General features: G+C 36.2%; 1 protein-coding gene and 1 long non-coding RNA gene across 7 annotated transcripts; one reads left to right on the plus strand and one right to left on the minus strand.

Moving 5' to 3' along the window:
- Positions 1-15,926: 15,926 nt before the first annotated feature.
- On the minus strand, positions 15,927-95,453 carry LOC131802590 (uncharacterized). Of its 4 annotated transcripts, XM_059122925.1 has the most exons (8): positions 44,109-44,637; positions 43,487-43,770; positions 25,374-27,417; positions 21,404-21,579; positions 21,143-21,265; positions 20,287-21,076; positions 18,955-20,225; positions 15,927-18,892 (listed from the first exon to the last, which is right to left on the minus strand). In XM_059122925.1, the coding sequence occupies exons 4-8, from the start codon at positions 21,575-21,577 to the stop codon at positions 15,983-15,985; spliced, it is 5,268 nt and encodes a 1,755-aa protein (XP_058978908.1). In that variant the 5' UTR covers positions 21,578-21,579; positions 25,374-27,417; positions 43,487-43,770; positions 44,109-44,637; the 3' UTR covers positions 15,927-15,982. The 4 variants fall into 4 exon arrangements, with proteins under 4 accessions (XP_058978908.1, XP_058978911.1, XP_058978909.1 ...); XM_059122928.1 differs by lacking the exons at positions 43,487-43,770; positions 44,109-44,637 and adding an exon at positions 95,438-95,453; XM_059122926.1 differs by lacking the exons at positions 43,487-43,770; positions 44,109-44,637 and adding an exon at positions 76,323-76,577.
- A 1,822-nt stretch (positions 95,454-97,275) lies between these two features.
- LOC105262450 (uncharacterized) lies at positions 97,276-108,056 on the plus strand. 3 transcript variants are annotated; one of them, XR_009342289.1, is made up of 8 exons: positions 97,276-97,936; positions 98,003-98,917; positions 99,004-99,291; positions 99,357-99,537; positions 99,610-99,769; positions 100,061-100,196; positions 107,593-107,648; positions 107,715-108,056. It is a non-coding gene; the product is annotated as an uncharacterized LOC105262450 (long non-coding RNA). The 3 variants fall into 3 exon arrangements; XR_009342290.1 differs by having other exon boundaries at positions 97,281-97,936; positions 99,721-99,769; XR_009342288.1 differs by lacking the exon at positions 99,610-99,769 and having other exon boundaries at positions 97,287-97,936.
- The last annotated feature ends 4,385 nt before the right edge of the window (positions 108,057-112,441 follow it).

Raw genomic sequence — 112,441 nt, forward strand, 5'->3', positions numbered from 1 at the left:
GAAGCCATTTAATGGAGGGCATATTAAAATCACCAAGGATCAGAATGCGATCGGAATCTTTCATTTTTTCAGTAATTAAATTTATTTCTGAAAAATGCTGATTATAAATGTCAAGTGAAGATGAGGGGGGAATATAAGAGCAAGTTACAAACAATTTAGATTTGCCCAATTCAATGGAAACACAAACAAATTCTATATCAAGAAAATCATTTAGATCTATTAAATTAGTGGTATATTTGGTATCAACTGCAATAAGGACGCCACCACCTTTTTTACAAACACGATCTTTTCTAAATATTTGATATTTTGAACATAAAATTTCACTATTTAATATAGATGTTTTTAACCAAGTTTCGGAGAAAGCCAATACATTATAATTGAAACTAATGCTATCAGTATATAAACTGGTTAATTTTGTATTAAGCCCCCTTACATTCTGATAGCAGATTGAAAATGAGTAATTTAGTTTTTTGGCACCGAGTCTGGTCTAAGAGGCAAATGAGCTAAATTATCGGATCTCTCCACAAATTCTTTAATAAATGCCCTAGCAGGCCAAAATTCTTTTAAAATCAACTCTACAAAAATATTGTCAGGCACAACGATTTTGAAAGAAGATCTACTTTCAGAAAATGCAGATCGGAGCTTATAACATTTCAAAAAGTAATCTCCCTCAATTTTTGATTTTATATAATAGTTTATGTCATCGGCCGTTGTTTCTGGTGCAAACCTTGTAGCAAATATCATTTTCATGGCGGGGGCCATGGATAATGATCTTTGGACAGGTTGAGTTTTGCCAGTAGCAGTCTCGGGACGATCACTAGTGATAAGTGAAGGAAATGATAATTCCTGTATGTCACGAGTAGATTGTGAGGTTTTCTTAGAAACCTCACTATCAATATTCATAACATCAGGATTAATTACCCCTTTACCTATACCGCTGTTATCTACCGGAACTGGGTGTGTAATAACACTGGCATACGACTGTTCACGTCCAGTCTCAGTTGTATCAGTGATATTAACTGAGACCGGTTGTGGAACAGTGTTCTCAACAGAAACTATTGCTTTGCGACTAGGCATTCCCTTAGTTGGTGCCTTTTTCGCAGCCCTTTTGCGTTTCTGTCCAGAAACTGACGGTGACGACACAAACTCATCTAACTCTTGGTATTTCTCAAACAATGTAGAGAAATTCTCAAATCGGAGTGATAATGAGGAAAAATCTTTTTCATCGATGTCAATTCCGACTGCAAATCCTTTACAAAATTATAAAAGTCTGCAGAGAGTTTCCTGCATTGCACACAACACCAACGAACACCAACATTATTTCTAATTGTGTCTACTACTTTTGCATTAATCCTAGCACATTTTGCATGCCATTGATTAAGACAAAACCAACAGGTAACACACAATTCATCCTCTGCAACAATATTACACAATTCAAAAGGGCACGACATTTTCTTTATTTCAATTATAACTATTTCTTTTTTAATACACAAGTTCCAAATATTTTATTTAAGATTAGATCTGTAGCTGGAATTTTTGTTATTTATATTTATTCTTTTTTATTTTTTTTTTTAATGTTGGCAACTCTTTTGAGATGACAAACAAAACAAGACGATAATGTTACAACAACTAATTAGCTAATGTAACAAAAGAAAGAGGATAAAAGGAAAATGTAAAACTACACAATTTTAAAATTGATATAACTTTAAAACACAAAATAAGATTTTAAAACACTACACCAATTATCACTTTGAGTTACAAATCACTATTGAACACTTTTAAACACTTTTTTACCAGATTAATTAATTTAAAAACGCAATAACTATTAATTTTTTTTTTCAAAAGCACGGAGCACCACAATTTTTTGAACTAATCACAACAGGGTTGCCAACACTGTTGGCGACACGACAACATCCAGCGACAAAGCGAACAATTGTCCGCCCTCCTGGAGAAGACAAAAACGCTAAGGCTCAGTCAGGAAAGTATTCCTTCTGGCTTTGCAGATGACTCACCACTTTCGGATGAGGAACTGGACATCACGGTCATTTCCTCGTCTCAAAGTGGTAAGTCATCTCAACAAGCCACCAAGAACACTCCCAGCGAGAGTTGCGCGGAGTCCCAAAACCAGGAGGGAATAACGTCGATCACTTCCGATGTCACCAGCCTCGATCGGCAAGACGCCATCATTGTAGGTACTGGCGGGGATCCTGCCAGAAACCCTACCTCTCATGATGGCGCCGACCTAAAAGAGGTGAAAGCAAAGCGGGGCTATAAAAGGTCGGTAAATTACTGTAAAAAATTTATCGGCCAAGACCCCGCGCAGTTAATGGAGAGAGAGAGGATTCTGATCAAGATGAACCTCAAGGTAATTGCAAAGTTCGGACGGAACCACCCGCACTTACCAAGCTGTTCTCTTAACCAGACTCTTCTACCTCTCCTACAATCTGCTATCAGCAGTAGGGTAAACCAACCTGTGGTTCAACCCTCTGCTGAGGGCCCTGCGGAGGTCAGCAATTCCACCGCCGATAATAAGACCACCACGGTCGTTGTTCACGAGGTGAGGGCTAATGCTGACACCGCTGGGTCAAATCCACCTGCCAAAAAACGCAGGAAAAATAAGGCCAAGAAACCGAAGCCCATTATAGCCGAAGCCCCTGCAGTTCCACCGGAGGCCGATAGCTCTTCACGCCCAGCGTTGAAAAAGGGCCGGTTTACAGAAGAACCCCATCCTGAGGTCAAGAAAGCATCCACGGGCCCGGCTTCTCGGCCTTTGCCCACAACTTCCACTCCGTCCGCTAGCAAGCCGGTCGTGATTAAACCTCCCCCACCAGCCCCTTTAAGCTCTAAGCCTGACAAGGTCCACAAGGGAGAGGTCAAGTCACAAACGGCAGGCCAAACAGGACGGAAGAGGAAATACTCACAAACCATCTACCCGGACAATCTTCGGGTAGCAATCATCGACAAGGCTGAACCGGAAGGTAAAATCAGCGACAGTCGATGGTTACTATTCGAAGATCGTCTGAGGAAGCTTGTCTTCACGGGAGAGGGTGACCCACGAAGTATGCAATTCGGCAGTGCAACCCTTTACAAAGGCGTGAAAGTCATGTGCTGTGAGAACCAGGAATCTAAGGGTTACCTGGTCACCGCAGTATCGGGCTTTCGCGATCTCTGGCAGGAATGTGATCTGGCGGCTGTATCCTTAATGGACATCCCCTGCCGTAAGGTATTGACAGCTTTGGTGCCACCACCATCCGTGGATCCGGCACGCATCCTGACAATACTGGGCAAGCAGAACCCCAACCTCAAAACGGACAACTGGCGTCTTGTCAGTTCAAACACTGAGGAGGGGGCCTGGTCATCAAGGTATCTATGGATACGGATGGCCAGGAATACCTTAAAGCTCGTGGGGGAAAACTGCATTTCGGCGCTTGATGGATCCGTTTCCGTCTAACGCCGTTGCATTAGGTGGAAGAAAACAGCGGATACTTAGCATCATGCAGATTAATCTGCATCACTGCAAAGCAGCTGCTGCAGAACTCCTCCTATCCCTCTCGAAAGCTGAAGTAGACATAACTCTGGTTCAGGAACCCTATATATACAATAATAGGGTAACTGGACTAGGGAGTGGGCAGTGCGTCTCTTACGCAGTCTCCAATGGTGATAAGGTAAGGACGTGTATTGTTGCCAAAAAGAGTTTAAAACTTATCTTCCTTAGCAACTACAGTGGAGGAGACGTTACGGTAGCGAGATTGGAGTCTAAATCCGGGAGGGTTCACATTTTCATATCTCTCTATCTACCGTACGAGCGACCTGACCCACCTGGACATGAAGTAGAGGAGCTGCTCGAAGATCTGGCTGACAAAGGGCATTTAATCATAGGTTGTGATGCCAACGCACACCACTTAGAATGGGGCAGCAACGATACCAACGTCAGAGGTGAGTCCATTTTTGATTTTATTTATAATCTCAAAATTTGTAATAGGGGCAACGATGCAACATTCCAAATCAAAGACAGGGCAGAGGTCATTGACCTCATCTTAACTAACAAGGATGAATCCCTAATACAAGACTGGAAAGTCTCTCCTGAGTGCTCGTTTTCAGATCACCGGAAGATAGTTTTCAAAGTCTTAGTAGATGGTATTCCTTAAAAACCACATAGAAATCCAAGAAAGGCACATTGGGACAAATTTACGGAACTGGCTACACCCAGGCTTTACTGTTTCGACAACATGGTCTTAACCTCAACCCTCGATATAGACAACTCCGTAAATGCGATAACCAGTGCTTTTATTGATTGCTATGAAAAAGTCTGTCCGCTAACCTACCCAGGGAAAAAATGTCAACCAGTTTGGTGCTCAAAATATTTAGCCAACTTAAGGAGGGACAGTAGACGACTGTATAATAGGGCCAACAAGACCAAACTACGTACGGACTGGGATGCCTATAAAGCATCCTTTAACAAGTACAACAGTGAGATCAAGAAGGCCAAGCGCACATCTTGGGTATGTTTCACGGAGTCGATTGAAAGTGTCAACGATGCCTCCAGATTTCGTAAAGTTCTTTCGAAGGATCCTAAATCCATAGGAAGTATAAAACGGACTGACGGCACATGGACTGACTCTGGACTAGAGACTCTTAACCTGCTAGCCAACACACACTTCCCTGGCTGTATCGACGCTGCAAGCAATCGGCAAACCGATCAAGTGCATCGTGATCATACGGCTAGTGACCAAAACCTGGCTAACAGAATAGTAAGCTTACCCAAAATCAAATGGGCTATAGATTCATTCAAGCCTTTTAAATCTCCAGGACCAGACGGTATTATTCCCGCTATGATCCAGCGTGTCTCAGCGTCATTATCCCCAATACTGGGGGAGATTTTCAAAGCTTGTCTGTGTCTATCCTACATTCCTGAATCATGGAGAGAAGTCACAGTTACTTATATCCCCAAAGCGGGGAAACCGAGTCACTCACTTCCCAAGGACTATAGACCGATAAGTCTCTCATCCTTTCTATTGAAAACTTTGGAAAGGCTAATAGACATAGAGATCACATCTCTATTACCCAAGACCGTCATTAGCAATGCTCAACATGCCTATATGAAAGATAAATCTGTTGAAACAGCGCAACACGATGTCGTAGGGTATATAGAGAAGAACAGGAATGGTTCCTTATTCACCTTGGCTGCCTTCCTCGATATTGAGGGAGCCTTTAACAACGTCACGCTAGAATCCATTCATGATTCTTTATCAAAACTTAAAGTACCCCAACTCCTCATAGACTGGATTGATACCATGCTTAGCAGCAGAATCATCAACTCGAGCATTGGGGAAATATCCGTCAGCAAATCGGTCACTAGGGACGTAAATATCCTTCATTTACACCACCGAAACTAGATGGAGTCCTTGACCGCCGACTAAGTTGGAAGAGGAACACCGAGGAACGAGCTAAGAGAGGCTTATTTGCACTCTATTCCTGCAAGAATTCTATAGGCAAGAGCTGGGGCCTCAAACCGCACATCATCAAATGGATGTATGAGTCAATCGTTCGCCCCATTCTAACCTATGGATCTCTAGTATGGTGGCATTCTTTTAAGAAGTTAACTTATCTACGACATATTAACAAAGTTCAACGGGCCGCATCCTTACTAATAACGGGTGCCTTCAGGAGCACGCCTCAAGCAGCACTGTATACTCTACTGGGCCTAGGCCCACTGAATGTATATGTGGAGGAACAGGCATCCAGGAGTGCTCTTCGACTCAGAGAACTAGGTGAATGGCACAGTCAACCCTTTGGACATTCTGCGATTCTAAGGCGTGTAAGGAATGTGGGAGAGACAGACTTTGTAAGTGACTATATTTCACCACGACTAAGCTTCTACCCACCTGACATACACATACCTGACAGAGACGCCTGAACTCAAAACAACCCACCTTTCCGCGGCATAGCTGTTTATACCGACGCTTCAAAGATGGAGTGTGGTACCGGAGCTGGTGTCTTCTGTGATACTCTTAATGTTCGTGAATCCTACAAGCTTGGAAACAACTGTAGCGTATTTCAAGCGGAAATCATTGCGGTCAAAAAGGCCATTGACCTGTTGGTCACGAGGAGCATTGAAGTCAGTAGTCCGGTGACTATATATGTCGATAGTCAAGCGGCATTGAAGGCCTTGAGTTCCTTTACAATCAAGTCTAGGGCTGTTTTGAACTGCAGGGAAGCCTTGGAAAACACTGGGTTGTCCATCAAGCTTTATTGGGTTTTAACATCCCATGGTAACGAGACTGCAGACGAATTGGCCAGATTAGGATCCGAATCAACTACAATTGAAGTAGACAACTCGGTTAAACCACAACTGTGCCATTTCTTGCAGGTTATTCACAAACACTACTCCAACAAAAATGGCTAGATGAAATTGGTGGGGATGGTACCCCAAACGAATCTGGCCCACACTCTCGGAGAAGAGAACAAGGACGCTGATGTCATTGTCAAAACCTGATCTAAAACTTGTGGTGGGTATCATCACAGGTCACTGTAAGGTGAGGATCGAAATGGGACAGCGACGGCATTGACTACTGTAGGATCTGTCAAGATGAAGAAGAAATCGAGACAATCGAACACTTACTCTGTCTCATTAATGTGAGGCACAGGCTAGTGGGAGAACTAGTGTCACACGACTTGTCGTCTTTTTCTAACACTGACCCTGTAGTAATACTTCAAGTAGCCAGATGACTCAAGTGGCTAAAGACGACACGGCAAACTCCTCAGCCGTAGATTACACTCTACTACACTACCCTTTATCTTCATCTTCTCTATCAATCACTTTTTCTTCTATCTCTCAACACTCTTTTCTAGGATGAACACAATGGACCTATAGGTCTCCGAGTGGAGCGGTTGCCATATGGTAACCGCGCGTCCTTTAACCTAACCTAACCTAGTAAAAATATTACAATGCTTGAATTAGATCGGGTACTACTTTTGAGAGTTGTAGTGCGCACAGACAGTCGAACATGGCTACATCTACTCTTAGTGTGCTAATACGGATTTCGCCCAAGAAGGGACCTAGGGTGGAGCTATATAGATAATTATCTTCCAGGGGATAAAGTACTCACAAGGAACTCCTTGTGTGGAATTTCAGACAATACCATTAGAAAATGGGGCTTAAATCATCAAAATAGCGAATATCGGGGGGTACCGTTATATGGGGGATAAGTGATATTGTTAACCTATAAAGAGAATTCTCTGTCAGGGGGTAAAGTGCTCACAAAGAACTCTTTGTGTAGAATTTCAGGCAATACCGTTGAAAAATGTGGCTAAAATTATCAAAATACCGAATATCGCGGGGGTTATACGATATCGTGAACCTATATAGATAATTCTTTTTCAAGCAATAAAATATACGCAAGGAACTCCTTGTGTGGATTTTCAGACAATTCCGTTAAAAAATGTGGCTAAAATCATCAAAACACCGAATATCGGGGGGTACCGTTATATGGGGGATATCGTGGATCTATATAGACAATTCTCTTTCAGGGGGTAAAGTACACCGAAGGGACTTCTTGTGTGGAATTTCAGACATTTCCATTAGAAAATGTGGCTAAAATAATCAAAATGCCGAATATCGGGTGTACCGTTATATGGGGGCTATACGATATCGTGGACCGATATAGCCCATCTTCGAACTTTACCTGTCTGTAGACAAAAGACAGATCTGTGCAAAATTTTGGCTTCCTATCTTAATTCGTTTTGACTGTAGCGTGTTTACAACAGACGGACGCACGACCGACAGCGCTAAATCGTCTTAGAATTTTACGCTGATCAAGAATATATATACTTTGTTGGGTCTAACATTATTATTTCGATAAGTTACAAACGGGATAACGAACTTAAAATACCCTTCATAGTATGTATGGTGGAGGGTGTGTAAAAAGGTGTAGAGGCTCTTGTACTCCTATCAGACACCTACAGGTTGCCCATATTCGACGGACCCATCTGGCAACGCCATAACTTTTGACAGAGATGTCACATCGCCAAATGACATACCGCGTTTGAAGCGTCAGTCCAAGCAGATTTTTACCATGAAACAATACACACCACCCGAGCGCTCTGAAATAGTTGAAATTTACATTCAACAGAAGAAGTCAATTGTGAAAACTCAACGTGCTTTTAAAACATTAAAAAATGTGAGAAGTGCGCCTTCTAAGAACACCATTAAGCGTTTATACGAAAATTTTTCGACTGGTAAGGCTCTTTCTAATCCGAAGAGGCCATATAAAAGTCGACCAAGGCGATCGGCCGAGAATATTGATGCCGTACGAGCCAGTGTTGAGAGGTCCCCAAGAACATCCCAAAAACGCCGTTCTCAGCAGTTGGGCATGGCTCGGTCCACTTTACAACGGATTATTCGCAAAAATTCAACAAATCCGAGCAAATTACTTGAAGCCAAAGGTGATTTTTAGTTCAAGTCATTTAGAAAGGCATCTATTTTGTGTTTTCACTTATTGTTTTCAAGATTTTAATTACTCATCCCAAACATGGCATTTTATAACATCAGTTGTTGTTCCTCTAAAATTTTCATTTTTAACCCAAACAAAAAATGACAACCATTCGCTAAATTGAACCGATCCCAATCGAACATCCCTTTCAAAGTAGTACCCAAGTTTAAATAAAACACAGTGTATTTTTGTTGTTGTTGTTTGTTTCTCAGCATTCTCAATACGCCAAAACAATTGTTTTTTTTTTTTACTTTTGATCAGCGGAATTAAGAATGTGATACATAAACTTTATTTCCAATTCTTTTTCTCTTTTAATTTTAGTTTCTTTTTGTTTAGTGACTGATTGTTGTTGGTGGTTTTTCTTTTTTTGTTTTGTTTTGTTGTATCAATGTATTACATCATTTACTTAGAGGGGCTGGGTGGGGAGATAAATGGTTAGGATGGACATATATTTGTGGGGCTAAGGATTTGATTTAGAGTTAAATATATAGAGAATGCGGACAAATTTTTTTGGAGTTACATAGTTTTTACTATACAATGTTGTTGTTGTTTTTTTTTCTAGTTCGGTTTATTTCTTTTTTTTAGATTACCTGCATCAAAAATCTTATTTTTTTCTGACACAGACAATTTACAATGTGTTTAGTAATTAAATAAAAGACTATAAACTGTTATGCAAAAACAATAAACAAAAAAACAAAACTATTTTGTGATCTAAGAATAAATTGAAATTAACTAAATTTAGATTTATTTGTTTTTGGTTTTGAAAAGAATTGGTAATTTATGTAACTGAGAAAATGTTGAAGAAACATAAGAATAGAGTGAGTTTAGAAAAAAAAAACTGTTTTGAATTGATGGAGTTTTGCAAAACAAAGTTTTTTGTGTTGTTTTTTTTTTTTTTTCTTCTTTTAAATTTTTCCAATAAAGAGAATGTAAGGATTTTATTAAGTCAAGTGTAGCTTGACAAATTAAATATTTTTTTCTCTTCAAATTTCTTCTCTCCAAAAAAGGCACAAAATACCTTCTCCTTAATGCAAAAAAGTGCTAATTGTTTTTGTTGTAGTATTTGTTTTCTTTTTTCTTTTGAACAAATAAATAATTCAAATCTTTGTTTTGTTTATTTGTGTTTAAGACTTTTTGCAAGTTTTGGAAAAATTTAGGTTTTTTTCAAAGATTTTTTTTTGTTTTTTTTTTTTTTTTAATTTGTTTGTTGGTTTTTACTTTATATAATTTCTTTGTTGTATTAGCATTGGGTCGATCAGGGTTTTTTTTCGGGATTTTTTTTTAATTATTTTTATTTTTTTTATTATGGCTTATAACTAATTTATTTTATATTTTATGTTATATCAAATAAAATGAAATGTGAGCAAACTTTCTGAGCTAGAAATTGCAAAAAGATGCAACATTCACTATTGTTTGGGCCGAAATCGAGTTTGTAATACTTCCTCAAATTCCCAAATATTAGCCATTCACAAAAATTTCAAATACTTGAAAGAGGCACGAACTGCCTTGACTTCTCATTTCAACTCATGTTACAACATTCCCATAAAATATTTTATATTTTCTAAATTTTACATTGGACAATGACTTCCATCGTTTGCTAACATTTCATTCTAAATGGGTTATTTTCTTGTTTTCCTTTCTTTTACTTTATTTTCTTTAAAGTTAAAGAGATGGGTGCATTATTCTTTTCTTTATATTATCTTTTGTTTTTTTTTTAGATTTTTTTTTTTAGATTTTTATCAAGGATATTCTTTAAACAAATTCTCATATCCTTGATTTCTCTATATAATATTTGTTTAAATAAACAAAAACAAAAAACAGAACTGAAACTTGACATGTTTTCCTTGTTACAAATTACAAATGTTTAAGATTATCAAATTAAATTTTCCATATAACCAAATAAACTGAAAATTTCCATATTCTTTTTGTTAATTTAAGGATATTTTTTGGGGTTATGTTCGGGTTTCTTGTTTTTGTTTGTTTTTTTTTTTTTCTTTAAATGTTTACAATTTTATTACAAATAATAGAACTATTAAAAACTACATTTTCTTTGTTTATATGATGTTTCTAAATGGATTTGTTGTTTGTTTCTATTTTAATATTTTTTAAATAAAAAGCAATTTGTTCTTAATATATTTTTGTATTGGGTTATGGCAAATGGGGGAAAATTTAACGATTTTGGAATAGGTATTTAACTGAAATATATATTTTTGTATTAATGTTTTTTTTTTGACATTTTATTTTCATATATTAACAACAAATTGCTTTTGTTTTACATTTATTTCTTTTTTACATGGATTTGGTATTGTATTTTTAGTTATTTTCTGTTTTTTTTTTATTTTATTTAAAAAAAAAAACTTTGCTATTTATTTATTATTATATGTAAATGTATTGAATATTTTCCTTTAACTATGAGCTGTGTTTTTTTTTTTATTTCTTGTATTTTTGTTTTCTTTTTGTTTCCAGCATTAGGACACACATATACAGAGTAAATAATGTAGTTTGTAGAAGAAACAAAAAATAAGTATTTTTTTATAATTATTTTAAAATATAAAGTATTTACAACAAAATTATGGGAAAAGGAAAGTGAATTAAATTAAATTTGTTTTTTTTTTTATTTTAGAGGATAGCATCGACAGAGATTTTATTTATGAGCAACTTCCTTCACAATCACATAATAAACAGAAAAATATTTTTCTATATTTTTTTCTTTTATAAAAAAATGTAAAAAACTATTTTTAAATTTTCATGGACAATGAGGAAGTTGTGTTTTGTTTTTATAATTTTAATTACAATATGCAATTAGTTTCTTATATAACTGCATATATTTAAAAAAAAGAAGTTGGTAAATTTTCAACAAAAAAATATTTATATTTTGTAAAATAAATTTTGCCATTTCAGATGTAGTTTGAAGTAGTCTAACTGAAGTCTTAAACTTGGACTTAGGCTGATGGTCAAAAACTTGAATAATTTTCTGGTTTCATTTAAATTCATCACATCTTGTCATAGGTATAAATTTTCAAACGATACCTATATATCCAATATCAGGGTAAAAATAACTATCTCTGGAAAGAAACTTGAAAAAATCGAAGAGTTTTTATTAAAATAGAGTTGTTCCAATTGGCCACAGCATTGAGATTTTTAGCGCTAGGATCTTATTAGACCAGTGTCGGAATTGACTTCAATATTTCCAAATTGTTTTGCTGTTGTTATTTTCATGGTCAAATGCCAAATACAAAATGGTTAAAATATCAACATCGACTAAAAAATACAATGTCGTCAAAATTTTTAACGGCGACAGATATTCTCTAAAAACGACTTCACGTTGACTGTTGTATCGCTTTCGACAAAAAACGACAATCTTAATACCGTTATTGTCGCCTCGACTTCATTTTGCGACGACGACGAATACCCCAAGTTGGTGGATAAACGTTTAGGTCATACGACTAAAACCACGCTGGGTCATGGTTTCCTCGAGTACATTTTCCAAAACTGGCAAAGGAACATCAGAGAGCATAACCCCTGAGGCTGGATTTTTGTGCTATGAAAATATGAAATGACAAGAATTTTCTTTTTTGGCGGGCCTTCTCAATATCTGACATGATCTGTTACAAATTCCAATACTTTCTTTTAGAATGGTTAAACATTTTCAAACTACAAACGGAAATTTTAAAAAGTTGCTCTTTTTACGGCAATTATTTCATAAAAATTTTGTTTTATTACAATATATTAATTTTGTTGTTGTTGTTTTTTCTTATTTTGCTTTGGAAATTTGAAAAATATTTATAATTTGTTGTTTTCCTATATAATTTACACTTTTCTAAACACTTTGGGCATTTTTTAAATGTTTTGCCAGTTCTTTCTTTTATTTCATTTTTGTGTAATTTTGTTTTTTTTTCTTTTATTGTTTGCTACATTCAACACAAGTTCGTTTATAAAGCCAGATATTGTATTTGTTATAGTAATCAAAGAGGAAATAAAGTTTTGAGGGAAATTTTGTGATTTTGAAATTTACAACACAAATAGTGAGGTTAGGTTATGTTCTTTTCTTTTTCGGAAATTGCAATTGTTGTTGGTTGTGTTTTTTAATAAAATTATAGTGGAGGGGTTGTAATAATGATTTATCTATGTTTGGTTTATGATTTTCACAAAATATTTCATAAATCGTAGTTTTTTTCATTAAGATTGGCTTAACATTTTATGTGTTGTATCTTTTTCATCAGTTTTTTTTAACTACCAAATAAACTTGTTTGGTTGTTGTTTTGTAAATTTGTTTAAATGGTAAAATTATAGTAGTTACTTACATAAATACTTTTACTACTATAATTTAATTTCTCATCTTCATTGTATATATTTGCAGATATATTTGTTGATCTGTTATGTTGCAAGAAAAGAAAAAGCCCCTGGAAGTGTAAAAGTCCAGGGATTTTCTTATACTTTACTTCTTAATGATGATGACTGTAGTATTATTATTTATCATGATTTGTATTATAGTTTTTGGGTTAATAAATCTATTACTGTTCCTAATTTACATTACATTTGTAGGTTTTCTCTTGATAATATTTTCTTTTCTTTTTCCATTACAAACAAAATAAAGCGAAAGATAATTAAGAAATACATTTTTAATTTTAGAAATTATTAAACAAACAAATAGAACGACGTTATTATTATTTCAAATAAAATATATATATTATGTACATTTAATATACACATAACAAAAAAAAGAAACTAAACAAAATTACATTATAGGGGTTTGAGGGTGGGAAAAAATCATAACAAAACAGAAAAATAATAGGCCAAGAACAAAAAGAATAGTAATAATAATAAAAAGACGTTTTAATTTTAGAAAATATAGTAATTTTTAAGTGATTCCTAAATAGTTTTTTTAGATTATATTTAATTCTGTTAATTAATAATAAATTTTATCAGAAAAAGAAATAAAATTAAATAAACAAAAAAAAACAGCATAAAAGGACGATGAACAACAATGCCAATTTAAAAAGAAATATAAACAAAATATTTTACAATAAACACATATTCCTTTTAACAAAATCCGAAAAAACACAAATTCTGCTAAAAGAATAGTTGTATTATATAAATTCATCGTACCTTTATCGAGAAACAGAGCGAAAAAGTATACTTTCTCCTTGGCGGGCAGATAAGAGTAAAATCAACAACATATGGGTATACCCTGAGCAACAACAAACCCAAGAGGGAGGGCGAAAGTCGAATGTATTATTGTATCAGCATAGACTACAGACAGCAGAATCCTCTCAAGGTTCACCACAAGGCCGTATTTAAAAAGCGGCTGTCGCAAGTGTTCCTCTAGGAAAGTCTGTCCGAGACTATTCTCCCCACCCCTAATAAGTTAGTATTGAAACTCATGAACATATATTTTATAGAAAATACCATTTTTTTGTCAGACCTGAGAGAGATACTAAACCCTTACTTATTGCAAGCAGATTATCATTTCTAAACAAATTGATACTCTATCTATAATCTCGGTACTATCACAGTGGTCACGCATCCTAAATTCTAAGCTCAGGGCGACAGAATGAAACTAAAATAGTTTTTGACTTGACATACTCCACGTCGGTGCCAAGCAGCTATGCGAAAATGTCTATTTTTTATTAGCATCGATCTCAAAAAGATTTCTCTTGGTATACAGGTCTACGGCATGGACAAGCGGTATTCAAAATAGAAAATGACATTATAGCCGTCGCTTAAACCACGTCAAGAAATATCTAAAAAGGTACTATAAATGGGGAGCCGGGCCCCCTGACCACGTCGGTGCCAAGCAGCTATGTGAAAATGATAGCATCTATCTCGAAAAGATGTTTCTTGGTATACAGGTCTACGGCATGGACAAACGGTATTTAAAAAAGAAAATGACATTATAACCATCCCGTAGTAAACCATCTGAAGCAGTTGATAAGCATAAAGAGAATATCACGATAGGGAATATTGTCACTCATGTACTTTGGCAATAAAAAGCAAAACCTCCAACTGTGTGTTTGTCAATGGAATTCCAAATCTTCAAATGCATTAAACAACATCTAATATAGTTGAGTTCTTGTCCGATTACGCACGTGCTGGCTTAAGAGATAATATCCAATTTCGCTCATGGATTCAAAGGCCAAATGTGATTGTTCAGAGCTAAAATAACAAATTAATTTTAATATGAATTCCATTGAAAATATCAATAAAATTTGTCTACAATTATTTTAAAATTTCATCTCCAAACACTTCAACATTGGCCACAAAGTTTTTGAAAAAAAGAAAAAACTAAAATAAATTTTCAAAAGAAAATAACTAAATTTTTTTAGATATATTGGTTTGTTTTTTTTTTTTTTTTTTCTCATTTATCCTTTATTATTATTTAGGATGATGTTATAATTTTTTATTATTGTGTTTCGCTTTGTTTAAATTTACATTTCTTGTTTCATGGGTGTTATGTGTTTTTTGCTGGTGGTGGTGAAAACAAACAAGATTTGTTGTTTTGCGATATATATATAAATTTTTTTGCATTCAAGTCTTAACAAAAATGTTGATAATTGTTTTAACTCAAATGAATTTTAGATGTTTTTTTTTTTACATTTTCAATAGTTTTTTTGGGAGGGCATAAAAAGAAGGCGAAATGGACACAAGATTTAAGAAAAAAAAAAACTAAGAAAAAAGAGAAAAAATAAATTAACAAATTTTGAAAATTTGCTAAATGTATAATAATAAACAAGTTGGTTTATTTAAAAATAAAAAAAGATATCAGTAAATGAAATTTATACACTGAAAATCATATTTTTGTAAGCTAAGGTATTTCTCTGCAAATTTTCCTTTTTTGGGGGGGTGTTGGGTTTTTTGTTTTGCTTTATACGGAGAAATTGTTGTTTTATAAACTACAAAGATTATTAACATTTAAACAAAAACAAAAAATAAACAGAATAGTTTCAATATACATGGTGGAGAAAGGGGGTGAGCTAAGGATAAAAGGGGATGATGTATAATATGAAATAAGGGTTTTCTTTTTCGAAGACAGGCGCATGAAAGAAATGGGGTGGGTGGTGTTGTAAACTTTTTTTGTAGCAATATTTTTTTATAGTTTTTTTTATATTTTTTTATTGTTTATCTAAACACACTGTTTGTTTTGAAATCTTTTTAGAAAATTGAATGTAAATGGGGATTATTGTCACAAGTGAGAGGGATAATGAGCAGGAGGAGTTTGGATTTATACTGAATTTCAAACGGGAATATACATATATTTTTGCAAGTGTGTGTTCATTTTTTTGTTAATTTTTTTTATTATTTTTTTAAGGGGAATCTCAAAATTTTCTTCATTTTGTGTATTGGTTTCTTTGATTGAATTACATTTACATTTATTTTATAGTTTTGTTTTCCCTCTCAAACTTGTGCATTCATAACTTCTTCTTCTCTACTTCGTTTTTGTGGAAAATGGAATTTCACATTCATTTCATTTTTTTTCTTTCTTTGGGAGTTTAGCGTGTAAGGGGCCGTGTCATCATGGTTACATGTTTCAATATCGAGGCATTTTTATCGATTAGACAAGAAAAGGTATTACCAAATGTGTTATCTTCCAACATGATACCTTCATCGTTTGTATCCTCATCGTATTGGGAGTTGGCGGTGGTCATTATATCTACTCCATCACTGCCATCTATGATAGTGGTTTTGTTTGCAGCGGCAGCCAATAGCATCATGGCTGCCGCAGCCGAATCCATAGAAGCCTGAGTGCCATTTGTGCTGGTGGTCCAATATTTGCAAGTGATAATGGTTTGCTTGGGAGTTGCCTCATTCTGGTTGGTTTGGCCAGTCAAAGGCATTTCGTTGGCTGCAATCATTTTCTCTTCGAATTTATAACGATTTAAATCGGTAATAGCATCATTGTTGTTATTGTTGCTATTGCTATTATGATTATTATTATTAGTGTGGAGACTGTGATTCTTGTAGAAATTCTGAGAAGCAGAATGGCGTCGCTTACGATTTGCTGCCAACTTCAATTTGGCGGCTGAACTATTTAAGAATTGTTGGACCCTTTTGTAGGCAGCTGAATTGTTTGTAGCCAATGCGGAAGATGCTGCTGATGATGGGGGTGTGGTATTATTGATATTTTGCAAGTTTTTCAAATTGTTCTTTTCCACAAGACCTTGGCTTAGTTGAATATTCTCCTCTTCTTTCACTTCATGCTCAATTTTGTTACCTTCAACGGCACTAGTTTTGATTTCATCATTTCCAGCTAGGCTTGTGGTTACCACTTCGTCTCTTTGCCATATTTTAGCTAAATGGTCATGTTCCCAATTCAATTTGTCTACATACAAATCTTCTTCGTTAAGAGAACCGCCAACTTGGCGCAACAGTTTCATGGGTTTAATGGCAACAAATTTCGAATTTTCTTTCTCCACATTTTCACTGGCATCATGTTGCCAGATATTGTGTAATGCTTGTGTTTGTTGATGGGTACCAACACCACCACCACCACCAAAGTGCCAAGAGTTCGAATTATCCACAGCATCATCATCCACTGTCATTGGCCAATCATTATTGGCAGTTGGGACATTTGCAGCAAATGTTTGCTCTTCAAATTTCGCTCTAATTAATTTACCCGTTTGATCGGGCTTTAACAAATCTTCGATCAATTGATTGACTTTTAGCAACATAATGGCTTGAACAGCACTATCGTTGGGATTCTGCAAATTTGCCACATTATAATCTTGCTGCTTCATTCCATCACCCGGTGATGTTTGATGTTTGTCTGCCTCGCGACGACCACCATCCACATTAGCATCATCGCCATCGTTAATATTCTCGGCGACCGAATCACTCTCTCCAATATACAAGTCTTGCATGTAACGCAAATCGCTCATTATTTCATCGGCTTCCAATTTTAATTCATCGCGCAGTAAGCGATTGGCCGGCAAAGACTTTCCATAATCACAACTATTACAAACGGCACACATGCCCCACAGGGTATGTGAAGACTTATCCAATGAACTATCCTCATTTCTATCCATGTCGACCCTGGCAAAATTTGCCCTTGGAGGAAGTCGGCGTTTGTGGCATTGCTTTTCCACTTCCTGCATAGACCAAAATTGGCTAAGTTGCTCAGCCGATGGAGCCGTGGCACGACAAAAGTCGACTTCATCACTTAGCGAGGCTTCCTGCACCCATGATTGGGTGCACTCCGAGCGTGTGGCTGCTGGTACCCATGCTTGTGCTAGGCGGCCAGAGCTCTGATGATGAGCTGTTGTATTTAAGCCTTGATGTTCAGCAGCCGCTTTAGCAGCTGCTGCCACCGCCTGGGTTACTGCAGCCATGATGGCCTCATTATTGGCCTGTCTGCTAAGACTCAACGAATTGTCGAGAGAGAACATGGACATTTCCATCGAATCGATGCCCGCCATTTGATGTTGATTGGACATTTTGGCTGTCGCCAACTGGAAGTCAATTTCTTCCGTTTGGCAGGCTATTTCTCCCGTACGCTTCAACTTGAACTTCAACACAAACATTTCCCTATTCTCTGGCTTTTCCTTGGCCGCATGAACCTTTCCATCGGCCACTTGAGAAGAAGCAGTGGCTGAGAAATTCATTAAATTTGTATTGGACACTTCCTCATCGGCCAGATATATATCGTTTCTTGTGTATTCCAAATACTCATTGGAGTCGTAGCACAAATAGCCGCTGGCACTACGCTCAAACTCAACACAATCCAAAGCACTGCTTATGTCGAAAGTGTAGCCATCTACATAGGTCTCGATGGGATGAAAATGAGTACGTTCAGAAGTCAAAAGATTCTCCTCCTCGCCACCTCGAAAATAGTCACTGGCCATGTTGTGGGCAACCTGTTGCGATTGCAATGGCTTAGTTTGGGGTTGGATCACACTGCCGCTTGCCTTGATGCGGGCATAGGCGATAAAACCGCTGGTAGCCGCACAATGATTGGGTAGGGTAACTTCTGGCCCAGATGCAACATCAATGGCTGACTCAGGGACATCTTGAGTGATGCTGTCACAAACATCACTGCCATACATTTCGGTCAAAGACACGGGGTTGGAGGCACACCAGGATTTCAAATCCGGTTGAGTATTTTGACCATATATGGGAGCTTCCCAATTTGCACCAGTTGAAGTAATTATGGCTGCTGAATTATAGGCAGCCGCATATTTACTTGCCTCACCACAACTATCCATGACATCCCCAGATGTGCCGGTGGTAACGACATTAGAACGTAGACTATTATATGCTGGGCCAGCATTTATGCCCTCGGACCATTTCAAGTTGTTGTAGGGAGTAAAATCTAGTTTAGCACCATTTCCTCCCTCCAATTGGCTGTCATTGCCTTTATGATATATAACAGAGGCACAATCTAAGTCCCCCACACTCTCAGCAATCTAAAATTATGAAGGAGAAATTATTAAGGGTCTCAAATAATTAGATGGCGAAATTTTCCTACCTTTTCATTTTTATTTTTGGCAGCCATATCTATCTGACTTAACTTCTTGTTTGAATGCCAAACTTTGTACAGGAAACTCTCATCAGTTTCACTGGCAGCACCCACAGCATCAACACAATCTCCCGACGAAGACCAAATCGAATTCTGCAAGAAAAGATTTATGGACGGTGTGTGTGCACCGCCACCACCAACGCCCCCAACACCCAGAGAAGCACCAGCTTCATTAATGCGACGCATTGCACCCACCGACTTATCGAAATCATCCAAATTACTGGGCATAGAGTAGTAATCACTTGAATTAGCAATATCGGCGCCAGCGCCAGAACTAGCGCTACTGTCGTCTAAACGTTGTGTTTTAGTCGTTGTAATCATGGATGATGTGGTATTGGAGTGGGTGTTGTTGGGGAATTTTGCCACTTGATCGTAGGCCGTTTGAGGCGGTTGATTGTTGTAGTTAGACCAGAAATTCCATAGGTCCTGCTTAAAGGGAGCCAAAGCATTTAGTGATGTTGTGGCATAGAATGCCGATGAAATGCCAATCGGAGTGACATCTGTGCCAGTTTTGACAGCACCCTCAAAGACAGTTTGTTGTTGTGGTGGTGCTGCAGCTGGCTCTACATCTTTCCACAGAGCTTCAACGCTGCTATTGAATTTTGCCTTAAAATTGGCAAAATCCAAATGGTCAACTGATTCAGAACTATCGTCCAAATATCTATCCTCGCCAGTATTGCAAACTAGGAAAGGTCTTTGCAAAGTTCCCTCACGTTGATACAAACGTCGGGCATTGATGACATTGTTGCCACTGGCACTGGACAGCTCTTCTATGGAGGCCAGGGTATTATCATCATCATAATCCTCATCGACATAATCGACACCATCGTCTGTCACCACTTCATAGTGTTGGCGATCATCTGAATCGTCACAACAAAATGAAATGTCAACGTAGCGTTTCATCAGTGGCCGCTCAATGCCGCTGAGCAGTTCATCACGTTTTGGAATCTCACTAATCATTTTGTATTCATTGCGTGCATCGGCATCCATGCTATCCGAGTTGCTGCGACTACGTTTGGTGGCTGCTGCCGTTCCTTTTTGACGTGCCAAAAACTCCTTAATCAGATCGGGACCCATTTCCCAGCAGCCTTTAAAATCCGTATCCCAAGCAGGCGAAGTGTTGCGGTGATGGGTTGATTTACCAGTGTTCGAGTTGGAGTTGCCTGTAGCCGTTGTTATGGGTTTGCGTATATTTGGAATTTGCTTGCCTTTAGACAAAGCTGAAGATAAAATTTAAATTAAATGAAATAAAAGAAAATCGATTTTGTTGTGGATACCTACCTTGATTTCGGCGACGCTTAGATTTCTTTTTTGCACTTGCCGCTGCTCCTAACGATGTTACTATTGCTCCTTGTTGTTGTTGTTGCTGTTGTTGTACGTCACCACACAAACTAGATCCAGAACGGCCAATGGCACTATCTCCAGTGAATTCTGCTTTTAATTGATCAACCCCACCTCCTGATTTCGATTTCTTTTCAACGCTTTTACTATCGGCAATAGACGATTCACTTGATGCTGTCGTGCTGTTATTAGAATTATCAGCAGCAGTACGATTTTGATTTTCAGTAACAATTAGCGACGAACGTCCCACAATTGGCCAAGTTAAAGATTTTGCATTACGACGCCATATGCGAAACGAGTCTTCCATTTCCTTTGACAAGGCAGGGAAAGCGCGAAAATAACGCTTCTTGGGATCGTTTTCGTTATCGTTTAAAGCATTTTCGTTAGCATGTGGCCCGGAACGACGTGAATGGTGGGAATCACAGTGAGAAGCCGAGGAAATAAGGTGCTGTTGTGCTGATGCAGAAGATGACGAAGTGGCGGAAGAGGATGCCGAGGATGATGATAATGATTGATTATGATATAAATTGTGATGGTGTTGTTGTTGTTGCTGCTGATGATGATGATTATTGTTAACGCCAGTAGCAGTAGTAGCTGAACTAGATAGTGAATCAATTTTCAATTGTGTATCGATTAGAAAACGTTCTTCATCATTCAATTCTTGGCTACGTTTTTCGATGTCCTTTAATTTTTCACACAATTCATCAACAAGTCTTTCGATGGCAGCAGTCTAGACAAAGAAGAGATCCGAGAACATAATTTTAACAACGAATATAAATAATCGCTCTAGACTTACCTCCTGTTCATTTGAAACGATCTCCCTTAAACACTGTACGGCATTTAGTTTCTTCAATGTCTCTGTATCGGAGGGCAAGTGGAAACGTTTGCTGTGGCCTCCTTTGCGATTGGCAAAAAATGCCTAAATTTGGAAAAATGAAAAAAATACGTTGTTAGAAATTGTCCTTAGATTTGTAAAACAAAAAAAAAATTGAAAACGTAAACAAATAATAAATACATGTATATACTAAAATATCGGAACATTAGAATTTTGAATTACTTCCAAGTTGCTGAATTCAATTGGATCGTTCACTTGAACTGACGATTGTAAGAGAGATAGTAGTAGTCTTGTATAGATCTGGGGTGATTCGACGCCTAATTGCTCCAAACGTGATACTAACCAATCAGAGATGGCGTTCACGGCACGAGGCGATACTAGTTGAGGATACTTCATACCTGTGTGAATGTGTTTTATTTTTTATGTTTTCATTTGTTTTTCGAAGATCATTTGTAAATGAAAAGAGCAGAAAGACACATAATAAGAAAAGTAAATCATTATATTTCACATGTTGTCAATCAAAAAGGGAGTAAAAGGGTGTACAGAGGCGGGGAACATATGGTGTTGTAGTGTGTGATAAATTTTGGGAAACAAAGAGAAACAGAGATTTATTCTTTATATCGATCGAATCAACGTTACATAGAAAAAGACGTTCAAATATTCTAAACAAAGTCGTAACATATGCTTACATAACAAATATACCTGTTGCTGTTTGTTTTTAGTGAGAAGATGTCAGATTTTGAATGAAGGTAAGGTAAAAGGATGGATATGCCCATTGTCTATAAAATTGCTTCAGCACATTTGAAGTTAAATATTTCGAAGTAGGCTTTGTTCCACCATTAGGGAATACGCACTTCTCTGAGAGAATTCAATAAAAATAACTGGATGAAAGGGCATGCAACATCTCCAAAAGAATCTGGCCCACACTCTCGCAGAAGAGAAAAAAGTCGCTACTGTCCTTGTCGAAACCTGACATAAAACTTGTGGTGGGTATCATTACAGGTCACTACAAGGTGAGGGCAATGACTTCGAAATGGGACAGCCATAATATTGACTGCTGTAGAATCTGTCAAGACGAAGAATAAATTGAGACGATCGAACATTTGCTCTTCCACCGTCCAGCACTCATTAACGTGAGACACCGGTTGGTGGAGGAACAAATGTCACATGATTTGTCTTCGTTCTCTAACTCAGACCCTATAGTAATTCTTCAATTAGCCAGAAGACTTCAGTGGCTAAAGACGAAACGGCAAGATTTCTAGCCGTGGATCACCCTTATAACTATATATCCTATCAATAATACCGTCACTCTTTTCCAATTTCTTATAAGGATGAACACAATGGACCAGTAGGTCTCCAAGTGGAGCGGCTACCAAAAGGCAACCGCTGTCCTTTAACCTAACCTAACCTACTACAGTCATACCAAATATAAAAAACTCACAAAGAGAGAGAAAGAGCTAATCGTACAGCATTTCTATATAAGATAGAGCTTGGGGTTGATAAATTTCTTAGGCGACTTGTGGAGAAACAGCCTCCCATTTGCCTCATGGCTTTTCTGTTAGATATTTGTATTTCAGTAGTTATTTTTTTATACCCAAAGGACTTCACAAGGGGGCCGTTGTCTCAGCCTTACAATGGCTTCTTGTGGTAAATGGAACACTTATTGAGTTTGACAGATTCGATAGTTGTTGGAAAATTTTTGTCAAAGATATCAGAAGTTTTGGATAAAGCCACAGTAGTCCCATTCAAACAGGCTAGGATTAAAAAAGCCAAAACTGGCACAGATGACTCAAATATGAACCACGCAACAGGCCAACTTTGTGTATGCTAAGGACCGTGAAATTTGTGAACGAACAGACGGACCATGCAAGGGCCTTCGCGGAGTTTTCATGTAGCCTTCAAGTTAAATGTAGATATGAGCCCTTGATGCAATAAAGTTATTCTCCACCTTATCTAGAACATTTAGCGGGTGTATGAAAGGGTAATTGAATTGCGTAGGATACCAGGAGGGCCAGGAGTCAGCCCAGCGGGGCTCTCTATCTAACCGAGTGTTAAACCACCGCTCTGCTGTTATGACAACCAACTCCAATAGTTGTATAAAACTAAAACGGCAATGATCTGATGTGTTAAAGCTATTTTTTCCGGCAAACTTAGCTCGAAGAATGCTAGTCAAACTTTCTTAGTATATCCGAGATACAAATTGCCATACCAGTTACTACTGGCCACTGTCGTGCACAATATTTATGGCTATGGTTGAATTTTAAAGATTATTTTATGGCCAGGAAGAAATGGATTTTTCATAGAACATATCCCCTGAACCTTTCTCACACTTTTGAATTGGTACTGCTAGTACCGACTCAGGAATGCCTTTCGAAACCATTTTTGAGAAATGACCTACAAAAATGAGATTTTCAAGTAAAATTTACTATTTCACCACCTGGCTACGTCGGTGGCTGCTAGCGTCTTTTATATTGCAATCCATTTTCCAACTCTTGGATACGAGACCTACAAACCTACCTACAGACCCCAAAAGTACATTTTTTTTTTGGTCAGCATAAAAATGTATGTCTGCAGGACTTTTGGTATTGAAAATGGGTGATGTAGGTCCATGTTTTGGTATAACCCCCATATAATAACACCTCCCTTTTTCCGGTATTTTGATGATTTAAGCGACATTATTCACCGAAATTGTTTCAAATTTGGTATTTGAAGTTCGTAACGGATCCTACATCCTTTACTGAAATACAATTTTTGTTTCGATTTAACATTTTTTTAGGCAATGGTTTTAGTTCGGTTGGGTTTATTTACAAAAATATCGGTTCTGTTCTGTTTAGAACCATTTTGTAGCCCTGGTTGTAGACCTCGGCTTGCAAATTAAGGGCATAGGCAACAAGGTTTTCCTGAGTTCCTACGGGGGAATTTTCAGCACATCATTCCTCTTTCAGCATAATCTGATGCATTTCCAATTCCCACGGTCTGACTAAATGGAACCTATTCTTAGCATATGAATCAGAAATTAGTATTGATTCTGATTATAGTAGTATTTATCATAATTTTGAAAGAAAATAAGGTGTTTCAAAGACATTGTCATTGTAACGTTGATTCAATACGAAACTAAAGAAAACATCATCCGATCGGCCAAAAAAATTGAAAACATAAAAATGAGTAATTAATAACAAGAAACAAAAACAAATCGATTCACTTGAATACAACAAACATTTAGGTCCTTTGCAATTTATTCAAATTAAAATCCAGAAATATTTAACGAAAAACAAACCATCCTATCAACTCTTAACAATAGCCAAAGATCAAATGAAAGCAAAAACTTAGTTAAAACTTAATACAAAAAAACAATGTTACAATTTTGAAAACAAATTTTGCTTTAATAATATTTGATATCGGATTAGAAAAGCAAAATTCCAATTGTATTTTTGCTGGTTATTAGATTTTTAACATTACACGATTTTACAACCAAAAGTTCCAGACAAGTGGCAGTTAAAAAAATTAAGTTCACATATAAGGTCAGACAAGAAAACCACTTTTTGCGATGTGCAGAACATCCCTTTTGAGACTGGACTTAGAGGCAGAACCCGATTGAGTAGTCAGATCGAACACAGCAGTATGAGCTGCTACAACAACAACTTTTGACAAAAATTTGACAATAAATGGCCTGTTCCAGAACCAGCAAGAATCTACTAGTTTTACGATTTCTTAAAGGGAAAATCGGTTATCGTAGTTAAAAGTTTTACATTCTCGCAGTTCTGGAAGAGGGCAAAACTTAGTAGTTTTCGCACTATTGTGATTTGAATTTCAAATAACAATTATAGTTTTTGACTGCCAACTTGGCTGTCGGGATGAGTCTACTGGCCGAACTTATGTAGACCAAATAACATTTAAAATAGAAATATCAAAGAAAAATTGTGTTTTTCTAAATGTTGCAATATTTTAAAATAAGTTTTCAACGTATACTGTCACTTGAATGGTAAAACAATTTTGGTTGCACCGTGTAATGCAATAATTTGGAAAAACAACAAATGGCAAAGGGGACCTTAAGTGTTTTTTTTTCATTAGTATTAGGTTAGGATTACATACAGAGGGAGATAAGTAAAAGACAAATAAAGATGTTGTGTTAGGGGGGAGAACATAGGCGGATTGTAGTAACAATATTTACTTTGGGCCAGCCAAAACTTACCGTTTTAGTTTAACTAGAATTGATGATATCGGGTGGTTGGTATTTTTCTACTGGTGCTGATGATATATAGATAGTAATAATGACTTTTTGTTACTTCTTCTTCTTCCACTTCTAACTAATACCACAAAAAAAGAACAATTAGCTGGTTGCATGCAACAAAATCATATGTTCCTGACGTTGCCACTCATTCGTCGTTGCAAGGTCATCTATGATTTTTTTGTTCCTTCCACAAATTGTAGTTCTTTGGCGAATGAAAAGTAGTAAAAGGTGTATGATGAGGGCGGTGATGTGGGGGCGTTTTCTTTCTTCTTCCTTAATGGTGTGAGTGTGTGTGGGTGGGGGGAGAATGTTATATTTATTAAATTGCACTAGATTTTCTTTTATTTCCTTTAAGGGGAGATTAATGGCTAATTTTTCTTTCTTTCTTTCTTTCCGCTTCTTCTGCGCTTTGCCTTTTCTTATTTGTTCGATGATCCACAATCCAGATGTAGAGGGATTTCTCCTTTATTTTTTTAAAGAATTTAAACTATATGTAGATGTAGTAGAGATGTTTTACACGTAGTTTTGGCTTTCAAATAAAACAAAACAAAAGAAAACTTTTACAGTTATATACAGTTTTACAGGATTGCGTTAATTCTGCTTCAAGGATGCTGTGGTTATTTGTTGTAATGTATTATTTTATATTTGATTTTTTTTTTTGTTTCTTTATTTCCTCTTGTTTCCTCTTGGATACAATCGCTTTTTGATGTTGTTAATTTTCTCCTTCTTCTTTTTTTGTTGTTGTTGTTGTTTAATAGTATTCTTCTTTTATCGTTGAATGATGTTGTTCTTAATATTGTTGTTGTTGTTGTTGTTGGCTTCTTATTGTTGATCTTGTTGAATGTTGTTGTGGACGCTGTTGTTAGCAACAATATCTGCAACACTTTGTGGAGCAACGGCAACACTTGTTGGCAGCAAGCGAGCTTTTGCCAAATGTAAAGCAGCAACACCAGCAGTCGGATTAGCCGATACAGTTACAGCAGCAGCAAAGCTGAACGATGGCCCAAAATCTATCGTTTCCATGTCGTTTAGCAAATCATTTTTCAAATTATGCGACAGCATTGTTCCTAGACATACAAAAGCAACAAATTGGCTTTTCTTCCAGAATGACTTTGAATATTCCTCTTGGATTGGATTGGATTTGCTGATGTGTTTGTTGTTTGCCACCTGATGCTGGGGTGTTGCCCAAAAACAAAAATAAAGATGGTGTTGTTGATTTTTAATTGAATTGCATTTGGAGAAATAAAAACTTGGGTTTGTTTCCCCTATCTGTTCTCAGGGGTTCTCAAGGACCGGTTCAACAAAAAATTAGGGTTTCCAACAAAATAACAAATCAAGTGTAAATGAAACTTAGAACAAAAAACAAAAGTCTAAAGAAACAACAACATTTAACGTTATGTTTTTGTTGTGGTTGGCTGTTGTGTTTTGCTGTACATTGCTTGCTGGGAGTGTTGGCGGCAAACTGCTTTCTACAACTTCCTAGTTTTGTTGTACACCAATGTCTAACTGGCTGGCTACTGCTGTCCGACTTTCAAAGGCAACCCCCAAAGAATAATTTATTTACTGCATGTGACTTTGGTGGTGTTTAGTTGTTGTTTTGAATTGGTTTCACAAATTTGTTGCCGGCTTTAAGGAAAAAACAAAAACCAATTGTTGCTGCGATGTTGCTGTTGTTGTGTTGCTGTAGTTTTGTGTTGTATTTGCAAATTACTTGATGTTGTTGTTATGGGTATTGAATTTGTTTAGAATCGTGTGTTGGTGTTTGTTAGTTAATAATTTCCATTTTCCATTAATTGTTGTTTGTTTTTTGCTTTTCTTAATTATCCATTTTTTGCTCGTGTTTTATTTTGTTTGTTTGTTTAACTCCTGAAGTTGTTTCCTTCTCTGGCTTTGATGTTGTAGTTGTTGTTGTTTTGTATCGCTTGTTGTATTCAGTATTGGATTAACTGAATTTCCCAAGAGTGTCTCTTCCAACTTCTACTTGATGGTTAATTCTTTTAGATTTCTGCAAATGAAAGAAGAAAAATGAAGTTAATTAAATTGAAATTTTTGAAAATAGAAATGAAAAGCTTTGAGGAAATTTTAAGATTAGGAATGGAAGGATTTACAAAAAATTAGATCGAAATTCTTTAATTTGGGAAAGGAAACAAAACTTTAAGCCAAATTAGTTTTGTCATACAAACACATTAGAATTTGGACTTTTGAATCAAAAAAGTACGAATGGATACGTTGTTGATGTAGCAGCATAATTTAGGTTACAGAACGGGCATAGTTGGCAGTCCATTGTTGTCTAAAGCTCGGGTCGTTTCGCAGGGTTATAAAGTGGAATCAAGAATCTAGATGTGTTTAGCTTTTTGACTTTTCGGCAAACTATATTTATAAAATGGTAGTGAAATAACTGATTGACTGACTGAGAATCAACGTCCAGACGAAACGGTTAAAGCTAGAATCCTGAAATATTGCACGAGGAACAGCCTTTGTGGGTAGTCGTGTGACAAAAATGGGTACGAAAATTTACTTAAAAGTAAAATACTTTATATTCCCAAACGAAATGACCTTTGAAAATTGCTATGAGGGTCACTGATGTAGTGCAGGATAGATGCACCAAAGTATTTTTGGAAATTCGAACCTTTAGGTTACGAAAAGTTCTTAAATGGTACTTAACTTCTAAAATGGTACCATTTTATGTTATGTGATCGAAAAGAGCTAAATTTCGGAAAAAAAAAGGTGTGGAAACTGCACTAAATTTGGTACAATTCCGTTTTAGGGTGAACAGATGAGGCTGGAATTTTGTATTGGGCTTCCAGTTGGTGGTAGGTTTGCGATAAAGGCCTGTTTTTTTTTTTTTGGGGAAATGTGTACTACTAGTGCACGAAAAGTACTGAGAAGTACTATATTTGGTTCAATTTTGCATTGGGTGAACAGATAGTGCTTGAAATCTAAAATTTGGTATTAGGTCGCTGTTCATGTGTAGCCTGGGCATATACAAGGTGAAATGAAAAAACTACAACCAACTTCAGACTGCTGTCAATTCTAAGCCTCTCGTCCTGCATCTGGTAAAATTATTCCAGTGACAGCTCATTATATTGTTTACAAGCATACAAAAGCATTTTGGTGAGAATTTTCAAGAAAAAAAGTTATTCGTGATGGAATTCAAGCGTGATAGTGTGATTTCTTTATATTTGGCTGGAAAACCACAAGTGGCTATCGTTAGAGCACTCCAGCATTTAAATGTGGATAAATCTTTTGTGTCTAGTACCATCGCTCGTTAACGTGATACTGGTAGGTATCCCGACCCCGGAAGTGGACGGAAGAACAGCAACATTAGTAGAAATGGTTCGAAAAGTAAAGAAGCGACTTGATCGAACCCCGCGTCGCAGTGGCCGAAAAATGGCTCGTGAGCTGAACATATCGCAATATTCCATTCGGGAATATTCAAAAATTGAAATTCCAAAAAATGCAAGAACTTACACCGCAACAGAAAGAAAATAGACTCAAAAGAGCTAAAGAGTTGCTTCGCTTGACCGAAAGTGGTGAACTGCCGAATTTGGTTTTCTCCGATGAGAAAACATTCGTTGTCCAGCAATTTGTATACAATACGATCGGGTTTTCTTGCCAAAGAGGTCAGCTGAAAATGTGCACCTTCGGTTGGCCACCAGAACTTAAGCGCCGGTCATGGTGATGGTGTGGGCCGCCATAACAGCCGATGGTCGCTATCCGCTCATATTAATCGACCGTGGCATCGGAATAAATGCCGAATATTATGGCGAAAATATTCTGAAGGGTGTATTAAAGCCTTGGGCACGCAAACATTTTGGCCGCAGACCTTGGACATTCCAACAGAACTCAGCACCATCACACTCTGCACGCGCCACCCAAGAATGGTTACAAAATGAGGTTCCTCGCTTAATTTCCAGCGCACAATAACCACCAAAATCTTCGGATGCCTATTCGTTGGACTATTGTGTCTGGAGTAATTTGGAAAGCAAGGTTGGCACTAAAAAATACCAAGGTGTCGGTCACCTCAAGCAAGCGCTTCGTCAAAATACTGCAGAGCAACATTCGGGCATCGTGTGACGGTTTCATTTGCCGTTTGAAGGCCATAATTCGTGAAAAAGTTGACCAATTCGAACAAATCTAAACTTATTCTAAAATTTGATGCCATTTCCGCTTGTTTTGCTTTCATTCAATAAAATTAAAAAAAAAAGTAAAAATTATGGCGTTTGACTTTGTTACAGTTTTTTATCTCCAGTTTTTTTTTATCCAGTTTGGGTTACCCTGAAAAATCTGGAAATTTCGACTGCCATGATATCATTCCATTTCCCCCAAGGTCTTACTTTTTTTAATTGAAATGTGAAAATATGTGAATGACGTAGGTAGTTATTATTACTTCTGTTGCCATTCCTAAAAATACCAACCCGAAACCATATGCAATTACCCATATTTGTGTGATAACCTATTTTTGTTTTTCTTATCAAAAAATAGAAGTTGACTTTGCAACATATCGAGAAAAAAAACTTCGAACTTGATACCAACACTTGAGAATACAATGCAATACCCAATACCGATACAGATACAATGCAATCTAATCTGTAAAGCAAACTATGGGCGTCATTATTGTTTGAAATTGAAAAAGCCGAAAACGGAAAAAAATAAATGATCGACGTTAATTTATCAGCTTTTGTGGCATGGCTTGTTGCTTTAATAAAAAACAAAAACAAATAGAAAATGTAAAACAACAACAACAGCAACATCATTAAAAATTATCATAACAATTTACAGCAACCACACAATGAGATTCTAATGTTTACAGAGCATGGCGATGATGTGAATGATGAGGATGACGGTGATGGCGAACGTCAAATGTAAACTAACATCATCGAAAACTTCAAATCGGCCTCTCTCCAAATTGCCGATTTCATTCAAAGGCCAAAGGTACTTCAAAACATTTTACTTTTGAGTTCAAATTTATTTTTTGTTCATCATTGTAATGGAAATGAATTGAAAATTAGGTTTTGAAAATAAATAAACGGAAGTAGGTAGACCTAACAAAGCAAAACGTCCAAACCGTTTAGTAAATCGAAACAAAATTGATGAACAGTTTCAAAAATATTACATGGTACTTTTTGTTTTGTGGGGCGGTGTGTTTTTTTTTTAATGTTTTTAAAGGTGGTTTCGATGTTTATCATAATGAATGGGTGGTGGTATGCGTGTGGTATTTTCGGTATCGATGGTCAATTGAATAATTTCGACACTTGGGAAGTTTGAAATGTGATTCTGCGATCAGCTATGAACTTGAAATCACTGATATCAGCCAATATGTGAGATGTACACAGGTAGGTGAAATCTGGCCCTTCAGTTCATTTGTGAAGAGTTTTGCCATTCTGATCATCTGTGAGGAATCTCCCATCAGTATTTCTGTGAAGACTCTCTGGCCAAGCTATAAGGTCAGTATTCTTCACAGAGAATTCTTTTATTTTTTAGAAAATGTTGTAAATCATCCTCAATCTATGGGGGGCTGTGTGGAGTACCTATATTACGGCACCCCCTGATTTTCGGCATTTTGAATGTTCCAGCCACAACATCCAACCAAATGAGTTGTTATTGCACATTTAGTGTTTCAAGCCAGTTTATTTGCACAATATGTGTAGATAACAATATATGCCGGACATGCGGGAAGGTGATGAAACTTTGGAGTATTTTCTCTGTCAATGCCCAGCGTTTCAGACGTTCAGAACTTGCTCTAATTTGGAAACTGTGATCCTCATTATATAAACTCACAGTAAGAAAATTTTAAAATGTCGGTTCACATTTCAACTTGAGCCCCATGTAGCATTAGCAAACGATTTTAAGTATTTTGGAGTTCCTGGATACGTTTTTGAGTTGTAGTGGTTATCATTAGTTAGATATTTGGATATCTAGCGATATCTTTGATTATTTAACAATGGCGTTTATTATAAATTAAATCATTTATTTTAAAATAATTTCTAAGAAACAAAGTGGAATGAAATCACTTGACACAAATAGCCCAACACAAGTGTAACCGCAGATCAGAGATGATTTCATAAAATAAAATATTTTTAATACAACAAGCATATTAGAGCATTCACATCATCAATAGAAAATGTAAAACGTATAACAGCAACCACCTCTGTTAATAAATCACACATCATGATATGACGCATTTGTTGCATAACCTCACTTTTTATGCCCTCAACCATATGGATAGAGAGGGTATATACGGCCAAAATGTGCCTCATCAAAATAACGGTTTTAGACCATAGGTCTCTTTGGACCAAATCCGTTTCAGAACATTTGGAGTCAATCTAGCGATGTCCGTCCGTCCATCTGTCTATGTGTCTGCCTGCGCGATGCGCACGATAACTCTCGAAGGGAGTCTCAAATTTTGTCCAAACTTGGGACATCGTAATATCAAACTTAGATCGAGTTCGGAGATGGGCAATACCGGTCCACTCCTTCTGGAACCTACCACACAAAAGGTCGAAATGTTCAGTATGGGATATGTCGGTCCAGTCCTTCTTGTACCTCCCCCGCAAAGGGGACAAAATTTTGAATATCCATGAAGCTCATAAAATGCGAAATTAACATCCGATTCCATTTTTCCTTTGGTACTTATCAATATTTCTATCAATACAAGATCTGTTATAAAGATGGTAGAGATCGGACCATTTCTTGTAGTACCTCCCCCACAAAGGATCAAATTTGTGAATAACCAAACCGATTATAAAATCCAAAATAAGCATCCGGTTCTCTTCATATTTCACACATTCTATTATTTCTATTAACACAAGATCTGCTGTGAAGATGGGATATATAGGTCCACTCCTTCTTGTACCTCCACCAAAGAGGGTCAACATTTTGAATATCCATGAAGCTCATAAAACGCGAAATTAACATTGAATTCCATTCAGGCTTGCCACATCTCATTCTCATTCATTCATCATTTCCATCAACACAAGATCTGCTTTGAAGATGGTAGAGATCGGACGATTTCTTCTGGTACCTCCCCCACACAGGGTTTAAGATTTTGAAAAACAAAACGCTCAAAGAACGCAAAATAAGCATCCAACTCTCTTCAAATTTAACACATACAAACATTTTTCCTAAAACAAGATCTCCTCCCCCACAAAGGGTCACACTTTTCAATACTTTTATCATTATTATTTTAGGTCGTAACGCAAAACACGTCAGCGATTCTTTACAACTTGTTATATCTAAATATTTTTCTCAGCCAGAAACCTGAGATGAATATTGAATTTATGATTCCGCATAAAATTTGATACAAATGTTCGAATTTTCTTACAATTTTTTCACTTATCTCACAAACCTGGCATGTCGCAATATTGATATCAAATTTAGTTAGGTCCGATACGAAATTGACAATATTCATTCCATTCCTTCGAAACCTACTCCATAGATGGTCAACAATTTGAATAATCATAACAGAAGTCAAAATATGTTTAAATAATCGAACATTGGCTGAGGGTATACACTGGTGGCCAAAACTAAAGCAACTAACATCGCAAAGACAATAAATACCCTGTAACTTTTACAAAAATAAATAAATCGTAACTATTTTTCCAGTTTTAAATGAGGTGCTTAATTCACTTTTAAAAAACTAAAAAAAAGAATACAAAAATAATATTGAATGAAAAATTATGTATGGAAAACTATAATGACCAAATTTTTGCTTGGTCAAAACCAAGGCTAGGCAAAGAGTATCCCTTGGGATATCTGTGTGTTCACCAACACAATTGTAAAAAATAAATCGTTTTGAATTTTCTGTCAAAATGGTTTTGGGAGAATATTTAGTTTTGTTCGAGCAGTTGTTGAGGAAGGTGCTGTCGGATATTTTTCTGAATACACCGTAAGAAATATTGGAGCACAGATATATTTTACTACATATTCGGAACAAATATTTCCGAATTTGTAATTTAGGACCCAACGCAGGATATGCGTTTCTGATCAGCATAAAATTCTACAACTATTTGCGTATGTCAGCCTGTGGTAATCGGTATTAATTTTTAAAGGGTCAACTTAGATGGTTAGGATGTTAAGTCCGAAATTATTATTTGTGTTTAATAAATTGTTTTAAATTTTTTTTAATAATTTTTTTTTTATTTTTTTTATTTTAAAATGAAACATAATTGCAATAACTGTGCAAATATATCTCCGAATTGTCTGATCATAATATTAATTTTAAACAACGAAATTGTTTTTAAAACGAAAATTTAAAGATAACCAATTATTTCTCACTCTGTAAAGAGAGGCAAAAAAAATACTTGCAATATTTTGTTATTTCAAAACACATACAATCACAAAAAATTTTTGAGGCTCTCTGCCTAGCCCTGGTCAAAACTAAAGCAACTTTTTAATTTTTTATTTTAAAATAATTAAATTTTGGCTAGTAGTCGATAGCATCCATTATTTTTGATAGCAGCTGCACCCCTACGAGGCATTGAATCTATAACACGCTCAATGTGATCCGTGGGTATGCTTTTCCGGGCACCGTGAATTCTTTGGAAAATGTTGTGTTTATTTCTTTCCGAATCTCGCTTGATCTTCCTGTCTACGATACTCCAAAGGTTTTCTATGGGGTTTAGGTCAGATGATTGTGCCGGCCATGACAAAACAGCGATTTTTGACTCCCGCAACCAACCTTTGACAAGTTTTGATGCATGTTTGGGATCATTGTCATGCTGGAACACCCAAAAAAGCGAATATTGTCCTCAGCGAAAGGGAACAGCGTGATGTCCAACTCATCTTTGTAAACAAACCGATTCATAACTTCCTTTATTGCATGGATAGACCCAAGTCCATAGAAAGAAAAACAGCGCCACGCCATTTTTGACTCTCCCTCATGCTTCACTTTAACCTTGCAATACTGCGGCTTGAATCTTTCATTTTTTGTTCTTCTCACCGTAAAATTTTTCATGTCTGAGCCTTTAATATTAAACGTAGACTCATCCCAGGATAAAATGTTTTTCCATTAAGATGGATTCCAATTAATATTATCGTTTCCGAAAGCCATGCTGGCTTTCCGATATTTTCAGATATAAATGGCTCTTTTTGATGGCTTACGGGCATGCAGACCAGCTGCCACTACTCGTCTACTCACTGATCTCGAGCTTATATCCAATGATAGCTCTCTCACCTCATCAGTTGAACTCTTAAATGATTGTTTCTTATTTCTCGCACAATTTGTTGATCAATATGGGCTAAAGTTTTTCACGGGCTTCATCCGTTATAGACTGCTACTACTGATCCAGTTTCATAAAAGCGACATAGTATACGAGAAATCACAGAAATATTTATGAAATATTTCTCGGAAATCATTATCTTCGATAGCTTGTTTTCATAGTCGCTGATAATTTGCTGTTTTATTCATGTACTGTATTTGTTTCTAGTCATTTTTTAACTTTTTTTGGGAGGTACTAAAAAACGAAAACAAACGCGTGCTGTTGTAAAAAACTTCTCCAAAAATGATTAATAACAAGCGAAATTTGTTAAAGGAGGCAAAAAGCGATAACTATAACAGTAAAAACAGCTGAAATTGCAGCGATCATATGAAAGTACAACAGAGTTGCTTTAGTTTTGTCCAAGCCAAAATTGGGTTAATTGCCTTTACCATACATTATTTTTTATATAAAAATTAGTTTTGGTTTTTTGTTTTAAGTTTTTAAAAAGTAAATAAAGTGTCTAATTTAAAACTAGAAAAAACTTTTTAGTTTTCTTATTTTTTAAAAAAGTTAGAGGGCATTCAATTCCCTTGTAATTTCAGTTGCTTTAGTTTTGGCCACCAGTGTACATCTGTCGGCAAAACCGACTTATACTTTTTAACTTGTTGAATTAGACCTTTTACGATTTTTGAAACGCAGTATTAAAAAAAATGAGGTGAACTTAATAATAGACATAAGTATGTGTGTCATATATATATATATATATATATATATATATATATATATAAGATTGACATTTTTCTTTATAATTATCACAAAGAAAGGTAAAAGAGACTGCATTAAAATATAAAAAAATCATTAAAATTACCTAAAACCCAACACTCACAAAGAAGACCCTATTTTAACCCATATGTGCACATTTCGGCATAAAAATACATGATTTGAAAATCCATACTACTCAAGAGCTTTTAACAACATCAAAATTAAATTGAATTTCTTTGTTTCCTTTATCACATCAACAATTCAAATTTTATGCATCTATTTCATTATTTTATTTAAAAAAATATTTTGAGACAATATAAATACGTAAAAAGTTCATAAAACATTGAACAAAAATCAATTTTAGTCTTCCCTAAATAATCCCCTTCACGGGTTTTCTCTTCCCTAATTATGAGGTTTAAAAGAGAACGCACGACAGATAGAGAGAGAGCTAACACATCGAACAACTGTTATACTCTTGCATTCAATTTTCCAGCCACAAAATTTAATAATGAAAACACCCAAATAAACGAATGCATTTATGTTCTACTACGACGAAATTAGGCAGAGCAACAGACAAAAATACTATAACGCTACTACTACAAACTACAATAGCAGCAACACCAACAACTAAAAACACAACAGAATAATAGTAGGTCGGCCGTAACAAATAATTTGGGTCAACTTGTGCAAAATCAAATCAACAGCAACTGCAACAGTAAAACAAACAAAAGATGCAAGGCGTCGAAACATTACAAAGCCTTTACCCCATATTGACACACCGAGTCACCCACGGACCGACCAAGCGACAAACTAATAGACAGCAAGCAGCTTGATTATTTTACTCATCAATAGAGGGTATGGACGAAGAGAATAATAAAAATGACTGGCAGTCTGTATTTGTCTTTTTTGCTACCTATTATCGGTTGAGAGAGAGGAAGAGGACGGACAACAGCGGAAAACAAGACTAATCACGGCATTTGCAATTTTCGTCTTCATCGTCATCGTTATTGTTGTTATCAGTGTCACACAGACGAAATATGTCCAAAAAAATTATTAGCAACAACAAAAAGATAATAAATTAAAATCAGCTGCTTTGGCTTGCCCGCTCATTGTTGAATCATTTGGCTTTTCTTTTTGCTTCCCTTAAAAATAGTTTGTGGAAGCCAAAATGAAAATATTAAAGAAACATGGATAACAACTCTGACCAAAGTGCAGCAACAACAAGAAACATGGCATTAAAATTGCATTACTCTTTGTTTGTGATAAAAGAGAACAAGAGAGAAAGACTGAACAGCTGATTTTCAAAGTCCCAAAAGTGCCAGGATGGAAGCAGAGAGCGTGTGTTAGAAACCACCAAGAAAAATAGAGCAAAGCGAAATTAATTTAAAAAAGTGTAGAAGGAAGGGTGATAATAGAAAATCAAAAAAAAAAAAAAAAGAGAAGATTTCCGCCATCAAAAAGTGGGCTGGTTGGCTCTGTGATCTAGGAGGTTGCGGGCGGGTGAAAATAAGTGGCACATGTGCAATTTCCTTGCAGTGTACCCACCACAAATGAAGACAAACTCATGACACAAATATATTTTAAATAACAATAAAAATAAATCAAATTATACTACAATAGAGATAGTACCTATGATGACATAGTCGTAGTCGTTGTCTTACAATAACAAAAACAACAACAGCACCAACTTTAACAAATACCAACTAATAATGAGAACATCAGGCAATGGCAGCAAGTGTAGAGAGAATGCAATGAAGGCATCAGAGATGGGAAAGTTAATGTAATTTAATTGATAAAAAGAATTGAGTGGTTAACTTATGAATGGGAATTAAAGGTGGTGATACATAAGCAAATTGGCATCATGGCTCGGGTATATTTATTGACATATTAAACTGATTGGACAAAATCGATTGAAGGCATAAGTCAAAAGACTTATTTGGCCCATTGATCGAAATAAAATGATCTGAAATCGAAATCAATTTTAATCAACTTAGTTTTGAATAATTACAACTCTTATAAAATGAGATGTAAGAGTCCGATTGTCCATAAATTACACACCTCACAATTTTTTTTATTAACCCAAGGTCTAGTGTGAAGATGGAGTAAGAAATCAACATCCGATTCCATTCAGATTTGGCACATCTCAATATATCTATCAAGGCAAAAATCGAACCATTCCTTCTGGTACCTCCCCCACAAAGAGTCAATGTTTTGAATAACCAAAACGATCATAAAATCCAAAATAAGCATCCGGCTCTCTTCATATTTCACACAACCCATTATTTCTACGAACACAAGATTTGCTGTGAAAATGGGATATATCGGTCCACTCCTTCTGGTTCCTTCCCCACAAAGGGTCAACATTTTGAATATCCATGATGCTCATACAGCACGAAATTAACATCCGATTCCAATCAGACTTGGTACATCTCAATATTTCTAAAAACACAGGATCTTATATAAAGATGGTCAAGATCGGACCATTCCTTCTGGTAACTTCCCCACAAAGGGTCGAAGTTTTGAATTACCAAAACGATAATAAAATCCAAAATAAGCATTTGGTTCTCTTCAAATTACACGAATCACAATATTTTCATTAGCCCAAGGTTTGGTGTGGAAATGGGATATATCGGTCCGCTCCTTTTGGTACCTCTCCCACAAAGTATCAAAATGTTGAATGTTCATGAAACTCATAAACGCGAAATTAATACCCGATTCCATTCAGACTCGGTATATCTCAACATTTCCGTCAGCACAATATCTGTTTTAAAGATGGTATAAATCGGACCATTCCTTCTGGTACCTTCCACACATAGGGTTCAAGATTTTGAATAACAAAATGCTCAAAGAAAGCAAAATAAGCATCTAAATCTCTTCAAATTTAAGACAAGCAAATAATATTGCTAACACAAGATATGTTGTGAAGGTGACAAATAACTGCGAACCCCTTCTGGTACCTCACTCACAAAGGTTTACAATTTTCCAATACTTATATCTGTCATAGCTTCCGAAACAAGTCAGTGATTTTTTACAAATTGATTTATCTAAATATTTCTCTCAAGTACAAATCTGCTCTCAATATTTAATTTATCGAAATTTATTTCGATATTTATTTTTCACATAAAATTGGATATAAATGTCAAATTTTGCATATACCAATATTTTTATCTGTATTTTCATACTTCATAATGGAATACTTCCGTCCGCTTTGTCTGTTACCCCAAGCATATTTCATATAAAGCATAGGAAGATGTCGATATCCAAATCTGGCATGTTGTAACATTTATATCTGCTTCGGAAGGGTCAACAGTTTGAATAATCATAACTCAAGGTATCGACTGATACTATTTTACTTTAAGAACCAAAATATTAAAATGAATAAATAATTGATTTGGTGCTAATTTTAGAAGATGGGCAATAGACTAGTTTTAAGCTATGGAATTGTTTTAGTATAGTATCTTTCGGACCTGGACATGATACATGTCACACATGTGACAAAATACCTATATTGAATATAATCTTTTTTGGATTATTATTTGTTTACGAAATATTCGTAGAAAGGGACATTGTTTTATATTTTTACACCATTTTTGCAATTGTAAGTTTCCAACACCGGGAAGTAGATTGTTGACAAATACTCGTGTCTGCTACGTTTATTTCCCTCTCTTCCTCTCCCAACTATCTATCTCTCATACATTTTCTGTGGGTACACATAATTTGCAATTTCTCACTGATATTGTTGTTGTTCCTGTTGTTAACAATACAAGTACTTGCATTGTAAATGCATGTTGCACGAGTATGACAAAAGGAAAAAAATAAAAAACAACAACAACAAACATTTTGCATTACATTTTCCAACAATAGAAAGAAAAACTGTAAAGAATAATTTGCAATAATTTAAAAATGGCATAAGAAAATTGCATAAAACAACGAAAGCGAAGAGTAAATGTGAAGCAGGTAAAGTAAGTGAAACTCAGTTTCCATTGTGGAAAGAAGGAGAAAAGAAACGACACAAACAAAAAATTGGGGAAATCCACAAAATCAAGAAGAAAAAAAAAATAAAAACAGTGAATTGTTACACGACATAATGTCATACATTTTAATTGCACTGGTGTGAGGAAGGAGGCTCACGAGAGTAGTGAGAGAGGGAAATGAAGAGACGACGGAAGAGATAAATGCGAGTTTTTCTACGTTTTAGCACACATATGATAAAATGGAATATTCGTGGGACCACAGAGAGTTCTTCAGCTCGAAATCGTTAATCCTAGCTTATGTAAAAATGTAAGCAAGTTATTCCCTTAAAATCGAACTTGATAAATCGAAAATATAAGCTAATTATATGTTTAGATTGGATCTTTTTACCAGATTAACCTCATTTTTGAGGATTTATTTGACGCATGTACAATGGAACTGGCAATTTAAGTCCACTCGGTTTGCTAAATCCAACAAATTGTAGAATGCTATAAGTTTTCATACACCCTATTATTACACTTATATAAAGGTAGGTAGGTACAAACGAAAAATAATCGGCAATTTGTTAAAACAATTTATCTATGCTTTCAAAATTCCACGATAAGATAGACCGCAAACAAATTTTATTCCGCCTAATTGATCCACAGTTGCTTTATTACGCCAATGACCTTGAATTTTTACGCTGAAGTAAAAGTAAACAACTTTTACAATAACGGTGTTTTCAGTTTAGTTTGGCTTTTTTGGGTCAATCATAAAATTGATTGGTGGTATCATAAACCTGATGAGTATCTATCTGTCAGAAAAAATAAAGAAAGAGAACCCATTTTAAACAGCTGTTACTGGGGTGCTAAGCAGCCATTCTTTGTTTTCATTAGTAATAAACAAAATGAATCACAATTATTATTATCAAGTAATACCAATATAAAAAACACCACAAACCTACTAACAATTAACACCAATTCAATAAATCAAAATGATAACGAAGTGACTTTGTTGCAAACGAAGAGAAATTAAAGTATTTTGTGAATTTCAAAGAGAACGAGAGAGGCCGTACCACAAGGCCCAATCATTCTAAGGCAAATTATAAAAAACATTCAACAAGTTTTTAACAAAAAGAACTGAAATTAATAAGGTAAACAAATTAATTGTGTATAACAACAAAGGACAAACACAGTAAACAAAAATATCATAATAACATATTATAAATAATACAGAGAATATATTTGTTGAGAGAAAATATATAAATGAGATCATTATTCTCAAAATGAATTTGTATTGATTTACTAAGGCTTCTTTGTCAAATGGCAATACAAAAGAGTTGCCAAGTTATCATAAAAAATAACATTCTGAAAATATTTAAAAATGTATAATTTCGACAAGGGATGATCCCCAGGCCGCCCACCTGCTTCTATTGGTGGGGTTAAAGCATTAATAGAGATGAACAGGGGGAAAATACTTATTGGGAAAATAGCCGGTAAAACTGAAATCAAGGAAACAGTTAAAAACACCAGTAAAATTATATTAAAGGCCGACACCACTTTGCATATTTAGTAGAGCCTCACATAGCAAATAAGTTTTTATGGGGAATTTGTGAAAATTAAATCATACCAACTATGATTATAGTTATAATTTAATGTCCAAAAGAACTAATATGTGAGAGGAATATCCACCTCTGAATCGATTTCTACCAAATTTGCCGAGGCATTTGTGCCTTTTAAATTCGGACTTGTATTACCCATTTGGTGCACAATTAACTTGAAATCGGATAAAGATATGTATGGGAACTATATCCAAATCTGAACCTAATTATATAAAATTTGGCAAAGGTATTTTTGAGCTGTATTTGATATATTTCCCCGAATGTCGTTGTAACGGAGTGCATATTATGGCTGTGGAGAACATATATAACAAATCGGATGAACATTATATATGGTAGCTATAGCTATATCTGAACCGATTTTCACCAAATTTGAAATACTTGTTTCTAGACTCAACTTGGTCGTAATTGCTAAATTCTATCAATTATATCTATAGTCTATCTCATTTCCTTTTGCCTGTATACAAACAAATGCACAAAGATCTATACCAAAACTTGGATCCATGCAAGCATGATTCCTAAATACTGGAACACATATTCCCAATTTACAGAAAATACGGTTTAACATTCCGACTATAACACTCAAAAAAATTCTACCAAAACTTCCCATTTTCATACCAGAAGATTGGTGCGGTTTATGGCCTGGCCGTATCTGCCAGAGAAAATAGTATGTATTACGAACTCTAAATACCAAATTTGAGATAACTTCATTGAAAATTTAGCTAAAATCATTAAAATGTCGCATATAGGGTAGGGTAGTGTTGTATGGGGGCTTTACGAAGGCGTGGATCTGCATTGGAATATTTTTGTCATAAGAGGTTGTGCCTATTACGAACTCCAAATACCAAATTTGAAACAAATCCGATGAAAAATGTGACACAAATCATAAAAATATCGAATATTTTTCCACAGACTGATATAATAAGAATTTTATGCGGATCAAGAATATATTCTGAGTAGGGTCTAAAATGTATACTTCGTGGTGTTACAAACGGAATGACAAACTTAATATGCCCTCCATATTTTGGTGGATGGTATAAAAAAGTAAATAAAAAAGAAATTAATAAAAATAAAAAATATATAAAAATAAATAAATAAAAAATAAAAATAAATAAATAAAAAATAAAAATAAATAAATAAAAAATAAACATAAATAAATAAAAAATAAAAATAAATAAATAAAAAATAAAAATAAATAAATAAAAAATAGAACAATAGATTTTTTATTGAATTTTTATTATTTTTTTTTTCTTACTAAACATATAACAAGTTATAATTTTGACGTAGCTCTAAATTTTAGAATCTGAACATTTTGAGCTAATTTAAACATCCTGGAAAAATTTTCTCGACAAAGAGGCTGTGATTCGATTTTTAGAATTTTAAACTCTTCAACAAAACTTGCAATGTTGGTTTAGGCTTTAATAACGATGAGGCAGAAATGTTGGTATTTTTTTAGATATTTCAACATATTTTATAGAAACTGTAATCAAGTTTTTTTCCTTCAAACAGCACCTATGTGCGAAAATTGTTTAATTTTTAAAATCTTTATCCCTCAGCCTGAGGTTTTCCAATTGGAAATTATTCTTTCATTCAAATATAAAATTCGTCATTGATTCCTATTCTAGTTGAGCAAAAATGGTAACACTTTGTATATTCCAAATAACCGGTTTATTGGAATGTTTGATGTTTGCAGTGTGAATGAGAATACCAATTGCAAATATTTCTCAGAACTGATTAGTCACTTTGCTAAACAAATCGAAAAGCAATAGCATTGATTTTTTAAATGTTTTTGTCGATTTGTCAATGATAGAGAAACAGTATAATCAATAATGGAATGATATTTTTAAAGCCTATTTTCTTCGAAGAAAATTTTAACTTAATTTTTTAATGGAAAATATTTTAATTGCTAGGAAAAAAGTGAATATTATTGAGGTATTTTCAGGTGAAAAAATAAGAATTAACATTCAAACTGTGATTTGGCAACTCTGTTGTAGCTACCTATTAAAATCAAAGAGAATTCACAAATAAACTAACAGAAGAGAACAAATTGACAAACTGAGTAAAATTGAATTTCGTTCCTAACTGGTTGTCATTTTTTTGCTGTTGTTGTTGCTATTATTCAAAAAACAACAACTATAAAAGAAAATCGGTAGTAGAAATGTAATCGGAATACTCTACTTACTCAATGCACTCTATTATCAGAACAAAAAAAGGAGAAGAGTAACAGTAACAAAAACAACAAGAACAATAAATAAAAACATAATTACATAATGGGGGAAAATTGAATTAGAAACGTAAGAAGACAAAAATAAATAAATGAAAACAAGAAAAAATGAATTGAACATAAAGAAGAGAGAAAGAAAAACACACAATTTTACACAACACATGGAAATTCAATGTGAGGGACGGACGGATGGAGGGACGAGAGGTGAGATGAGGAGAGGAAGAAACACAACATCACACACGTCAATAAATGTTTAAAAATAATTAATATAGAAAAAAAAGAGGAAAAAATAGTAAGAGTAAATAGTGTGATAACATACATTTCATGTTCAGGAAAAACAACAACAATAGAAATCTCTGTCGATTTTGTTGTGGTTAATAACAATTTAAATTTTTTTAATTTGTTGGTTAGTTTTCGTCGTTTGAATTTGTTTCGTCGTTTAAATTCTGTTTCGTTTTATTTTCATTTCTTTCATTCTTTTCGTTGAAAGTCGTTAAAGAAAAGTAAAATTTCCTTTTAATATCTTTTCTTTTTTTCTTAAAATTGGCACTTTTCTTTGCTTACATCAAATTGAAATGATTTAAATATTTTATGTGATGAGCTCTAGGAAAGAAGAGAGAAAGAGAAAAAAGAACGGCAAGATAAATAAAAAATTAAATCACTTCACAAAACAAAAACACACAATTTGGGCTGAAAAGTGCAAGCCCTAATATGCAGTTTTCCAAAAAACAACCCCTCAAAACTGCAATCAATTCAATTAAGACTGGGACTTTTCAACCAAAATAATTTAATTTTTTTTGGCAATTTTTAAAAATTTCCTAAAGATTTTTTCGATTCACTTGTTTGTTTGATTTGTTAATCAATCCCATTTTTTTTATCTTTTTTCCGACGTTTTCTATTTTTATTACTAATTCAAAAAATAAACACTATTTTTCTCAAACCTCGTTCAATTTGTTTAGATTCGTCGTGGTCGTTCAATTTGTTTAAATATTTGATATTTATTTATTTTTTTTTTGGTGTGTGTTTTGTTTTTTCTAAAACAATAGAGCCGAGCAACAGAAAAAATCAAAATCATTTATTTGTTGTATTAAATATCTTTAATTTTTGGTTGTGTGTGAGAGTGTGTTGTTGCTGTTGTTGTTTCTTTTTTTCACTCTATCAAAAAAGCTCCGCGTGCATGTTTTTTTTCTTCGTTACATTTTCTTTTAACAATTTTCGCGTTTTTTTTTTAGTTGTTAAAAAAATCTTTTTTTTCAAAAAATATTTAGACTAGTGAGCACACAATTAATAGTAGAGCAATAATAATAGTTAAGTGAGTGAGCGAGCAGCGGGCGGGCGGGCGAACAAACGGAGCGAGCGCAGTGTGAGTGCATGCACCACAGCACAACTGAATTGAAATTGATTTTCAAAAACAGAACGCAACTACTCTACACGACTCGAACACGAGACTGAGACTATCCCTATCGCGATGGCAATGGTTGTCGTTGGTGTTGTCTTCGTTGGCGACTACATAATACGCGCGCACATGCACACACACAGTCATACACATTGTCAGATATTTTCATTTTCTCTTCAATTGACATACACACAGATACTCGACACTGAGTTTCAGATACGCGTTTTCATTGTTGGTATTGGTGTTGTGAGATTTCAGTTTTATATTGGTGTAAGTGCATTGTTTTTTATTTGTTTTTCTTTTTGGATCAATTTCAATTTGCTTTCCCCTACTCATTCTTCTTGTTCAGCTGTGTTTCGTAATTTATACGAGAAGACATAGGCCGATGGCCACACCACATTGTAGAAGTCATGTTCGCCTCCTCTCTTTGGCCAATTGGTTGTATTACTTTTACTCTCTTCTAAGTTTTTATTTATCAAAACAATGGTTATAGGGTTGCCAAGCGGCGTACAAAATGTGTGATTTTTTTGGGAAATCATTTCGTGATGGGGAAATCATCATTTGAGAGACTAGAAAAGCTCCTCTGAGGAATAATGGAACTTAAATGAAATAAATTGACACCTTTAAATGGGCGAAATATTTATTTAGACATTTAATTTGTCTGCGTTATATGGATTATTGAATTAAAAAAATAACTATATATTACGCTTTCTTACAAAAAGTTGGTATGCCGACTATAGGAACATATCAATGCCGATAATTGGAAATTAGTGCCAAAAACCACTATTTTATTTAATTTAAACAAGTAAAATAGTATCAGTTGGTTTTGCCGACAGATCTGTACCCCAAAGCCTTGAGTTATGATTATTCAAACTGTTAAACCTTAATGGAGGAGGTTCCGAAAAATATTTTGTCCAATTCGTATCTGACCTAAGACTGATATAAATATTACAACGTGCCAGATTTTGACTATATCGAATACTTCCTATACTTAATATGAGATTTGTGCAACTATTTGCAAACTGTGGAAATATGTGTGAGGTAACATACAGGGTGAAATGACTGCAACCAACTTCAGACTGCTGTCATTTCTAAGCCACTCGTCCGACAGCTATTAAAATTATTCCAATGACAGCTCATTATATTGTTTACAAGCGTGCAAAAGCATTTTGGTGAAAATTCTCCAGAAAAAAAGTTATTCGTGATGGAATTCAAGCGCGATAGTGTGACTTCTTTATATTTGGCTGGAAAACCACAAGTGGCTATCGTTTGAGCACTACAGCATTTGAATGTGAATAAATCGTTTCTGTCTCGTACCATCGCTCGTTGCCGTGATAATGGTAACGTAGTCCGACGTCAAGGAAGTGGACGGAAGAAAACACAGCAACATCAGCAGAATTGGTTCGAAAAGTAAAGAAGCGCTTTGGTCGAAACCCACGTCGCAGTGGCCAAAAAATGGCTCGTGAGCTGAACATATCGCAATATTCCATTCGGTAAATATTGAAAAAATATACAAATATTGAATGGTAAAGCCATTGAAATTCCAAAAAGTGCAAGAACTTACACCGCAACAGAGAGAAAATAGTCTCAAAAGAGATAAAGAGTTGCTTCACTTGGCCGAAAGTGGTGAACTGCCGAATTTGGTTTTTCCAATGAGAAGACATTCGCTGCCCAGCAGTTTGTAAACAAACAAAATGATCGTGTTTACTTGCCAAAGAGGTCAGCTGAAAATGTGCACCTTCAGTTGGCCACCAGAACTCAAGCGCCGGCCATGGTGATGGTGTGGGCCGCCATAACAGCCGATGGTCGCTCTCCGGTCGTATTAATCGACCGTGGCATCAGAACAAAGTAGACTTTCAGTCTACTTGTAAGGCAACAGGTAGTTTGTTTGCATTACCTTGTAATAAGTTATTCGATTTATATGACCTCCACATATTATTGGCAATAATCCTAAACCCATTGTAATATAAAAATATTATCCTACTTCACAACTTCCACACATGGCAACACTGTATTTTCTACTCTCCGAATGCTCTCAATAACGTGGTACACAGCAACAATCATAGAGTCGGGTGGCAAGAAACTTTTTTGGCATAAACGGAAGAAAACACCAATAAATTGCATTTGAAAAACATTAGTTTGTTTTTGAAATTACTAAAAATTCAGCTGCTCTTCTCCCTCCTCTAACTTCCAACACTTCCTCGCTAACCAAATATCATAAACCCCTCAAAATAGTGAGCAATAAAAATTGAATATGACAACAATAGAACAGATTCGAATGTAAAAATTGACTACCACCAAAAAGGTAGGTAATCGAAAATAAAATTATAGCAAAAACAACAACAACTTGTCCAAAAATAGCAAAAACAACAATGACACGAGGAGCAGCAGCAGCTACACACACCAACAACAACAACACCACCATAATATATCTCAAGGACGTTTCTACTACACCAGAGTAAGGTGAGCTAAGCCGTTCGTACTAGTCGTAACCATCGTAAACATACTATCTATCGTCATAGTTGTTGGTGTTGTTGCTGTTTGCTGGTTATGATGTTGTTGTTGCTGTGGTGTCGTCGTCGTCATCATCATCGACTTTGGTTATTATGAATAACATAATAATGTTCATCTGTTGTTGCTATCATCGTTGTTACTATGTTTTCCATCATGTGCATATTAGAATAATTACAATACAAGTAAAGAGAGGAGGAGAGAGAGAGAGAGCTATAGTGTGAGTATTTCTCTTTTATTAATTTAAAATTAAAGAGCAAAACAAGAGTTTTATTATGAATCAGGGGTGCTCAAGAAGAAATATCTGTTTTCAGTCAAATTTCTCTTTGCTTATTTAAATCAAGAACAAAACAGTGTTAAGTCATTATTTATACAAATATTTTTTATCCATTTGCTTTATAAACTATTTTGGCAAACATTCGCGTTTAAAAACAATTAAATAGAACAGTAAAATATAAAGAAAAACAGAATTTTAATTTTCTCTTAAATTATCTCTTTTTTCTCTTCATGTTCTAGAACACGGGTTTGAGCACCCCTGTTATGAATGCATGCATGAAACGACGAAAGAAACATTGCATTATTATTTTTTATTGGATATTCTTCCTTGGTGCTTGTGCTTATGTCTGTCTGTCTGTCCGTCTGGTGTGTGTGGTGGTTGACGTTTAAATCACCTCCTGGTCTGTCAAATTGTTGTTGTTGTTGTTTAGGTTGGTAATGGGATGCGATGGGATAATAAACAGGATTTGTGGAAACACGTGGTTGTCAATGGTAACAACAGCAACAAAAACAACAACAACTAAGTATGCGTCGTTCTTATCACATATTATGACTGCCACGGAACGAAGAGAATGAGAGATACTAAATTTACTCTTAAGGAAATTGAATTTGTGTGTGATAAAAATCCACAAAAAGGTTAAATATTTCAAAGATAACAATTAAAATGTCCACAAGTGTTGAGGCGATTTTCTAATGGCTAGAAGTCAGAAGGAAGGATGTCCCATTATTTATTATTTTAAATAAACAAATCAATAGATACGCTTCTACCTCTATCATCAATATTTTGGTTTTACTAATGTCAAAAGGAAAGGAAGGAAGGAAAGGAAGGAAGAATTGAAATTTTAGTTAATAAGAAACTGGACTCTATCAGCCGAGTAATGGAGACCTCATTACCTATGATAAAATCGTATCTACCCAAAAAAAAATGGGTAGTCCCATGTGACACTTTTCTCATTTGTTTTCGTTTTTTGTTTCACTGCCAAACATCTTCATTTTGTTCTATAATTTAACTTGCAAACTCTTGCAAATAATTTAATTTTATTGTCAAATAATTTATGAACTTTAAATTATGTTTTTTTAACATTAGCTCTTAAAAAATCATCCTTTACTTACATAGACTTATAAATAGCTTACCTGAAAAGAGAGAGAGAGAGAGAGAGAGAGAGAGAGAGAAATGATTGATTAAAAATCGATGTAAATATTTCTTTGATTTATAATGGAATCAGATATTCCTTTTCTTAAGTAACTTATCGTGAAATTTGATGAAGAATATTTTCTTCTTTGACATCATCTTTCTAAGATGAGCTTCCTTGGAGAATTTTATGAAACATAATTTTATAGAATATTGTGACTACGATCACACTTAGAGGAAGTCCTAACCATATTTTTAAAAAGGACTTAAAAGACCCCTTTTCTCACTCGCTTGAGGCTTAACATTTTCTCCCCGAAAAATTCCTCGTATTTTTATCTGTAATATTACCAAAGACATTATATACCTAAAATGTAAATATTCTAAGGAATCATAATCCGCAAATATCAAAAAGTTTGCGATGTAAACATCGATACACACGTCTTCTTTTTATACCTTCAGCCATATGGCTAGAGAGGCTATACAGGGTGAGATGAAAAACTGCAAACAACTTAAGACTGCTGTAATTTCTAAGCCACTCATTTGATAGCTTTAAATTATTCCAGTGACAACTCATTATATTGTTTACAAGCGTAAAAAAGCATGTTGGCGTAGCCCGACGTCAAGAAAGTGGAGGAAGAAAACAGCAACATCAGTTGAAATTATCCGAAAAGTAAAGAAGAGACTTGTACGACACCCGCATCGCAGTGGCCGAAAAATGACTCGTGAGCTGAATATATCGCAGTATTCCATCCGGCAAATATTGAAAAATGAGCTCGGGGTGCCATTGAAGCCATTAAAATTCCAAAAAGTGTAAGAGCTTACACCGCAACAAAAAGAAAATGGACTCAAAAGAGCTAAAGAGTTGCTTCGCTTGGCCGAAAGTGGCGAACTGCCGAATTTGGTTTTCTCTAATGAATTTGGTTTTCTCCAGCAGTTTGTAAACAAAAAAAAGGATCGTGTTTACTAGCCAAAGAGGTCAGTTGAAAATGTGCACCTTCGGTTGAACACCAAAACTCAAGCGCCGGCCATGGTGACTTTGTGAACCGCCATAACAGCCGATGGTAGCTATCCGCTCATATTAATCGACCGTGGGATCAGAATAAACGCCGAATATTATGGCGAAAATATTCTCGAGAGTGTATTGCAGCCTTGGGCACGCCAATATTTTGGCCGTAGACCTTGGACATTCCAACAGGACTCTATCCAGCACCATCGCACTCAGCAAGCGCCACCCAAGAATGGTTACAAAATGAGGTTCCTCGCTTCATTTCTAGCGCACAATGGCCACCAAAAGCTCCGGATACCAATCCGTTGGACTATTGTGTCTGGAGTATTTTTGAAAGCAAGGTTGGCAATAAAAAAATACCAAAGTGTCGATCACCTAAAGCAAGCGCTTCGCCGGGAATGTGCCAAAATACCGCAGAGCAACATCCGGGCAGCGTGTAACGGTTTCATTGGCCGTTTGAAGGCCATAATTCGTGTCAAAGGTGACCAATTCGAACAAATCTAAACTTAGTCTAAAATTTGATGCTATTTCCGGCATTTTTTGCTTTCATTCTATAAAATTTAAAAAAAGAAAGTAAAAATTATGGCGTTTGACTTTGTTGCAGTTTTTTATCTCACCCTGTATGCATTCAAGACTAAAAGTAAGGGCCGGCAACGAGGAGTTGGATATAAATTTTCGATTTCTTTCAAATTTTGCACATACCAATATTTTTATCTGTATTAGATAGATGAAGTATTAAAATGGAAGTGGGCCGAAGGTCCGCTATATTGCTACCTCACACATATATTCACATTTTCCAAAAATTTGCACATATCTATATCCCATATAAAGTATAGGAAGTAGTCGATCTAGTCCAAATCTGACACGTTATAAGATTTATATCAGTCTTAGGTCAGATACGAATTGGCCAATATTAGCCAACTTCGGAACCTCCCCTTTAAAGGCTTAACAGTTTGAATAATCATAGCTCAAGGCTTGGGGTATACATCTGTCGGCAAAACCGACTGATACTTAAATAAAATAATCATTTTTATCAATACATTACCACACCACGACCAAACCTACAAATACTTTGATCCAATTTTGAAAGATATTTTTTATGAGATCATTGATGACAAAATTTTTTTTCTCAATTTCATGTTAAATATCTCAAATATATGTCATTATTTATTTTCAAAACTAGTGTTTTTCCTCTGTGAAAACTTCTAATCGCATGTCTTGAAAAGCAAACGATTAATTTTCTTTAAAACAGCTGCCATCTGAAAACAAAACAAAAAATCGGGAAATTTCACAAAGCCATGATGAAAGCATACGGCAGCAAGCAACATATGAAAAATCATATGACTTTGTTAATTACACCTCTCTTCTGCAACCCCTACCCCCACCCACCCACTCGATGCACTGATTATTACTCATACAAAATCTATATTTCGCATCCTCTTATTTGAAATCACACCAATCGTAATGAATATTTCAAGGTTCTGTTCTGTGCTTGGGGCTTGTGTACGCGGTGATGGCGTTGGCGACGACTACAAAAACAATGAGCGTAACAACAACAACAAAACCAGCAATGATTTTGATGATGTAGCGATGACGGTTGCAAAAAAAATCTACAAAAAAACCATAACCACAATTAAGTTATGGTAGTCATAGTTTATCATCAGAAAGTTTTTTTGTAGATTGCATCCTCCCGAAGTTCTGATGGGGATTTTATGACCACAATTTTGTTGTTGAGTTTTAACAATTGCAAATAAATATAATTTGCACTTCCTTTCCTAAACCGCAACATGTCACACGCAAGCAAATTCACAGCGACTCAATGACTCTCCCGCTTTTCAATCCCAAACCGCAGATGTCCAAATAAAAAAAAAAATATTTATTCTATTTTTTGAGTGACCGCGCCAACGCCTTCGCATAGTTAAGATAATTCTCTGTGCCAACAGCTAATGAAATGAAAAACAACAAGAAATCACAAGTTGTAGTGAAACATTAGAGACATGCATGCAATTTGGATTTTTTATGACATTGGCAATGAAGCATTAAATACTTAAAAGGGGTGGATCGGTAGAGGAAATTAAAATGGTTGGAAATGATTCTAAGAACGTGGAATCAATAGAAAATATAAAAATATTTTAGAAATGTGACATTTTTTACGAAATCGTAAAATCGTGTTTTTGTTCAATTCCTAATTTCTCAGAAACTACTTAGGTTTCGCACTCACATCAGGTAAAGTCATTATTAAACGACGAATTCAGGCAAATCCAGAATTTTTCATTTAAATATAATACGACTGAATAGGTGGTAATTGATTGAAGATCTCAAATTGGCATTTTAACTCAGGGCACAGGTTTGCTCGTTTTAACTCGGGAGTGAAACTTGCTCGCGAGCGGAATTGCTCGAAGAGTGAGAGTTTCAAATGGAGTTTGCTCTACACTCTAATTGTTTTGTGTGAGAGCGCTCCCGCTCCTGTTTCAAAAATTAGAGTGGTAGCCGAATCGCTCGAAATAAAGTGAGAGTTTACTCTAAGAGTAAAATCGAGTGGGAAAAAATATTTTGTTTGGTGATTTGCATCAGCAAACTGCCTTTTATGTTGCTGTGAACTAAGAGAGATGGGGAGGGAATGGAAGAAAAACAGTAAAAACAAGAAGCCGGTGGATTTTGGGTACAAAAGCAGTGGTTTGAGAACATCGATATACACCAACAGTATGAAAACAAACAAGAAAAAAAGGAGCTAAGTTAAGGGCCGAATTTCTTATGCCCTCCACCATTTGGAAGGAATTTGAAAATTTTCAAAAAAAAATCCGTCGAAATTACCGCTCAAATGAAAACCTTTATATGGAGGCTATACAAAGACGTGGTGCTAGATAAGTAGTTTCTTGTCATAGGCAGTTGCAACGATTCCGAACTTCAATTACAAAATTTCATGCAATTCCGGTGAATAATGTCCCTAATATCATCAAAATTCCGAATAAAGAGCAAGACGGGCTATACTATACTAAGGACCTGTATAGACAGATTTCTGTCATAGATTGTAGTAACCATTACGAACCTCAAATATGAAATTTGACGCAATTCCGTTAAATAATATTTTGGAAATACCGAATATCTCGGGTTAGCGTTATATTGGTGCTATACTAAAACGTAGACCTATATAGACATTTCTCCTTCAGGTGGTTAAACACTCAGAAGGAACTCCTTGTGTGGATTTTAAGCCAATTCCATTGAAAAATGTGGCTAAAATTATCAAAATACCGAATATCGGGATGTATAGTTATATGGGGGATATACGATATCATGGACCTATACAGACAATTCTTTCTCAAGGGAAAATGTACTCGCAAAGAACTCCTTGTGTAGAATTTCAGAAATTTCCATCGAAAAATCTGGTTAAAATCATCAAAATATCGGAGATAGCGTTATATGTAGGCTATACGATATCGAGGACCGATATAGCCCATCTTCGAGGTACCACAAACAGTGGATCGATATCATTCACTTTCGCCCCTGATCAAAGTCTGAGACAGATCTGACGGTATACGAAGTTTCAATCAAAGGGGATACTCATGGTGCGATAAGGTTCCGATTGGCTGGAATATTGATTTTGAAGGTTTTCCATTTAATTTTTTTTATCATAACCTATTTATATTGATCAAATATTGATCTCAAACCAACCAAGGACAGTACATGCCCAGAAATATGAGGAGCTGTTTAGAACTTAATTTATAACTCCAAGTAATCAAACTTTGCTTCAATGTCAACTGGAGATATTTATTATTTTTATATTCTGTCTACCAACCACCCAACCACTCACAACATTTCTCTCTGTGTACTTGTTGTATCACACTCGAAAATCTCTTCCTGATTTTTCATTTGTATGTTTGCCATTCGACAAAAAAAAAACATTCTAAATGGCATAATTAAAACTGGACCGGACGGACTACATTCGTTGACATTCAGCTGCAGGTGGTTCGGTCAGTGGAGCCCCCCCAAATACTGATATAGTTCTCAATTTTTCCATTTGTCTCTCACACAGTGGCTGCTCTTCCACCCAATACATGGTTGATTTAGCTGCTGCTCTACTTGTGTTTGATGTTGAGACGATATGTTTGCGGAAAAAATAGAAAACACAACAAATAGAATGCAGAAAGAGAGTTTGGAGAGAGAGAGAGAGGGTATGGAAACAATAATAAATAAAACAAACACAAAATATAGGTACGTACCCATATGACAAATACAAAAATGTTTGCTGCAACAACAAATGAATGATATCTAAAAATAAAGAATTTCGTATCGACTGAAATGTTTTTAATAGCCACAACCAACCAATGAAGTGTCAACAACAGTCGAGTGTGCTGATGACAAGACGTTGGCGGTGTTGGCGGGGTATGTTTTGCGAGAGAGGTACGTGATCTCACATCGCCAGCGTTTGGTTGGTTGCTTGGTTAACAAGCTAAAACAACAGAAAATGAAAACACCGCGCCAAATCGAGAACAAGAAAAATGATTAATTTGATGAACACTACTGTCGTTGTTGTCTCGTTAATGGTTCGTTTGTTCGTTGGTTGTTCGGTCGTTTTTATTGTTTCTATTATTATATTTATTATTGTTTATTTTTATATAGCTGCTGATGTTATTTTAATTTTCTATTTATTGTTACAGTATCGAACAAAACAAAATAATAACAGATTATGGGTTAGCGCTACCCTCATTATTGGAGAATTTCCATTAGTAAGAGAGAAATACAATGAAAAACGATTTGGGATTGAGTTAAAACTAGATTCCATTGTGGTCGTCTGCAAGGGCAATATGGAGAATATATGGGCATTTTTTATATCACCCATAATGATGGTTTATTTTCCATAAAAATGTTCTCACATTTGCTCAACACTTTAATACTAGGTTTGTCTGCTTACTTATCTTGACAAAAAATATTCAACAATTTTTTTCTCAGAGAGTATGATAGTTGAAATCTCTTTTGTATGAAAACTGTAAAAACGGAGAGAGCATACATTTGAAAAACTGGAAGCAATCAGCTGATAGAAAGAAACAAAGCCCACACGAATTTTATATTAATGTAAAAATAAGCCAAAAATAAGAACTCCCCATTTTGCAAACTTTTTCTTCAAAAAAAAAAATAATAATAATAAAAAGGCATATGCCAATTTTTGATTGTTGGAAAGGCCAAGTTTTTAGTTAAAGTCAAAAGTCCCTAATCAACCCAATCGAAAATATAGAGTTAAATCTCAGCCCATAGAAAAAAAACAGTGGATGTAAAAAAGTTCATTTTCGTGATACCATAAGAAAACTTCAGAGTAGGGATATATGGCTCAATTTCCGATCAATGGAATTTTGGCTTTGTAACCCGGAAAAAAATTGGTAGTCATATGTTACAATTTTTGTGGATAAACAGACAGACCCATTGCATTGGGTGCATATGTCACTAGGGATATACAAAGACCTAAAATGGTAAAGACTAGACAAAATGCATTTTGAGCAAATGGTTTGTGTCTACAATATATAGAGTAACAGCTCATGGCAAAGACATGTTAATATAAAAACCACTATTGCATAAACGGATAACAAATAAAAATTTGAAAAATCCAAAATTTTGGATTCAAAATTCTATTCCATGGGTCTTTCCGCAAATTTGTTTTTTGTAACAACAGAGGTATTTTCTCAGGGTTACCATATTTTAACTCTGTCTTGTCCTATCTTTACACTTCTATGTCTTTGGGATATATAGGTCTAGGGATATATATGCTCGACTGAAACGAATTCTTGTAATCCATTTTTCGATGAGAATTTTTCATACCACCGATTTGTTGAAATAACTACAGGTCAAAATCTAAAATAAGAATCTATTTTATTCGACTTTGGGTCGTTTTTACTGTTAAAGTCAAAAGTCGACTTTTACTCTCGATTTTCTATCCTACTCAACACAATCGAATATAAAGAGTTGAATTCTAGTCCATTTAAACCAGAGATAAAATCAGTGGATGTGAAAAAGGTGTATTTCTGTGTTATCTTAAGAACACTTCAGAGTAGGGATACATAGCTCGACTTTCGATCAATCGAATTTTGACATTGTAACACAGCGTTGCTATTATAGACTACTGCAAACCTTCTGTATTGTTAAAAATAATGACTATTGCATATCCTTTGCATAGTTATTCCAAAAACTATTTACAAAACAAGATAACTTTTTTTACCATACCGAGTAATTAGTAACGGCGGCACATGTTAAAATAAGGGGTAAGGATTATGTTTTGTTAGTAGTTACCAGTCCTAAAATGGACTGCACTAAAATATATGTAATGTATAACCTGGCAACCTCGCTGACTTCCTCAACCAGCATTTGATTGTTTCAATATTTATTTTCAAATTGTATTTTTATAGAATTGTTTATTTATTGGAATTTAATGCAATACAAATTATTCTTCTCGCTCTGTGTGTTTATATTTTATCATCTTTACCCATACATACACCCAAGCACCTACAAATGTGAACCTAAAAGTCGTCAAAACTCATCAAATTTCATTCATTATTCATTCGTTTGAGTAGTAGGCATCACTCATACGCACAGAGAACACAACACGCACAAACATATACTCTTCTCTCACTAACTCATTCGCTCTCACATACAATAATATTGTACACAAGAGTTTACAATAAAAGAAAGGTCCTTGACTTTTGTTAAACAAATAAAATAATAATTCAATTCAACTGCCACACCAACAACAACAACGACAGCACAGCACATATGAATGTTCTTGTGAATCACTGATTTACATTTACACAGACAGCCGAGCAACAACAAGAATGTAAATTTATTATTCACGATAAATTCACAATTGAATGCTACATAGGTTTCAACAGGCGACCGTACCGGACCGGCCCGAAAACACAAACAACCAGCAGCATTGCATATATCAGCAGCTCCCACTTACTTCCTCCATTCTCTCTTTGTCTGCCGACTGCCCGCCCAACCGCTAGTGTTATTTCATTGACAGGACCTCTTTTGTTGGTTATCTTCATCAATACTTATCAGCATCACAAAGTTTTATCACACATTTCTTCTTCTTCTTTCATTGTTCGACAAAATGAATGACGACATTGGTTGGCATTCACTACGAGATGCTTCACATACACAATGCATACATTAATGTGCACATACATATATGTATAAATTTGTGTTAGTGTGTTTTTAATCGTATTTTAATGTTGATACCAAATAGATTGTGGTTTAGTTTATCAAACAAACAATTTAAATTTGTAATATATGAAGAGAGAGAGAGAGAGAGAGAGAAGCCACAGAGAAAAAGAGAGAGTGAGAAATTCATTTTTGTTACATTACCATTATTATGGAAATATTTGTTGTTGTTGTTGTTACTTTTTGTTATTTATGGAAAAATAACATATAGCAAAACAAATAAAAAACACGGCAACAAGTTTATCTGCGGAAACATCCGTCGAATGGTTAGTTAACAGCCACAGAGAGTAAGCGATACTGAGCCAGTCAGCCATATAGAAAACACCAACAAAGCACACAAAAGCAAAAGCACCAACGATGCTGCCGTGGAGGAGAGCGCCTGTGTGTGTGTTTCCGAGTTCCAAGTCTAACAAAAGAAATTAGTAATAATTCGTATTCGAGAGGAAAAAAAGTAATAATAACAATAATAATCTCCCATGAATGAATGAAAAATATTATTGAATTCTATAGAGAGGCAGAAGAGAATAGACATATGAGAGTGTGTCATCAGGGTTGGGAGGTGAGAATAGAATGATTTTTACTTGGCAAAAATAATTGATTTACACATTACTGATGTAATATACCCAAGCAAAATCTCGGGAGCTGTATGAGCCGAATAATCCATTAAAAATTAAAGTAAATAAACTACCTTCTGCATTACCAATAGTTTCAAAACAAGTAAAATAGTATCAGTCGGTTTTGCCTACAGATTTATACCCCCAGCTTTGAGTTATGATTATTGAAACTGTTGACCCTTTATGGGGGAGGTTCCGAAGCAGTTGGCCAATATTGACCACTACGTATCCGACCTAAGACTGATATAAATATTACTATACGGACTACTCCACATACTTTCTCGACTACTTCCCATACTTTATAAGAGATATGTGGAATTTTTTGGAAAATGTGGGAATATGCGTGAGTTACCAAATATAGGGGACAGAAGCAATCGATTTTCATACTTCATCTAATACAGATAAAGATATTGGTATGTGCAAAATTTGAAGGAAATAAAACATTTATATCCAATTTTATGCGAAATCATAAATTCCGATAAATTACATATTCATATCAGATTTCTGGTTAAGAGAAATAGATATAACAAGTTGTAAAGTATCGCCGACTTGTTTCGCAAATTGTGCGTGAGGTACCAGAAGGGGTCGCGGAAATATATGATCTTCAGAACAGACCTTACGTTAGCAAAAATATTTGGAAGTGTGAAATTTGAAGAGAATTAGATGCTTATTTCACTTTCTTTAAGCGTTTTATTTTTCAAAATCTTGAACCCTATGTGGGGGAGGTACCAAAAGAAATCGTCCGATCTTTACCATCTTAATAACAGATCTTCCGTTGGTAGAAATATTGAGATGTACCAAATGAAATCGCACGTTAATTTCGCGTTTTATGAGCTTCATGCATATTCAAAATGTTGACCCTCTGTGGGGGAGATACCGATATATGCCATCTTCACACCAGACCTTGAGTTAATAGAAATAATGGGACGTGTGTAATATGAAGAGAACCGGATTATTATTTCGGACTTCGTGATCGTTTTGGTTATTCAAAACTTTGACCCGTTGTGGAGGAAGTACCAGAAAGAATGGTCCGATCTCTACCATGTTTATAACACATCTTGTGCTGATGGAAGCATTGAGATGTGCCAAATCTGAACTCAATCGGATGTTAATTTCGTGTTTAATGAGCTTTATGAATATTCAAAATTTTAACCCTTTGTGGGGGAGGTACCAGAAAGAGTGGATATGTTCCTTCTTCACAGCAGACCTCGGGTTAATAAAAATATTGCGATGTGTGTACTTTGAAGACACTCGGACACTAACTCACATTTTATAAGAGTTATAATTATCCAAAATTTTGACCCTTTCTTGGGGAAGTACTGGATGGAGTGAACCGATATTGTCCATTTTCGCATCTAATGGAAATACTGGGGTTTGCAAAGTTGGAGCAAAGTCGGATCATCCTTTCTCTTTCTGTGCAGTAAAATATATCTTTTTTTTTTTTTTTTTTTGAAAATTTCGAACTTTTTTGTGAGAGGTACCAGAAGGGGTGTAACGATATTGCCCATCTCCGAACTCGAATTAAGTTTGACCATAATATTACGATGTTCCAAGTTTGGAACTCTTTGAGGATTATCGTTCACACCAGCCAGACAGACGGACTGACTAAGTCCAAAGAGACCTAGGGTCTAATACCGTTGTTACGAAGAGGCACGTTTTGGCCGTCTCAAATGATATATACCCCCTGTAACCATATGGCTGAGGATATAAAAACTAAATAAATAAATTGTTAAGGTATATTTCTAGGTTTTTACTTTGATCTGAAAGTATGTCTCTACCCATAAAGTTTTGCTTTTTCTAAGGTTTTTAACTTCTCTACATACTTTAGTCCCTATTTTGTGGAGATGTGCTTGCAAAGTAAGCAGTAAGATATTCATTTTGTCGTTTGGGATCTTCAGGCTTATTTTTTTACAACAAATAATTCCAATTATCCATCTCTGCAAATAAGATCTAATGCAAATTGTGAGAACACACAAATACAAAAAAAATTAAAAACAAACGAAGGAGAGTAAAAGTTAGTTATTCATAAAGTTGCATTTGCAAAATCAAAAAACAAAAACAAAATTGTGATCAACATTATTTTTCTAAGAGCGAAGAATATTGAGGGAGGAAGATGGGAGGAGTGACGCACACGGAGGGCAGACTAAATTAATTTATATTTCGATCACATAACAGCAGCATAGCAGTAGTGCATACCACACATGACAACATGTCTTGTCGATACTACACCTCAATTACTCGCTCGCTCGGTCACTGCTCATACATCACTTTGCTTTTTTTTGTTGCTGCTGATTTCATTGATTCGAGTGGGAGGAGGGGAAACCAAACACGTCAAATAAAACAGTAGTGTCAACAACAAATAAATTTATTTATGCAAATATATGTAATCTATTTACGAGAAAGGCAGTTTAGACAAATTGACAGCAAACAACACAGCCGGGTATAAAGAACAGGTGAACTACTTTCTAGGTTAGGGCCGCCATCAATCATAGTTACAGTTATTTTATTTTTCAACAATAAAGGTCGTTGATCAAACATAGACAGAAAATAGTAATAGTTGTTAAAAAAATATTACTGTTTTAAAAATATTAAAGAAATTCTCCTCTCCTTCTTAATTGCTTTTCAGATCGGGGCATATGGATTTAAAACTACCTCGAACCTATTGGTAAAAACAAAAAAAAAATAAATATCATTTTCAGTTTCACAGATAATGAATTCTGTGACTCAAAGGCATTTTCTTTGGAATTTTGTCAATGAAATTTCAAATAAAGGGGAAATCCCATTACATTTCCCTCATTCGAGAAAACCCAAAAAAATACTTTTTAACAAAGTTTTTGTGTATTTGTTTAAATGTGACAAATATATAATTTTTAATAAGATCAAAGATGGAAGGAATAATGCGATAAAGATAAAAGTCGATAATAAAATTAAGGGGTTAATATTTTGGAAAGAAAAGCCAGTCTTTGCCAAATGGAAGCTTGAGGATTTAAGATTTTTGACCTAGCACATACGTAGCACTCAATTATGGGACTAAGCGCGGGTTAACAGTCCCCGATATGGGTAAATTGTGGGTCGATAGTTTAATGAATAAATTTTTATGCTCTCAGCAATATGGCTAAAGGGGGTATAAATCATTTATACCGCTAAAACGTGCCACATTTTTGGACCAAATCCGTTTCAAGATGTTTGGAGTTGATCTAGCGATGTTCGTCTGCCTTGTAATTATGTCCATACCAATATTTGTATCTGTATTAGATGATGAAGTATAAAAATGGAATATTTCGGTCGACTATATCTGGTACATCAAGCTCATTTTAATATTTTCTAAAAATTACCATATACCTCATATAAAGTGAAGGCACGCCGCAATATTTATATCATATTTATTTAGCTCCGATACGAAATCGACAATATTGGCCCATTGCTTCGGAACCTACTATAACATGGCCTTCCAGAAAAAAATCAAAATTCTTGCGGGTTTGGAAGATATGAGTCAGACATAAGATCACTTTTGAGATCAAGGTTTCAAAAATCAGGGGTCCCAAAATGATACAATATACAAATCGCAAAAGTATCGCCTTCTTTGAAGCCAAGAACATGAATATATATGTCACCACTCTTTACCTCATGGCCTCAAAAGGTGAGAATGCATCTGAATGTGCAGATCGAGGGATATTTATTTCAGACCAGCAACTACATCAAGATCCTTGGAGTCATATTCGACAGCATGTTTAAATCGTTCACCTATTGCATTTAGCCTTTAGCCAACATCACTTGACAGACAAGGAGACCTTGCCAACCTCTTATAATGCGGTCTTATAACCAATACACCGGCCTCAGAATTGCAATAGCATGGCTACTTATGACACTACTGGGCCATTTTCAAAAACGCATGCCCAGTACGCAATACCCGCTGAATGAAAGCCGTTATATGGGGGCTATACGAAAACTAATATCATCAAAATGCCGAAAACGGGAGATACCGTTATATGTGGGGTATATGAAGACGTGGACGTGAATACACAAAATCTAGTCACAGGTTAAATTACCTGATGTCGCTAAATCAGAAAAATGTCGAATATCGGAAGGTATCGTTATATGGTGGCTATACGAAGACATGGACCGAAATGACCCATTTACGAATTTAAACTGCCTACTAACAAAATACACTGGTGTGCAAAATGTTACCCTTCTATCTCAATTCTTTCGAAAGATAGCGTGATTACAACAGACAGACGGACGGGCACACTATCAGACATCGTCAAATCGACTTGCGCTGATCAAGAATATATATATATATATATACCTTTTTGGGTCGGACATAAGTATTTCGAGGAGTTACAAACGGAATGCCAAAGTTAAAATAGCCTCCATAGTATGGTGGAGGGTATAAAAAGCCGCAGACGAAATACTTTATAATGAAGACTGATCGCGGGTAGACTGAATCTCTACTCCATTACGTCTGAAGAACTTCGGAAAGCTGGACAACACATAGAATTTTGGCCCAACAACGTGCAGGATAATGAAATTCTCAAGTCGGATTGGTAGCGGTTTGATAGTTTCTTCAACGTTCGGCGCTGGGCACTGAAAATACACCATAATTTCAATTGTTATGGGTTTACCCATTACTTGGTAATAAGAAAAGGCAGCTTGTTTAAATTACCTTGTGATGAGCAATTCGTCTCATATAGCCGAAAAAAATTGCTTGGCATTAGTGCTGAAAGCGTACATTGGCTTCAAATTTTTTGCTCGGGTATTTGGTTCGAATTTTTGTTTTCGACTATATGGGTCAAACAATGTCCGGTATATTAAAAAAAACTCAAATATATTGGCATGAACAGAATTTCTCCTCTGTAATCGGTAATACCTATGTAACCACTCAAAAAATCAAATCTTATATAATTGAAGGGAAAACACATCACTCATTGTTGAAGTGGGCGTTTTCACAAAGACGACTTTGTTGTAAAAAGAAAGAACAAAAGCCCCTGCCTCATTGTTTGTTTTTTTTTTTTTTTCTACCATTATTCTCCACTGAGCTGCCTGTACTTTCATTGTCGTCATTTATTGTCGCCGAGACATTAAATACTCGATATCTGAAAAAATATATCGAAAAGGAAAACACAAGACATAATAGCGAACAGCGAGCGATAATATAGAGGAAAAAAGAAAGATCAACCGCAAAACAACACAGCATTCGAACAGAACATAGAAGATATCGATCGCCGCCAGCACATTTTTGTTTGTTTGCCGCCCGTTTTCTCTCTCGCGGCACCTCTGGCACCGAGTAGAACCGGCAGCAACAGGGTGTCAATTTTATCAACAAATTGAAATTGCCGCCTCCTCTTTTGCTGTTTTCTGCCTTCCCTTTCCTACTAACGCATCATACGTTTGTATGTACGTTTATTTTACGATCATGGCTACACGTGGCAACATTTGCCCGTTGACGTTCAACATCATTCACAGCATTTACACAGACGTTTATTTAGTTTTTCGCTTCCATCCATTATTTATTTACATTAGACATGAGCAGAGAAAGAGAAGCACAGACACTCACTCTCACACTCAAAAGAACAAGAATTTGTACAAAACGCACGAAAAGAAAAATTACCGCTATAAACGGAAGTAAAACGAAGAGACACACATACCTACTAACACTGTTGTAAACATTGTCCTCTTCCCAGTGATCTCTCCTTCAATAGATGCCGTTACACATATGTAGCATTGCAGAGAAAAAGAGAATCAATCTCAAATGAATGAAAACAAGGTAGTTGATACCTTTAAAGGAATAATTGCAATCGGAGAATACATTACTTCAGGATAAGTTTAATTATGGATTCCCCCCATATTGTGGAAGGTCATTGTACTCCTCTCCTTCTCCATAGCTACTACTCGCACACGTAAAATAAACATTTACACACGTGATATATGAAACACAGCAACAGATGCCTTTTGGATGGGTGATCGACCAAAAATATTGTTTAAATACATTTTTGTTTAAATTACCCCAAACGAACAAGGGGGGAGAGACACACCACCCAACAAGAGCAGGGGGAATTTATACACAATTTTTAAGAATTTTAGATTATGACTTCAAGGTTTAAGATACCCTTCCAGCATCTATGTACGTAATATTGACGATGAATTAAAATTTTTACGCGTGATATTGTGATTTCTTTATATTTGGCTGGAAAACCACAAGTGGCTATCGTTAGAGCACTCCAGCATTTAAATGTGAATAACTCTTTTGTGTCTCCTACCATTGCTCGTTAACGTGATACTGGTAGCGTATCCCAACAGAAAACAGCATCAGCAGAAATGTAAAGAGGCGACTTGATCGAAACCCGCGTTGCAGTGGCCGAAAAATGGCTCGTGACCTGAACATATCGCAATATTCCATTCAGCAAATATTGAAAAATGAGCCTGGAGGTAATGCCATTGTAATTCCAAGGACTTACACCGCAACGGAAAGAAAATAGACTCAAAAGAGCCAAAGAGTTGCTTCGTTTGGCCGAAAGTGGTGAACTGCCGAATTTGAATTTCTCCTATGAGAAAACATTCGTTGTCCAGCAGTTTGTAAAATGATCGTGTTTACTTTCCAAAGAGGTCAGCTGAAAATGTGCACCTTCGGATGGCCACCAGAACTCAAACGCCGGCCATGGTGATGGTGTGAGCCGCCACAACAGCCGATGATCGCTCTCCGCTCGTATTAATCGACCGTGGCATCAGCATAAATGGCGAATATTATCGCGAAAATATTCTGGAGGGTGTATTAAAGCCTTGGGCATGCAAACATTTTGGCCGCAGATCTTGGATATTCCAACAGAACTCAGCACCATCGCGCTCAGTACGCGCCACCCAAGAATAGTTACAAAATGAGGTTCCTCGCTTCATTTCCAGCGCACAATGTCCACCAAAATCTCCGGATACCAATCCGTTGGACTATTGTTTCTAGAGTATTTTGGAAAGCAATCACCTTAAGCAAGCGCTTCGCCGGGAAGGGTCAAAATACCGCAGAGTAACATTCGGGCTGCGTGTGACGGTTTCATTGGCCGTTTGAAGGTCATAATTCGTGCCAAAGTTGACCAATTCGATCAAAGCTAAACTTATTCTAAAATTTGATGCTATTTTCGACATTTTTGCTTTCATTCAATAAAATTTAAAATAAAAATGTGAAAATTATTGTGTTTGACTTTGTTGCCGTTTTTTTTATCTCACCCTTTACTTCGGCCTGCTACATCTGTTACCTCACACATTCTCCAAAAATTTGCACATATCTCATATAAGGTATAGGAATTAGTCGATATAGTCCAAATCTGGCACGTTGCAATATTTTTTATCAGTCTTGAGTCAGATAAGAATTGGTCAATATTGGGCAACTGCTTCGGAACCTCTCCCATAAAGGGTCAACAGTTTGAATAATCATAACTCAAGGCTGGGGGTATAAATCTGTTGGCAAACCCGACTGTTACTATTTTACTTGTTATTCCAGAACTCGACGTAGGAGTTGTGACCACACATTCAATTGACAATCCAGCGTTTCTAATTTGTCCGAAAGGTAGCTTTAAGATGTTCCCGCACGGCGTGCTTGGCTGAAAATATCAAAGTTTTCAACAAGTCATTCAATCCTGTAGCTTCATCGTTAAATCCTCAATATGGAGGGTCACGCAATGGAAAAACAATATCTTGTCATGGGTAGGAGTAATGAGTTTAGTACTGGCGACAAACGGCATATCGGCTTATATAGTTCACCTTTGCTGTTATATTCTTAACTGACATTAGAACCAGGTATTATATTCAAAGCTTTGGAAAGGGCAGGCCATTAATGACTTTGTTTCTATGCTCAACCGTTTTAATATTATGCCTGTTGGCGCCCAACACTATAAATGACAATAACAGGTTATACGCAAATTTGGTCAGCAACCAGAATTAATTCGAAATTATCACAAGTTTGAGAATCCTTAAATGCTGACTTCACCGTTAGCTATGCTCATTTAGCTCAAAATAAGAGATTTCTGAAGTCACTTATAGACTTTTCAACTAAATAAATACCTCCAAGTCTTCCGATACATTGGTACAGTTTTGTAGTTCTTCTTAGTTGTAGTTCTTACCTAAAAGAAAGAAAGAAAAAAGAAAATTATTAAGATTATGATCATCATCTTCAAGTACAAGAATATATCACTTGAGAGAGTGTGACTTTTAATAATTGCAGAGGCTGTACTTATCGAAAGCAACAAACCAAAACAAAATTTTAAAATTAATGAAAACCAAATTCAACCCCCCAAATTTTCCTTGTTGTCAAGCGCCCCACCTATAAAGCGGGATATCACAAATAAAACAAAGTAACATCGACAATTCCATCACACGTGCTAACATTTGTTACATGGCATTCAACAGCTACCCCACTCAGGAAGAAAAATGTCATAAACAAACCCCCACGACAACAACATTCAAAGGAAATGTGACAAAAAGGCCAAACAAAATGTGAATCTGATGCCTAGAAGTAAAGAGAAGTGGCGGAACAAACACGCCGGTAGTGATTAGTTACATTCAATTATTCGTTTCCTCCCCCAAAAAAAACATACACTTTCCTCCTCCGCTACCCCACAAGATTTACACTGCCGAGCTGGTCTCAAACAACACCTTAGAAATTTAAAACCTAGACGACAAAGACTCAATTCAATGGCGTGTCATTATTCTTTCAATTTAATTAGTTTGTTTAAGGATCTTCAAGTTGGAGACATGTAAGAGAAGATGATGATAGTCCTATCAAGATGGGGGGAGGAAAGGTCATTGCACCGACAGAGAAAAACAAACACAGGGAACAATTACACACGTGATGCGTTAAACAAAGACATCCCCCCAGCCCTCCCCAAAAACACAACAACTGCAATGGAAATGGAAAACTGAATCACCAATTCTTTGTATTTCAAATTGAAATACGGTGTCTTTGTCCTCATCCTCTTTTATGGGGAAAAAACTCTGTCTCTCTCCACGGAATCCGTAAAATATACAATAACCACCCGAACATGCAACAAACACAAATTGACAAGCGGACATAAAGAGATGTATGATCATAAACATACACACGCACACCACAAAAATCGTTAAAGTCTTCTTTGTTTTGTGGATGATGCACCACTCAAATACAACTTAAATGAGGTGCGACCAGAAATTGGACCGCACCAAATAAATATTAAATCAAAAAATCTGTCAATATTGAAAATCTTCATAAATTTGGCCAAACAAAAGATAAAGGTATAATTCTGCAATTTAGTCAATGGCAGCTACATTCATTCATCACCACTACCATGGCTTTTTGTCATAAATGGCAAACTAAAGGATCTGGAATAAGAGTCATGGCCGACGACGTGATTCTGCTGATTGCTGAAAAAGTCCTGCAAACTATGTCAGAATAGAGTACAGATTTGCGAATTTACACTCGAATTCGAGTGAGTTTCTCTCTTTGAACAAATTCGAGTGAGTGTTTCGGAGGCCTTTCTCAGATCTAACGTAAGGAGCTTTTGTTAAGCTATCAAGGTGGGCACGTGACAACGCATCTTATATGTGAACGCATCTAAAACAGAGTTCGTCCTCTTCATGAGGAAACAAAAACTCCCCGATTTTTTGCCACTTATGTTAGATGGAGCCATGATAAGCCTATCTTCGGAAACCAAGTATTCTCGACTAACAACTAATTTGCAAGAAAATTATAGTGGAGTGCGCAAAGAGAGGCTTAATCGCACTCCATTCTTGCAAGAACTCTATAGGTAAGAGCTGTGGGCTAAAATCGCATATAATTGAAAATTTAATGGATATCTGAGTCAATTGTGTGTCCGATTCTCACATACGAAGCTTTCGTTTGGTGGCATTCGTTAGCGAAAACCATCTTACAAGAGAAGCACAAATAAGGTTCAAAGAGAAGCATGTCTTCTGATTACGGGTGAGATTTTGGTCGCCATTGTGCGCTGGAAATTAAGCGAGGAACCTCATTTTGTAACCATTCTTGGGTGGCGCGTGTTGAGTGCGATGGTGCTGAGTCCTGTTGGAATGTCCAAGGTCTGCGGCCAAAATGTTTGCGTGTCCAAGTCTTTAATACAACCTCCAGAATATTTTCGCGATAATATTCGGCCTTCATTCTGATGCCACGGTCGATTAATACGAGCGGAGAGCGACCATCGGCTGATATGGCGGGCCACACCATCACCATGGCCCGCGCCAGGCGCTTGAGTTCTGGGGGGCAACCGTAGGTGCACATTTTCAGCTGACCTCTTTGGCAAGTAAACACGATCATTTTGTTTGTTTACAAACTGCTGGGCAACGAATGTTTTCTCATCGGAGAAAACCAAATTCGGCAGTTCACCTCTTTCGGCTAAGCGAAGCAATTCTTTAGCTCTTCTTTTGAGTCAATTTTCTTTCTGTTGCGGTGTAAGTTCTTGCACTTTTTGGAATTTCAATGGCTTTACCCCGAGGAATATTGCGATATGTTCAGCTCACGAGCCATTTTTCGGCCACTGCGACGCGGATTTCGATCAAGTCGCTTCTTTACTTTTCGAACCATTTCTGCTGATGTTGCTGTTTTCTTCCGTCCACTTCCTTGACGTCGGGCTACGCTACCAGTGTCAGGGTATCGAGCGATGCTACGAGACACAAACGATTTATTCACATTTAAATGCTGGAATGCTCTAACGATAGCCACTTGTGGTTTTCCAGCCAAATAAAAAGAAATCACACTATCACGCTTCCATCACGAATAACCTTTTTTCTGAAAAATTTTCACCAAAATGCTTGTACGCTTGTTAACAATATAATGAGCTGTCACTGGAATAATTTAAACAGTTGTCGGACGAGTGGCTTAGAAATGACAGCCAATACAAACTTTCAAAATTCCAGCTTCATCCGTTCAAATTTAACCTAACTGTTCCAAATATAGTACCATTTGGTACAGGTCGCACACTTAGTACACATTTCCAAAAGCTCTTAATATATCTAACTTATTTTCCAACTTTGGTTCTTATATTTGTTCACATAATGCCAAATGGTACCATTTTTGAAGTTAAGTACCATTTTAGAACTTTTCATAACTTTAAAGTCCGAATTTCCTAAAACACTTTTGTACATCTATCCTGCACTCTATCAGTGACTCTCATTCCAATTTTCAGAATTCTAGCTCTTTCCGTTTGTTCAATTCAAATATTAAATTCCTAGAACATTTTGATACTTTTCGTATCCTTTCGTTTTATCACACGCCTATACATCAAGGCTTACCTTCGTACACAATTTTAAGATTCTAGCTTCAGCCGTGATTCTCAGTCACTATACTTTTAGATATAGATTATTTTACAATTTCACTTTTGTGAAATAAAATTACATTCAAAATACACATTTTCGAAGAGAATGTTACAACCCGCCTCTCTGCATTTTAACCATTTACATCACTGAGAAATCTTACACACACATAGTTAAAATAACGTAATTCACTCGAAACACATTCATCACTTTCGCAGAACTCGGCAAAACCTCACAAACATATATACGCACACACACACATACAAATTTTCGTAATAACAATAACAACAACGACGGCAACAAGTAAAAAGGTCATTGGCTATTTGCGAATACAAAAATGAAATTTTCAGAAATGGGTGAGGAGAGAAGTTTCGTCTGTTTAAATTTGATATTATTGCTCACAGGTCGGTCCGTCCCCAGCCCCCCGCCGTCCCACCAAAGTCTGGTTGATTGTCTGGCCGACTTGTAAGACTGGAAGGCAACAACAGACTTTGTATGTCTGCGAAATACGCAGCGCATTTAAGAGCGAGACAGTGTTGAGTGGCTGTGTGTGTGTGTGTCGCGGCATGCGTCTGCTGTTGATTTGAGTTGATTGGACTCACAACAGTTTCGGCTTAGTAAAAGTGCGGATTCTCCCAGACGTGCGAGCAAACGAAATGAAATGAATGAAAGTGTAACTTTTTTATGAATATTCACAACAACAGCAATAACCTTTAGAGCCAGTCAGCCAACCAACCAGCCAGTAGCAAAAAGCCAGTCAACGAACGGCCCATTAAACTCCCAAACCAAAAGGAAGAACCCAATTTTCATTTCTGAAATGTAACAACGAAACAATTGAACCAGGCTAGCAGCAGTGGTTCACTGACATATCCCCCAAATTCAGTTCACTAAACCCATTTCTCAAACAAACAGCAACAATAACAGCAACAAAAATGTCATAAAAAGGAAAAGTTCAGACGAGAAGATAGCCAAAATAAAACAACAGCAACAAGGTCTTTGTTCTATTTTCTACAACTATTCCTTGGAAAATTTTTATGGAGAACTTTGCAATGCAATGATTGTTGGTTGGGTTTTCTTTTTTCCAAAAATATCCAGCGGGCTAACTTCCTTTGTTGTCGTTGCATTAATCGCAGGATTTGTTTGTGGGAAGGAGGAGAGAAGAAGGACCACCACACACCATTAAATCAGGCCACACACACTCCAAAGGCAAATGCATGGCATGGCATCGAAAAGGCACGGCAAATAAGTTTAACGACACCTAACAAGGAGCAGCATTTCATTCAGAATGGTTACGGGTTCAATAAACCTCCCACACACACACACACACACACATCAGAGAGCAAGAGAGCTTTCCCGAAAAAATCAAAGACCTCATTTATATATTTTGCCGGCTGAATTAAATGTACAATGATTCCAAAGCCAATAACCTGCAACGAGAGGTTGTGTCAAGCTAAACACACATTTCGTAATATATAAAAGATTATTTACACTTCTAAGGGAAGGGGAGGTTTCCATTTTTTTGGTTGAATCTATATTACATTTTCGATGTGTTTGTATGTGTGTGTTTGTAAGGTCATTTGGGTTTGAGACATGAATAAATTTTCGAAACTCCCACAAGAAAAGCTTTGAACTCATCCAAAAGAGGTCAAACAGTTTGAAGATTTACAATTTTTTGACAATGTTAGATGATGTTACATTGGAGTTAATTGATGGTGTTCTGAGGTTATCAGGTGTCCCTAAATTAGCTAAATTTACATAAGGTAACGGTGACAAAATAGGATGGGATTAATGGTAGTTTAGTATAGTCAACATGTTGATATTGACTAGCACATTGTTTATACTAAACAGATATTACAAGATATTTACCCTCAGCATTTAGTCATTAATGTATATCCTCTTCGGCGTAGAATCGATTATAAAACATTTGGGCCCTTTGGGGGTGTGGTACCAGAAGAAGTAGACCAACTCATATTTATTCAATATCTAATGGTATCTTCCTAGAATATACTAAACTTGAAGAAAAATTGCCACTAGTAACACAAGTCTATAACGGATCAAGTTCAAATTATATGAGGTACTCCACTTTTTATATCATATATATATTCTTGATCAGCAAAAAAATCCTATGTCGATTTAGCGATGTCCGTCCGTCTGCCTGTCGGTTCGTCTATCCGTCTGTGGAAATCGCTCTAGCTTCCGAATGAAATGAAGTAATTTGATAAAAATTTTACTCCAACGTATATTATGTCTGCAGGACTTTTGGTATTGAAAATGGGTCATGTAGGTCTACATTTTGGTATAGCCCCCATATAATGGTACCTCGCCCATTTTCGGTATTTCGGTGATTTAACTGACATTATTCACCGGAAATGTTTCAAATTTTGGTATTTGAAGTACGTAATGGATACTACAGCCTTTGACCAAAAACTGTCTTGCAGGTCCACGTCTTCGTATGGCCCCCCTATAACGGTACATTCCGATATTCGGTATTTTGATGATTTTAGCGACATTATTCACCGGGAATGTGTAAAATTTTGGTATTTAAAATTCGTAATGGATGCTACAGCCAAATTGTCTGTGCAGATCCATGTCTTCGTATAGCCTCCATACAACGGTACCTCGATATTCCGCATTTTGATGATTTTAGAAAAATTATTCACCGGAAATGTTTCAAATATTGGTATTTGAAGTTCGTAATGGATACTACAAACTTAGACAGAAAATTGTCTGTGCAGATCCACGTCTTCGTATAGCCCCCATATAACGATAACTCTCGATATTCGGTATTTTAAGGATTTTAGCGTCATTATTCTCCGGAATTGTTTCAAGTTTCGCATTTGAATATTGTAATGGCTTATGAACGGAATTTTTAACGGATTTTATTTTTTTGAAAATTGCCAAATTCGTTCCAAATGGTGAAGGGTATTCAAAGTTCGGCCCTGCCGAACTTACAGCTTTTTTACTTGTTTATATGAGAAATTTTTGTATCAGATTAGCAAGTGCACGCTTTTCAGCGAAAATGCAATTTAAAGATTTAGATTTATTTCCACAGGTCGTGTTAGGCCTTTTTATAACCTTAGCCATGTGGCTAGAGAGGGTATATATGCCATTTAATACGGTCAAAAGGTGCCTCATCGGAAAGAGAAAGGATAAACGGATTTTGCTCCAACTTTGCAAATCCTAATATTTGCGTCAGTGCTAGGTCAGGTGCGAAAATGGACAATATCGGTCCACTTCACTCAAAACGGCTCGTGAGCTGAACATATCACAATATTCTATTCGGCAAATATTGAAAAATAAACTCGGGGTAAAGCTATTAAAACTCCAAAAAATGCAAGAACTTACACCGCAACAGAAAGAAAATAGACTCAAAAGGGCTAAAGAATTGCTTCGCTTGACCGGAATTTGGTTTTCTTCGATGAGAAAACATTCGTTGTCCAACAGTTTGTAAACAAACCAAATGTTCGTGTTTACTTGGGAAAGAGGTCGGCTGAAAATGTGCACCTTCGGTTGGCCACCAAGCGCCTTCGGAACTCATTTTGGAACTGGAGTATTTTGGAAAGCACTAAAAAATATCAAAGTGTCGACCACCTCAAGTAAGCGCTTCGCCGGGAATGGGCCAAAATACCGCAGAGCAACATTCGGGCAGCGTGTGGCGGTTTCATTGGCCGTTTGGTAGCCATAATTCGTGCCAAAGGTGACCAATTTGAAATCAATTTTGTATTTTTGATCCCTCCTCACAGGTAAAAAAGTAACTATCTGACAAACAAATTCATTTTTAATTACAACAGGCTGTCGAACGGACTTCTTTCAAACGATATTGAATGGTATTTTAATCAAAAAAGTATATCCGTTACCAGGTTTTCCAAGAATTTTCATTTTTTGGAGGAGGGCATAAAACGCAAGCACATTATGGAAAGCTCCAAAGATATGGTCACTTTTTCACACACATTTCAAATCATTAATAATAAAACAATTGTTACTCTCCTAGAAAGTGTGATTACAAAAACAAAATTTAACTTCCTAACCTAAAAAATAATACCTACCTACAAAACAAACAAAAAACTGAAAAACAATCCAAAAATGACTAATTACAGACAGTTGCAGTTCAAAAATGTTTGCACGCCTCTATCATTCGCTCACTTATTATGCATCATTGTTCGTTGGTTCCACTGAGGTTTTTAACCCCCGACAAGGTCGTATGCAGATACGCAGAGTATATCTCCGTAGGAAATACAACACAACAACAAGTCGAAGACACTCAACTAAAGCCGTAATGGAACGGTAATGGAAATGGTGACTGGTAAAATGGTTGGTGAAAAGCAAACCAAAAACAAACAGAAGGAGAGAGAGAGCGACCGGCAACAGTTGGAAGGCCAACATTTCTCTTCACCTGCTGCTGCTTTCTATCGATTGATCTCTGCAGAAAAACAGAAAAATTCGCATTGATTTGGAAAATATCTCTAAAAATAGATCTTTTTTGCTTTGGGAAAAATAAAGGTGGAAAAGAAGAAACACAACACAACAAAAAAACGAATCATAGGAGAAACAAAAACAGCTAACAACTGAATGCAGTTATTGTCCGGGGTCCGTTGGCTAGCCAACCATTGATGGCTGGAATTTCAAACAAGACAAAAAACGGAAAAGAAAATTGAGAGTGAGAGAGAAATTATTTTAGAGGCATTCGTATGCATGTAGCTTTGTGCCAAGACTCCCAAATAAAATCAGAGTGATCGGTAAGTAACGCTAGCTCAACCTCAAAAATTTGCAAGAGATAAAACCTAGAAAAGCAATAAAAAAAATTAACAGATAAAACGACAAGTCCAGAAAGAGAGTGAGAGAGAGACGAGTGTTGCAGAGGCGAGACCATTCACAACAGACCAATCAACCAACGAGCCCACCATCAACAGCAATCGTTGCAGGACAATGACCGCGAAATTGCAAACGAATGCATATAAGATGACGACGACAACGATGATGCTGAACGAACGAAATGGTTGCATGGCGGCGGGTGAAGAAAGTAAGCAGGGGGCAGCATGGTGGTAATGATGAGATTGCGTTGCATCTATTGCTGCATAGACTTCCACCAAATCGACTTTACCGCCACCAGACACATTGAGGCATTTAAGGCACTAAACCGGAGAAATAGTTATGTGTTAGTCGCGTTTTGTTTTTCTTTCTTTCTTTTCGTTATGGTCACTGTGATTTTCCCTAATCACCTAATGCTCAGTGTAACGGTATAGGTAACAGATGCAAAAAAAAGGTGGGGGGAAAATGGAATAATATAATCTGCCTAGATTGAAGTAGGCATCAAATTATTTAGAGGAAATAAACAAATTTTTACTACTGCAAAAATAATTCGGTAATACTAGATATTACACAGATATCTCGTCAGAATTGCTCCTTAAAGTGTGATGAATAAGAAAGAAAATACAAAGATTTTCAGTATAAACTCAATGGACCTTTGATTTTAAGAAAACGAACTATTCCGACTAAAAACTTAATCTGAATTAGATTTGAAGGCGTTGAAAAAGCTTTATAGAGGATAGATAGATAATATGGGTGCCTCTGAGTTTGGTTCTCCAGTCGAATTTCATCTCTTCAAAATGATGCCGTGGATGAGAGGGAGGGTTCAGTCTACTTGGGTCCCACTGGCAGAGGGGTCAAATCTAACATCTTTCCAATGCAAATTATGTCCTGACGTTGCCATGACGTTGGACCTGCAACACGACGTTAGAGAAAGACCCTCCTATTTTCATTTGAGGGTGTTTTCCACACTTGCCTCCTTGGCAGATGGAATGTTTCTTTCGGAACACCACCTTGAGTGTAATCTTCATGAGGATTATAATATTGAAGAATTTTATGCAGAATTATGGACTTTCTGTAAAATGTCACCAATTTTTAAAGGAACTTCATGATGTTGCCTCCTTGATATCGACACAGTCGGAGGCAGTGGGCGAATAGTGTCAAAGGTATACTCCTTCAGTTTTTCAACCCCAATGGCAGTTTACAATTGGAAAACGGATTTACACATGCGTCCTTAAGAGCATATGGGTTGAGATGAAAAAAACTGCAATCAATTTCAGACTGCTGTCATTTCTAAGCCACTCGTCCGACAGCTGTTAAAATTATTCCAGTGACAGCTCATTACATCGTTTACAAGCGTACGAAAGCATTTTGATGAGAATTTTCCAGAAAAAAAAGTTATTTGTGATGGAATTCAAGCGTGATAGTGTGATTTCTTTATATTTGCCCGGAAAACCACAAGTGGCTAACGTTAGAGCACTCCAGCATTTAAATGTGAATAAATCTTTTGTGTCTCGTACCATCGCTCGTTACCGTGATACTGGTAGCGTAGCCCGACGTCAAGGAAGTGGACGGAAGAAAACACCAACATCAGCAGAAATGGTTCGAAAAGTAAAGAAGCGACTTGATTGAAACCCGCATCGCATTGGCCCGTGAGCTGAACATATCGCAATATTTCATTCGGTAAATATTGAAAAATGAGCTCGGGGTAAAGCCATTGAAATTCCAAAAAGTGCAAGAAATTACACCGCAACAGAAAGAAAATAGTCTCAAAAGAGGTAAAGAGTTGCTTCGCTTGGCCGAAAGTGGTGAACTACCGATGAGAAAAGATTCGCTGTCCAACAGTTTGTAAACAAACAAAATGATCGTGTTTACTTGCCAAAGAGGTCAGCTGAAAATGTGCACCTTCGGTTGGCCACCAGATCTCAAGCGCCGGCCATGGTGATGGTGTAGGCCGCCGATGGTCGAATCAGAATAGATACCGAATATTATTACGAAAAAAAGCCTTGGGCACGCAAACATTTTGGCCGCAGATCTTGGACATTCCAACAGGACTCTATCTAGCATCATCGCACTCAGCACGTGCCACCCAAGAATGGTTACAAAATGCGGTTCCACGCTTCATTTCCAGCGCACAATGGCCACCAAAATCTCCGGATACCAATCCGCTGGACTGTTGGGTCTGGAGTATTTTGGAAAACAATGTACTAAAAAATACCAAAGTGTCGATCACCTCAAGCAAGCGCTTCGCCGGGAATGGGCCAAAATACCGCAGAGAAACATTCGGGCATCGTGTGACGGTTTCATTGGCCGTTTGAAGGCCATAATTCGTGCCAAAGGTGACCAATTCGAACATATCTAAACTTATTCTAAAATTTGATGCTTTTTCCGACATTTTTTGTTTTAATTCAAAAAAATTTAAAAAAAAATGTAAAAATTATGACGTTTAACTTTGTTGCAGTTTTTTATCTCACCCTGTATTTTTATTCCATAAAAAAAATATTCTTCGATAACTAATATATTTGACTCGTTTTGATTTTAATCGCCATCAAATTCAGAAGCCAATTTTTTTTTCCAATATGTTTTGTTTTCTTTTCAAACACCTCACAATGGGTTAATATAGGCTGCTTTGATTCTTATTACCCAAAACAAGCAATGCAAAAATTTACTACGCCAAATAAAAATGACCAGTGATGGATGAACGAAAATTGAGAGAATCATGCATGAACATACACACATTGTATGTATGTGTAAATATGTATGTGTAGTGATGGACATGGATCATGAATGAATGAATTTTACAATTAATTGGAATTTTACAAAAACAAAAAATAATTTCAATTAAGGCATGTTTATGGAGACCACACAAAGGAGCTGGCGGGGGCAAGGAGGTTCTTTTTTTGGGAAATATTCATTCACCTTATTGTAATCTAAACTGGACAAGTGCAACAACGCATTTCATCACATCTGAAGTAAAATTCAAGTGGTGGTGTTGTTGTTGATGTTTTTGGTAGTGTTTATATTTATGTTTTTTTTTTTTTTTTTTTTTCAAAAATACTACAATATTCTATTGTTGTCTTTGTTTTTGCAACTATGTATGCCTTTTCCAGTCACTTAATTAACACAACACAGTTAACACATTTAACATTTGTCAACCACAAAATAGTTATGTTTATTTTTTTAATGTTTTTTTTCGCTCTCTGTTGAGTAGGTAGTTTTTTTTTTTATTTTAGTTAATTTTGTTTTATTATTTTTTCGTTAGTTTTGCATCCAAACCGTCTTCACAACTGCGTTATAATGAAATTAAAGACAACAAAGAGAAACTCAAAATCCCTCACAAAAAATAACGCAAAAAATTGCAAAGAAAATAAACAAAACACACAATGAAAATAATAATGGACAACAACAACAACGATAAAAAAATAAACAGCCAGCCAATGCAAAAAAAAAATAATAATGAAAATCACAACAACTTTGGAAACTGCAAAAAGTCACGAGTGGAAGAGAAGAAAGGAAACAGCACAAGTAAAATACAACAAAAGCAACAAAGACCCATTTAAATCCAAAGGCCAACAGAAAAAAAAAAACATTAGCGCGAACGAGTACAGTGGGTTGGTTGGTCGCTCGGTTTGGATACCAACCCACCAGCAACACAACCACGATGAGTGTTGGCGAGGAAACATGAGGGGGACAATGGAAATGCATTGCTATGTCATGCAACTACAGCTGGTGTTAGATGGTGCTCTCTCCATCACATAAATGTGGTTCTCAAATAAAGCCATTCAGAGAGTGGCAAATAAACAACCCCCCTTATTTTGTGTTTGTGTTTTGAGAGCCATGCAAATTTTGCCGAGAGAGCCCGAGAGATGGAGAACAATATGTGGCTAGCAATGACATATCTCGAATGATTTTGCAAATTTTGTTTTCAAAACAAAACTAGTAAAGAAAGTCGGGCGGGCCGACTTTATGATACCCTACACCACTTTGCTAATTTAAGCGAGAATCTTTTAAATTCGGACTTGTATTGTCCATTTGGTGCACAATTAATTTCAAATCGGGTCAAAATATATATGGGAGCTATATCCAAACCAGAACCGATCTTGATAAAATTTGGCAAAGATATTTCTGGGCTGTATTTGATATATTTTCGTTGTTACGGAGGGCTGTGGGTAACAATTACAACAAATCCGATGAACAATATATATATGGGAGCTATAGCTATATCTGAACCGATCTTCACCAAATTTGATATACTAGCTTCTGGACTTATTTCGGTCATATGTGCCAAATTCCATCCCATTTGGACAAATATTAGACGTTTGGTGCACAATTAAAGGTAAATCGGACGAAGTTATATATGGCAGCTATTCCCAAATCTGAACCGATATCGATCAAATTTGACATACATATTTTCAGGCCTAATTTGGTTGCATGTGCAAAATTCCATACTATTCGGACTGATATTGCACGTTCTGGTGCCCAATAAAATGCAAATCGGACGAAGATATATATGGGAGCTATATCTAAATTTTTACCGATTATCTCCAATTTCAATAGGGTTCGTCCTTGGGCCAAACAAAAGATCTTTGCAAAATTTCATCTGGATCGGGCAATAAATGCAACCTGTACTTTGTTTACAAAAATACATGGACAGACGGACGGACGGACGGACAGACGGACGGACGGACAGACGGACGGACGGACAGGCGGACGGACGGACATGCATAAATCGACTCAGAATGTGATTCTATGCAGATCATCAAAAGGAAGTATGGGTCTATCTCGTTTCCTTCTGCCTGTTACAAACAAATGCACAAAGACATAATACCCTGACCACCTTGTGGTGTAGGGTATAAACAGAAAAAACAACGATAAAATTTAGGAAACATTCTCGTACATTGACTAGACGAATGGTCGTTTGGTCGGCCGTTCGTCGTTGATACGAATGACCAGACAGACATACAATTATTGCAAAATATCTATTGCAAGCCTGAACATAAACTTGGAAAGAGGAAGACGTGTTATGGCCACATAAAAAAGCAAAAACAAAAAACGACAACAACAACGGTACCGAGAGAAACTCACTTGCCTTGCGAATTGTACGACTGCCAAAACAAACCAGTCAGTTAGTCAGTCAGTCACTTGCACATTTTATTTTCTAGTTGCATCAACATGTCGAAAGCGAAAATCACAAGTGGTGAACAACAACGATGCAAGCACACACACAGACACAAATGAACATACCTACACATATACTATTATTTTACAAATGCAGAAAATAATAAGCTTGCAAAAGTTGTATAGTGGGACAGAGTTGCCATTTCCCTTTTCTATTCTTTTAAAGTAGCACAGCAAGAGATACATTACAATATAATGTAAACAAGCAACCCTCTGCATTTTCAAGTTTCAATCAAATCAGTTGGCAAAATAGCTTGTATCCCCCATCGAAGAGATTGTTGAGTGTTACACCAAACTAGGCTAAATTTGGACCGACCATAGGTAAGGAAGCCTTTCGGTCCAGCAAAAAATTGGTTAGGAAATGTTACCCATTCAACTTTACTAGTACTAGAGGTTACTTTCAAAAAAATATTCTTTTAATTATCTTGTAATGAAATTAGTTAATTTATATTTTTTTTTTTTTTTGAGATAGAGTTCTTTCGTTGACGCGATAGTAGAGTAGAAGCGATCGACTCAAGATAATCACAAAAGAGAATATATATGTTCAGAATTGTAAATAAGGATGCCCCTACCCGACTGTGTCGCAGTATGCCAGACTTAAGCAGTCTGTTTAGCAAATGACGTCAAATCGCTTGGGCCAGAACATCTCTCCATTATTGTATCCATAAGTTCGTCTAATTTCATAAACTCCGCACTTTTCTAACCACCGTTTCGGAAAAATTGCCCAACCCTTTCTATGTTTGTGTAGCAGAGAGGATATTTCTAGACATCATGAAAGCTGCAGCCGATCGTTATATAATATACCTGCCGGTCGATTACCCGAAATATTACCAAATTCACCAACAGGGATAGTAGGACTAGGGAATAAGGAAGATTCTAACCCTACTGATCTCAATGTCAGGTTGGTACAAGAACACAAGGGGAAAAAGTGGCTAGACCATCTGAAGTAACCGGTGTGACCAACGGTTAAATAGCTCTCGAACCCTGGAGAAAAAGGCTGATAGGACCGCGATCACGTTTAACGACGTAAGAGTGACTAACCCGAAGCAGTGCACTGGCCAGAGAGAGAGAGAGTAATAGGGCGAACAAAGGAGTATTGCGGTACATAAGATCGCTCGATAAGGCACCACCAATAAAAGCGCCGTAACAACATTAAAATCATTGACCAGTTACTGAATCCAGAAAGGGATACAAGCAAAGGCGGTTCATACAGGCCAATTGTATTTTTGTCGCCATTAGCGAAGGCTGTTGAGGTTTTACTCATCGCCATCCTTAAAGGAAGCGAGTTGCGAACAAATCAACATGGATTCAGTATACAACATGGTTCCAACATATTTACATGTCATATTAACACATATTAGTCGAAGAATAAACGCAGAAAAAGCAGTGTCATTGAACAGTGTTAGTAGTCCTTGACCTATCAAAGGCATTTGATACAGTCACAGATAATAGTAGAAACAAGGTCCTCAAAGCGCTAGCCGACAGCATTTGGATCGCGGAAAAAAGACGATGTAGGGAGAACCTGTATGATCTAAAAAGGGAGGTCCAACGTTATAACAAAGAAAAGATTTTTTTAAATTTAGACTTAGAGGAAGAACCAGATTAGCAGAATTCAACAGGAAGCATTTATTGTTGTCCCAACGTCAACATAAGTTGATATTTTAAAATATGGGGAGTTAAAACAATGCCATTGGAAAAATGCTCAGCCTTATCCCACTTTTAGCGTTTTAAATATCCCAACCACACTCTCCAAATAAATGGTCTTAAAATTGTAACCCATTGTATAATAAGGAGGTAGAACAGCTTCGTAAAACTACAGAAATACAGCCCTGAGGCTATGCCCCCTTCCTGTCAGACTCATACAACTCATTTTTTTCATATTTGTATGAAATGAAAATATGATCTAAACTATCATATCATTCAATTTCATGGCTAAACTGGTTAATAGCTCTAATGCGCGAGCCGCAATTTAAGTGTCTTCCAATCATTGGTTTTGAAAATATTTTGTTTTCATTTTTTTTTTTTTTTTTTTTTTCAAAACAATAAATACATACACAAAATTGACAGAAGTCGGGCACACTTAGAAAAAACTTGTAATCAGCTGGTAGCTCTGCCTTACCTTCTTATTGTACCATGTTGTAACATAAAAATTTATCAGCCAAAATATTTTAACTTAGGTCTGTGGTGTGGAATGGAAATTTTTTTTACATTTTGTGCCCATTCATTGTTGTGTGTTAACAAACTTTTTTAATCCTAAATCTATTAAAAAAAATATTACATTCGCTTTGAGACAACTCGTTTTCCCAGAAAGTACAGGATCGGAAATCTAGTAAAAATGTCAACATTTGATGGCTACTAATTTTTATTCGAACAAATTCACCTAGGAAATGGTTTTAGAAAATAACACCATATTGCTGGTAGTCTTCCTAGTTTGTGCCCTAACGGGTTTCACGTAAAAAAATCACGTAAAACTAGACAATATAGTACTATATTACAAGTTCTGGAACACAAGTCATATTTCATTCTTTGTCCGATTATTAATTTCCCGATCACGCTTTTTCAATTTTAGATAGATGTGAATTGGAGTAATTGCGTTTTATTGTTCCGTTCCCGCACCTTTTTTCAGAATTATTTTGTAATTTCAGTTTTTTTGAGAAATCAAGTATTAAAAAGCTTTCAGTCTCATTTATCAATCAACTGGAAATAAATGGTCCAAAGCTTCCTAGTCAACTGTCTAATGTAAAGACCAATGGCAACTCTGTTAACGACGTTATCCAAAAGAGTGCCATATGCAACAAACGACACGAGAATCGCAAATACAGAAAAAAATCCATGTTGAAAGAAAATCAAATTGCGCGCGCAATAATACATCACCATCATTTAACGAAAAACAACAACACAACACTTGTATGTATGTATGTCCTGCATATAAAGAAGAAGACTACATAGTTGTAGTTGATGAACAAAATGATGGTAAAATATTGAAAAAACAAAAAATAGCAAAAATTCCGAAACATACACACGCAATAACGAAAAACGTAAAATAAGAAATACGCCAAGTAAAAGATTTGAACAAAACAAAAGACCGCCACAATATTGTGCTGCACATTTCACACACACGTTAGGTCCATATATACGTCCATATGTATTTGGGGGGATGGACGGATATGCCTTCGGTATTGGCGAATGACTTTTTTTGTGTATTAGCAGTATGTCGGAAGTCTATTCGTCGCTGTCGCCAGCGTCGTAGTAAAGTCATTTGCTATGGAGGTAGTAATTGCTATTATTACTGTGAAAACATGTATCTACGGCAGCAGCAGCGACAGCAAGCAGTGGCTTACACTCGTAGACATATTGCGCGATGCAACGAATCTACATGATGATGACAAACTTATTACGAAGTTTGAAATCCGATTCACGAATGCATACTACTACGCATCAGCCAGCCAGTCAATGTGGTGATGCGTACTAAAGGCCTGCACAAGACGAATTGTATGAATTATGCTTTTTTCGACACACTGACTTTGTCTACTCAATCATGCGCTATGTATTTGAAAAGCAATGACAACCAACAACATCCCCCATTTTGATTCATGTGTGCCATTGTCTAAGGTTCGATCGTGGCATGGCTGACTCGAATATTTGCATGGTGTTCTCGAAAAATGCAGGGTGTCAACGATGACATCGAACCGTGTCATCGTCAAATTGTGTGTCATTTGTGTACGTGTGCTTAAATTGAGAGTGTGTGTGTGTTACTTTCGACGACGAGTGTGTGTTTTGTGTGTGCTGTAATTTTGAAGTAACAAACACCGCGTAAATATAAAATTGAGTTCAATAACAAAATGTACATGGGCAACAACAAATGAATAGAAAAAATGAAATATATGCTTAATAATCCCAATTTATTGGTGATTATCATAAAATGTTGGTCATAAAAAAGAGGTAAATATTGTTTGCATATTTTCAATCTACATATATTGTTCTTTTAAAATTAAAGTTTGTGGGCTGAGATTTGAATCTCATTCGATAACAGAATATACATAGAATTGATAATGGTAGTATATAGTGTTGTTATGTGAATTACAGTAGCACTCATTCTCATTTACAAATCAATACCTGAGGCAAACATTTATGAAATTATAATCAAAATGAGAAACATTTTCAGGGGATTATTGTTTTTTAATAAGGATTAACATTTTAGATTGTTTCGTCAATAACCACGAAATGTGAACATTCTGTGTGGATCAATTAGAAGTACCTTTAATATTTTAGTAGTCGCCAAGAAATTCTTTATTACAAAAAATGTATTTTTTCACATATCGGAAAAGCAGGTAGCGATTGCGCTTTGCCTGTGTGTGTCTTTTTCGTTGGCAATTGTTTCATAATTGTTGTTGTTTTTTTGATAGAACATTTCTGTATGACACACTATTCAACATTCCCTTTTATTGGTCATTACATGTTATGACGATGGGTTTGAGTGTGACCGACATGACGAGACATCGAGCATTTAGTTGGATGTCACGTACTGTTATGCGTTTGATCAAACAGGGCACAACATGACGAGCGTTTTTTCTCCATGACATAAATAGAGAAAAGTGTCACATTTGCAGCCCTTTAATGCGTACGAAGTTATTTCATTTTCGCTTGTGCATTCACAGATGAGGTGTTCTTGTTGTTGTTTGTGCAAAAGAGTGTGAGTTGCATTCCTCTACTAAAGAGAGCGCGAGAGAGAGAGGGAAATAAAAGCATAGCTTTGTTAACTTTTGAAATTCAAAAGTTTTTTTGCTTTGCTGTCTTGTTGGCGCTTAACTGACTTAGATTTCAATTGAGAGCAGCAGATATTAGCTTTCAATAGAAATCCACCTGCGTGCAGCCAGAGGCTAATGCATTAGTGATAAAATCGAATATTTATCATAAATTATGAATACTCAGAAACAGTATGTCAGAAATAACTTTATACGCATTTGAATTAAATCAGGTGCACGCATTTTCATAGTTAACAGTACAGAAGATAGGAAGAAACCTAAAATAAAACAAGTTAAAAAACATTAAGTTAGGCAAGGCTGAACTTTGAATACCCTCCACAAAACATTTTCACATAAAAGTATCTGATTTGAAGAGAGAGTTCCGCTTTAAAACCAAAAAAAAAAATAACCAAAATACCGAATATAGGAGGGATCTTTATATGGGAGCTATACGAAAACGAGGACTTTTACATACAATGTTCCGCTACCGGAGCTAAAACCCATTATGACCTAAATATTCCATACATATAAGACAAATCCGTGGAAAATCATCAAGATACCGAATATCGGGAGGTACCGTTATATGGCGGCTATACCAAAACCTGGACCGATATATCTCATTTTCAATACCAACCATCCTAGATACAATACAAATTGTTGTGCCAAATTTTGAAGCTCTATGTCAAATAATATGGGCTGTATCGTGATTTCAACAGACAGACATACGGACATCGTTAAATCGACTTAGAATATTTTGCTGATCATGAATATATGTATATATACTTTTATGGGGTCTATGACTAGTATTTACGGATGTAACACACGAAATGACGAAGTTAATATACCCTCCTTTCAAGGTGGAGGCTATGAAGTAGTTATTTGTTCTTTCGAACTAGAGGCTGGTCCACACATCCTTGTTGGGGTAATATGCAAAGCGACTTTTCCACATTTTTGTAGCATAATTTTAGGCGTACATGCATTAATTTTAAGCACTATCTTGAATATACGGTCGATCATCGTTATGCCGACTTAGAACCTTATGCTGATTTCGAATGTAGTTTATGGGGTTAACGACGAACATTTCGAGATGTTGTAAAGGGAATGAAAAAAAGTCTATAGTTATAAATCCCATATAAAGTGAAGGAAGAATCGGATTTGGTAAATCGAGATTTTCTTTTTCGGGAGCGAAAATTAACAACTTCGGCCTACTGCTTTATCCCAGAATTTTCAATATTCACTCTAATAAAATATGAAACTAGTATCTCTTTCAAATTTTGAAATATTTCCGCCAACATTGTACATGGTGTCATATACCGCAACTTCAAAGGCCAACATTTTGAAAAATCATTACGGAATCATTCATAAAAGGTTAACATTTTGAGAATTCAGAAGTTTTTCAAGGTATTGAAGCTCTTGAAATGTCAGCGTCCAAGCTCATTTTTGGCTCAATCGGGACGTAATTAAGCAAAATTGTCGATTTTGGATACAAGATCAGCCAGAAGTGTTGTAAAAGCAATCAATTCGTGTATATAAAGTCACAGTTTGGTGGGATTTATGGGCTGGTGGACCGTACTTCTTCAAAGACTCTGCGAATAGTAACGTAACTTTTAATGGAGAGCGCTACCGTGAAATGATATCCAACATTGTTTTGCCCAAAAATGCAAGATATTGACTTTTATGACATATGGTTTCAACAGGACCTTGTCTCAAGGTAAACAGCACGCGTAACAACGGATTTATTGGAAGGCAAGCTCGTTGACCGAGATTTAAAGCTCATCTCTGCACAGACGCATTAGAAGACAACATCGAAGAATTTATGCGGGAGATACCGGTCCAAAGGTTGAAAAGAATATGCCATAATTGTACATAACCAACCAGCCGGGTCCAAACGATTTAAAGTGTTTTGAGAGTTCCAGCCAATTTTTTTCTTTCAGAAATGGCTAGCTCTTCGCAATAAATTCAATACAGGTTCGAATTTTAGAATGACTTCCACTTTAAGAGTCGTATTTTTATGGTATTGGTATTTTAAAGGTATCCTGGTAAAGTTTTCCAACCGAATGGGATATATAATTTGATATTCTTGATTCGTGGGCATTTTTCAAAAAGTTACCATATGTCGGAGTCCTTATGCATATTTTTTCATGGTTTGGTGTATTATAAACCAAACTTGGATTTCATGGATTTTTTTGACAATTTTTTGTTGTTATTCGGGTATTTTTAGAAAATGTTCAATCATTTTAAAGAAGGACGAAAAGGACAATTTATATGGATATAATATTATTAAACCCTACAATACTGCGTGTGGGCATTATAAGTTTGATTTGCCCAAAAAGTTTGTAACCTTGGTCCTAGACCCGCGATGTTACATATCGATCTTTTTATCTTGCCGAGCTGAGTCTGAGTATGTATCCGTCCGTCTGTAAAGGTTGCAATTGTGGTAGGATCCTCGCTATTAGATGTAGGGTTAGATATTAAAAGAATATAATGGCCTACAAACCGATTTTTTTGTATTCGTCCCATAGGTCACTGTTGTAGGCCAATTGAAGCGTAATTTTGCGTGGGATTTTTATTTAGGACACGGCATAAGTGTGTCCTTAGGGGACGCTCATCGGATAAAAATTATCCGATAAATATCCAACATTTCCATTCAATCACGAATATTTTTAATACCTAATATCACTCTTCGACGAAATCTGAAATTAAAAAAGGATGAATGAATCAACATTTTCCAATGTTTCAGATCTACGGAAACTTTACCGTAAATTTGTATGTTGTAGGGTATCCCGGTCCCGCTCGACTGTAGCCTTTGTTAAGCTCGTCCATCAAACTGTGTTGGGTTTAAGGCTATTGTAATATTCTAGGTACTGAGACAGCAGATGAATTAGCAAGGCTGGATTTCGAATCAATTGACATTGAAGTCGAGGGTTACGCATGGTCGTTCCCACTGCAGCCTTTGTTAAGCTCGTCCATCAAACTGTGTTGGGTTTAGGCCATTGCAATATTCTTGGTAATGAAGCTGCAGATGAATTAGCAAGACTGGAATCGATTGACATTGAAGTCGAGAACTCGGTTAGACCACTTTTGTGCCGATGACTAGATGAAAGGGGATGTAATGTCCCTAAGAAAATTTGGTCCTTAATCTCAGGGAGGAGAACAAGTTCGCTCATCCACATGATGAAACCTGACCTAAAAACTGTGATGGATATCATCACAGGTCACTGCAGCGTGACTTCTAAGTGGATTGGCAATGATACTAGTATCCTATTCTAATTCTAATATGAGACACAGGCTTATGGGAGAGCAAATCACACACGATCTGGCTTCATTCTCTAAAAACATATCCATAATTCTTCAGTTAGCCAGAAGATTCAAGCGGTTAAAGACGGCACAATAAATTCTGGATTACAATTTTTTTTAAATATATTTCTTTCGTTTCTCCTTTTTTTCAAATTTAGGAATTACATTGTGTTCCAGCAGTTCTCCGATTGTAGCGGATATTTTGTTAGCAAAATCACAAAATAAGTATTAATGTTCATTTTTGCAGTACGTACTTTAATTATTCAATTGCAATGTCTTTTTCGTGCAAAAACGTCATGTTACTATAACTTACATATCTCCAGTGTTCCAAAGACATTCGCGACAGACTGCATTGTGCGGGGAAGGAAAACCCGAATAACTTGAGCGGAATTAAAATTGTTAAATCGTTGTACATGTTAACGTTATAATGTTTCGAATTTATGTTTACCAGACCAAAGTGCCAAAATAATAAACAATTTTATTTTATGGAATGTCTAGTGTTTTGAAACTTTACGCCATGATATTTCACATAAGTGTATTTTGAGGTAGAAAGCAAAAAAAAAAAAACAGTGCTAAGTTCGATTGCATGTTGTTTGTTAGAGCCTTCAATAAGAGGAAAAATAATGCAAAATATTAGTGGTGGGTGCCCGATAAGTGGGAAAATTTCAAAATAAGCATTCCAATTTTTCAAGTCTTTGCAAGTGTCTCCAACGCAGGTTTAACCATACGTTCGTCGTGAAACAGAAGCCTGGAATTATTTGTAAGGGTCATTCTAAAATAAACGATCGCTGGAGAATCAACCTACTTTGTGACTTAGAATTTCATGTAAATTAGCGACCAATCTAAACACCTTTAGACTCAGGAGCTACAGAACGATGGAATGACACTTTCACGTCATAGGTATTCCCGCCCATGAAAATCACATTCCTTTCAGCCAGATTTGTATACATATATAGGGTGAGATAAAAAAATTGCAACCTACTTCAGACTGCTGTAATTTCTAAGCTATTCGTCCGACAGCTGTTAAAATTATTCCAGTGACAGTTCATTATATTGTTTACAAGCGTACAAAAGCATTTTGGTGAGAATTTTTCAGAAAAAATGTTATTCGTGATGGAATTCAAGCGTGATAGTGTGATTTCTTCATATTTGGGTGGAAAAACCACAAGTGGCCATCGCTAGAGCACTCCAACATTTAAATGTGTCTCGTACCATCGCTCGTTACCGTGATACTGGTAGCGTAACCCGACGTCAAGGAAGTGGACGGAAGAAAACAGCAACATCAGGAGAAATGGTTCGAAAAGAAATGGTTCGAAACCCGCGTCGCAGTGGCCGAAAAATGGCTCGTGAGCTGAACATATCGCAATATCCCATTCGGCAAATATTGAAAAATAATCTCGGGGTAAAGCCATTCAGTCCAAGTCCAAGAACTTTCACCGCGACTGAAAGAAAATAGCCTCAAAAGGGCTAGAGCTGCTTCGCTTGGCCGAAAGTGGTGAACTGCCGAATTTGGGTTTCTCAAGAATGGTTACAAAATGAGGTTCCTCGCTTCATTTCCAGGCCACAATGAACACCAAAATCTCCGGATACCAATCCGTTGGACTATTGGAAAGAAAATAGCCTCAAAAGGGCTAGAGCTGCTTCGCTTGGCCGAAAGTGGTGAACTGCCGAATTTGGGTTTCTCAAGAATGGTTACAAAATGAGGTTCCTCGCTTCATTTCCAGGCCACAATGAACACCAAAATCTCCGGATACCAATCCGTTGGACTATTGTGTCTGGAGTATTTTGGAAAGAAAGGTTGGCAATACAAATTCCAAAGTGTCGATCACCTCAAGCAAGCACTTCGCCGGGAATGACCAAAATACCGCAAAGTAACATTCGGGCAATGTGTGACGCTTTCATTGGCTGTTTGAAGGTTAAATTTCGTACCAAAGGTGACCAATTCGAATATCATTTAAACTTATTTTAAAATTTGATGCTATTTCCAAAATTTTTTGCTTTCATTCAATTAAATTAAAAAAAAAAAATTGTAAAAATTTGACTTTGTTGCAGTTTTTTATCTCACCTTGTATTAATGGTGGGTGCCCAATATGTGGGAAAATTTCAATAAGCATTCCAATTTGTGAAGTCGTTACAAGTGTTTTAACCAATATAACAGAAGGCTGGAGTCATTTGTAACGGTCATTCTAAAATTAAGATCGCTGCAGACTTAAGATTCAACCTATCTTAGAATTCCATGTAAATTAATGAGCTATCTAAACTTCTTTAGACTCGGGACCTACAAAATGATGGAATGACATTTTCACGTCAAAGGTATCCCTGGCAAAGAGAAACTTATTCCATTCATTACAACTACAACAAAAACTATGTAGCTCTAATGTAGATGAAAAAATCCATAAACCAAACATTAACACTGTAAATTTCAATTCCGCGGCCAAAGTCGAAGAAACGTAAACCAAACGAAAGGGAGATTAATATTGACATCTGTCCATTGTAAAATTCTTAAAAATTGCACACGGAAAATTATGACGTGTGCCAAAAAAGGGAGTAACAGATGTGACTCATAAACAGTCACGTCGTAGTACATACACAAAATTGCATGTACACAAAGACACACCCAAATATACTTGCACGTGCATCTCAACACAAACTGCACATACTACACAGAACTAAAATTAAGAAAACAAAAAAAAAACACGAAAGACCACATTCTTAAGCATCCCAAATTGAATCGGCCAACCAGATGCACCATTGCAGGCAAAGATGCTGCAGCCACCAGTTTGCCCGCCTGATTGTCTGCTTGCAAACACACACACACACATTATTAGCAGTCATTCACCAACAACAACAGCAACACCACAGCAGATAACTCCAACAACAAGAACCCGCAACAAGAAACATAAAAAAGGCCTTGAAAGGAATTTCAAAAATGTCATCTAATAAAAATGAAAGAAGTGGCCAAAAGAATACAACGACGAAAGAAAAAAAACAATATTTAAGAATGAAAACAAGAAAAACATGAATTCGATCAATAAATGTTGGTCCAAGCCGAGAGAAACTTTCCGGTTATGATGGCATAGAACATTCGAGTGATGTTGGACACCTAGATTTCGGCTAATACTATTTGTTACGCTTTATATAGCTAGGTGATAGTGTTCTGCTTTGCAAAAGATTTTGCATATTACAATTAAGAGGAATTTCGATAAATGAGGTCGAGATTAAATATAAAATTTGGGATTTATGGTGATGTGAGACAATAATGGTTGGAGAACTCCTCTCATGTTTTTAAAGAAATTTCTGAGTTGTAGTACAGAGACTATTTTAGTAAAGACAAGAAAAATATCAGCGCCGAGATCAAATACTCATACCCATCGTGTGACACAGGCCCACACAAGACGTTGCATCTCTTTACTTGTCCTCCCCTAAACCTACCAAACTAACTCCAGAGGATCTTTGGCTACAGCTCATTAGAGTAGCTAAGTTTCTAACTATTTATTTTGAAGCAGAACCATCTAAGCATCTTAAACAACGACATCAATAGTGTCACCTGAACTATAACCGTATCTATATAAAAATACGTATCTATATAATAAATAAATGATGGTCAATGGTTAAATTGGAAAGGATGGTCGACTATATGTGTAGACGTGGAATTCCAAACGATAAAGTTCTAAAAGGAGGTATCAGCTCCGGTATTTTTTCATCTCTATCTTTGCAGATTTTCACACCCTTCACAGGGTACCGACATCGGGGCAATCATGATGTCGGGCCCCATCGTTAATGACATTTGTCAGATTAAAGTCCTATCTCACAGCCACACTCTTTACCACATAGACTGGGGAGATTGAGATTATTGCTGAATGTGCAGGCCGAGGATTTATATATTTTCTAACCACCAAATACCCAAAAATGATGTCACATTTAAAATCATAGTAAAGTTGTCCGCCACAGCTTTCTGTCGTCAATTGAAAGGCGAGGACAAAGTCCACGAGGACAGACAGAGAAGACCTTGTTGACAGGTTATAACGCGTTAGACAGACATACTATGGTAGGCTATGGGGCTCCAGTGTGGTCTGTGAATACTAGTGCTACGAAGACCTGCCCGAATGTCGACCTGAGAACTGCAACAAGGTGTTCCTCATGACACCAGTAGACCGTTAACTTGAGGAAGAAAGTTTCAAGCTTTCGCTGCATTGCTTGTTTGGGGTCTATCGTGGGAATTTTACAAACCAGGCTCTAGGGAGGCAGGTCCAACGTTATTATCAGAGTTTGGCTACATCCTATAATGGATTTTTAAATCTGGTGTGGTTAGAACATGATTAACAGAATTTACAATAAATCGTATATTACTGCTCCAACAACAACTAAGAGTGTCCCGAAGGACGTCATGGTTTTGTTGCCCCTTTGTTGACCAAGACCCAGTCGATACCGCATAAAATGAATCTCGGGACCTTAGCTTGATCATATCGACATCAGCGATTTTTTTCTTTTGAACAATCTTAAAAACACATGCTTCCATAATTTAATAAAGCATTGTAAGTATGGAAGTCACGAAATAGAGTCTGCACACGTGACACGTTCTAATAAATCCGTGACGATAGAATATAGACAATAGTTACTTTGTTATTGTAAATTTACATACTATCGCATTTATTAGAATTAGAAGCGTCCCAGAAGAAGCATCTTAGAGAGGGATTGAGTGACTTACTTCCAAACGCTTGCTATTATAGCGGCTTTTAAGCCGATTCTTATTTTGCTTGTGTCATAAATATGCAACGTGGGTTTCAGAATTTAGCAGCTTGCGTAAATATCGTAAAAGCGTATTGGAACAGGATGCCAGTCGAACTTCTGATTATAAACATTAACGATTATTAACATAATCGAAAGTCATTTATTGTATTTTTATGTAGCCCAGTGTATTTGAGAAAGTATTGATATTTTTTTCTCAATATCAATCAATATTTCAGAAAACCAAAACTAAAACCCAGCAAAAAATCACAACATGGCTTTTATGATTCAATAGTTTAAACATGAATGAACAACACAACAACAAAAATCAAAACATCAACATACCATGCCAGTTTGTGATGTGATGATGCGTGTGTGAAATCAAAAACAAACCAAAAACTGTTAACAAAGAACAGGTGAAGCGTAGAATGGAAATTAGGTTAAATTATGATTATCCAAATGATGTTAATCAATCTGCTGCCGCTGCTCGCATCGTATACCGTCGTAGTTGTAAATTTTTATTTGGATTCCCCCCAAAAAAAACCGTATTCGGCATCGTTTTAAGTTATAACATTTTTTGTTTTGTCCAATCTCTTCAGATACACCACCATCACATGAACGAACGAGCGAACGAACGTAGTCATCAGTTCAAAAACAAGTTTTGAGTTAGCATCACAACGAAAAAGCTACGAATACTCTGCCAAAATGACAGCATATCATTATAAAATTCCATTGTAAGTGGGCAGAAGGGAGGTGGACGCCATACACAGAGGGAATCGATGATGGCCTGTCATAAAATCCATTAAAAAATGTTGGTATGATGATCATATTTACACAGATGTGTTTAATAAAGTAGCATGGATCTATTAGACTTGGAAGATAAATGGCGTTAAGAAGTAATGGACTGAACTTTTTAGCCTTTCTAAAATAAGAAAAATTAGAGATCGATAAGATCAAGAATATGTCGCAATATATTTGATTTATTTGTAGATGGAAATGTTTTTCAAATTTCAATTTCCAGAACTACCTTGTTAGATTTCAGTATGCATTATAGTCGGCAACTGCTTAACTCTCGGACCATTGATACATTGTGTTCATCCAAAGAAAAATTAGTTACGATAGGAGAAATACGGGGTGAGATAAAAAACTGTAACCAACTTCAGACTGCTGTCATATCTAAGCAACTCATCCGACAGATGTGGTAGCGTGGTAGTGTGATTTCTTTATATTTGGCTGGCAAACCACAAGTGGCTATCGTTGGAGCACTCCACTATTGCTCGGTACCGCGTCGCAATGGCCGTAAAATGGTTCGTGAGCTGAACATATCGCAATATTCCATTCGGAAAATATTAAAAAATGAGCTATTGAAGTTCCAAAAAGTGCAAGAAAATAGACAGCGCACAATGGAAATCAAGGTTGGCACTAAAAAATACAAAGGGTCTATCACCTCAAGCAAGCGCTTCGTCGGGAATGTGTCAAAATACCGCAGAGCAACATTAGGGCATCGTGTGACGGTTTTATTGGCCGTTTAAAGGCCATAATTCTTGCCTAACTTATTTGAAAATTTGATGCTATTTTCGACATTTTTTGCTTTCATTCAATAAAATTAAAAAAAAAAAATAAAAATTATGGCGTTTGACTTTGTTGCAGTTTTTTTCTCACCCTGTATAAATAGGGAAATATAGAAGAGATAGAGTTATTTAGTTATGCGTATTCTTGGCCAACAGCAATATGGTTTAGCAAGGTGTTGATGATAATGGGATCTACGTCTAAGAAGAACGTCAGACGTTTCTATCTTTCACCTTCCGAACATCTTATGTCTTCTGCTCGACAGCGTAGGATGTCTGCACAGTAGACGTTCTTCTTCGTCCTCACATAGTCTAAAGTAGTCGGGATCACCTTTATCCCATCTAGAAGTCAGATATCCGATACCGCAGTAGCCAGTGAATATGCCCACCACGATGTAATAAATAATAGAGGGTTTAAAAAATCTCTCTCAAGCGACAAGGAACCACCTCGAGCTAATTTGTCAGCCATTTCGCACACACTTATCTCGCGGAGCGTGCCATCTACGTCTTCGCGTGGATTTTATGAGCTACTTAATCAACGATTACACTCGTGGTAAACAGAGATGCGGTGATGAGAACAGAGCTGGATGTGCAGATCGAAGGAAATTTAATTCCGACCAAGAACTGCCCCAAGATATTAGGATCAAGTCGTCCGCGCCAGATCTCTGCAACCAAAGGAAAAGTAGGAACAAGGTCCAGCAGCATTTGAGGTGTGGACAAGAAGACCTTGTTGACCTCTTATTGCTATGCAGAGGAAGAAAATCCAGATCTGCCAGAACGCTTTCCTGACAACTGCGACAGAGTGCTTTCTCATGACACCAGTGAACCATCTGCATGATAAGGCCAAGGTCTTTCCTGTGGGTCAACATAACCATATGCTTTCCTTGCAGTACATGTTTGGGTGCTATCGTGCGAGCCATCCAAACCATATCGTGCATAAAACTCTTTACCAAGGCATGTTAGGAAGAACGTAGAGGGCCAAGGGTGATCAAAAAGCCTATGAGGCAGACCTGAGTGTCATTCATTCTGATGCACAGTCACTGGTGCCACCAACAATTACAGTATAAATGCCGTCCAGAATTTGTGAGAAAAATTGTTCACTTTTACTCAGCATTTGTCCCAAACATTTTTTTAATAAATCGTAGGTTTGAAACTTGTATTATATTTCGATATTCTGCTGTTTCAATCGATCTAACATTGGAAAGCACTGTCGCTCTTTCCATTTTTGATTTGTTCTGAAATTGGCCTTCTCAGTAAATTTTCCTCAATTACATTTCCATATCTGATGCAATTGGGGACTGCTACTTTTTTGGTCCCTCATGCAGACGGCCAATGAATTTAGCTCAGCTGACGACTTTCGGATGGAATTTTATTAAATTCCAAACATGCCTAGCTTAAATACACATATACATATACAATGAATCTCGGTCGGCGTCTTAATACTTCTCCACTCGAATCTACAAATATTTAAATAGCATCAAACAATAAATGATTCAAATTCAAATAAAATTGCTATACTTCTTCATTTTGTTTTTGCCAAAAATTTGGGCTGAAGTAAACAAAGACCGCCAGGTCACCGTACTTGACACAACAACCCTTGTAAAGTTCCAGAATTTTTGGATGCAAAAATTTTGTCACTTTCAATGAGCAAAACGCACCACCACCATCGCCAACACATTTATCCATCCACCCAAAAAAATATTGCCACCGTTTTCTCCCAATTCTTCTTCTTTTCATCATTTTCGTCTTCTTTTTATTCGTCATTGTTCCCTTTCAAAACTAAAAACAAACGTTTTCGCTGTACTGTTTTTTCCTCACATTCTCACTTTACATTGACTTTCGTATGCAAACGCTACTCGTTGCTATTTGGTTGGCTACTCGCTAGTGTGTTTTTCTTGTTACTTTGGCAATTTCCAATAAAAGCGCGCCTACCAGCCAACCAATGGAGAGAAAAAAACATAGTTTGTGTATGAGAATGGAGTGTGAATAGGAAAACAAGTATAAAGCACAACGAATGGAAAGAGAGAAACAGTAGCTGCTGCAGCACCACGTACAATAACCTTGTACCTATAACACACAAAATAGCAAACACTCAAAAAATAGGAAAAACACCAAAAATGCACAAAACACCCAATTCCGCAAACTTAATTCTTGGCGTTCATCGTAGGGTTCAAAAATGATCTTTCTTATCCAATTCATGTTCTCTGAAGATTGCATCATTTTATTCAACACAAAACCACCTTCACCATCATCATCAATAAACATTTTTTCTTCCCTTTTCCCAGTTGGAACGACGCGATTCACTTGTATCAGGTGAAAATGTTCCTCCACAATTCTTGTATATCTCGTACAATGACACACGCACACACACTGTACAACGCTAAACAAGCAGAACGACACCAAGTTTGGGAAATTTTTCACCATCTATTTTTGCACATTTAACCTTTAACAATTTCATGAAATTCAAGTTTGTCCATTTCTATACGTTAGTTTGTCCATGGTTTTATTGAATAATTACCTTTTAAACACAAAAAAAATAATAAATTTCTACGCGATCGATTTGTGAATCGCGACTCCCGATTGCATAGTCGAGCAAATTATAACGAATGAAGAGAAAAATCCATTTATTTTGCCAATAAGAAAAAATTCACAACAACGAGTGAGAAACGCTGCGATGCCAGATGGGAATGTTATGGTAGCAGTGGTGCCAACTACATCGATTTCGTGTGAATGAGTGGCAACATTGAACAGAGTTGCACCAAGGTCGTTTTAACTGCATGACTTTAAAGTCATTTAGCAGTTTTACACCAAAAATTTTAAATCGTTTTGTTTCGTGAAATCTTATAAGTAATTTTAAGCGACAATCAGCGGATTTTTGTTTTTATTTGTTCGCGCACACTATTGCTTCCATTATTTTAAATGAATACGAAATTATAATCATAGCAATAAATATAAACGCAAATTATGGCACCAGGGACTGGATTCCAGTTCTATAAAAACCTTTACAAAGGAGAGTTACGAAAATTGAAACATTTAAGAAAGACAATATTTTTCATTTTAAATTTTTATAAAACAAGTACTGTTCATGACTAGATATACAAACAACATCTTTACTATTTCTACAGTTTGTTATTTCATTAGACACACGAAGACACCGAAATTGTTTCACATTTCGTATTTGTAGTTCGTTGTGGGTACTACAGTCTGCGACAGAAAATTGACTATATGGGCCCACGTCTTTGTGTAGCCCCCATATAACGATATCGGTTCGTTATTTTGATAAGTTTTAATATATTATTCATCGGAATTGTTTCAAATTTCGAATTTGCATTTCGTATCAAATATTATCAAATATAGTGATATTTAGTACTTTTCGTGCAATTGTTGTACACATTTTCAAAACCACATCTTTATCACAAAATCAACTACCAACAGAAACCCCAATACAAAATTTCAGCTTCATCCGTTCACCATAAACCAAACTGTTTCTAATTTGGTACTACACTTAGTTCACACACTTAAGGTGAGAATACATAAAACGCTTTTCCGACTGGCTTAAGTCATCGGCTGGCTTCTTCGGATAAGAACAAATGAATCTAGGACCGAAATCGAACTAAGTCAACCTAAAACTTCTTTGTTCCCCTACAAAGAAGTTGATGACTTCAGCCAGTCAGAAATGCCTTTTATGTACATTCATCTTTAGTGCACATTTCCAAAACTATCTTTCTATGTCAAACTTACTTTCCAACCTAGACTCTCATACCAAGTTCTTAGCTCTATCTGTTCATATAATTCCAAATAGTAACATTTTAGAAGTTTAATACCATTTTAGAACTTTAAAGTTCGATTTTAACAAAAGCCCTTTGGTACATCTTTTCTGCACTCCATCAATTGCTCTCATTCCAAATTTCAAATGTCATTCTAGATCATTTCGTTTTATCAAATAGAAAGTATTCAATTTTTAGTAAATTTTATTACATTTCGTACCCCTTTTGTACGAATTTCCAAAAGGCAGCCTTGTCACATGTCTACGCACAAACAAAAAAGTATTATCAACCAATTTCTAACGTATTGGAAGGGCTATTAAGGACAATTTTTTATACCCTCAACCTTGGAAATTGTTATGGTTACCACCTTATGCGGTACTGTGGTGTGTATCCAGCTGCTCAGGGGAGCTTTTTGCTCAGGGTCGGTTCCAACCCTGACACCAACAGTCCAAGGGACCTAACAATTAAAAAAAAGGGGACATATTATAACATCAAAACAAACAAAAATACAAACACTACATACACCGGTGACAAGGGTGCTTGTTGGAAGTTGCACCCACACTTAGCCCACCCGACCTTGACCCTTATGTCCAATAATCGTTAAATATCTTAAGGGCCCCGCATTCCACTAACACTTACCACGCAATTTACACCCTATATTCCCCCAAGAGTTTACAAATTAGCACATCATATCGACTATTAACACTTACACATATAAATAATTTATTGACATATCGAGAGTTGACTTAATCCTAACAAATAAATATTTGAACAATGTTGACTTTAAAATTCCTAACACCTGAATCTGTCTTTATGTGAGCCAATCGCTCGGGCTACTACAGTCTACGAAGAGTACATAAAAATTTTTGCCAAACTGGCCACTTTAAGCATCTACTCCCTCCCTAATAGAGCTCTGTTAAGGGGGTATTATGGACGTTACCTTATGTCCAAAATTACCAATAAACTGGAACTCTCCCTTCGTATGACGGTCTAACCCTACGCTCAGGTATATAACCGGGCGTTAGAAATTTTCACAATATAAAAATCTTAACCTAAATTCTATACACTAAGGACAATCACACTTAAACTACAGACAATTACATCAAATTAAACTAGTCAGTATAAAATTTTGGTGTGATTCCATTTTTCATTCAAATTAATTATTAATCAAAATTCTCTTCTTTTTTTCCAGGCCGCAGGAGGAAGATATATATATATGCCGCTTGGCCGCACCAACCGTTCAGGACTCGGTAAGTTTTAATAATACAAATTATTACCTGGAGATTCTGTACTTATATATTTTCTTTTCTTTCCAGATATTGATGATCTTTTTGACCTTTTCGGCATCAGACCTACCGAGCCGACCACTGTTTGAATACCGGTGCTTTGGCGGACCGGGGCTTGGCCTCACTCATGGACTTTCTGGGCAGCAGCGCTTTTTATATAAAAAATTTGCTGACCTCCTCCACCGAAAACTTGGAGGGGTCAGATATCTAGCCGTCTTTTGTTGGGGGTGTTATCTTAAAAGAAAAAACACAACATCGAAACACCAAAAAGACATACACTATTAGAACAACAGAAACTTACGAAATTTTGGTCACACCCACACATACACAACAATCGGCAAATAAAAATAAAAAAATTACGAAAACTTTAATTCCACTATCTTGGTGTTTTTATGGGATCACTTTTTTAAATTTTAGCTTAGAAAAATTTTTCCTTGCCCGTTTACCAAAACTTTAATGGCGAATTTTTCTGTCCGTTACCCCTTTTATACGGCAGCCATTGGACGCAATCTTCCCACTTTTCCTTTTTTTTGTTCTCCCTTGTTTATTCTCTTCCTCTTTGATCGCACTTAGCGAGCCCTATCGTTACCCATGGTTGCATATGATCTTAGTACCATGTACTAAGAGGAACATTGGCAGCACCTTGACACCCAACCGTATCCGGTTCATTCATTTTTTCAAGATCGGCTGGAGCGGTAATTACAAATGTAAATTCTCGCTCAGCCGATAATACAGAAAATTAATCTTTCGCAATCGCGGTACGCACGCAACAAAACTTCGCCATTTTCACACAAAAAGTGAGAAAATGGTGATGTGCGTTACTGGATTGTAACATTTTCCTGCAAAGCATCAGGATAAAATAATCAATTACAAAAGAAGAATGGATTTTGATCCACACAAAAAAAAAACACGCTGCTGTGCTCCCACATTGACTTGGATATATGGGTAAGTATATTGAAAATTTCATTTATAATAATTTTATAGACATAGAATAAAATAACATATTTTAATTAATAAAATTTTCTTTTCAGAAAAAATGGGTACGTATTTCCACAATGAATGGCCATGTGGGGTGGCTCAGCCTACAGGGTTAGTGTGAGTGTGTGTGTATTTACGCATCATACCACCGCTTATCACCATTGACAACAATGCCGGTCACACATACGTGTGCCGGCAACAACTACAACGGTTTGGTGCCGCTCCAACGAGCAGAACGTCGCCGTCGCAGCTGGTTTGAAAAAAAAAAAAAAACACATACACAGCAACAATAAATGTGTGAACGTCATCTTCATACCATTTGTATGAAGATTGAGAAACAGGTAATTATATTCTTTATATTCTTACTATTAGGGCAAATGTTTATTTAATTTTCTTTTCCTTTCAGGTAAATTCAAGATTCGCGTTCGTGAAGTACCATTTGGGAAATATCTGTTTTTTTCTTATTTATTGCGCAATTGACGTGCGACGACAACAAGAAATGATCGCCATTCAATTCACAATGGACAATCTGTCTTTGCCTGTGGCGGCGTTAATAGAGGAATGCTCTTCGGTGTTGTGTTCCCCAGGTAAGTTTTGTGTGTGAAAAACTTGAACGTGAAAAATATACAAATAAGAAACAATGATTCTTGTGAGCAAAGATTTGCGGTGGCCACTAAATACACTTAATTGTGCACAAAAGAAAAACTTGTTATCGTTGTTAAAATTTGTGCATTGTGGCTCAGGTAATAGTGGAAATCTTTGCGTTGTAGATAATCCAACAACAATCGTGTGGCTCTGTCCAAATGGTGGTAGTTTGGAGTGAGTATGCGTTTTTTTTTTTGTTTATGTGTTGTTTATGTTTATTTGTTTTGTCTATGACTGGAATTTTTGTTTACGATTGTGTTGTTGTATTCTAGAGACGACTCTTTTACGAAAATAGGAAAATGAAAAACAATTTCTTGGTGAAATGTTCCTTTATGAATATTTTAATTTTTACAGAAAGATAATTTATCGCCAGTTCATACAATTTTACAAATTTATTTTGCGTCAAAACAAAACATTTGTATTTTCTGTGCCAAACTAATTTATGTTTTTGTGTTTTTATTTCAGTATTTTTTTTTCCCAATTGAATGCTATGAAAGTGCTACAATGAATCTGCCAGCATGAAGGAACAGTTTTTCGTGACCTCATCGACTTTTTTACATCACCACACAACAACGTTCCCCTGTGGATCATAAACCTTCAGGTAAGTCTTGTTTACTTTTTATTTTTGTGAGTTAGAAATATTGCGGGAAATGCAAGGAGAAATAAAAAATACTATTAAAAACATTTTGCCAATAAAAAGGATGCGTGGAGCATTTAGTTTTTGGAAACAATTACGTGGCGTAATTGTTTAAAAAAAAATTACATAGAGTAGCCGAATGTTAAAAAAATAAAAGAAGCAATTATGTTCAAAAAAATACGCGAAGTAGTTGCTTGTTGTGGAATGAGGTTGATTTAAAGGTGTTTTGGAATTCAGGTATTCCATCTCTATAATTGATTTATAATATTTTGCTAACGTTCACCGAAAGGAATAATTTGTAAATTATTCTATTTTTTTAACTAGATTGTACAATTGGCATTCAGAATCATTCATGGGCTCTCGGGTAATAGAAGAAATATAAAAAAAATAATCTCATTTAAGAATTATTTGAGTTGTTGATCATAAAAATAAGGGTTTGCTGGAGTTGGAGATATCTTTCAGTAGCTCAACGTGGGGAACTCCCACACCCTGAAGTCTCATAAGCCGGGCATTCAATTCTGTGCTAAATTAGAATATAAGACATTGGTCGCTAGATAAAGCATTTACTTTCTTTTGCATAATTGTAAGCAAGATAATAATCTCTAAGCATAAATAATCATAGTCAGAATAATACCTATATAAAAAGGGGACTGTTCACAGCACAAAAAAAATTTATGGTATAAATGAAATGAGTCAATAAACTCCAGATATAATTACAAATAGTCATATAGTTTGATAAAATTGGACGTTTACGACACAAAATTATAAATCTATATTGCACTATTATTATATCACAGATTTATTGCACACTTCCTACACCTTAATATCTTTGGCATGATAATTACCAAGGGGTTTTCCCTGCAGAGTCTCCAACTCATACATGTTATTACCTATGGGTTTAACAATTCTGCATTTTAGGAATTTCTTACAAAATTTGGCATTTACGTTATTTTTGAAATCAGAGAGCATATGATTCCGTCTATAAACCTCTTGTCCAGGTAGGAACTTGACAAGTCTGGCTCTTTGATCGTACCGTTTTGCACTATTTTCGTACGCGTTATGTAGATTCTTTTGGACCTTTTCTCTCATCAGCTTCAATTTGTCGGTTTTGTTCATTTGCAAAATTTGATGGTCAGTTAATGATTGGAGCCGCCTAGCTAATTTGTAATCTGTTCCGCTCGTAAACATATTATATCCAAACAACGCAAAGAAAGGATTCACACCGGTTGCTGAGTGAACTGAAGTACGCAAAGCCTGTTCAATTTCAGAAAGATACAGATCCCAATCACGGTGATCCGATTGAACATAGGTTCTTATCGCCGCCAGTACAGACTGATTTACTCGCTCTGACGCGTTTGATTGGGGAGAATAGTAAGCCGTTGTTATGTGATTGATTTTGTATCTTTTGATCATTTCTTCGAACATTTTCGACACAAACTGCTTCCCATTATCACTATGTATTATTTCTGGCACTCCGAATGTATGAAATACTTGATCTTCCAGAAATTTTATGACGTTTTCGGCCGTTGCTTCCTTCATTGCATGCAGGAAAATAAATTTTGTAAAATGGTCCATTACTATAAATATGTAGGAGTTTCCTTTCTTTGATCTAGGGTATTTGCCTAGGAAATCAATATACAGCTTCTGAAATGGTCTGTCGGTCACTACTTCATTTCCAATTGTAGGGCGCATATTTTGATTGGATGGTTTTGTTTCCTTGCAAATCTGGCAGTTATTTACATATTGCTTGACTTGGGATGTCATTTTTGGCCAATAATAAAATGTTTTTAAGCGGTTTAGGGTTTTGTATATGCCATCGTGGACAGCTTCCGTAAAGTTATGCGATTTTTCGATTAGTGCGTATGTTATTTCCTGCGGTATCCAAAGCTTCCACTCAAATTCCGTAATGTCTGGATCGCAATTCTTAGTTCTTTTATAGACTTTTTTATTTTCTATGCGGAGATCTGGTAACTTTTCTTTATTTTGCTTTATGGTGTTTAACAACTCGACATATTCCTCACTTTCAAATGCTGTGGTCTCGAAATCTAAGAGTTCTTCCTCACTAATCTCTTCAATTACGACATCAGAGTCAACCGGCATCCTTGATAAAGTATCCGCCACTACATTTTCCGAACCTTTACGGTGTTCAATGGTGAAGTCATACGCTTGGAGCTGTAAGGACCAACGAGCTAGTCGTCCGCTCAAGTCCTTTAATGACATAAGCCATTTAAGACTGGCGTGATCCGTAATGATCGTAAATTTCATAAGTTCGACATATGGTCGAAATCTCTTCACCGCCAATACCGCTGCCAAGCATTCTTTTTCCGTCACAGAATAATTTCTCTGGGTAGAATTTAATTTCTGTGAATAGAAAGCAATGGGATTTTCTCCGCCGTCGTCATCCTTCTGGAATAATACCGCACCGATTCCGTATTCCGATGCGTCACATTGGATAAAAAACTCCCGTCGGAAATCTGGGTGGCGGAGCACTGGTGCTGATGTAAGGGCTTTCTTTAAAGTTTTGAAAGATTCCATAGCCTCGGAATTTATATTGAACTTTTGTCCTTTTTTGAGGGTATCGGTTAGAGGTGCAGATATTGACGCGAAGTTCTTAATGAACCTGCGATACCATCCGGCGGTTCCTAAGAAGCTTCTTACTTCTCGTGGACTTCTGGGTACAGGTATATTCAGGATCGCACTGATTTTATCCGGATCAGTTTTCAAACATCCATTTCCAATGATAAAGCCGAGATATTTCAGTTCGCGAAAACAAAATAATGATTTTTTCATCCCGATCGTAAGATTAGCTTTTCTCAGACAATCGGCCACTTCGCTCAACAGTCTTAAATGATTGTCGAAGTCATCCGCAATAATTAGAAGATCATCCAAGTAAATGAATACGTTGGACTTTAATCTGCCAGGAATAACCTTATCCATTAGACGGCAAAGACGTTGCGCCGCATTACAAAGTCCAAACGGCATTACTCTAAACTGATATAGAGGGCGACCTGGTACTGTAAAAGCTGTATATGGTCTGGCTTCTTCTTCGAGCTCAATTTGCCAGAACGCATATTTCAGGTCGACGCTGCTAATATAGTGCGTTTGGTCGATTCTGCTCAATATCCCATCAATATTCTGCAAAGGATACGCATCCTTTATAGTAAGCGCATTTAATTTTCGAGCGTCTAGACAAAATCTGTTTTTCCCGGGTTTTCGAACCACCGTTGTTCTATTACTCCATGGGGAGTCACTCTCCTCAATCACCTTTAGAGCGAGCATGTTGTCTATCTCCTTATACACAATATCCTGCACGGCCGGCGATAATGGATAATGCTTATCCTTTACAGGATTTGCGCCTTCAATTAACTTTATGGCATGTTTCTCTAGACTTGTGCATCCTAATCCTTTCTCCTCGAATGTGTAAAATTTGCTTACAACTTCCGACAACCTGATTTTTTGGTCTTCAGTTAGGTCATGCATGTTGGTATTTGCGTTTTTGGATTCCCCATGAATTTTCATTTGGAGGTCTAAATTGACTTCTTCCAATGAAAAGATTTCTGGGGCTATCTCAAATAATCTCCAGAAATCAGTCCCTAAATATAAATCCTGCTGTAGGTCGGGACACAAATACAAAATAATTTCTCTTGTTTTATCCTTGTACTCTATGTTCACTACAATCTTGCCTAAAATTCTATGTCTTTGCCCTGAAGCTGTACTTATCGCTGAAACATATGGAAAAATTTGCAGGTTTAATTCTTCGGCGATTTCACGGCACTGTTTTCCTAATAGGCTAACAGTTGCACCTGAATCTAAAAGCCCTTTAACCTCTTTTCCTTCGATTTTAACGCTAACGTAAGGTCTAGGATCTTTAGTCTCTTGAAAACGCTCAATTGCATCGCATATAATCCTTTTCCTCATTCGGTTTTCCTTTTGATATTTTCTTAATTTCATAATTCTTATTTTACTTTTTTCTTTCTTACTAGTATTTTTAGTCGGATTCGGGTTCTCGTTATTGCTTTCACCGAAAATTCTTGCTTTAACATTTTCGTAGTTTTGTTGCCTAGATTCTAAGGGTAAATAATGTCTTCGTGAGGCATAATCCTGAGTATTTCCCGAATCTGAATCTAATTTATTGGCGGGTTTACTATCTTGGAGGGCTCGGTGGAACGATGGTTTCCCGTCGCAACCATGTTCTTTCGGGAGTTTTCCGAAGCGCAGTTCGAGCATTTAGGGGTTATTGTGTTTGGTCTGCCACATTTAAAGCAAAACAAACCCCTTTGTGTTGCAGGACAGTCTCTAAAACCGTGGCCTGGTTTTTGGCAGTTCCAACAGAGAATTGGGTTGCTCGTAAAAGCTGCAACTTCTACCACTTCATCTATTTCTTCAACCCTATTCAATTCTAACTCCTCTTCCTGCAAAGCACTAACCCGAATAGGTCTATTTACGGGCGGAAATTGTATTGGTGGTGGTGCTACGCTATCTTTTTTGAAGAATGTACGTTCTATTTCTAAACATTCAATCCTCAACTGTTCCACAGAATTCACTGGCAACGCATAAACTATGCTAGAAAGATTTTTCCGTAAATTTTTCTTTACTAGAGAAATCATTTCGTATTCTGATACAGGCTTCTCTAGTTTAGAACGCATCAAATTCACATCATGGAAGAATGAATCGATTGATTCTCCCGGCATTTGTTTCCTCTCCAATAAATCCCTCATAGCCTCGAAACATGTCCGCCTAGTCTTAAATCTTTCCGTTAACCCGTATTTGAGTGATTCCCAATCAGCTATGTTTGAATTTCTTTGTTGGAGCCAAAACCATTCATAGGCTGGTCCTGACAAAAGAATATGAAATTCATTTAAAATCTCCTCCCAGGCTAAACGGTAGTGTCTCTGGAAATATTCCAACCTATATATGAAATCTTCGACCGACAAACTATTCGGCCTTCCCGAAAAATTCAATCCGAATCTTTCAATTCTTATTCCCATATTGGGCCCCAGTCTATAAATTGACGGTGTTACAGTGGCATGACGATTTGAGTGTGTCTGGTATTCGGTGTTGATAGGTGGTGGCTGAGTAGTGGGTGGAGGAACGTGGGGTACCTGGGTTTGATCCGTTGAGGATCTATCTATAGATAGCCTGGCGATTACTTCATTCAAATGTTGTATCGCAGCATGTACTTTCCCCATTTCCTGACTTACGCTCTCCTGAACTAATGACCTTATACTATTGCGAGCGTCACTTACACTTTCTTGGACCATCCCCCTTATGAGCTGATACAGCTCGTTAGGCGGATTTACTTGATCAGGTTGCATGCTCAATGGCCTTTGGATACCAGAGTTAGGCAAATTATTGGGGTTATTAATAGTCCCGGACAGATCTCGAACAGTATTATCTCTATTTTCCATTGTTTCTTCACCTCTTTTCTTTTTATTCTTCGGCTTTGGTGTTTGAGTCAAAAACCTGCTACTATCAAACGCTAAAACTCTATTTCTTTTACTTTGTCTTTTCCCTGATGTATATTCACTCATTAGAATGATCAAAAATGCATAAAATTCAGAAAACACAATATCAAAAATTAAATATCTATTTAAATGCGAACCGTAAATGGAAGGACAATATCAGTAAATTTAAAACAGAAAACGGAAATTTAACTAGTATCTATTTATCAAAAAAAAAAACACAAAATTTAAAAATAAATATAGAAATCTATCAATAAGTAAAAATAATTATAACATAAAAATCAATTCAAACACAACACAATAAGAACTTATGATAACACAAACATAAATAACATAAATACGAATGAACAAAAAAAATATCAACTAAAAATAAAAAATATGTATATGTATATATTTTAAACTGAACCGAACTAGACAGATATTACAACAATATTACTTTCTTCAAAATATGAGGTAATAGGATGTGTTTTCAATTGTCTGGCAAGTGTGTGGTTTTGATTTATATAATTTTAAGCTTTTTTACGAAAAGTGTCCTTTTAGGTTGTCACGGTGTATTGTAAGACGTGGATTTAAACAAGTGGACAAAACATATTACATGTAAATAGACATTACGGCAATTTCCTAATTCTTGCGAAGGAAAAAGATCTCGTATTTAGAGTAATAAAATACAATGCTCTTGCGACTCACTTCGTCCCAGAGGCTATTGCACTTATTCCCTTATGTCTACTACAGACTATTTAATCTACTCTAAATACAAACAAAAACGTAAACAGTACAGGTCATCACACAATACATCATTTGTTACAGTAGACGAACAAGAGCTATTGCACTTGACCCATTCGATTTGGAAACGAATATCCTAATTTTTCTCAGACTTACAGCTAATATTGCACATTTAACACGACTTCGATCACGAAGTTGTGGTTGCGATATTCGCTATGCAAGAAAAATGCGATATTCGTTTTTTAATCTATTTTCTTAAATGGTCTATTGAACAGTGCCTCGGTGTTATTGCACTGGATATTTCGATTATTATCGTTTCAGTTTGGGCGCCATATTGTTATGGTTACCACCTTATGCGGTACTGTGGTGTGTATCCAGCTGCTCAGGGGAGCTTTTTGCTCAGGGTCGGTTCCAACCCTGACACCAACAGTCCAAGGGACCTAACAATTAAAAAAAAGGGGACATATTATAACATCAAAACAAACAAAAATACAAACACTACATACACCGGTGACAAGGGTGCTTGTTGGAAGTTGCACCCACACTTAGCCCACCCGACCTTGACCCTTATGTCCAATAATCGTTAAATATCTTAAGGGCCCCGCATTCCACTAACACTTACCACGCAATTTACACCCTATATTCCCCCAAGAGTTTACAAATTAGCACATCATATCGACTATTAACACTTACACATATAAATAATTTATTGACATATCGAGAGTTGACTTAATCCTAACAAATAAATATTTGAACAATGTTGACTTTAAAATTCCTAACACCTGAATCTGTCTTTATGTGAGCCAATCGCTCGGGCTACTACAGTCTACGAAGAGTACATAAAAATTTTTGCCAAACTGGCCACTTTAAGCATCTACTCCCTCCCTAATAGAGCTCTGTTAAGGGGGTATTATGGACGTTACCTTATGTCCAAAATTACCAATAAACTGGAACTCTCCCTTCGTATGACGGTCTAACCCTACGCTCAGGTATATAACCGGGCGTTAGAAATTTTCACAATATAAAAATCTTAACCTAAATTCTATACACTAAGGACAATCACACTTAAACTACAGACAATTACATCAAATTAAACTAGTCAGTATAAAATTTTGGTGTGATTCCATTTTTCATTCAAATTAATTATTAATCAAAATTCTCTTCTTTTTTTCCAGGCCGCAGGAGGAAGATATATATATGCCGCTTGGCCGCACCAACCGTTCAGGACTCGGTAAGTTTTAATAATACAAATTATTACCTGGAGATTCTGTACTTATATATTTTCTTTTCTTTCCAGATATTGATGATCTTTTTGACCTTTTCGGCATCAGACCTACCGAGCCGACCACTGTTTGAATACCGGTGCTTTGGCGGACCGGGGCTTGGCCTCACTCATGGACTTTCTGGGCAGCAGCGCTTTTTATATAAAAAATTTGCTGACCTCCTCCACCGAAAACTTGGAGGGGTCAGATATCTAGCCGTCTTTTGTTGGGGGTGTTATCTTAAAAGAAAAAAACACAACATCGAAACACCAAAAAGACATACACTATTAGAACAACAGAAACTTACGAAATTTTGGTCACACCCACACATACACAACAATCGGCAAATAAAAATAAAAAAATTACGAAAACTTTAATTCCACTATCTTGGTGTTTTTATGGGATCACTTTTTTAAATTTTAGCTTAGAAAAATTTTTCCTTGCCCGTTTACCAAAACTTTAATGGCGAATTTTTCTGTCCGTTACCCCTTTTATACGGCAGCCATTGGACGCAATCTTCCCACTTTTCCTTTTTTTTGTTCTCCCTTGTTTATTCTCTTCCTCTTTGATCGCACTTAGCGAGCCCTATCGTTACCCATGGTTGCATATGATCTTAGTACCATGTACTAAGAGGAACATTGGCAGCACCTTGACACCCAACCGTATCCGGTTCATTCATTTTTTCAAGATCGGCTGGAGCGGTAATTACAAATGTAAATTCTCGCTCAGCCGATAATACAGAAAATTAATCTTTCGCAATCGCGGTACGCACGCAACAAAATGCAGGGTATATAAACTTTGTGATACGGTTTGTAATATCCCTAAATATTCATGATCAGCATAAAATTCTAAATCGATTTAATCATGGCAAAATTACATAAAATTTTTTTTCTTTTGCTGTCTTTATTCTGTCAAAACATGTACACATTTTGTGTATGTGTGTGTATTGTTTTGAATAATTTTGTGGAATAACCCCGAAATTCCATTTTTGTTTCGCAGATTTTCTCAAAAAAAGAGAATTTTGTTAAAAAATGAAAAATAAACAAAACCAACGATTGCATATTTAAAGGTCTACTTGACAATATAAGACTCCAGGACAGAGTTGCATTTTTCTATTTTCTTTGAAGTTGAGCAACCTTTCTTAGAGCTATGGATTTAACGATGTCCATCTGTCTGCCTGTTTGCACAAAAATTAGTTTTATGTCTAGGATGGTTGCTATTGAAATTGAGATATATCCGTCCACATTTTCGTATAGGCCCCATATAATGGTACCATAATATGTTCTATCTCCGGTGTCAGAATATTGAATAATTAGTTTCACGTTTTCCTATAGTGCACATATAACGGTACCCCTGGATATTCTGTATTTTGATAATCCTAGTCACATTTACACACGAAATGGTTTCAAATTTGGCATTTAAGAGGATATGGTAGGTGAAAATCCTTGAAGTATAAAATTGTCTATATAGACTCCCATTTTGGTATGGTCCCCAATAACGGCCTCACACAATATATGTTTTTTTTTTTTGTTTTTTTTTTTTTTTTTTTTTTTTTTTTGAAAACTTTGACTGCATTATCAAAACGGAACATTTATATTTCTCTTTACCCAAATGGTGGAGGTTATTAAAAGTGCGACGCGGCTGAACTTAATGGTTTTTAAATGTTTTGTTTTAAAGCACAACCTATGTGAATATTATAAATACATCTGTATTCTTACTATGTGTGTACACATATGTACTAAAAACCATCGACAATTTTATTTCCTTATTTGCCAACAACACTTCCATTGGTTCCTACATTCTTACCTACGTACATCCATCCATATGTATTTCGACTGTGTGTCATAGGAGACACTGGCATCCCTCTGAGTTGTGTCACACTTGAAAATTTACCACAAATTTGATCAATAAATTGTAGTTAACATGCTTAAATCATGTGGGTTTATTTTCTAAATAAAAACCTTACAACACATTGGAAAATCATAAGTTACTATAAGGCGCCAGCTAGACAACGGGAATACGTTATTCAACCGAACCAAAAACACATAGTTTGTATAAAATGTAATTTGCTGTGGAAATCCTTTAACGCCTACCATTTCGATTGCCAAGGAAGTAAACACATAAACAAAAACACACCCACACAAACACTGCAGCAGCAAAATGAGAGAAGATTACACAGTGCAACAAATTTTAAAATGTTAAATCGTATCTATCGATTCGGTGTATAATATATGATTAATTTCAAGATTCATAGAAGAGTTTTTCAAAAAATCGGAATATAGATGAAATCATATACATAATATCATATACCATAATATGTCTGGTTATTACATCTTTTCGATAGATAAAAAAAATTACGCTGTCGGACACATAAGTCGTTTTTCATTATTACAAGTTTCATTTAAGTATGAAATGTCCGATAAACAAAAGGTCAGATCATCTTCCCTTTATCTTTTAACATAAAGTTTACTGAATTTATGTTGCCATATTGTATATTGATAGGAAAACATGGATTTATATATGCAATGTTCTGCCACCGGAGCTAGAACCCATTATACCAATTTTTAGACAAATCCGTGATTTTCAATACCGGCCATCCTAGACAAATTGTTTTCCCAAATTTTGAAGCTCTACGTCCAATAATGTGGGCTGTATTGTTAATTCAACAGAAAAACGGACAATCAGACAGACGGACATTGTTAAATCGACTTAGAATTTTATGGTGATCATGAATATATATACATTATGGGGTCTAATATTTAACGATGTTACAACGGAATTACAAAGTTAATATATCCTCCTTTTCAATGTGGAGGGTATAAAAAGTAAAGGAAACATTAGAAGCCGTTGTAACCCACAAATACCAATTTTTAGACATTTTCGTGGGAAAATGTCGTTGGGGATGTTACAAACGGAATGACAAAGTTGATATACCCTCCTTTCCAAGGTGGAGGGTATAAAAATGCAGTGACTATCAGTTACTTTTACAAAAAGCGTGCCATATCTCTGTAAAAAAATAATTTTTTTTTTACGGAAAGATGTAATAATCACAACCCGGTAATGTGAAATTAACTTTGTCATACCGTTTGTAACTCCTCGAAATACTCATGTTAGACCCTACAAAGTATATATAATCTGTATCAGGGTAAAATTCCAAGTCGATTTAGCGGTGTCCGTCTGTCTGTTATAATCACGTAATCTTTCGAATGAATTGAGGTATAAGGCTAAAATTTTATACACATGTGTATTTTGATAGTAGGCAGGTTAACATGGGCCATGTCGGTACATGTTTTGGTATAGCCCCCATATTAGCAGCATTATGCACCGGAATTGTTTCAAATTTCGTATGTAGAGATCTTAATGGGTACTACAGCCATATTACGGTTTTCATTTAAGGGTTATTTTGGGGAATTCAAAAAAAAATTAATTTCCTTTCAAATGGTAGAGGGTATTAATACTTCGGCCCGACCGAACTTAACTTTTTTACTTGTTCTGGTTGATCTTCGAACTTGAAGATTCCTCGGATTCCGAGCATTTAAGGCGTATAGTGTCTTTGGCAACATTGTAAATAAAAATAGGGGCAATATTTTGTTAGAAAATTTCAACCCGTAAGTGAGTCAACATATGGGTCTTTTTGGTCCGTTTTATACCCTACACCACATAGTGGTAAGGGTATTATGTCTTTGTGCATTTATTTGTAACATTGAGTAGCAATCGAGATAGACCCATAGTTATTTTTTAGTATCTTCATAGAATCACTTTCTGAGTCGATTTATGCATGCCAATACGTCCGTCCGTCTGTTCACGTATTTTTGTGAACAAAATGCAGATCGCATTTATTATCCGATTAAAATGAAATTTTCCAAACAATATTTGTTTAACCAAGAGCGAACCCTACCCATAATTTCTACATTTTTTTTAATTTTATTAAATGAAAAGCAAAAAATGTCGGAAATATCATCAAATTTTAGAATAAGCTTGGCACGAATTATTGCCTTCAAACGGCCAATAAAACCGCCACATGCTGCCCTAATGTTGCTCTGCGGTATTTTGGCCCATTCCCGGCGAAGCGCTTGCTTGAGGTGATCGACACTTTGGTATTTTTTAGTGCCAACCTTGCTTTTCAAAATACTCCAGACCCAGAATTTCAATAGCTTTACCCGAGCTCATATTTGCCGAATAGAACATTGCGATATGTTCAGCTCACGTGCCATTTTTCGGCCACTGCGACGCGGGTATCGATCAAGTCGCTTCTTTACTTTTCCAACCATTTCTGTTGATGTTGCTGTTTTTTTCCGTCCACTTCCTTGACGTCGGGCTACGCTACCAGTATCACGGTAACGAGCGATGGTATGGGACACAAAAGATTTATTCACATTTAAATGTTGAAATGCTCTAACGATAGCCACTTGTGGTTTTCCAGCCAAATATAAAGAAATCACACTTATATAACTTTTTTTCTGAAAACTTCTCACCAAAATGCTTTTGTACGCTTGTAAACAATTTAATGAGCTGTCACTGGAATAATTTTAACAGCTGTCAAACGAGTGGCTTAGAAATGAGTCTGGAGTTGGTTGCAGTTTTTTCATCTCACTCTGTATATATCTTTAAAGGATTTCGGGTTAATTGTGCTCCAAATTAACAATATCAGTCCAAGTGACCTATATTTTGGCACATCCGGGAAGCAAGTACAAGCAAATTTGGTGAAAATCGGTTCAGATATAGCTTTAGCTTCCATATATAGATTTCATCTGATTTGGTG

This window comes from Musca domestica, unplaced genomic scaffold, assembly GCF_030504385.1.
Source record: "Musca domestica strain aabys unplaced genomic scaffold, Musca_domestica.polishedcontigs.V.1.1 22, whole genome shotgun sequence".
Classification (NCBI taxonomy): Eukaryota; Metazoa; Arthropoda; class Insecta; order Diptera; family Muscidae; genus Musca; species Musca domestica.

Coding starts and splice junctions, on each gene's coding strand:
- LOC131802590 (XM_059122928.1), bottom strand. CDS start 21,577: ATGAAGTATCCTCAACTAGTATCGCCTCGTGCCGTGAACGCCATCTCT. Junction 21,077..21,142: donor TCGTTTCAAATGAACAGGAG/GTAAGTCTAGAG, acceptor TTCTTTGTCTAG/ACTGCTGCCATCGAAAGACT. Junction 20,226..20,286: donor TAAGCGTCGCCGAAATCAAG/GTAGGTATCCAC, acceptor TTTTATCTTCAG/CTTTGTCTAAAGGCAAGCAA.